Source organism: Rhipicephalus sanguineus, chromosome 8, assembly GCF_013339695.2.
Source record: "Rhipicephalus sanguineus isolate Rsan-2018 chromosome 8, BIME_Rsan_1.4, whole genome shotgun sequence".
Classification (NCBI taxonomy): Eukaryota; Metazoa; Arthropoda; class Arachnida; order Ixodida; family Ixodidae; genus Rhipicephalus; species Rhipicephalus sanguineus.
In genome coordinates this window covers 110,468,671-110,612,849 of record NC_051183.1, presented here as the reverse complement: position 1 = coordinate 110,612,849, position 144,179 = coordinate 110,468,671, and the positions used below count along the sequence as shown (strand labels likewise).

The following is a 144,179-nucleotide window of genomic DNA, read 5'->3' as shown; positions in this document are numbered from 1 at the left end:
TCTCGCGGCGAATAGGGCGCTTAGCCCGCGTCTTGAGTCCCAACGGCAACAGAAACTTTAGACTGCTCGACGCGGGCAAATATAATTGAAGAAGATTGGGCCAACGACGCTAAGCGCTAACGCATCGCCCATCAATATCCTCAATATTGCATAGCCGAAAATGCCCATCGGTGAGCTGATTACAACCCAGAGGAACGTTTCCCGAGAGCCCCGGCAATATTTCAACGGTAGTTGGCCGGGAATCCGTTTGACTACCCGTGCGGCGTGTGTGATCGGCTTTGATTCGCCGGAATCCTTTCCACCATCTCCGGCAGCGTGACTACGCCGTGGCGACGATCCAGCACTGTGTATCAGCGGACCGCCTCGAACAAGTGTTGGTGTGCTGGACGTGTTGTGACATATCGCTTAAGAGAGTTGTGTTGTGCCCCGGTTCGCTATTACCAATGGTTACATGTATCCCCCCGCCCTCCTCGCCGCACCGGAGCTGCTCCCAAAAATAATATCGCCGAAAAAAGGCTGTTGTCGCCGCGCGTTCCGTTCATGTGCACATGTCGCTTGACATGGCAGTGACCATTATGGTATCAAGAGGCAACTGATAGCGTTGCTAGAGAAATGGCTATGTCAAGGGAGTAGGTAGGAAATTTTAAATATATTTGCACAAAACAAAAAGTTTCGCTGACCTTCTATCCTCACATAGTGGAAGGGCTCTGAATTTTAAATATAAATTGTTGCGCAGCATCCTTTCGCGATAAACTGTAAAGTGTGTTCAACGTATAGGAAGCAGATAGATAATGAAGCTAAGAAGCGATAGAGAGAGACAGAAGGAATACAGGAAAGGCAGGGAGTTAACTAGACTACGTCTAGTTTGCTACCGTACACATGGAGAGGGTAATAAGGTCAACACTTCTTGCGCAAAATTTTCTCAGACAACGGACGAAACAGACACGGACGGGCCCAAACTTCTAACTGATTTTATTATCAACAAGTGACATATATATATATATATATATATATATATATATATATATATATATATATATATATATATATATACAAATATGACTATGACAAAAGAAAAACCAATGGCACAGGTGTGCAGTGTGTCAGCGCGCATCAGCTACTCCCTCCCCCAAATGTAGTGTTCCTTCCAAGAAGGCCATTTCCTTCACACCTGTGCCATTGGTTTTTCTTTTGTCATAGTCATATTTGTGTGTATATATATGTCACTTGTTGATAATAAAATCAGTTGGAAGTTTGCGCCCGTCCGTGTCTGTTTCGTCCGTTGTCTGAGATAATTTTGCGCAAGAAGCGTTGATCATGGAGTACCAACTAGCTCGAACCCACACCTTGTTAGGGTAATAAGGTGGTAAAAGAGAGAGAGAGAAAGGAAAGAAAGGAAATGTTATGTGCTCCTCGCTTATTGAAACAGAGAAGTTGGGAAAGCCGTAAGTAACGAATATTGCTACGTAAAACTCTTGCGTGGCATCATGTTCCATATATAGGTGGCTGCTATGTGATCTCCCGCGTATTAGAGCAGCCCTTCTGATAGTACATAGAAGGCATCGCAGCCATGGTTTTGAAGATCTAGTACAGTATCCACTTATGATCAGTATGCTGTTTATGAGAAGTAACCTGCTCTAAAGCACCCACATACCAACCGGCTAAATCAATGAAAACCAAGACAATGGAGTTTGTTGAGTATAATACGCTGCTCGAATATAATATTGCTGCACAACAATATCGATGAAGTGATCGAGGCCCAGACCACGGCCCAAGTGGTCCGCCTCTCCTCCTCCAAGGCAGGCCGTCGACTTCTAAACGTGGTCGGCATGTCCCCACACCCCTACCTTGAACGCGCAGTATACCCCTCCCGAGAGATGTCCGAGATACCTACGTGGTAAGCCCATTCCCACGAAGCGTCCACCCGCAACACAGCAAAGACAGACGCCTGACCCGCGCTCACGCGATCCTCGACTGCACCGCCGCGAATCGCGACTCTACCTTATTGGTCGATGCGGCGCAATACGGTAACTCCTCCACATTTGCATTACCGGTGGGGCTCTGTCGGTGGGCCGACAGAGCCCCACGCTCAGCACCTCGGTTAGGCTAGCAACGAGCGCGATAGCCGAGCAGGCTGCCATAGGTTTAGCTTTGATCGACCCCTCGCACACCATCGTCTTCACAGACTCCTGCAGGCGCCTACATTTGGGCTTACGAATCCGGCAATATCGCGCGTGAAGCAGCCCACATTTTATAAACATGCAAGCACACGGGCTCGCACTACCTCTCTTGGTTCCCTGCCCCCATGGGCAATGACGTCCTCTCACAACAACCCAACCTCAAAGAAACGTCTCATGACCGAGCGCGAGAACTTACCGGCCGCGACGATCAATCAGCCACCGAAGAGCTGGGCCCAGACATACAGTTTAACCACCCCTTACTGACCTTCCACGAAAAAACCACTCACTATCGCAACGACAGAAGCCAGTAGCCCTCACCACACACAAACTCTAACGCGCTCAAACGGTAGCCTTTCGCATGCTACAAACGTGATCGTACCCATCACGGGGCCGACTCAGCCATTACAAGTCAGACATCACAGAACTTTATTGTTCACTCTCGAACGTGCCCTGGCAATGTCCCACATCGCCTCAGGGAGCTCTCACCAGTGCTTCCGACTGGGAAGAGGTACTAGGAGCCCCGAGCTCCACCACCAACTCAAGGCAGCCCAGAGGACCCAAGTACTCGCGGAACGCCGCCACGTTTCCTCCCCGACTCGGGCGTCGCCTACGGTAGCGGCTGCTAGGATGTCCCCCGTGGATCCCCCGGCGGCTTAAACTCCTCAGTACCTTTCAATAAAGTTCTGGACTGACTGACCTCAAAAATACGTTTAAATGTGCTTTATAGTACATGGTTTTCTAAGAAGTGATGTTAGTGCGATATCACTTGTATGGACACTCGAAACACATTCTTGCCCTGGCCTTCATGTTCTGTATCAACTCTAAATCAATAACATCGCCCCTCGCGTCGTATTTTCTATGTGAGCGTGAAAGCTTGCGAAGGTTGGATATGGGCGCGGCTCAAGCAGAAATTAAACGCGCCGGTCGGCTCCGTCGGGTGAAGGAGCATGAAGGGGTGACAGGGAAAAGAAAGCGGACGCACGCTCTTGTGCGCGCACATGTCTACGTGGATTAGCATATGGCTCATAGCTTTGTACATAAGGTGCTAGCTCTCACCGCTTACTTCGCGTTGAAGCCCGAATAGAGGAAGAACGAAATCCGCTTCGCTCACTGATGCGGCCGTATTCCCTAACGCCAGAGTGTTATAGAGCTGCGCCAGATGGGATCCTATGGAACATTGGTGCAAGCCTTACTTTGTGTAACGTTTGAATTGGTTGCTGCCCCGCCATGGTGGTATAGTGGTTATGACGCTTGACTACTGACCCGAAGGTCGCCGCATCGAATCCCGGCTGCGGCGCCTGCATTTTCGGTGGAGTCGAGAATGTTTGAGGCCCGGGTACTTAGATTTAGATCCACGTTAAAGAACCCCGGGTGGTCTAAATTTCCGGAGCCTTCCACTACGGCGTCTCTCATATCTCGGTTTTGGGACGTTAAACCCAAGATATTATTAATAATACTCATTTTGTGGCTGTCGCAATAATTGTTTCGCCCTTGCGGCCACATTGTGACTTTCCTTATGACACAGAAGACGTTCGTGGTTTCACAACGTAGCTTGTCGATTCATTGTAAAAAGGCTCTTACGCTAAAGTAATTCACCGAACGTGTGGCGCTTATACTAATACGCCATATATTTATACAGAAACATATGAATTGATGCAGCAGCACTCACAGCCACGTAACACCCTGTAAGCAGTGGAGTAGCCAAGGGGTGGCATCCCCCCCCCCCTTGAAACTAATTTCCGCCTACCCTACGGCCTGGAGGCGAGTAGTCAAAGAAAGTCTATTAAGCAAAGGAATAACAATACCTCGGGTTTAAGGTCCCAGAACCACGATATGATTATGAGAGACGCCGTAGTCGAGGGCTCCGGAAATTTCGACCATCCGGGGTTCATTAACGTGCAACTAAATCTAAGCACACGGGTCTCAAACATTTTCGCCTCCATCTTAAATGCAGCCGCCGCAGCCGTGATTCGATCCCGCGACCTTCGGGTCAGCAGTCGAGTGCCATAAGCGCCATACCAGCGTGGAGGGGAATTAAGCAAAGGAAGCTCTACAGCTTTCTCTTTCTGGTAAAACGCTCCACATACACTGTACCAGCGACCGCAAACTGCGGTCAATTACATTTAAGCTATGTATAAGCTTACGTGCCCTTGCATTCTTTCCAGAACAATCGTGCAAAGGACTTTCTCATGTATGATTATGGTGCCTTCAAGAACAGACAGCGGTACGGACAGGTAGGAAATACTTTTCGTCATATCACACTGTCTATATCTATCTATCTATCTATCTATCTATCTATCTATCTATCTATCTATCTATCTATCTATCTATCTATCTATCTATCTATCTATCTATCTATCTATCTATCTATCTATCTATATTATAAAGATGTTTATTGGCGGACACTCGGCGAAGATGAACGACAGCGACAGTCAAGGCGGGACCGACTCTGTACGAGCTGCGTTCTGTCCGAAGAGGGCAACCCACTAGAAGGGGCCGGAGAGGACGACCCACTTCAGCGTTCCAATAAGCTTCGCTACAATATGTACATATATATATATATATATATATATATATATATATATATATATATATATATATATACGTATTGTTTCAGACAATGTGCCCGAATATCCTCAACATGAGGGAAATTGAATATTTGCTCGCTGCTGTCCGATTTAGTTTTACTGTAGCGGCAGTCATATTGAGAAGACTATAGAGGTGTCAACTACACGACAGTAATTAAAGAAATTAAATTAATTAGCTTGTTATTTAGGGCCGACAGGCGGTCAGGTCAACCGCTTTCAGATTTCGATAAAGCGGCCTCTGGTAATTATTGCGGAGCAAACAATTCCGCCTTTTTTCACGATGCACTAGTGGAAAAGTCGGAAAACATCTCTTCATTTCGGAGGCTTTTCTTTCGGTAATACAGGTTGCCTCGGCACCTACCAAAACCCTACCGAAACAGCAGAGCAGCACAGCAAAAAGAAAAAGGCGGATTCGAACAAGTTCGGCAGCGAAGCCGAAACGGAAACCTGGATGAAGGAGCCTAATGAAGTCGTTCTTCACGACAACGGTGTCAGTGGTGTTAGCTATCCTGCTCGTTAGGATATGTGCGCCATGCATGCTATAGTCGCAAGCACAGCCCGCATACACACGATGGTTGATTTTTCTGCGATCACTCTTCTGGACGTCTCGGTATTGGGCTATTCCTCGTGTCCGCTTTGGTTTCACAGGCCAAATTGGTCAGATTATCTCACTGAACGAAAATTACCAGCGTCCGCTTTCTGCAAATCGCAGTGCCGCAATGAGTTCCTTGCCAAAAAGGCTCCAATTCTCAAATTTGACCCGAACGCCTGTCTCTATTCGAACAGTTAATTAAATAATTTATTTAATGCGTCTCGTATTTCATATCTCTAGTCATTTCAAGATGTTTGCCGCCACAGAAAAAAAAAAGCAATTATGAAGGCAGCAAGCAGTTATTTCATTTCCCATATTTTTGTGAAATTTCTTGCGACACCCCTGGATGCGTGAGTATATATATATATATATATATATACATATATATATATATATATATATATATATATATATATATATGTGTGTGTGTGTGTGTGTCACTAATCCCGTTAATGGGGACGGCAATCGCCGGGCTGATTCTAAGGGCTGGCGTCACGGCCCTCCGAAAACGCACCACGAAAGCGCGGACAATTTAGAGTTGGTCCTTTGGTGCGCCAGCGAACGCCGGTTGTGGTCCAAAGACCGAGTCAGAGCCGAGAGTCGATAACACAAACGAAAACGAAATATATTCTCAGTTAAGGCAATACAAATAATACAAACACATGCACACTCGGCTGGTACCAGTTACAACTTCACAATATAACTCAGATGGTGTTTACACAACGGGAGCTAAACAAACAGATCACACGCTACGAATGCAATCGCATGCATTACAACTATTCAACGACAGTTAAAGTCCTGAATAGATAATGGCGTATCCAGTCCACAATACTTGGACGGTAATCGAATGCTTCTCTTCAAGGAAACACTCACGCCAGCTCCAGCGTTGATCGTCGTAGCTCAGCCGTCGTCGTGACTTGTCACGGCTCACACGGTGTCGACATCGGATTCTTCCAGATCGACGAGCGACTGACCGCACACCATCATAAACACGTCTTCTTTGGCTGACGGAGCCACACTTAGCGTAACTTCACCATCACCGGGCCGACTGACTCGCTCACTGACTTCTCCACTCCTCGACTGACTCGCTCACTGACTTCTCCACTCCTCGACTGACTCGCTCACTGACTTCTCCACTCCTCGACTGACTCGCTCACTGACTTCTCCACTCCTCGACTGACTCTTCACTGACCTTCGATTGCACGCTTTTATCCCTTCTCCCCCGGGTTCTAGAAGCGTCGGGATGTTTCTTCTGCGTGCAGTACAGCTAAGCCTGGGGAAAGGGCGAGAGCTTTCTCGTAGGTTCGAATCGAGGCGGCATCGCTCGCGGATGCGTCCCCCCTTTCTTCTAGAAACATCCAGGATTTGCCGGGCGTTTGATCGCGTCGTCTGCGCCTGGCTCGATTGGGTGAGGAGGGTGCGGCGCGCCGGCGTCTTTTGATGCTTGTTTTTTCGTCTTTTCGCGCTTCTTGGCGAGCGGTTCGCGCCGTTCTGTCTCGTAGCAGTTTGAAAGCGGCCTCGCGCGCGCTTTATAACCCGCTAATTTGTGACACTGCCCCCCACTTCAAGATTATCACATAATATTCAAACAACACAAATTGGCGCACACATACACATCCAAAAATGTCCCACATACAGAGTCCATAACTCAGTCCACACACAATGCGCGTCACATTCACAATAAAACTCTCAATACAATTCCAGGGCACTTCAATGTCACAACATATGAAAGATAAACACAAGTACATAAGTACAAAACACCAACATAGCTTTCATATAAACAATGCGAACGCACAAAGCTCTGCAATTATAATGCATATACAATTATATCAATAGCATTGTACACATAATGTTAAGTAAACGACACTCGGGCTCACTAGCCATACACACATGACACAGGGAATAATAACACTTCAAACACTTTCAAACTCAAAGCACTTCAAACAAATTCAATTCCAACACCCTGTCCTGCTCAAATAGACTCGCGCTTGCGCCCCTTCTTTCGGTGCTCGCTCGCTCTCTTTTTGTTCCTTTTCCTTTTCTTGCGAGCCGTTCCATTTGACGGTGCCGGAGGGGGCGTCTCTGCTGCCGTCGACACATTCGACATCGGCAAGGCGTGGTCGCGTTCGTTAGAACGTTCGCGGTGCTTCGCCAACTTCTGCGCGTCGTGGTGTTTTGCCTGGACGACCACCTTCGTCATCATTGCACTCACGGGTGGTGGTGGCCGCTGGGTGGCAACATCACCTGCTCGGCGCGTCTTCACGGGCGGTACAGCGACCGTAGGTGCCTCATCACTGATATTCCGTGATACCTCGGCCTCAATTTGAGCCCGGGCGGCATCCTTCATGGGATTCCCTTCCGCGCTTCCTTTTTGTCGTGGTTCCCGAACTGACGAAGGCTCCATCTTCGGGGCTTCTCCCAAACGTTCAGGATCGTATGGCCCTCGAGCTCCGTCGATGTTTCCCACGATTAGGTCAAACAGGGGGTTATCCATGCACAGGGCAGTAACTCCCCCGCTGAAGTAAGGGGTCTCAACCTCAATCTTGGCTTCGGGAAGCATTCGAATGGAACTATCAAGCAGGCAAACCGGTTGGTTATTGCCTGTGAAGTCACTCTCTAGGACCAATTTCTTTCGTACGATAACAGTGGTGCACCCACTATCTCTTAATACCGTGACTTCCTTTCCACCAACTTTCCCCTTAACTGTCGGCATTTCTTTCTTTGTGTCTGTTGTCACCGCAGCACCAATGAAATCCATCTTCTTCCCGCTTTTCAGTTCGGCCAATTCATCATTGATCGCTTCTGTTCCCTCGTTTGGCGGGGCATACGCACAAGCTGCTTGGTGGACTTTACTCGCATCGATTCGACATGCGTCTGCTTTGTGCCCAGTCTGTCCACATTTAAAACACTTCATCACACTGGGGCGCGAGAAGTTGGTCCGACAACTACTAGCACGATGGCCCACCCGGTTACACAGAAAACATCGCGGAACACTCTCCGGTGCACGCTTGTTTTCTTCAGGTGCCGATTTCTTCGACTCCTCGTGAACTTCCTTTTTTACTTTGGCCAGATTAGTGCCACCTTGCGCTTCCAAGAATTGATCGGCCAATTCAAGCATATCCTCGAGCGATTTAGCTCTTCTCTCTTTCAGATACAGCGACAGGCTAGGGTGGCAACTGGTGAGAAATTGCTCTCTAATGAGAAGCTCTCTAAGCTCACCGTACTCCTGTGCCGTCTCAGAAAGTTCGATCCACCTGTCAAAATAATGGCTGAGTCGCGCAGCATACTGCGTTGCCGTCTCGCCATCAGCTGGCCTTCCCGTACGGAACCGATCTCGGAAGCCTTCCACGGTGAATCTAAATCGCTTCAGCAAAGCAGCTTTTACTTTCGTGTAATTAGCTGCATCGGTAGGTGTCAGCCTACCGTACACACTGAGTGCTTCGCCACTCAAGCAAGTGCTCAAAGCCGTTGCCCATTGCTGCTCCGGCCAATTTTGGCTTCTAGCTATCGTCTCAAACCTGTGCAGGTATGCATCAAGGTCATCTTTCCTTTCATCAAACGCCACAAGCAGTTTGCTTGGGTTCAAACGGAAGCTATGATCTTCCCTTTCACTGCTCTCAACTCTAGCCTGGACGGGAGTCTCTGTGCGCTGCTGCAAACAGAGCCGCTCGAGTTCCAATTCGTGCTGCCGTTGCCTTTCTCTCTCAGCCATCTGCGCCTCTCTTCTTTCTCCCTCTCAGCTGCTAGCCTCTCTCTCTCCAGCTCCAGTTTCAATTGTTGTTCTCTTTCTTCTTTGGCCCTTTCAGCTGCCAACCTCTCTCTTTCGAGTTCTGCAGCTTTTTCTTCCTTAGCCCTCTCTCTTTCTTCTTTTTCCTTTTGGCTAACCCACTTTCGTAGTTCGGCCCCAGACAAACCCATCTTCTCACCAAGGGCAACTAACTTCTCAAGATCCGTGATGCCCGTCAACAAAACCTAGCCGCGTGCACAAAATCTCTGCCTAACTTCGAATTCAAAACACTCTCTGCACACAGGTTAGCGAGAACGCGGTGCAACACTCAAAAATCGTTCGCAAGCACTATCAACGTCTCAAGGCTCTTTCTCCCTACTTTGGACACACTGTGCACCAAAAAGGTCCTGTGTCGCGGACGCCAGAGTAATTGTCACTTGTCCCGTTAATCGGGTTGGCAATCGCCGGGCGGATTCTAAGGGCTGGCGTCACGGCCCTCCAAAAACGCACCACGAAAGCGCGGACAATTTAGAGTTGGTCCTTTGGTGCGCCAGCGAACGCCGGTTGTGGTCCAAAGACCGAGTCAGAGCCGAGAGTCGATAACACAAACGAAAACGAAATATATTCTCAGTTAGGGCAACACAAATAACACAAACACGTGCACACTCGGCTGGTACCAGTTACAGCTTCACAATAATACTCAGATGGTGTTTACACAACGGGAGCTAAACAAACAGATCACACGCTACAAATGCAATCGCATGCATTACCACTATTCAACGACAGTTAAAGTCCTGAATAGATAATGGCGTATCCAGTCCACAATACTTGGACGGTAATCGAATGCTTCTCTTCAAGGAAACACGCCAGCTCCAGCGTTGATCGTCGTAGCTCAACCGTCGTCGTGACTTGTCACGGCTCACACGGCGTCGTCATCCAATTCTTCCAAATCGACGATCGACTGACCGCACACCATCATAAACACGTCTTCTTTGGCTATCGAAGCCACACTTAGCGTAACTTCACCATCACCGGGCCGACTGACTCGCTCACTGACTTCTCCACTCCTCGACTGTCTCGCTCACTGACTTCTCCACTCCTCGACTGACTCTTCACTGACCTTCGATTGCGCGCTTTTATCCCTTCTCCCCCGGGTTCTAGAAGCGTCGGGATGTTTCTTCTGCGTGCAGTACAGCTAAGCCTGGGGAAAGGGCGAGAGCTTTCTCGTAGGTTCGAATCGCGGCGGCATCGCTCGCGGATGCGTCCCCCCTTCCTTCTAGAAACATCCAGGATTTGCCGGGCGTTTGATCGCGTCGTCTGCGCCTGGCTCGATTGGGTGAGGAGGATGCGGCGCGCCGGCGTCTTTTGATGCTTGTTTTTTCGTCTTTTCGCGCTTCTTGGCGAGCGGTTCGCGCCGTTCTGTCTCGTAGCAGTTTGAAAGCGGCCTCGCGCGCGCTTTATAACCCGCTAATTTGTGACAATATATATATATATATATATATATATATATATATATATATATATATATATATATATATATATATATATATATATATATATATATATATATATATATAAGCGAGTTTTTAACAGCTTCGCTGTTAACAACTCGCTTATTGTTGTGAAGACAGCTTTCTTGCGTTGACGTAAACCAGTGCCGTGAAGGCAACTCGCGCACCGAAATACATACATGTAAGTTATTTAAATCTTTTAATTAAATTATACAATATATTGAGCTCATTCCCGTTTTTTTTTCTCTGTGAGTTTGATATATGCGACTGTGTAACATAATACCACGTGACCTGCCCGCTTGCGCGCCGTAATTGCAGTGCTCCCTAACGTTCCGCGTTCAAACGATGCGCTTCCCTCGCGGCGATTCATCACAGCGATAAGCAGACGCCGCGGTTATTAACGCGATAGCGTTAGAGAGCTTGTGTCGCAGAAATTCCGCCGTCGGCGTCGGCTTCGTTGGTTGTGAGCGAAAAATCGACCGTGAGCAAAAAATCGTGTAAGAAGCAAATAAAATAAAGAATAAAATCCCATTGAGGATCGAACCCGGGCCGTTCGCGTGGCAAGCAGGTGTCCTACCACAAAGCCACGACGCTCCTTTTTCCAGCGAAAGCTGTTATGAGATCATTTCACCGGCCGTTTTTGGTGCCGTAGTTGTCCGCCGCCGCCGGTGTCCGTAACTAGTATCGCTCGAAATAAGAAAAAAATTCCCGGATGGAACGAGGTTCGAACCTGGGCCCTCTGCGTGGGAGCCCAGTATTCAACCTCTGAGCCATGCCGGTGCTTGAAACTTCTTTGCAAAAAGGTCCTATACAGGCTTCATGTCGGGACGGAACCACATTAGCATATGTAATATAGCGTGATAGAAGAGTAAAATAAGCACCAAGCGTCGCACAACGCGAATTCTGTAACCAGGCGTCACACAATGCGAATTGCGCAACGAGTAGGTTGTTGAATGCTTCCAACCCATTACAAAGGGTTGGAAGCATTCCCATAATTCTTCGTCGTCATCAGGCACAGCATCAACAAAGTGCGCATAATGCCTTACATGCGTTTAGCAGGTATCACGGCTCTCCTAGAATGACGAAAAATGGCACAGTGCCTGCTGCCCTACTTCTCAAAAACTACAATGATTTATAGCGTAGTGGGTTCCTCGCAAGTGCACTTGTATTGGTTGCCAAGGAAGCCCATAAGCGCATGATCCATTTTCTCGGGGTCTCAGTAAAATTACAATGATTTAGAGCGTAGTGGGTTCCTCGCAAGTACACTTGTATTGGTTGACAAGGAAGCCCATAAGCGCATGATCCATTTCCTCGGGGTCTCAGTAAAGTTCTTCGCCCCCCCCCCCCCCCGTCCCTTTCCCACGTCAACATATGTTATACACCATGACGGGAGAGGGAAATAGCGACCAGGCGTCACCCAATGCAAATTACATAACTGGTGGGCTGTTTAAAGCTTCCAACCCATTACAAAGGGCTGAGCCATAATTCTTCATCGTCATCACTCGTCGCGTCAACAAAGTGCGCATAATGCCTTAAAGACGTGTAGCTGGTGCCTCGCTCCTCCGCAGAATGACGAATAATGGCTTAGTAGGTGCTTCCCAACTTCACAAAAATTGTGATTTATGGCGTAGTGGGTACCTTTCTAGTCTACTTGTATTGTAGCCCCAAGAGAGCTTACAACGGGCTCTAGAAACGCCGCTCTTCCAGCTTTCGCTGTGACTGTGCTGCGGTTTCAGCGCAAGCCTGGCGTTTTTTTTTTCTTTATTGAAGCCACGACGTTCCTTGCAGCTGCTTTGGAAAAAAACACTACATAAATGCCATGTAGTGGAAGGAGTCTCCTTAACGCATTTTGTTCGACAGGTGTCACGACGAAAACGAGCCCATTCGGCGATTTTTAGGCGCATTTGGGAGAAGGAATGTAGGAAAGGCAGGGAGGTTAACTAGACAATGCGTCCAGTTTGCTACCCTACACATGGGGAGGGGGAATAGGGGAGTAAAAAAAATCACAGCATATCCACGGAGTGAATGATGATGAGTGGGCGAAGCTGCGGAGGTTCATCGGTAAACCGTGAATCTTCCGTGAATTCTGCCCAGTACATCATCACCGACGTGAGATCGGGCGCGTTTATACTAAAGGTTCGATGAGTTATGACGACTTGCAGCGCACCTTAATTTTACATGTACGCTGTGAATTTTCATTGTTTAGAAAACCATTGCTTAGAAAACATCTGGCGTCTTTCGTTAAGCAGCTGGCGTCTTTTCGTTTTGCTTTAGAAACATCTGGCGTTCTTTCGTTTTGCTTTTACAAAACATCTGGCGTCTTTTGTTGGTTTATTTCATCAATCAACGGCGTTTTGAACAAAATTTTTATTGCTTAATCACGCACAGGAGAAATCTCACCAGGCACTACCTTGGAGGTAAAGAATGGCTGCTAATGGGAATGAGAGACAGAAGAAGTCGGCTTTTAGCTAACGCTGCGAATTTTTTATTGTTCAACAACGCACAGGAAAAATCTCCCACCGGCACCACCTTGCAGGTCAAAGCGTAAGACTGGTTACATACTACGCTACGAGGGACGAACGGGTGCCGCTATAAGGAGCTTCGCCCCTAAAAGAGAGAGAGAAGGATAGACACATGTCACATCACACACACAGTGCCGAGTTTCACAGGCGGTCGCTCAATAGGGTTCTTTTCAAGTACCGCAGTAGGGCTCGTGTGGCTTTCTGGGCTGATATGCTGCGCGACCAGGCTCCTAAGATCTTTGCTTCATTAAGGGGACGGTCATCCAGTCTATCCAAGGCACACTGGAGAGTCCGGCGATCTTCATCAGATTGGGCACAGTGGCACAAGAGATGTTCAGTAGTCTCTATACAATTGCAGCTTTCGCACATGGATGAATCGGCCATGCCAATGCGATGGCTGAATGAGTTAGTAAACGCTACACCGATCCACAACCAGCACAGCATTGTAGCGTCATGTCGAAAAAGGCCGGGATAGTGCAGCCATCGCCGCTAAAAACACACACGAACTTTCAAACAGCTCTAAAAATGGACAACTATGTCCATCTAGCGGAAAACATATCAACAAGCAAACAGCAAACGCTAGATAATGTGCTGCCGTCTGTGAGACATTGTGAGACTCTTCATGGCCTCCGAGATGGCGAGCGCGCGGCGTGTATCTTGGAGGCCATGCGACTCTTGCTTTAGATCAAATACCTGTACCATTCGCGCGCGAATGGTACAGGTTTTTACAATACACATTAATAAGTATACACTTAGTGGTTACAATACACATTAATAAGTATACACTTAGTGGTTGAAGTGCGCACTAGGGGCCCGATTTCGCTATTGCGTTCAACTCTTACAGGCGAAGCTTAAGGGTCCCCCAATTTTTTGCTTGTGCTGCCGCATAGTCGCGCATACCACAGGTTCGTCATCGCACCGCCCCTGATATTGTCTCTGTCCTGTCGCCTTTTCAGCCGCAGCACATTTGACCGAATGTTGTGGTCGTTCGCATGTTTAAATGCGACGTTCTCGAGGTATCAAGCTGAACAATTTTGTCAGGCAGAGCGTGTTTTATGCTGAGCCAAACTAAGAATTTGTGCCGTGTGCATATACCTCGTCGCGAAACCAGCAACCAGGGTCTCGCTGTATAGCGCGAGACCGTAAAAAAACGTACACGTCTTATGAGATGGGCAGCATGACCCAAAGGTGGGTAAAGAAGCTGACACAAGCGCTGGCTGACAACTGCTTTATTATTTTTTTTTCGAACATGTGGTTAACGTACAGAAAATAAATCACGTGTCAAACGCATGTCAAACATGTTTTGAAAAAAGAAATGTTTTCATTCAGCGCTTGTGCCTGCTTTCCAATCCCCTTCATCGGCGGTGTGTACAGTTGTATAAATCAGAGAAAGAGAGAGAAAATAAAACGAGAGAAAGGTGGGGAAGTCAACCAGAATTGTAGCATCCGGTTTGCTACCCTACACATCAAGTACAGAGGCTTGTCACGCACCACGTGTCACTTCAACCGGCTTGAAACGCAATGTACGTCACATTTGTACACGCTTCCTGATTGGTCAACGACTGGTCATTTAACTTAGCTGTGCGGAGTACTATTGCTGCAGAAGGTCACTTTGCTGAAGGCACTACCATGTTCGACGAGCTATTCGACGTGCCGCGTTTCGAGAGGCATGCCAAAGTGATAATTTTTGTTTGCTCGAAATGGATGCAACCAAAAAGAAACGGGTGTGCATTTAGAGCGTAAGAATTAATTCTTTTTATGTGAAAATGGCACATGACTGACTGCAGAATGAAACGATTCAATTAGATGTTAATTGCAATTAATTACTGAAACTTGCGCAAAAAATATATTTCCTTGTTTTTTTTCTAAAAATATAATATTCTTGGAATAATGGTGCGTAAATTGGACCCACTTGCCGACAGCCTATCATAATTCGTGCCTAAAGGGGCTATCATCATAGGTGTGAGCAGGGCCGAAGGTTCGTCGCAGCGCCCCCCCCCCCGCCCCCCCCCCCCCCCCCCCCGCCACCCAATTATGTCAATGTATGGCGCTGCCATTACGACCCCTTCCCGAGTCGCAGCGCCCCCCCCCCTCCCTATTATGTCAATGTGTGGGACTGACTTTGTGCCCCACTCTTAGGTGAATAGGGGGGGGGGGCGGCCGCCCCCTGTGCGCACGCCTATGGCTATCATACTGCGTCCGGGTCACCGTGCCCATTTCACAAAATGTTCAACTACCAACCAGCCCAGCTTACTCTTTTAATACATATCTTCCAGAATCGCGCATGATGTTACGGGGTCGACAGTAGCCGGTTAGCACAATATTCTAGTCACGTCGTTGGTCATTTTCTGATGACCTTCGGTTTCTCATATAAAACAAAAATTGAACAGGTCAGTGATTGGGTGCCTGAATTTTTATGCCATCATTTCGCGTGCACGCTCTTTCAGAAAAAGCCTCCCGCTTACGACGTGGATCGCATCACCGTCAAGATTGCGCTGTTCTCGTCAGAGGGAGACACGGTCGCTGAGCCGAAAGATGTGTCTCTCCTTGCTGAAAGGCTCGGCTCCAACTTGCTCTTCCGCTACGTGGTGCCCCGAAAAGACTTCCGTCATCTGGACTTCTGTTGGGGCTACCAGGCGACCGATATCGTGCACGACTTGATGCTTGACACTATCGAGAAGTACTCCGGCACAAGCACTTAACCAGCACTACAATAAAGGTCTTCAATGCGAATCGATTTTGTTCGAAGAGATTCAACGTTGTTCTCGATATCATATTGCAGACTTTTTTGTATATCATTGCTTTATGTTTCGCTTTCACTGGAAACAGCTGTTGCTGGAGCCACGCCAACGATACTCCCAACCTCTCGTTTCATTAAACATAAATGAAAAAAATAATAGTAATATGATGTGAAAAATATCCAGGAAAGACACAGTCAAAACCGGCTATATGGAACTCGGGTAAGTGAAATTATTCTTTACATCGAACGATTTTCAAACACTACAGAGTCAACGCAGAGGAAAATCTACGGCTACATCGAACAAAACCAGCCGAACACTTGATATATCGAACATCGAGGCAGTGCGAAACACCCCAGGAAGTTGGCTTTCCCTCGCGAGCATTCGACTTTTCCTCACGGAAGGGGGATTTTCCCGCATGCATTTGGGTGAGCGAGCGGTGTGATTAGCAGGGCGCCGCGCGCAGCGAGTAGAAACTACCACTTGCCATCACTTGCTATTTCTACAGTGTTCTAGACTATTTCCCATGATTCCTTGTTGTCGCGCTCGTTGGCCCGTCGTGCGGGGTCGCCGTTCGCTTCCCCGCTCTTTGTTGACACGATTACTGCCGTAAAACGGAAGAACCTGCTGTTTTCTGCAAAGTTGGAGATAATCAATAAAGTCGAACGTAGAGAAAAGAAGTCGTACTGTACGTTGTCGATGCGGAAAGCATCCCATGAAGAACGCTGATTATCATATTGAAAAGTCCAGGCCAACCTGATGGCCAAGATAGAATAGAGGCTACAGCCGCCCGACGAGTGCGCACGGCTTAGCATGAAGATGTTGAGACGCTGTTTACACCGACACCATATTTGTTTGCGTATAAGCCGCCTCTATGAATAACCCAGACCCCCCAAGTACAAACTGCGGAAAAATAACAAAGAAAAAAAAAGCTGCGTATTGCCGTGAAGCCGCCTTCCTTGCATTATCGTGAGGCGGTGCCGTGAAGCCAAGTTGGGTATGGAAATTCGTACAGAAAGTATGATTTAAAACTCTTTAAAAGTTTTATATCAAATTGTACAATATATCGCACTAATTGCTGTTTCTTTTTTGTGAGTTCGATATATCCGGGTTCGACTGTATACAAGCATATTTATCCCGAAATATAACGGAAAATCTTGAAGGCTGAAAAGAAAAGCCTTCCTTGATGTATATATCCTCTCAATAATATCGACGCCGCATCTACATTATTCGGTATTCAGAAGTTTTGCAATATTACAGCGAATACGTATATGAATAGGTTCTGGCAGATCGGGTTTGCGGTCAAAAGACGCGTAGAACAATTTTGGGCCAACCGATTAACTCGCCTAATCCAGCGTTCTTGCGTCGAGAAAATGGACACAGCGTAAAAGTAAACATAAAGCTGTATGCCTCGCCGACATGGCAGAATGACGTGAACAATTTTGCCTCCGAGACAAGACCACTTGCATAAGAAACGAACGTCATGCCATTTTAATTGCGAAGCATTTCTTAGCGAACCTCTCGCACTTTGAGCGTTTCTATCTACGTATCTATCTATCTATCTATCTATCTATCTATCTAGCCGCCTACGTCTGGGTGCTCTCATGATCGCCTCCTTAACTTGGTGAAGACCAAATTTGCATGGGAGGGTAAGAGGATTTGACGAATATGATTGCCGGGTCATGATATGAATAACATTAAAATCCTGTCGCGTACGTCTTCAAACTCTTTCCACTAGACACGTGTGGCACATACCCGTTTACCACGGGCCGCGGTGTACGGGTATGCGCCACAGGTGATTGACAGTTTATATCTACCCAGGAACGGCGAGGACGGACATTGGTAACTTAAATGCTAGAGCGTTAAGGAAAACCAACAATGGGCAGCGTTGACTCAACGAATGGAATGAATGAAAATTAGGATCCCTGCAGGAATAGAACCCAACCATTCTGCGTGGCAATCAGGTATTCTACCACTGAGCCATGCCAGGTCTATAAACTGGTTTGGAAAAACAGCCTACGCAGGCGTAATATCGGTGCAACGTCAATTGGGGTTGTGGTGCTGGCTATCTAATTTTACAAGAAAGCAATAAACAATACATGATACTCTTACGATGTGTACTCCTACGATACAGGCGTCATATCAGATTAACGTCTGTAGTTCAAGAGTTGGCTCCGCTTTTACAGCAGTCTAACAAACATTACGTTTGTATTCCTATGATTCAGCAAGCTATATTGAAGCATTGCTCGACCCCGCAGGAATACATTAATGAAAGTTACATATGATATCCACATCACCGCACCGTAAAGTGCACTTCGTCCGCCAGAACGACGCAGTGTCCTGTTCATTTCTTACGAGGCTGGGCGATGGCCTCATGCTGACCGAGGATGATGGCAGATTGATTGACAGCTGCTTTGTTGAATAGGCTACGTAGGCCACATACGACCAGGTAGCCTACGAACACGACAAACACCATCCACTGACGTTGGTCTACGTAGCACTATCCAGGCCTACCAGCCTCGATGGCCTATACCTCACCAACGCGAAGGGTGGCTTCAGGTTCCGACATGTCGCCGGCTCTGTCGACAGACAATTTGTCGACGAAATGACCGAGGCATCCACGAATTCCAAAAGCTCCACTATACCACACACTTCACTACACATGGACCCCTCGTCACCACGATCAGGACCGGATCCTATAACAAGTCACGACCAGCTGCTGGTGCTCACTGATCACGGTGATGATGCCCTTGTTCAAGAACTGTCAAGAACTTCTTGCACACATGCACACGGGTTCGTGAAACGTGCGTGCGTTCTCGGGACACGTATAAGCACTACATATCAGCTTACCGCTTCTGGTGCAGGTAATACCCACGTTGCCATTGGCAGCGTTACCCAACCGTAAACAACTGGTTATATAACACATATGCCGCTCTTCAACATACATATGTGTGCGTGTAAAATATATACAAATCTTTAGCGTCATTTTGTAACGTGTCGCTCAGTAAAAAAATTACGCCACAGTCACTTACCCGCCGCATGCTTCGCATAACATCGACTCCCGCGGTACGTGGGATCTGCCGATTTTCTTCCGTTCCTTTCTCTCTTTCTTTCTATCTGTTTGTACTCGTTCTCTCGCCCATCGAGTTTTTCATGTACGGCAGGATTTAATTTTGAGACCGGCGTTGGCCGCCGTTGATGAGACCATCGAAGGTTTCTTGTTGTAGCATATTATCTAACGCATTGTTGGGTATATTGCCGCTTATATTACTGTTCCGTTTTTTGCCTTGTTCTCATGCCTGTATATATATCTACCACTTTGTTTTTTTTATTTACGTTTTAACGTTTTATTGCATCACCCCCGTCTTTGAGGAGCCTGTAAGGTAGTTTTAAATTAATTAACTGATTAATTAATTCGTCATTCACAAGACGAACACCGAGATCCTTGAGTGTATGTCTCTGCATTAGCTGAATATAGTCAATACTGATAATATAAAATTTCACTAGAGCCTCTTCAGTCCAATGACCCCATTTGGGGTCATTGCTTCGAGCAAGAGCAGCTAATTCTGAAGTAAATATTTTTTACCTTCAACTTGAATTTCTTGCGTGGAGAGCATACTTTAATTAAAGGGAAGCTGAAGTGGTTTTAGAATTCGGTAAAACTTTTGTTAACAAAGGCCAACATTATTGTCGACGATGGCGTAATTTTTTCTGCTGTTGGTGGTAGCAGGAGCTTTAAAATACGCGAAAGAAAAGTTCGTCTTGCTGCGCCCACGCGAACGCGTCGAAAGTGCGGACGTGGAAAACGAACTAACCGGAACTACGTCATCGTCGGCAGCTTCTGCGCTGCCGCGCAGCACTGTCGTATCTTCAACCGTGGCCTCGATGACTAGTTCCGGCTGCGCGCGTTGGTGTAACGATCGCGAAGGCCATGCTTTAAAAGTGCTGATGTTGCCGATGACGCGTGTCACTGAAGATGACGTCACCGCGTTCCCTCAGCACCTCAAGAAGCCCTGCGGCTGCAGCCACTGTTTTTTCTCAAGAAATGCTATTTCCGTTCACTTCTGTGAACTCTTACATTGGTTTTCGAATTCAGCAGGTATGAAACTACGATTACACACTCCAAAGCCACTTTTGTTAATGTGCTTCAGTTTCCTTTTAAGCTCAACGAGATAGCGCTCCATGTCGGGCAGCTGTGGTCTGTGGCGCACGGTGGGTTTGAAAATGGCGTTTCCCAGCAAACATCAACTTTTTCGTTCTCGCAGAATTTTCTGCGATTTATTTTTACCCAGTATGTGTGACAGCACTACTGAAGGGTCTCCAATGAAGTTGTCAATTCTTATGTATAATCTGTGTTTTAAAATGCGGTTTACAGCTGTTTAACTTAATTAAATAAATTTTAAATAATTAGATTGAATTAGTAAAATTAATTAAGTTTAGCCAGATTTTTTATTGTTCATCCGAAATAATTTTTCCCGTTTTCTTGTACGCTCAAGAGCAAAATAAAGAAGTTTGAAAAAGCTTGACCTGGAATTTTCTTCTTGGGACTGAACCAGACCCATCATATAGTCACAGTTGCACAGGCTTCCTCCTGCGTTTCCTTTATATTTCTCTCTCTCTCTCTCTCTCTCTCTTCATCTTCACAGTGGAAGGGCTCTCAATTTTCATTTTATGGGAAAGCAGGTTTATAATGTCGATGCAGTGACGTGTTTGAAGCAGCAGTTATGTCTCGGCGTACTAATTTACGAAAGTGCTGAAATCTTCCAGGCAACAGAAATTGTGGAACTGAGGACTCCTTCTTAGAAAGAACAAAATAATACAAAATTTTCGAAACCAGAAAGATGTCTGTATAGAAATAAGCATGCTATAACGTCACTTTTGGCTATTTAGATAAACCCACAGTCCACACTAAATTCTATTTTATTACATATGTGGATTGCCTATGGCAGTAAATAACAAGCATAAATTCATATCTCACTGCCGTCCCCGTATTTTCTCTTTCTCTTTCCAAGGCGACACCCCATGAGGGCATTCATATAAACAAAAAGGTATAATAATTAACACGTACAAAATGCACTACGAGATCCATGAAATAGATATTGGTAAACATCTGTAGTTCGGTAATGCAATGCATGAACTAGATTTTAAAAATTTGTATATCTAACAGTCATGGTTGAAGGAAAGAATATGGCTTTCAAGGGCTCGTTTCTTAGTTAGACACAATATCTGTTAGTTCTCATTAATAACATTCATGGTGCAGTTGACGGGTAAGCAAAGCTTCCATGAAATGTTCCCGAACTGTTGCAACGTTCCTTATGCCATTCCAACAATTCAGCATGTCTTCTTACGCTATCCATATATAGTCCATGCACTTTCCATATATTTGTCATGTACTCCCATAAGAAACTTTCGGAAATGCATGGAATAATTGGAGTGGCATATACAGAACATTTCTGTAGGGTTAATAGCTCATCAGGACTCTTCGACGCACTGACAGGCATACGTAGTAGCATGCATTGCGCATTCCGGTAAAGTCTAGCAGTGGCACATTATAAAGCTAGAAAAGATTATAATAAAAAAAGCGTGCTGCATTTCAACACTAATATGAAAACCATTAACCGCGTACACACGTAAAAGGTCACATGATCGGAATAATAAGCATCATCGCGTTATTGCAGCGTGGGGCGCCGGTAATCATTTTTCGCTTATTTAGTAAGGAAGTAAAAATATAAATCCGCGTTTAATGAAAAAGAAAGGTTCGTTTTAGTCAATACAATAGCCAATCTTTGTATTAGTGGAGTTATCTCAATTCGTGCCTGTCGCAGTTGTCTGTCCCTTTAATTTATGATTACTTTAACAATGAAAAAATACAGGTTGTATGTACACGCGACTACCAGTAGTATATAGCAGGTGAAACTTTTGTAGAGCGCATGGTTTTTTATCTTTTTATCTTATGAACTTTGTAACCATAGAACAGCTGATATTTGTGAGTTCTGTAAAGAATAGTTAGCCGTCTACTATTCTTGGAAATCTACGGGACATGACTTTTAGGATTTTAACAATACATTCACACATGTATACGTGCCATCTGCAACTTCAGACGTCAACACTGTCAGGTCAGTGTGTTCCGAAATATATAATTATGGTTTGTGTTTTCTTGTGAATACACCTAATTTGCTTATCCTATACCGTTCCAATTGCCAATTGGCAACTTGTGCTTGCACGACAGACACAGGCAATTAAATGTTTGTTTGAAAAAAAATACGTGTCTCGATTTGTGAGTGACACCTTTTGACAAAGTCACCCTTTATCTCAGAAGAAAGAATGTGCCGCAATTTTTTTTTTACACAAACACTCAACCGTGCCCCAGGTGATAAGAAAGGGAACGTAATGAAAGAAAATAATTTATTTCAAAACGGCCAGCAAGTTGTAATCAAGCTAGGGTACATCTTGCGTTGTATTATCTATTCCATCACATATATTAATTTGACAAAGTTGGTTTGGGTTCCAAGACATAGGCACCTATTTCTGAATGAAATGGCGGATGCACTATGCTTCTCTTCATGGCCCGAATGAATGAAGGGAGGGAATTCTGAGGGCTCGTGTCTTTTGTTTGACACAACCTTAATGAAAACCAGCAGATAATGAAGCCGAAAATGGTACATGTGAAGAAAGTAAATTTAGGAGGACGAAAAGTCAACTTGCCACCGGGTTTGTTCCCGGCGGCAAGTTATTCATGCAGGTTATTCATGAATTACTGGCATCAAAATTCATTATGTTGGATGCATTTTGTGCAGCGTCACTACCGAACACATTAGAATTTCAGCACTTGAAATACATGGAACAGAAAATATGTCGCAATCACTAGACTGCGTTATCAAATTCCATAACTAAATTTTTATTTACACAGAGCTGGTCCGCCAGCTTTCGCTAATTGCTGTTTTTGTGGAGTCCAGGAGACAAGCATGGGCGTCGGCAGGATTTTTTCTGGGGGGGGGGGGGTGAAACTCCATAGCGTCCAAAAGACATCACGCAGAAGAATGGAGAAATCTTTCTGTTCCTAAGGGTTACAAAAGTTTCAGAATATTTATTAACGCTCACGCATCACACTGAGAAAAAGAACAAAAAAAAACTCCGACATCAAGATAGAATTTTCAAAAGTTTTGAGACCACGAAGCACAAAGCTGAATGTTACCGCTGCTTAGGCAGACAGCCTTGAATTTAGATTTTCCGGCTACAACATGTACTATGCGACCGGTTGCAGTCAGAAATTGCTGGGAAATTGAAAGTTTCCTCTTCTATAAACTTTTCGCGTCTACTATACAGTTAAACGATGTTGCGAGGCAGAATTACCGAAATTTCGTACATGCTTGAAACGTCCTTACAGTCACTCGGTGTCTGTAAATGCGAGCGGCATGCGTCTAGGCGCACGAATAGCAAACTGGTCTACAACTTTCTCCGCCAAAGCTCTTTGTCCCTCCTTTTCAATTTTTTCACGATGCACCGAAAGCATGCAGAGTCCATACAGGCGGTCATCCGACATCGTCGAACGAAGTCACGTCTTCACACGCCGCATCGTGCTGAAAGGACGTTCGGGACAACACGTTGTCGAGGGGAAAGTTATGGCCGTTTGAAGAGCACGGCTGATGGCGGGATAGATCCCCTCAGCAAATGCAAGAAGATCGATCAGGTCTCCGTTGAAGTCTGTTTTCATCCATGACCGACGCCACAGTTCCACTTCGCAGTCGAAGTTGTCGAAGTCGAAGTATTTATTAACGGGCTCGCAGAGCTGCTTCCTAAAACCTTCATTGGAAATCTTCCTCAGCGCGTTTGGGTGTAATAAGAGTAGCGCAAATGCGGGAGTATTACGCTCTCCAAATTTTTCATCCAGCGCTGAGAGCAGAGAGTCCAAGTAAGGAATGAAGATGTTACGGCGGTAGTATTCTTCCGGAGTTCCCAGAGCGTTCGGCCTGTGCATTTGGCGCGCAACCATGCGCGGCAGACTGACTTCTGCACCAAGCTGTTCTGCGGTCTCCTCGGTCGCAGAATAAAGGTCCGTAAACACTTCTTCCGCTTTTGCCCTGTGCTCACCAATTGTTTCAGGCAGGAGCCGCATATGCTGCTGCACCTTTAAAATGTCCATCTGGGGGCTTTGCAGCATGTTTGTCACCGGTTCAAGGAGAGCAGAATATCTTGCGATAATGGTCAGGCAAACCAAAAAATGAAAGCGAGCATAGACTGCACGATAGTTGGTGTTCAGTTTCCCGCGTTTGCCTGTTCGCAGACGATGACAGTGTTGTCAGGGCCTCCATAACTTCAACGAAGTGTTGGCGAAAGAGACGAATGCTTTTATATTTGGAGCTCCACCTGGTTTCACAAAGCAAGGGCAGCGAAGGCGCATTCTTCCTCCTGAGGGGGCCTTCTCGAAAGAACTTGATTGTCGCTTTGATGGATACCACCGCATTTCTGACGTCCGCCACCGTGCTTGCCTTGTTCACAACCAAGTTTAGCCGATGCGAAGCACAGTGAAAGTACATGGCTCGAGGGTGTTTTTCTTTGATTCTAGTCTGTACGCCAGATATGTTGCCCGCCATTGAAGAGCAGCCATCATACCCCTGGCCTACGATGTTATCAGGATTGAGGCCAAAGTCGTCAACAGCTTTGAGAATTGTGGCAGAAATGGTTTCTGCGTTCATGCTTTCCAACGGAATCATGCCAACAAATTCTTCTCTTACAGCCTTGAGACCTGTGTCTACCAACCGGATACCAATCGTGAGCTGTTCTGTGCCTGATATGTCCGCAGATTCATCTGCCAGCAGCGAATACTGCCCGGATTTGTTGCACGCACTTACAATGTCTCTCCGAAGGAGGTCCTCACTGATTTTTATCAGCTCGTTTTGAATACTTGCTGATGTGTGCTTTGCGTTTTTGGCGCTATTGTCGAGATGTGCTTGTAGCGGTGTGGTCCCCAGCGTCGACGCGAAAGCTGAGAAGGTCCTGAAAAATCCCGCTTTGTGCTTGTTTCCCTCGCAGAGGCAAATCATGCATGCCGCAGAAGAGCACAGCCGCTGTAATCGAGACAAGTTTCTTCTTATTGCATTCCGCTTCTTCCTTTGCGGCTGTGTCGAGCTGCAGTGCGACATCGGTTGCCTTGTTGAAGAGGCGAAGGAAGTTATCTCTCCTTTCGGTTGCGTCCTTGTGCCATTCGCACTTTTCATGCTCCTTGGCGGACTCGTGAAACTTTTTGTACTTGGTGAAAGCAATGACGATAAAAGCTCCTTGTCGTCCTTTCCTGGTCACTGGCTTGAAAACGACACAATGGCGGCAGAGCGCACCTTTAAGCACACTGGAATACGCCAGCCACGGATACTGCGATAGCCACGCTGGTCGAAACGCCCTGGCTTGCTTCAGCTCTGCAGCATCCGCTTTGAAATTGTACTTATCTGGAGGCGTCCAAGGGCTAGTCAGAAGTTTCCGTTTTAAGTCATTGTCTGCAACAAGGAAAACGGGAACGATAAGTGTTACATTAGCTAGCCTCGGTATGTAATCGCCGTATCATTCTCCCAAGAATATTTACTACGTTTTACTTAAAACTGTTACTGTATACATAAACTGCTTACATCCGTACGTGGCTCCGCCATTAAAGCGTCATTTAAACACATACGGTTGGTACATGTTTACTGCTAGGCTAGTGGCGCTCCACATGATATGTCGCAATTAACCGGGGACCATCCATAAATTTAGCGAACGTCATTCAACCGAAGTTGTGGAAATATTTTATCAGCTTTTTCTATGTGATCGTCACTAGAAAATTCAATGCTAGATATGCCTTGTTGAAACCGATAGTCAAATTTTTATAGCATTACGCCTGTCAATAGATTTGCAAATAAGTTAAAGTTACGAAATTGTACGCCCCTTTTTTGAGAACTGGCACAGCAACTTCCATCCATTAGCCTTCGGACACGATCTTGGGTGATTGACAGAGACCGGGCGGAGATCGTTTGGCCTGATTTGAGGCCCGTTGTTATATTTTGGCCACAAAGATGGCCAATAATATTGTCGGTGATTTTAAGGTTACCGAAAAAAGGTGTCCTTTGTCGACCGGAACAAAAAGCAGAGGAAATTGGAAATTTCTTAGATGACGTCTAATTATGAGAAACTGCCCGCATATTTTCGAAACTAAGTATAGCGGTACTTGTCGCACCCCTTTGAATTCCCGGTTAACTCATCATCCAATGACGGTGCACTATTCTGCAATGTGACGAATAGCCTTCCTACATGAACAAGGACGCCATACTCCTACGGAACTTTTATTTTAAACTAAGACGGTGCATGCTGCAGTTTCCTTGTGATGAGTACAACATCTTCATCAGTGCAACATCTGGCTTCCCGGTATGATGCCCGACAGGCCCATCTGTTAAAATTATTAGGCCAGCTTTTATGAAGCTAGCCTAAATCTTGTTTACCGACTGAAGGGTCAAAACAAGGAGCACGCTAAATAATTAACACAAAAGGCATGCATGCTGCAGGTTAACGGGCCAGCATAGTGGGACATGTTAAAGCCGGGACCACGCAGAACAAGGTGCTTGTCCTCAAAAAGTAATAAAAAAAAAAGAAATCGGCTATGAATCAACTTCGAATGACTTTTTTCCCCGAACTGTCGGTGTGCCCAAAAGTTTCGTATGGCAAAGACTGGAGCCGTACTATTTGCTGTGATGCAGCTTACCTGCGAGAGATGATTTGAGGGCGCAGCCGATGTCGAGATGGTGCCTTGATGCTGGAGGCTCCTCAAGTTCGGAGGATGTGGTAGAAATATCTTCGGATTCGGGATCGTGGTCCAGCTCGGAAAGTTGTATCTTCTTCATCAAGCATGGCGCAACGTCAGTATCAGCTTTCCTTTTAAAGAAGCTTCTGATGTCCATTTTCGCGTTGCGGTGGCACTGTACAACAGCTCCACGATGCTCACGGACGCGCGCTCACTTTGGCGCAGGCAAGCTGCGAGATTCCCTAGCGGAGCGGTACTTTTTCCTGTTCTGTTGGGTACAAGCTATTTTTTTCACCGTGGCGGGTACACATTGTAGCCGTGAGTAGAGAGGTTGCTAGAGAAGGGCTTTCGAGAAATGACACTTCGCAAAAATCCGTACCACTCACGTGCAGGCCAATATCTACTGCAACAACAAAGAAAAAGGGCGGAGTGGCATCCCTTTATCCCACCCTTGACCACGGCGGCCAACCAGAGCGTAAGTACTCGTAGGCCACCGCCCATCGGGCAGGGCCTAAACGGAAAACCAAGATATTAAGAAAAACAACGGTTTTCCTCCTTTCTCATCGACACGTGGTCACGCACGGCTTCAGGAGCCGACGCCACATGTGCGGAATTTATTTCTCCCACATTCCGCGCTTCAGCGGCATCGTCGGCCAGCAAAAGGACCGTCGCCTCGAACTTGGCGCTAACTAGGCTACTGGGGTTTCTTTCGCCTCTGTCGCGTGTTCCCGTCGCCGACCGATGTCATCAAACAGCGCCGCCTGTGCTTCAGATCTACGCAGTGTGGTCTGTTTCCTGGCCGGAAGCGGCGTCTTCCCGGAGTTCAAAAACAAGACCCCGGCGGCCGTGGCCCACCAGAGGGGAGGCCGCGCGCAACTGCCCGCGTAGCGCCATCGCAGCCGGCGCAACTGACCGCACTTCAAACACAGCGGGAGGTGTCCGGCACCAGTCCCCGCTTCGAAATCCAACCCCTCTCGGCATTCTGCGACCTCGCGGTTCGCCCCTTGGTGCGAAACCGCTCTCGCCCTGAGCACTCCACACAAAAAGAAAAGCTGAGCGGCCGCCGTCGGCGAGCGAAAGACACAGCCTTCTCCCCCGAAAACGTAAACACGTCGGCATCCACCACGGCCTTCAATATACTCGAAGCAGCCATGACGAAGGGCCGTCGTTACTCTCCCATTGATTTAGGGGGCTGAACGTTGGTGCTGTGGATTTTACCCGTCACTGGCACCAGAACCAAAAAGAAAGAGAAAGAATGGGGGGGAGGGGGGGGGGGGGGCTTCCTTCTAAAGGAAGCCGCAAGTGCGACTTCAGGCGTCACTGGCAAATGCGGCTAAAGCGTTTGCGACCGTGGCAGCCAGCAAATGTGTTGGTCGGTGGGGGGGGGGGGGGGGGGGGGGGGGGGGGGGGGGGGGGGGGGAGAGACGGTATTTTTGCAGCCATTGTTGGGATCACAACTCAGCGTCTTGAGGGGGAAATAGCGGGAAAGGTGACAAGCAGAGAAAAAAGGGTTGAAGTTGATCTGTTGATCTCCCTGGCCCTTTTGCTGGACACGGCGGGGGCCCGTGGAGATTCCGCTGGTGTTGCGTGGAGTCTCAAGTACAGATTATCGTATTCACCGAAACCTCATCCTTTCAGTCATGCAGGGCTTAGCTGCTTTAGCGAAGTTATGTGGAAAAAGAAAATGTACATCGCGCAACCAAACGGCACCTTCCGTCCAGAATCTTTCGAAGTACTGAAGTGCAGAGAAATGTGCCTTCCGAACACATTTAGCACCGTTCACGGTGCGGTCTGTGCCCGTTTTCGTTGAGTTTGCTCAGCACCTGCCGTTAGGCGAGACTGTGTCGTTAGCAATAACCGAGGCGTAGCTCATGCGGGAGCAAGAAGGTCGTCTGAAGAGAAAATTTCAGTTTCTTCGGAAGAATGCCAGGGGCACAATTTGCAGGGGAAAAGGCTTCCACAGGTGGACTGCTTGAATTTGCCTTTGTTGGTGCTGCCTACCTGCGTTTTCGCAGATCAGTAGAAAGGTTCCCTGACTTTTTTTTTTTTTTGACGTCGGGATTGCAAGGAACATTCTGGAAGGTTTCTGGTCACCGATGTCAGCAAGAAAATAAAGAAGCACATATGGAGGAGGGGGTCTTTGGGGATGTGGGCGAGGGTGAGAGGGGGGAGGGCTGGTGCCGCTTGGAGGGGGGGGGGGGCAAGTGCCCCTTTTGCACCCCCCTGCCGACGCCCATGGAGACAAGAGAACATTATCTAATTTTGTGTGAAAGATAATTTACCTCGACTGCGCAAAATTACTTTATGTCCCGTCATCCGCCAGCGTAAGTTAGGTTTAAGGGCACCATATTTCCTTTCTTGGGGGCTTTGGGAAGATTGCCGATGCCTTGCCAGAGTTTATTAAAGGTTCAACGTGATCAATCTTTACTCTTCATTTTCCTATTTCGCAAATTGCTTCATTTTGTGTTCATGTTCTCCCCTTCATTATTTATATCCGTAAATTCCTATCTATATTTTCTAAATATATTCAATTTTGTTTAATTTCGATTTCGTTAACAGAGAAAATTAAGGATTTTCTTTTAAGTCCTCACAGTTCTTGGTCATTCCCCCAGTATGGCAGTGTAGATATGTGCCACATATACAAGAATCTACTCCATCTACTCTACTCTACTTTATCTATCATTTCTCTATGACGTCCTCCAGCCCTCCGGCGTGCTCGAGTGCACTCATCTCTCCACGCGGCCGGCTGTTGTCCGCCGCGCAACGCCCCCTTCTCGTATCCTATGTGTGTGCGCGCTTGTGTCACGGTCACCGCTTCGGGCGTGTGATCATGAGTGTGTGTTGTCGTCGTCGGTGTTTTTCGTGGCGTGGTCGTGCGGTGTGAGTGTGCGTGAGGCCGTAGATGCTCATGGCTGCAACGAGAGCGGCACCGGGAACAACGAGCGCCGGAGACCGCTGAGATCGCCGAGGTTTTAGGCTTACGCGCACGTAGGGGCTGGACTTGCCGAGCCTTCATTCGCCGCGCAGCATGGGGGACAGCGGCAAGCCGACGGCGCGGCCGCCGAGCGCCCGCCCCGTGCCTATGAAGCTGTTCGCTGCCTGGGAGGTGGACAAGACGACGCCCAACTGCATACCCAGGCATGTTTCTTCTGGGGCAGTGGGAATTCCCCGGGATTCTTACGGGGTGCTTGTTCCGCGACCTCCAAACCACTCGTGGTTGTGTGTTCATTCAGAAGTCACCGGTTGCACAGCTCGCATACCAGACCGTTGCTGCGCCGTGAAGCAGTCCGTATCCGCGCTGGAACGACGCGAACGTCCGCTATGGACAAATGGTGTTTTTTGTGTATTGTTTATGCTCCGCGGGCAGTCAGTCGATCACCTCACGAAACCAGCGCCTGCCGACGCCGAGATCGAAGCGCGACGTGACGTGTTTGCGAGAAATATTTGTAGCAAGATTCAAGATTTCCGAAGGCTAGAAAATGTTAGATTTGGTTAGGTTAGATTAGGCTATATAAGGGTAGGTTAGGTTAGAAGTGGGCAGTTGGATGTTTTACCTGTAAGCTTACTCTCTGTCGAAAATGCACTCGCAGTCTGACCGCTTTCGCGACTACTGCTGACGCGATGACTCGATGGGGCACTGGCGAAATGTGTCACATCCGTTTGTTGCGCGCTTATCGTCGAACGGGAGTGCGGTTATCGCTAAAACTCCTTACAATATATTGAAGAGGTAGCGCTGGCACAGCGGTTACCACCGCTACGTGCCAGTCCCCTGCATTCGTAGTTTGCAACTTCGAACACCCGTTTCCCGTTCTGCAGGCGTTCGTTGTTTTCTTTGGCGACTGACGTTCAGCGGTGAATTGACGTTAATAAGGGAGCGTCGGCCGTCGCGGCTGGGAACGTCCCGGATCTGCGGTGTCCTTCATAACGCCACTTATAGTTTGCGACCGCACTATCAACCCAACCATGTACGGAAGCTATGCGATGACTTTCTTTGTTAAACGCCACGAATCCGTCAATCATAAAGGATGTGCAGGCATCATTGAGATTATCCGGATTTTAAACTGAGACTAGGAAACGCTAGTAAATTCGTGTGATGGAAGAATTGTTGGTCCTGATTATTTCCGTGAATACATCGTCCGAAGTTTAGTTTGGCAGCACGTTTGCAAAAATAGATGTACTTCTTTGGTCTAGCTAGTACATGATTTAGACTACAGAGACATACATACCTGAGAATTTAACAAAATTTTTGGTGAAAACGTGCTTCCCGAAACCATATGGTGCTTTGACGTACTATCATCACTTCCTAAAATTTTTATTAAGTTTACTATGCTCCACTGGCACACTCCGTGCTTTTCTTTACAAGATTGCTATTTATCCTTCTAAGTCTGGTTATCGATGCAAGGCACTTGACTAGAACGTAGAAACATAACTCGCAGTTGTTCTTGTATAGATGTTTTATCCATTTGAGGCGAAACGCCCACATATGTGGATGCAACTTTTTCGTGCAGTTCTTTGGACAAGTGACCAAGAAAGCATGACACATTGTGCATAGAATCAATTGAACGTTCTTCATAGTCAATATGTCTTAATGTCAATGTGCTTCATATGACTATCCGATCACTTTGGTGAAGACACTATGATTGTGGACGGGTCGTTCAACATGCTGCGTTCCAGGACCAATGTAGTTAGATTTCTCTGAGTGAGTTGAATAGAATCAAAAACAAATTGGACATTAATTTTGAGCCTACGAGTTGATTTGTTATGTAAAAATGTAACATGAAAGAATTCAAAGTAATTCAATATTTAATTACATGCTAATTACTAATAATTACTGAAACTTGGCCAAAACAGCATATTACATCAGTTTCCATCTTGGGATATAGTTTCGTGTGCCTTGGAATTATGTTGTGTGAATTTGATACAATTGCAGACAGTACATCATAATTTGTGCCTGAAGGAGGGTTATTAATTTGCTGTCTTTTTCATTTTCCTCGGGATTTTTTGTAGCCAGAAGAATTATCACGATTTCACCCCACTTTTTTGCATGAATTTGCACTGAATTTGAACTATTGCTGTTATTTGTCCATGTGTTTCTTCATTGCAGTATGAACTTGCATAACAGTGAACTTAATGGGCCTTCCCTTCTATAATTTCAGATGAGATTTGCAGTACCTCTAAATACACTAATAACACCGATGTCACATGTAGCGCTTTCAGTGATAATTGATCCCAATCGGGATTGAATTTCTCGACTCTCATTGGCTCCCTTCCCCAGCTTCCGCACGAAAGCCAAGTGGGATGAGGAAATACAATCCCAGTTGTGATTGCAAGTGGATAGTGTGACATTATTATTATTATTTGACCACTGTTGACCAGATGGAGAAGAAAATAGGAATAAAGGTTAACACAGAATATCTCAGCAACTTGCAGTTTTTGCAGGTGACATTGTGCTCTTCAGAAATGATGGCAACGAATTGCAAAAGGTGATTGGAGATTTCCACCGGAAAAGCGTTAAAGTAGGGTTGAAGATGAGTATGCAGAATACAAAAATGATAATCATGACAGGCAACTTACCGCTGTCCCTAAAGCAAGAAGTTCTTTAATGCACACCAAAATCTAAGCACACGGGCCTGTAGCCTTTTGCCACTATTGAAACGCAGCCACCGCAGCTGGGATTTGATCCCGCAACCTTTGGGTCAGTAGTTGAGCGCCATAACCACTAGACCACTGCAGCGGGTGCAATCATTGCATTTTGCCTGTGCTTACATATGGAGAAGAAACTTGGAGGATAATAAGAAAAATTGGGAAAAGTTAAGGACCACACAGCATCCAATGTAATGAAAAATGTTATGCATAACATTAAAGACGTACTGACACAAATTTCAAGGCCAGGTAACTTGTGAAACATATTCGAGCGGACACGCACACATCATGTACAAAATATCAACAGCTCATATAGCCTAGAACATATTTAATATCAATTTTAAAGCGTGTGCCCCAAAACGGAGCACTTACATTGACACCAACTTGAATGTAAACACCCACCTATGTCATGAGTTTGTGTTGGCTGCCATGCTGCTTGCGAACACTGTCCCACATTTGTCAACATGGTGCTCGCGTGCATTGTATGCCCTTGTGCGGGTGGCTAGTGCATTTCTGTTTTGTATGTTCACGTGGCCAGCTGTGTTTACGAACAAACCACACTGGGTCCCGCCTTTCTTGGCACTCTTTGAAACCGAAACTGTGTGGCGCTGTAGAGTTGTCTCCAGGGTTGCCACTGACTTTCGAGTAAATGTCGCCAAACGACGAGCAGAAAGTCGCCAAAAGTCGCCATTTTTTTACGAATTTCGCCAAAAAAGTCGCCATTCTAGATATGTGCGGCATATTTTAGTAATAAGAATTTCCACTGATGTATAGCCCCGTAGAATACAGTGCTATTCAAAGCCCTTAAAGTATATTGACATTTCTCAAAGCCAGGCGCATCGCCCCTTCACCATGGGAGTGCTTGGTGCACCTGGTTCTCCGACTAGCCGCAAGATCTGCGCGGAGGCGCAAGTATGAAAGGATAAAACGCTCATGATATCCTTCCATCCCTGTCCGCTCGTTTCAAAGGTAAAAGTGTGGTAAACCTTGGGCGAAAGCTGCGAAGGCGTTGTTTGTAGACAGCTTTACATACCCTCATATGAAAAAAAAGGATTAACAGGTTTATTGAAAGTAGTAAGACAGAATTCTTACAGTTATCGTTCATAAGTGAGTCTTATGCCTTTCATTGTGAACTAATATGATACCGGACGCCACTATCCCTTTCATATATAATCACTTATATGTACCCGTGTCAATCCAGAGCGTTATAATTGAACAGGTAGATATTGTAAAATGTTATATAGCAATTGTTTTCATTGCACACGTCCACCGAGAACAGTAGAAAATGCCTGAATAAATATTTTTTTTATTGCGCGAACACCCGCGTATCCGCCCATCTTCGCTATACGAGCTCGATTAGGGGATACTGCAGCGGTGAATAGGTCGCCAAGCTATTCAGAATAGTTAGAGCTTTGGCAGAACAAATGGCCGGAACACACGACCAACCCGTCATCTAGCCTCCTCAGAAGCGAAACTTTAGCGAAGCTCTGAAGCATCTAGATGAATCTAGATGAATTGAGTTACAAGCATCTAGATGAATTGAGGAGATACACACGAGTTACAGGACGGACATACAGAACGGCGCGTAAATGTGCACCTCAAAACCCAGAAAAATACAGAGAATAGTGCCGCTCATTAGTTGGGAAGGCACTGAGCTTAGGATGCATAACTCAGTGGAGACCTAAGCTGAAAATCGCCAAAAATTCGCCATGTCGCCATTCATAATTTTAGGTCGCCACGGGCCTCTCAAATTCGCCAATTTGGCGAAAAGTAGCCACCATTGGCAACCCTGGTTGTCTCTGAATTATGAACCATTGCACTTTCAAGCAAACAAAGTTTTCAGCCGTGATAAGTGGGCCATTTGCTTCTTAGAGCAATAGGAAAAAAAACAAGGTGTAAAATTTTTGTGTGAGCACTCCTTTAATAGTGGAGCACAGAACAAATAGGTGGTCGATATCATTGTCGTCATGAAGAAAAAAAAGTTCATCTAGATCATTTACTTAATGTGTAGGAAAGACAACCAGTGGTCAGTTAGTCATGGAATGGTTACCAAGGGATGGGACATGCTGTCGAGGCCTACAAAATGTCAGATGTTTGATGAAGTTGAGAAGCTCGCTGCCATAAAATAGAATCCGTTCATGCAGGTCAAGGTGGATTGGAGATCATTGGAAGAAGCCTTCGTTCTAACATGAATACTCACAACATTTATGATCTCCATCACAGAAGCGAGATTCTGCAAAGTTGTAGATTGGTTGCATGGCAACTAAAGGAGCTAACCACTGCATAGTTGATCTGATGATTGTCCTATCTTCACAGTTTCTTGGAGTTTGCATTACTATCTCATTCATTTGAAACAAGGAAGCATAGATTAAGGTCACTGTTCACCCGTTCTTACCGTCTTTGTTACAGACTGGTGTGATCAGAGCAGTCCATGTTTCAACAGTAGCTTCTTATCTGAATTTCTAATTTAATCTAGATGAACCAAGCAAGGTGTTGATGCCAAGCACTGTTTCAAATGACAAGGATTAAAAAAAAATGCATTCTGTCTGAAGGAATTTGAGAGTTATCAAATCCACAGTGCATGCAAGATATAACCCCATCAGGTGCAAATTTTTATAGACAGCCTGTAAGAGTGTCAAATTTACACAACTTTATTCCAAGACACTAGATAATCTGTTGCAAGAAAGAGCAGGTGGTAATATGTTGATTTGTGCATTTTCAGTAATTAATTGTAATTGGTGTAATTGCCAATCTATTTATTCTGAAGTCAGTGTTCTATTTCTGTATAAAAGTATTCAAACATCATGCTAAAAATACTTGCACAAATTTTTATCAGTTATATGCATTCCTAGCAAACAGAAATGATATGTTTTAATAATTGCTGGGGATTTACATGTTGCAACCACAGTATGATTATGAGGCACGCTGCACTGGAGGGCTCCGGAAATTTTTACCACTTAAGGTTCCTTAACGGTCATATTAATCTCAGTACACAGCCGTTCTGTACATTTTGCCCCCATCAAAATGCGGTCGCCATGGCCGAGGATTGACCCTGCTACTTTTGGGGTAGTAGCTGAGCTCTGTAACCACTGTACCACTGCAACAGCTAGAAATAATGTTTTGGAGTAGCTCCCATAATGTGGCACGTCGAACGACTCGTCCTCTGCTGCAATACGCAGTACAATGAAAAATGAGCTGTAGTTGTCCACTCAAGAAGCATGTGCAAGTGTGCGCATTGCATTTGAATCCACATCAACAAACACGCGGTGTGTGGTGCACCTCTAATGTTGATGTTTACAATTGTACACACCGCCATTGAAGGGGATACGTTCATTTTTGTTTAGCAGTTCCAATAACATCAACAGGGCACTAGATGCATGGAACAGGATATCTGGACATTAAAACAAGTGTTAGTACTTACATAATAAAAAAAAAAAATTTAGGATGCTTAAGCTTTGCCTGTAAGAGTGCAATGCTTTATGATTTTCCTGTGCTTTGCCTCTGTAGAGAAATACCCACTACGTGTCTGTAAGGCATTATGGGCACCTGCTTGCTTTGTTGATGCTGCAGTTGATGATGATGAATTATGGCTTTGTTCATTGTAATGGGTGGCCAGCTTTAAATCACGCACTCATTACGTAATTCACATGGTGTGATGCCTGGTGCAATTGTGTGCTTGTACCATGCGATATTACTCCTTTCAATGCGACTCCTCACCCGACAAAACGGCCGTATTGCCAAAGCTTGGAATGCTTCAGTCTTCTTTTTTTTTTTTTGAAGCAGCTTCAAGCACTTGTGGAGCTGCGTTGTAGAATACTTGACTGCATGCCGTGAAGGATGCCTTGGTTCGATTCCGGCTTGAACCATTATTTTAATTTTTTGAATCCATTGGGTTTGGAATTTTTTGCTCACGGACCATGCCGCCGACGGCAACACTGCATTTACAACACTACATAGGACTAACCATTAATTTGTTTGTTGTTGAAATTATGGGGGAGCTTAAAGGGGTACTGGCACAAAAATTTTGGTGTGGTGTTCTTTCTGCAATATGCTGCTGGAGGCCTAATAATCATAACACGCATATTGCTTGCGGGAGCGTGTGACAGATAATTAATTACAGTTTGTTTATTGCCAGCCAGTCTCAGTTTTGGTTTGGGAAAGCTCTGAGAATGCTTGGCCGCAGTGGTGACATTGCAAAAGTATGAGTGTCCTCGTCAGGTCGCTTTGTATGATGCTAATGTCGCGAGGTGCGGTATTTAGCGCTAGGTCGGGCACGTAAACATCAAATTTAATATAAATTACCTTCCAAGGTGTATTCGCTTTTCATATTTGGTAGATATAAGCATGTTCATGAGAAACGATGCCGCCAGCTATCTCAACCGCGAAATTTTTTTGTCAGTACCACTTCAACAAAGAAAAAACTTGAGTGAAACAATTGCAAAGAAAAAGACCTTTTGCGTGTGCCACCTAGCATACTCACAACGTATTTCAGCATATTTCAGCACCTGGCATATTTCAACATGTAAACTAGAACTTAAACTAATACTTGGGAACCACCTTAAGAGTGGGAATGTTTTATGTATTTATTTATTTATTTGTTTATGTTGCTGAAGGGCTCGAAAGCATTGCAGAGGGGAGTCGGAGCTGCATTACCCGTAATGAAAGGACAGATATTAATGTTTATGGCAGGGAAAGAAAAATAAAAAATGCACCAATGACATAGATGGAAAAGTTGCATAAAACTTGGGAAATAGAACACAAAAGGCAAACGCAAGCAGAGTGACAAAAAAAGAAAGTCGCACAGCCCCTTGTGCATTTGGCTAAGACGACTGGAAAGCAAAAGCCATGTACTCTTTTTTTTCTCTCAGTCGATTGTATTTATCTCGCCCAAAAGCTTTCCGCACCCAATGGGGTTTGGCCCTGCCTCTGGGATCGGAGGAATTGGAAGCTTTCTTCACATAGCCTGGTTTTGCAGCGCCTCTGTGATCTGTCCACCTTTGACCAAACGACAAAGTTATGTGATGACGTCATGATGTGACGCCATCGTGACGTCAGGTTGACGTAACAAATTTTGGCAACTTATGACGTCATCGCAAGATGATGCTTTTTCTCATCACTCGTGTTGATGCTGCTGACTCTGGCAGTCACTTTTTGCATTTGATAAGGCATCTAAGGCTTTTGCCTTAATAAGAAGAAATTACATGCAGCTGTTTTAAAGTTCTAAAATTAGTAATATGAACCACATGTAGGGGATGATGTTCACCCTTTTGTTTTTTTACTCCTGTCTTCATTATGGCTTACTGTCTTTTTTTTTTTTTAGAGTGGAGCGTTAGCTAGTTATCTGGTTTATTAAGGCTTCTTTGTGTGTAATGAGTACAACTGTCTTTGCAGTTGGCCATGGGCAGTTTCCATATTGAATTCAGTAAGAATCAAAGGCTTACACTAAATTAAATAGTTTTTATTTTTTTTCCAGAAATTTAGAACGGAACGTAACATTTTATTAAAAATTCAGGGGTGGTAGACTTCACGCTAATGGCATAAATATATTTGGAGAACAGATTGATCAGTGACTGTGTAATAAAAAAATGAGGGATCAAAGTATCTGTGAAAGTATTAGGCATCTTCTTGCATGAAGGTGCATTTGTAACTTTAGCAGGAGTGCAAAAAAAAGTAAATATTGAAGCTATAGTATTGGCTATAGGAGGTCAACTCTGGCAATAAAAAAGGATTAAAAGAAATATGCCAATTTTTTGTAACGTACTATAGAGCCTGATGTGCATTATGAAGACGCATGAATGTAGTATACACAGTGAGCGTGTTATAAAATAACGTATAATGCAAACTGTGCAGCTTGGATGTCTTATTTCTACAGTTGAACATCGATATAGCAATCCTGGATATAATGAATTTTCAATTATAACAACATAAATGAGGAATTGTGTTTTCATTCATACAGTGTAATGAATATATGTTTATAATGAATTTTAAATGTAACGAGGCAATTTCCACGTCAAATGGGACTTTGTTATAAAGTTCTGCTGTATGTTGAAGAGGCCATATATACGTTAAATAATACACCAGACAAATGACATTATTCATAAATTCAATAGATGGCGTACGGAACAAAGAACATTGCAAGTCCATCACTGAAATGTATACAAGTGTGCCTTAAGCATAAAATTATTTTCACGATCAGTAGTCGAACTTGTGGACAATTTATTCCTCCTGTGCACAGAGTTCTCGTTAAATGTCTTTCTGCTCAGGAAGTACTTACGACTTTCACGAAAGAAGATGTCGGCTCAGCTTTGGGTTAATATTGTGTTAAAACTTATTCTGCGGTCTTGCTGTTAGGAAGAATGAATTTTAGAAAGCATTAACACTGCCATAGTTCATTCATTCATTCATTATTCCTTAAAGGCCCCATAACAGGGGTATTACGTAAGGAGTGGGATTACAAAAAATAGAAACTTTTATGGCGAGAGAAATGCAGGCACTTCTTCCAGGAACGCAGATGAGCATGTGATAGCAGCGATGTCACAGGGAGGGCTGTTCCAATCTGCTTCTACAAGAGGGAAAAAAAAAAGGATGACAAGAATGTGACAGTGCGCACTTTGTGGCGAGCAACATTTAAAGAATGACCGGTGTGATGTGTTACCCATGCTGGTGGTGTATGGTGCGAGGACGAGGGGACTGTAAAAAAATTTCTGAAATAATGATAAGCTGGAAATGCATCATCTATACGAAAGAGATTGCAAATGGGAGGCTGTTTTTAATGATGTCGTATGAATATGCTGAGTGAATTAACTTAGTCACTCGATTTTAAATGGATTCAAGGGCATTGGCGAGGTAAGTTTCATGTGGGCACCACATAGAAGCAGCTCATGTTTAGATTAACGAGCGAGGCTCTGTTAATACAAAGCCAGGTCAGGTAGCAGGAAGTACCATATTTTCTGGTGTACAACTAAATTCCCACACCACGCAACTTTTCAAGAGCTTCATAGAAAAAGAATTTGCATGCAAGAGACACCTGTGTGCAAAGACCAGAGTTGTACGTAACGTGTTGCAAGTAATAGGTTACTTGTAATTAATTACATTTTCTCTTTTTTTCATTTTCAAAAGTGCGCTTAGTGAAGAATACAGACACAAACGAAAAAGTACAGGACATAGGCAATGAGCGAAAATAATGATATTTTTAATGACTTTTTCGTTTGTGTCTGTGTTCTTCACTAAGCGCACTTTTGATAATGAATCAACACCAACTAGCCCACCTTATAGCACTCCTCAATACATTTTCTCGTAATTTTGTAATATAATCTGTTATTCTTCAAAGCTCTAACGTTCTGGGTAATTCAGTTACATTTTCTTGATTGCCAGTAATCAATTACTTTTTTTTGTTTTGAAAATCGAGTTGTAACCGGTCTTCTACGACAGTTCTCATCACGAAAAACATGACCGCTCTGTAGGGACCCCCTGTCTTGTCAAAGGGGGGCTCCCTGCAGAGCCTACTTTTTCACCTTTTTCTTGGCTTTACCGAAGTGGCAGCAACAGCGAAACGCGACACTTCATAGACGAAATGGACACTAGAATCGAAGCACTGTGCCACTACGAGCTGGTGCGCATTGTGTTCCTACGTTATCATACTGCCCTTCTCTCCAGCACATGCATTGAGAGAGTGTTCAGCGTAGCAGCTGATCTCTTAACGAGGAAACATGGAAAAATCAGTGACGACAACTTTGAAAAACAACTCCTTGAACAATGTGTAACACTATCACAGAAGCCACAGTAGTTAGCCTCCGAGCCTTCCCGCAAACCACCAGTCTTCTCTCTACCGTGCAAGTCATAGTAGTTCGTTGTGGCTTGAGTAAACTTGTGTTATTGTGTTATGGCAATAAAACTGTGAAGTAAAGTAATGGAAAAGTAATCGATTACAGCAAGGTCGACAGTTGAGCTAGTTGGTAAGGTTCCATAATATTTTAGAGTAGCGCAAAAGACGGGACAAAGGACAAGAAGTTCACAGACGAGCGCTTACTCGCAACTGGCAGATTTATTAGAAGAACGAAGGAAAAGAAAACTGCCAATAAATCTAATAAATCTGCCAGTTGCGAGTAAGCGCTCGTCTGTGAACTTCTTGTCCTTTGTCCCGTCTTTTGTGCTGCTCTAAAATATTATGTAATCGATTACATTTCTATAATTGCTCAGTTACTTTTCTTGGGCTGTAATTGACCACTATAATAAATTACATTTTAAAGAAAGTAATTGTAATTGGTTACCTATTTTCTTTAAAGTGTACAAGTCTGGCAATGACATACCGGTTTTTAGTGGTCAGCATGATGAGACATGATTATCCTGACTTGTATACTGGTACCACGAGTCCGTACCAATCCACTTCACGGCAATAAATTTACATACCTAACTCTTTGCTACATGGCGCCCTCATTTGGAGACGCAACTTACTCTTGCCATATTTGTGCATTGTTGGCAAGAAAGAGATCCATATACTGAGCTAATGGTAGATGGAGCTTTCTTGCTGCCTAAACTTCCTCTATATCTCTTCTGGTTCAAATGTTTTGTTATGTGCGGTCACTTTAGTGAAGGCATTACCGTGTTTAACAAGACGTGTGGCGTGAGGCGTTTCGGCATGAATTTCAAAATATGTTTTTTTACCTTTTCAGGAATGCTCACTGCCAGCAGATAATGATTGTATGTCATTTGAGTGGTTAGTTGAATTTGGTTTATGAAGAAATATAGCGTGACTTACTGTACAATATTTAGATAATTATCTATGTTGTCGTTACAATTGATCGCTGCAAAATGCACTGATTTATTCTTGCACTTCCACTTGCTTTAACCCTTTGCGGTTATTAAACCTTTACCCACCTTTCATTTCTTCCTGTCCAAAACTAAAGAAAGCAGAGCTCAAGTAAAAGGAATGTACTTTCTCTTTTAGAGATGGCACATGATGCAGTCAGAAAATGCCTATGACTCAACCACGAAAGAGCGTATCGAGCAGTGCCCGACCAGACTGCTGTGGCCGTGTTGCGTTAAATTTTGTCTCCAGAACCTTGGAATCAAATTATGTCATTTGCACTCATTTATAGACAGTAGATCGTTATGCGTGTCGCAAACGGATGACATGACATGACAAGAACTTTATTGAAGTCCTGAGGAACTCGAATCTGGGGAGCCGGAGGCCACCCAGATCAAGTTGGTGGCTCCGCCCACGATGGGATAAACACGTTATTTTACAATGTGCAAGTTCTTGCAAAATCAAAACTACAGCTAGCACTTCTTGTGCATGGTTTATATATATGAAATGCTTTGTGAATGCACAAGTCATGCCGTATGACACATTGGTGAAAATTAAAAAAAAAAATAGATGTAACATCTACACTTGATAACGATTTAAACTATTTTTTTTTTCATTTTTACATCGGAATGATGCTTTTGCAAACCCTGCTCTGCAGACACATTAGGATAGAACATTTTGGTTTCTTGCGCTTATAATTATCTGTTTTCATGTAAGACTGTCAGCTTTGAAAGGCGTGGCAGTAGTTAGTTGTTCTTTCCAATGCAAAATTGCAGAAAACGAGCTAATGAAAACAATTTTTTATATCCTTTAGGTGCTACTTAATTCCATTCATTGAAAACTTTCTTTCACTGCATTTCTTACGTCTTCAGAATTATAAAAAGCAGATAGTTGTAGAGACATTTAGGAATTTGCTATATATTTTAACGAGGTTTGTGAAGTTCTTAGGATGTAGACTTAGAATAATTCTCTACAGGTGCATCTGATATTTGACCAACAATTTCATGTCTAGAATACTAAGAAGGACTTGTCTAACTATTTAAACAATGTGCATGAACTACTCTAAAACATTGCGAAAGAAAATGAGCAAAAAAGAAAACCTGGTACATGCGACATACTGACACTGCAGCAAACGTCCTGCCTTGTATATTGCATATCGTTTTATTGTGAAACAGGCTGCACTTATTATTTGCGCTTACAACATGTGTGCATTAACAAATGTTTTGAGATGCATGCAGCGTTCCCCGATTATTATTTTCATTTGTTTTTGTGCTTTTCAAGCATTTTAGCGTGCACAGTTGTGCATGTAGAGCCTAAAGGAAATACCGTGTTAGAGCATAAGACTTGATTGATATCCACTTCATTGCATTACTTTGCTTGTGTCAACATTTACTACGACGTTGGGCTGCTATTATCAAAACAGACTTTAATGAAAAGCAACAGACAGTGAGGCCAAGCAAGGTATAGGGGAAATTGTTTGTAGTCTTTTTAACTGTATTCTAGTATGTGATAAATTGGGAGAAATTAATGTACACATTTTTTCACATTTGCCATAATTACTACAGTACAGTAAAAAAGACTACAAATAATGTCCCCTGTACCTTCCTTGGTCTCATTGTCTGTTGCTTTTCATTGAGGTTGTGTCTAACAAATCAAAGCGAGCCCTCAAATTACCCTTCTGTCGTTCAGTATCAGTGCAGAGACATATGCGGCTTTCAGTGGGCCCGTATGAATAATGAATTGGGGAGAGGGGGTGCATTGATAACAATATTCATACTCTGGGACAGTTTAAAAGAACACGTATCGCCCAAGCAGTGTGATGGTCATATCATTACTGAATGCAGCTAACAGTTTTTAACAGAAACCTTTCTTAACTTCATCCATTCAATTCTCATACCATGTGTTGCTTTGAGTGTCGTTGACTCAGTGTTTTGTAATTTTGAAAGCTGCCACGCACAAAAAATTTAATAACACTCACCACAGCACGCCTGACAGCGAAGTGCAATCAGTGAACTCTCAGTTTTTTGTTTTTTTTTCAATTCCCCACTAACTGTGTAGTTGCAACAGCAGCAATGCTAAGAGGGAACAAATCCTGCAAAGTAAAACTTTTTTTTCATAGCCGTTGTACAAAACGGTTTGTTCATTTGACTAAAGGAATACTGCTTCACCCTCATTTATTCATTCTCTGTGGTTCCTGCTGCAATGCATTAGTCCCTTTTTATGTATATCAAGATGGATTACAATACTGTACAAAAAAATTCCTGTAGCTGTACACTTTCCATGAATTTCGTTCAGCTTGGGCTTTGTGTAATGAACACAAACACAATTTTCTTCATAAGAAGAAAATTCCGACCATTCTTGGTCCGAATTTGGCATAACAGAATTGTGTGAAAGGAGTTAAAAGATCTGCAAATAGTCAAAATTACTTTACAGTTGTCTACGACAATATTTCTTGCAACTCTGTGCAGTTTTTGCATGTTACATCTTGTGATTCCGCTTAGCAACATTAATCATTGCATAGTGCGGGTGTGTTGTACATTTGCGCAAATCTTTAACTAGTGTGCACGAGCGGCAATTTTTTGTGTATCTTCACCATATAACTGAATTAAGTTCCAAAAAGAGTGAGGGCAAGTACGTGCCCACAAAGCACATGCCCACAGAACAATCTTTTGTAACTTCGTTCCATTATATGGCACTGACACACAAAAAGTCGCCGCTGCACATGCTAGTTAAAGATTTGGCTGGCTGTACCTCAAGTCTCAAAGAAGGGTTTTATCGATGAGTAGCTTGCTGATAATGTTACATACTGTGTGACGCCTTTGGCTAACTGCTTTGTCCAGTGTTATAATATTTTTGCTCTAACGAATAGGGTCTATTTTGTTGTGCACTGATGTGGTTAAAGAAATAATACTGATGATAAAGAGCGTGAAAAAACGTGGGGACAAAAAGCAGGACGTACTGGACAAGTGCTGACTTCCAACTGTTTATTTTATTGACATGAATGCATTATATATGCATGTGTGGGCACATTTACAAAGAAAACCAACTGCATTGAACATGAAATAGTGAAATAACAGCAGGCGTTCCTACACATGCATATATGACGCATTCATGTAAATTATATAATCAGTTGGAAGTCAGCGCCTGTGCAGTGTGTCAACTGTGCGTCCCCATGTTTTTTCCTGCTGTTTATGATCAGTATGAACAACCAGGTAGCCCAGTCAGCTACCTTACTGAGAAACAAAGAAAACAAAATACAAAAGAATTCATGAGACGTTCCCACTCTGTGAAAGCGGACGACGAGTGAAGCTGTATAGCGCACAGCTCAGCGGGAGCACACAATTTTGATAAAAGGTACAGAAAGGCACAGAATTTAAATGAAAGTTACAGAAAGTTTCTCACGCACTTCCACCTCAGTTTTGCGGGGGCCAGAAGGCCAGCATGCTTGTTTTTTGTTTATTTCTATTTATATATTTATGTCTATATTTATTTACTCATTTATTTTCGTTATTTACTTATTTATATATTTTGTTTATTGATTTATTCATTTCTTTACTTATTTTACTGTTAAGCTAACTATATAATAATGAACTTCATTATTTATTTAATTATATTTGTCACCCAAATTCTCTGGCACCTACCTGCTAGGGTTTTCTGTTGAGAGGGTCAATTGCAGAGTCATGAATGGCGAAGTTATATACAGCTTGACCGTAAAAATTAAGCCGCGATCGTTCTTCCATGCAGGCAATGTTCGTTCACGCTGACCCGCCTGCTGTTGCTACGGCCGCTGGGTGGTGAGGTTTCTGCGATCAGCATCGCTGTCAAGATGCAGGTAAGCTGTGTTCCATGTGCACGTCCAACTTTGAAGTAGTATACCTAATTAAAGCGACACACCACAAGTGTGATTTACCGGATTCGTCTAGGTGCGGCCTTCACAAGATGTTATGCACCTGTCATAGGCTGCAGTGGCATCGGTCCGAATTGTGGTCACTGTCATGTGCCAGAAACACTTGAGCGCACATTTTGTACCTACCTAGCATACGCATGTGAATGACAGAAACTGATTTCTCTGTATTGAAGGATTTCATCAGGGGTCATTAACTGATGAGGTTGTGTTGGGCCCTTGGCCTGACGCCAACAGTGCAACTGTGGTCGTAAGAGCGGTCATAGCCTTCCTACAAGCCACTGGACTGGATGCACGGCTACAGCATTGTGCAAACTTGACGGGACTGTATACATACCCACCTCCCTAACTTACCATCGTCATTCATTGCTCTATTGCTTCCCTGTCCCCATTTTCTGGTGTAGAGTCGCAGGCTGGGGCATACCATCGCTCAGGCCGACCTCTCTGCCTTTCTGTAAATAAACCTCTCTGTGTCTCATGCGCTAATTAAAGGGCCCCTAAACCACCCAGCGTCGAAATTTAGTTGAGGTGAGGAAGTTGTGCTCGAGTTTACAACAAACACGTAGCCGTGAGAATTTTTTGAAACGGTGCCGTAATAGCGGAGTTACACGCGTTTGATGATCGAAACGCGACGATCGCTTCTTTCCCTCTTTCCTACGTTACCCTCTTCAAAAACCGCTTTGCCCTCCTCGCTGAATGCCCCTCCTCATCTCGCGTGGCATACGTCACCGCTGACGCGCTGTTCGAGACGGCGTCTACATCCGGTTGCCGCGACTCCGGCGACTCCGACGCTCCAGCTCGCCGTGAACTCTGTGTGGTATCTGGGTGCACTGTTCGTTGACTAACCGCTGTTGCTGCCGTGCCGGCCCGTGCCCCTACGAATCGTGCCGGTATGGACCCTGTGTTGCGCGCACGCCTTCAAAGGATCGCCAACGTGATGGGACCCGTACGGGGACACGCCGTGCCAGACCACCTCGGCTCGAGATGAGTTCACGGAGCTCATCAAACCGCAAGGCGTGGATGTGTAATTACGCTAGCGACTTGGCGGTTGCGTTTTAGTCTGTCCGGCATTAAAGAAAGCGTCGCGTAAAACCAAATAAAATGTCCCCAAGCTGGCGCCAGGTCAAGTGGCGCCAGCTATGGAGGATTAGAAACAACTAACAAACGCGTAATCTATGTCCTCCGAGCATTCGGAAGCGCCCTTCTCGACTCGCTAAGCCTACAACATCGATTATTTGAGTATGGCTCTCCAAAACGGGGCTGAATCGGTACGAATACTTTGCTGTCGAAGCTTAAGGACATGAATCTAAAGCAAATGGAAGCATCAGTTCGGAGCTTACACGCTACAGAGCACACGGCGGCCACTTGATAGACTCGAGGTGGACGACAACCGCTTTTGGCACTGCGGCCATGTTTTTCGGAGGCTTGCCGGCGTAGCTTGCCGTGCAAGTTGAACTGCTGTCGCGCGTGCGGCGACGGCCGACGTTCTGCGGCACCGCGCCGTTGTGGCAGGCTTGCCGCTAGCTCACGCTAGTGGCAAGCCTGCCGCAACGGCGCGGTGCCGCAGAACGTCCGCCGTCGCCGCACGCGCGAGAGCTGTCCTACTTGCACGGCAAGCTTCTCCGGCAAGCCTCCGAAAAACATGGCCGCACTGCCAAAAGCGGTTGTCGTCCACCTCGAATCTATCAAGTGGCCGCCGTGCGCTCTGTAGCGTGTAAGCTCCGAACTGATGCTTCCATTTGCTTTAGATTCATGTCCTTAAGCTTCGACAGCAAAGTATTCGTACCGATTCGGCCCCGTTTTGGAGAGCCGTGCTCAAATATTCAATGCTGTAGGCTTAGCGAGTCGAGATGAGCGCGTCCGAATGCTCGGAGGACATGGATTAGGCGTTTGTTAGTTGTTTCTTATCCTCCATAGCTGGCGCCACTTGACCTGGCGCCAGCTTGGGGACACTTTATTTGGTTTTACGCGACGCTTTTTTTAATGCCGGGCAGACTAAAAGGCTCGATTGACTGCTGGAACCATGCATGGCAATGACACGAACGACATGCGCACTTCTAGCTTGAAAAATGGGGAGCAGAAAGCAAGCAGCTCGAAGCGTCCCGCGGCAGACGCACATGACGCGGAAAGCCGAAAGCAGACGACGCGGCGCACCGTAGTCATGGCAACCGCTCCTCCGTAGCTGATTGGCCACGGTGGTCTCCGGCAGCCGCAGAACGGCAAGAAAATGGGTCTCGGACCTATTCTTACAACGGCAAAGAACGGCTGACGTGCGCGAACGAAATCGCTTGCGCACGGCAGCCTGAGAACGGAAAACGGCAGACGGCGAGCTGCCGTGCCGCTAGCGTGAGCGGGCCCTTACGGGCCGCAGATGTCGATTCACAAGCGGCAACACGACCAAGAACAGCAAGGTGCGCATGAACAGCTGTTTGCAGAGTAACCGGAAGTCGTCGGTTGTCGTTCGGCCAATCGCAAGCATCGAAACTGATAACGTCATAGTTTCACTGGTGATGTCACACATGTCAGTGGCGGGAATGGCGGTGACCGGAAAGGAGAAGCTATTGTTTTTTCGAAATTGTGGCGCGCCCGCGACCTGTAGCGCTGCGGCGTGTGGCATCGTTGATCGCGACGGCATTCTGCACGCGAAGCGCTTGTTTACTTGAAATGTTTGGGAAAATGTCGGAGGGGGTTTAGGGGCCCTTTAAAGGCTGCTCATATTGGTACTTTATTTTGTTGCCATGGTCACCACGTGCTAAGTGAAGTCCATTGTTGGAAAATTCATTTCTAATTCAAGGGGAAACAGCGTGACTTCTGAAAACTCGAACAAAAATCAAAGGAAATGACGAGGACAAGTGCTTACTTTCAACTGTAAAATTCTATTACGAGGAATACATATCAGGAAGAAACGAACAAAGGTTAGCTTAGGGAAAAAGCATCACTGAAATGTAACGAGCTCTTCTCATTACACATGCGCCTTTGAAAATGACAGTTCTCTCTGTGACGAATTGGCAAATGCGTTACATCAATTCGTCACAGATACTACTGTCATATTTAAGAAGCGTGTGTAACGACAGTTGTAAGTCGCACTTCGTCGATGTTTTTTTTTCCATTGTTCTTGTTTCTTTCTGAGACATGTCTACATTTCTCGTGTGTGGTAAAGTTTTCCAGTTGAAAGTTTCATGCAGAAATACATGCTATTTACAAACACGTGCGAGCTACATTATTTGCATACTTATCACCCAATTAGTGATGGATACATTTCTGTGCACAGCATGAATCCGCACAATCCAAATCCACAAGCACACAACAACAACAAATAAAACATGCAAAGTCATGGAAGGGCAATGAACCAATAGTGGAACCAATGCCACGTCCAGGGGAATAGCCAAAATTTTTGGGGGTGGGGTGGTTTAACGACTCTTTGTGTAGGTTTGTGTGTATGTTTGTAGTGTGCACCTGTATATACACATGCAAAATTTTAAAAAATTGGGGGCCTCCCCGCACCCCCCAGCCATGTCTACGTGCAAGGGGGGAGGCTTCCTCAACGGCCACGTTCATGTGACAGAAAAACATATAAAAATATATATGCAGGGTGTCCCAACCATCACGCAGTATGTTTTAAAAAAAGAGGAACGACGTTACGCGAAGCAAACCTTGTGCGTATTGTTCCTAGTACACTGCAATAGCGACTACTAATTTCTTTTTAATGAGGTGTAATTAATTAGTCATAACTATACTTGTAACTCGACAAGTACTCACCTAATTATGAAAATGTCAGAGGCATATTTACGTATGTTCAACTGACATCTGACTGCACTATTTTCAAAACGTACTAATTGCGTGCTCATTTTCTCGGGTGATAAAGAAAGCCCGCAAATGGTGAAAAATGACACCTGACTAGACTGAAGAGGACATTAAGAAGCAGTGCCCTCAAACAGGCTCACTGTGAGGTAGCCAGTATCAAGTAAAAAATGCAGAAAGAAAAAATATGAATCGCCTAGTCTGCCACTCTCCAGCGGAAAAACGATTTGCTTTGGTCTTACAGAGTCGGCCATATTTAGAACGGTGCAGCAGGTGCATTATGAATGAGAACTGTCGCCCATGAGATATGGATAATGGCATGCAATCTAGCAGAAGGAATCCCTGCAAAATTGTGACGCATGTTGTTGACGCTTGTCCTGTACCCTTGCCAAAGTGTGGAACGCTGTCTTTGGCAGTGGACAACAGGCAAAGCAGTTGCTTGCGCTAAGGTTATTTGAAGGCACTGCTTTCTATTGCGGGTGGAAGTATAGTGACGTGTCATTTTTCACATTTCGCGGGCTTTCTTTATCGAGCTGAAAAAATTGGCATGCGATTAGTACGTATTTGAAAATAGCAGTCAGGTGCCATTTGAACATACTTACATATGCCTCATTGACATTTTCATAATTAGGTGAGTACTTGTCAAGTTACAAGTATAATTATAGCTAATTAATTAAACCTAATTAACGAAAAAATTTGCAGTGGCTACGTCAGTGTCCTGGAAACAATATGTACTAGGTATGCTTTGCATAATGCCATTCCTATTTTTTAAATTTATGCTGCGTGTTAGTTGGGACACCCTGTATAAAGAACTATGTAAGTATGAACATCTGAGTCTTCGCCATTAACTTGGAAGACCAAAACACGACTGAAACAGAACTGAAAAACCTGCTTGAAAAGTGACTAATGTTATTTGCAGTTCTGTGCAATTAATCCAAGGTATCTTGTACTTGGGTCCACAGCGCTTGATGAAGATGACAGCAGCTGTCTGAAGACGCCAATAGTTTCGCTCGCTTGCCCGTTCTCTTTAAATGTGCAGAGCTCCAAGCGTACGCTGCGCTCCAATGACATCCAGGTGCCAAACAGTGGACTGCTGGACACGGAGCTTGACCTTTCCTTCTCCCTTCAGGTGAGCACCACTTGCTGATTCACTGCACCATGCACGCAAGGGTACAGGTACGAATGCATTGTATGCTGGGACAGATTGCATGCCACGTTCGCATAAAATCTGTGATGTCCTTAATACTTTGCAGCTGTCACAGGCACAGCATTACTTGATCACACGATTATCCATAAAACAGATGTTCAAGGGAAGGCGGGGGCTTGAAGCCACGCCCGTAGGCAGGAATTTTTTTCTAGGGGGGAGGGGGCACTTGCTCAAAAACCTTGACTATTTGAGAAAAACACCTATTTTCATTATTTATTTTTGGTAAAAACACCTACTTCACCAAAATTTCAAGGGGGTCAAGCAATGAGTAGTATAGTCAAACGAAGAATACTGCTGGAGATAACGTTTCGACACTGGGACTTGTCTTTATCAGAATAGCAACTGCTTTCCTTAGCAGTGTTTTTATGTATCAACAGTGATATGTGTCCATACACATGGCATGCTTTTATGTGCCCAATGCATAGTAGATTTCATTTTGCAGTGTACTGTTGCGTATGGTCACCTTGCTGAAGGCACTACCATATTTAACGAGCTGTTCAACAGGCTGCTTCTCATGAGCGACGTCAAAAGTAAAATTTTTATGTGCTCAAAATGAACATAACCGAAAATTAATTTGCACTATATTTCTAGCCTAAGAGCTCATTTCATTTATGTAAAAATAGAGCATGAATGACTTCAGTATAAATAGCGGTTTAATTACAATTTTAATTAGGATTTATTACTTTAACACGCATAAATTAGCGTATTATGACATTAGTTTTGTTGCTGTGGAATACTGAGTACCTTGAAATAACATATCAATTTGATGCATTTATAGACGGTTATTTAAGGCGGCTTCTGAAAGGGTTAAAAAGCAGAGTCTAACCCCTGTATTCAAAAGTGCACCCGTAACTTGACACCATGTCTTCACTTGTACACCTCACATTGTTGTAACGCCTGACATGAATGTTAACGCTTAGTCATACCTGACCACATCAAGCCATGGCTTCACTGCTGAATGTGGGGATAAATAAGTCTTCAGCTCTCTGTCAGTTGGCACAATCCATCGTTTTCCGATTCAAGTTGAATGTTTGTGCTCTGGGCCGTGCAGTACCCGCACCTGCTCAAGGGGAGCAGTGGTGGCGCCAACCAGTTGCTGGTGACACTACAGCGGCGCAAGCGGTACAAGAACCGTGCCATGCTTGGCTACAAGACCATCGCCACGGGTGCCATCAACATGGCTGAGGTAAGAAGGACAAAGGGCATTGAACCAAGCTTTTCTTTTCATGACTGCCATCCTAAATTGGCCATGACCTGAGCAATTGCATGGTCACACTGATTGCCATTATGAGTTGAATGTGCTGCAATACTGGCAGTGTGTCAGTGTGTTAACTTCAGTTAATTTAAGCCTGCTCTTAGTATAATACTACTTATCAGTCAAATTGTACAAGGCTTCACACTCTTGGTGGAGGCATCAGCGGCTGGTTTTTATGCTGTGTCCGTCTAATAGCGTGATGCCCTGTACAATAAATGAATGTAGTCGTGTATCAACCAGAGAGCGCATGGCACGCAAACATGCGTCTGCTTCATATTTGGTGTGTTTTGCGTGCTTTTGTTTTTTCTCCGAAAAAACAACCGGGTGGATTTTGGCACAATATAAATCCTTAATTCTGAAGTTATTTCAACTTATTTGAGGTGTCCTGCAGCTTGAAGTTAATGTTTTACCAATTCAAACAAGAATGAGAAAGTTGGGTAATTGTAGTTAATTAATACTTGGTAATGAAAAAAAAAAAACATGTAAGCACACATGACTACCACAAACATACAGCAGGCACAACTTTCCTAGAAGGCACAACTTTCGTAGAAAGCATTGTTTTTTAATTTTTTTATTCTTGGTCCGAATTAGCTGGGACGCCCGGTATATCTGTGTACAGAATGGAAAGAGAAACGCTTTGATTACTTCGGCCTTGATGCCACGAAGAAAGCAGTATAATGCCTACAACGAGGTGAGCTCGTCATAAACCACAGAATAGCAGTTGCATGTGATAAACTGAGACAAGCAAAAGCCCTTGAAGCATTACTCAAGCCACGCCTGCCATTTGTGAATTATGAATGGGACATGTTACGTGATGGGGAGCTGGTTGAAGGGGGACCCTGCTTTTAAGGATATTTATTTCGGATCAGATTTTTATGAAATTTTCCCAGCGTATGTATATTTCTTTGCTGATTTCAAATATGGAAGTACTTTTCTAGTGCAGTATGCAGTTTTTAACATATCACATTTCTTGTGTCTTCTTAGGAGCAAAATTTTCTTCTAAGCTGTGACAGTTACAGAGCAGATAAACATATCAAAATAATCTTGAATAACCACTGTATGTAGTAAAACAAGATTGGGTATTCCAAGTCCGTTTGAACAAAAGTTATGGTTTGTTGTACTTTCGTGAGCAAAAGTCTCGGTTTGACATCAACTCACATCAACTCACTCAGAACTGTTCAGTGTACCACAACTTTTGTTGAAGTGGGTTTAGAGCATCCTTTTTTGGTTTTCTGCATACAGTATTTATTCCAGATTATTGTGATATGTTGATTTGCTTTATAACTCTCACAGTTTATAAGAAACTGTTGCTCCTAGCAATAGAAGAAATATTTGATATTTTTAAACCTACACAATGTTTTAGAGAAATAATTGCATATTTGAAATCAGTACCTAGAAATGCGTAAGCTGTGAAAGTTAAAGGAGCACGGACACCAAAATTTTGCATCTTGTTTTTTCTATTGCGATAAGTAGTTAACAACCCACTTATCACTGCTAGAAAGCTCGTTTGCTCGAGCGCGCGACCGTTAATTATTTGGAGACGGTTTGATAGCGCCCAGTCTCGGTTTCAGAGAGCACCGAGGGAGGCGGGACCCGGAGTGGTGGCTATGTAAACATAGCTGGCTACGTGAGCACACAAAACCGCGTGCACATGAGCACCGCGCCGACAACTCTCTTCAACGAAGGCTTCCTGGGTGCTGCTACAATGCCCTTTGAGGCATTGTAAATATGCGTGACCCCCCTAAGATGCACTGCTGAGGCGACGAGGACATCAGCTTTTGTACTCCCATGCAAGTCTCTCCTTCTTTCCATTGAAAAGGTCTGCTAGGAGAGAGTGGGAGAAAGCACCAACAACAATCGTGGCAGCCAACACAAACTCGTGACGCAGGTGGTGGTTGGTTGTTTACAAGAACACCAAAGGCGCCTTTTGCATGGAGTGGCGCGACATGCACTTTAAATGTGATTTTAAATATGTTCTAGGCTATATTATCCGTTGATATTTTGTAGATTATGCGTGTGTATCCACAAAAATCCATCCCACGGGTTATCTTGTCTTCGAAATTTTGTGTCAGTGCGCCTTTAATAAAAAATCTGCTCCAAAATTAAGACGCATTCCTGAAGCAGGGCCTCCCCTTAACCAAGTGAAAAAAAAAGACAACTGGTACAGTGAATGCGAGACAGTAGTGCCTGACACTGTCTCGCGTGGTGTGTGGTGCAGGTGCTGCAGCGCCCGATGGATCGGGAGCTGGAGCTGCTCGCCTCGGAGGACACAGGAGGCGGTGGAGGGGGCGGCGCTGCTCCAACAGCTGTGGGCCGAGTCCAGCTGGACTCTCTGAGCAGCCAGCCGGTGGAACAAGAGCTCAAGGCCACTGGGCAGCACGGTGAGTGCTACACGGTGAAGCGTTATATCGCATACATACTGTAAACATACAGTATACATACATCGTATCGTGTACAGTCCGTCGTCCTAAATAATGTCAAATCTTCGTCAATAGCAGTGACTTCGGGAGTTCCCCAAGGAAGCGTTTTAGGGCCCTTATTGTTCCTAATCTACATAAACAACATAGTTGAAAACATTAGATCTCCCATAAAATTATTTGCTGACGACTGTGTCATATACAGAGAAATTGCGACTGAAAATGATATACACACTTTACAAACTGACCTAGATCACATAGCGGACTGGTGTAAAAAGTGGAACATGCATTTGAATATAAAAAAGTGTTGCAGCGTGAGCTTCTCAAGGAAAACATCCAAATCAGAGCATCAATATAACATCTATGACGTCCCTATCAACATACACAGCGATTATAAGTACCTCGGCGTTTACTTTACCGAATCGTTTACATGGAACAAACATATTGACACGGCCATAGCAAAAGCTAGTAAGATGCTTCACTTTATCCGCAGGAATTTCAAACAGGCGACGCGCGAAATCAAGGAAACTTTATATTTTTTGCAAGCCAGATCCATACTTGACTATGCATGCGTAATATGGGACCCCCACCAAGACTATCTTATAAATAGACTTGAAAAACTTCAAGAACCAAGCGGCAAGGTTTGTTTTAAATAATTACAGCCCCTACGCCAGTGTTTCTCAAATGAAGGCCACCTTGGGATGGGATCTGCTCCGTGTACGTAGACAGAAACTACGGCTTAAGCTGTTGCACCAGATCTATAACTCTAACGCAGGTATTAATCGTCATAGCTACCTTGTTGAACCATCCTACACATCCACTCGCTGTGATAATAGCAAAAAGATTTCTACCTTTAAATGCAGATCCAACACTTTTTTCTACTCGTTCTTTCCTAAAACAATAAGAGATTGGAACAGTTTAACAGACGACTTAGTAAATATAACAGATAATGATTTATTTTTTTCCATGTTGTGAAATTGTTCTTGCAACAACAAATGTATGTACTACGTGTCTCTAAATTGTATTTGGTGATCTATACTCATGTTACTCCTGATAATGTTTTGTTGATATTTCTATATGTGTGTATATATCCCTGCAAGTGTTCCTTTATTCTGGTTATGTTTTTGTTCCCCCCCCTACGTAATGCCTATATGGCGATGTAGGTAATCTGTAAATAAATAAAATAAATAAATAAATATGTGTACAGGCTCTAAAGTGACGCCTCATTAGTATTCAAGACCTCATAGAAGCTGATGTTTAATATATAATTTGTAGGCTTGTGCGAATATTCGAGCAAATAATACAGTATTCGACTTCGCTTCGATTCGAATTTAAAATATTGGAAATTTCGAAGTATTCGAAATGAACGAATAGGTGTATATTAATCCACTGGTAACCCCCCTGTAAAGGTGGTTTCACTGCAGTGGAAGGGTGCTGTACCGTGAATACACCTTTTCAGGAAATATACGCACTGCCGCGAAGCCCCGCTTCAAGATTAAATGAACATATTACTTGATTCATAATTTTTAAAGTCAGAAAACTAGTTATATCGGCTAATATGCTCTAAGTATAGCCAATTTTAAAACGTAACATATTTTACAGGTTATCAATTGCATTCTGCCAAAAGTCAAATCCTGCTACTGTTCAAAGTTGCTTCCACTTCCTTTGAACCAAAAAGAATGAAATTTGCACATGTCTTGTTATAATTTTTAAAAAGTATTGTGCAGGTTGGTTGGGTCATGACAAATATGCTAATTTTTCTTTACATTATGCGATATATATTATTTGAATTCGATTCGAAATTATTCGACCAGAACCACTATTCGCTTCGAATTCGCTTCGAACCTAAAATTTATGATTCGCACAAGCCTAATAATTTGGAATATCATTGTTGCGTGTATCTACACCTTCATTAGACATCAGATAACAAACGTTTCCCTCGTGGAGTAGAATAAAGGTTCTAGTTTTACCGGTTTGAGTATTAATGAGGTGCTCACCTTTTATGTGGTCAACCCTGTATGCACTCAAACCTCTATATAATAAAGTCACATCTGCCACGAAAATAACTTCATTATATCCGAAAATTTGTTATAAATGTTTATTTGTAACACTCTATCTATGACAACACTATTTTTCATTTACTTCGTTATAACCGATAATTCGTTATATCCGTGTTCATTATATCGAGGTCTGAGTTATACGGTGTTTACTATATAAGGGAGTGTACGGTATACATATGGTATAAGTATCAAACATTTGTAACATCCCCTTGGATATCCTATGCCAAAGTTTAGCTTTAATCAAAGACATTCACGATACTTAGAGGAAGGTGGTGCAACACGGGACAAAGACGTAGACGAGGGAAGAAGTACAAGCGCACTTGTTGCGCTTGTACTTTGTGCACTCTTACTTGTTCCCTCGTCTACAGTCAAACCCGGACATATCGAACTCGCAAAAAAATGCCTGTCAGTTCGATATAGGGCATAATTCGATATAAGCCGGCTAAAGAATTGGACGTCATAAATTCACATACCATTCATAAAAGCACTTTATTGACGAAGCTAGCTTAGTTGCACTGGAAATAGTCTTCCATTTTTTTCTGTTTGAGCAACTTCGCTGCCTGCGACAGCACGCATTTCTCAACATGGTCTGAAGAGTCGGAGCAGGCGAGGCTGCAACCTTCCACAATCGCGCAGAAGTGCCGGACTAGTGCGAGAGCACCAATCACCTCTGAGGATGTGGGCAAAGGATCATCGTTGCTTTGGGCATTGGGCCCGCTTTCACTTGTACTCGGTACGATGTTGGCAAAGTAGTATTCGTTTTCGAGCTCACCCGTGGTCGCGACATCATCATCTGCACTTACAAACTCATCATGCGCCACGGGCACCGGGTCTTTCGTCCGCTTTATCCCTAATCTCTGCCTTATTTTTCAAGATTGTGCTGAGAGTGCTCTTCGGAATCTTGCACGCTGCCGCGATGTCCGACTTCTCATCACGTTCGACTCGATTTATAATTTTAAGCTTCACGGCGAAAGGCAAATTCTGCCGCTTCACGCTAGCCATCATGGCACAGGCGCACAGTGCGAAGCACAATGAACGAGAAATGCAGGGAGATAACTCGCACAACCCGCGCGCTCGCACGACGAGAGTACAAGACGCCCTGATTGGCTGTCTCAGCAAGCGTTGCGGGTGGGTTAGGGTAATTTTTTGCAGAAGGGTGACGGCGTCTCGATTGACGCGGCGCAGTCACAGTAGGGAGAGCGGGTCATGCGCCGCCGGGTGAAACCACTTTTGGAGTGAGCGGTGGCGAAAAGCACCAGCTTCACGTCTCGCCAGGTGGGCACTTGGCGAGACGTGAAGATGGACACAGTGGCCAACTGCTTCCGGAAGGCAGGCTTCGTGACAGCGGAACTTGCAGAAACCAGTGAAGACGGCGACGACAAGCGCATAGACGGCGCATTTCAAAAGTTGTCGTCCCTCTTCTCGGCTGCCGTTCCACCCGAAGTGTCTGCGGACAATTTTGAGGAAGCGGACTGCAATGTTCAGGCTGTTGCGAGCCTCGCTGACGAGGACATTGTAGCTGCTGTCGCAGGGACCGGGAATGCCCAGGCCAACAGCTCAAGTGGCGACGAAGATCGTCTAGACGAGGCGGCAGCTACACGCGTGTACTGTGCCGCTGAAGTGGCAGCAGCGTTTGGCTCGATTCGCCGTTTTTGCGGCGACATGGAGTGAACCGAGCTGCCGCACCTGAACAGCCTCGATAAGATCGAGGCTAGCATCTTCAACTTCATTTCAAAGACGAAGAAGCAGGCCAAGATAAGCGATTTTTTTTTCGCGCAAATAAAACATTCTGTTGCATCGTGTGTGTGGAATCAGTTGTCATTCTTGAATGCGCCGTTTGTAGGTGATTGTCCGCCACTGGTAAGGTCTCGGGGCCTGTATCTTTTTATATCGAATTTTGCATATATCGAACTAATTCGCGATCCCCTTCGAGTTCGATATATCCGTGTTCGACTGTACCTGTTATTGCCATTTAGTGCAATATACGCCTAGTAAGGTGCAATGCTTTGAAGCACAAAGATGGCGCGTTGTGGCCCACGGTAATGCGAGAAAGCGGGGGTCGGCAACCTGCAGCCCGCAGGGCAGTATTATGCAACCCCCGGCACAACATCAGAACTCCCCCTGACTATCCGATGAACATCTCCACGACTTTCTGCATCTGCCGGTGAGCAACTTTGATGTCGATATTTGCGAGTTGGGATAGAATGTTAACCACCAAAAGTCGCATTGAAAGAGTTTTCTTTTTTGCTTTTAACCTATGTTGATATATTGCAACCTTGTGACCCACTAGCTGAAAATGAACATGATTTCTATTCCAGTTTTGTGTATCATTACAGTGGAACTTCGATTATACGTCCCCCGGTCCTGCGACGACCCGTGTTTTACGATGAATTGGCTTGTCCCGGCAAAACCCCTATAGAAATAACGTATTAAAAACCTCAATTGTACGACGCAATTTTACGCCGGCCCCGCCTCGTACGACGCTTCACTGGACTGTCCGAGAAAAAAAAAGACCTACGATGACACGGGCTGGCACGGAAACACACTGCGGCCGGGTGAAAAAAGTCGGGAAACCGAGGAACAGAGTTCGTATCCGCGCTGCCACCATAGCCAACGTTGGCCGGAGCCAGCCGGAGCGCATTCGTTTTGTCGCATTGCACTGCGCACTTCCGTTGTCGCCTTTTTTTTCTCTCTCTTCTTTTGGGTGGTTTTGTAGTGACCGTTGTGAGCAGATAGCATGGCAGATAATTTCGAGCTCGCTTTCTAGTATGCGATAACTTTCGCTAGATTTCGTGTCGTTATACTGGACCACGGCCGGGCTAGACCGCACGCGCGCTCCTTTCGCGCGCGCGTGCGGTCTAGCCCGGCCGTGACTGGACGTGTTGAACGGCGATTGTTGAGCCAACGTTTGCGACAGCCGCGGGAACCGGAACTCGCTGCTGTCTATCTACCAGAGGGCTGGGGCATTTTAGCCGCTCGCGATTGGTCGAAGCTTGCAAGTCGAATAGGCCTACTGCCGTGCTGCCATTCAGCCATCCCTTCACGTGTTTGCCTCATCGGTTGGTTGTGCTGCGCCGCAGCTGCTGTGTCCACGTGCAAAATTTTCTGTGTTCGGACATTGGTGTGCGAGGAAGCTTTCGAATTCTTGGTTGCGAGTGCTGCGTCTCGCAATGTCGTGGAACCGAAAACCGCTGACACTCGGAGAAAAGCTTCGCATAATCGACGAGGTGGAGAAGCGGAACGGAGCAACAAAGGCCAGCATTGCCCGCGACCTGAACATTCCCGAGTCGTCGCTGAAAACGATCCTCGCGAAGAAGGACAGCATCCTACTAAATGCGGCAAAGTTCGGCCTGAACAGGAAGGCCGCAAAAGATGGCAAATATGCTGCCATGGAGAAGGCCCTCGTTGAGTGGTTGCGTCAGGCCCGCAGTTCAGGAATTGCCGTGGATGGCGTAATTTTGAAGGAGAAGGCTGAGGCAGTTGCATTGCGCTGCGGCATTGACGACTCTAAAGCCTCCTATGGCTGGTTGGATCGCTTTAAAAAACGCAGTGGAGTTGTGTACAGCCGCTTCTGTGGAGAGAGCGCGTCAGTAAGCTCCGACACTGTAGAAAAGTGGACTGCATTGCTGCCGGAATTGATACGGGAATACAAGCCGTCCGACGTGTTCAACGCGGATGAAACGATTATTTTATAATATGCAGCCAGAACAGACATTGGCATTCAAAGGAGAGAGCTGTCACGAGGGTAAGCGAAGCAAAGAGCGTCTTACCGTATTGCTTTGCGCTAATGAAGACGGCTCTGAAAAGCTTCCTGCCCTCGTGATCGGCAAGTTTGAGAAGCCGCGATGCTTCAAGAATTTGAAAAGAATGCCGTGCCAGTACATGTTCAACCAAAAAGCCTGGATGACGGCTGCTGTGTTTTCTACATATCTGCAGCAGCTGGACTCCAAAATGGGGGCTAAGAACAGAAAGATTCTTCTTCTGCTTGACAATGCGCCATGCCATCCATCAGATATGTCGCATTTGAGAAATGTGAAAGTTGTATTTCTGCCCCCCAATTGCACTAGCCAGCTGCCAGTAGCGCACCCAGGAATTCTCTCAGGGGGGGGTTGAAATTCTGAGAAGCCTACAGGAGTGTGGGATGGGGGGGGGTGCAGGCACATTGCATAATACGCCATTTCGTTGTTTAGGCTGGAGGATTGCAACGACAAAGAAAATATGAGATACCAAATAGTAATAACAATACTACTACTACTGCTAATAATAATAATAATAATAATAATATCAAATGTGATGATGATGATGATCTTTCAGCATTTTACAGCAAGATCTTGAAAAACTTGAGAGGGCCAAGAAACTGTTCAGTGAAGCAGCGCACGGAGAAAATAAATGGCAAATTCAATAAACCAACGCGTAATATAGTTCCAACAAAGATGCCTGGCAAATACTTATTTTTGCTATATAGTTTTTCAGCTCCAGGTAGTGATAAGGGTGCTGACGTGCCGGCCTGCTGGCGGACGCGCATTGCTGTTAAAAAAATTATTACTATGTTAGCGCAAACAAATGGGACGCAAGAAAGGCACACGAGGACACCCGGCGCCGTGTGCCTTTCTTGTGTCCCATTTATTGTGTCTTGTGCCCGATTACCACAGTAATCAAAAAATGTCATACAAACAAGCCCCATTGGCAACTTTAGCAATTAAAGAACTCTGTAACTGAGAATGTTGTGCACAATGTGAGCAGAACATCCTATATTATAATTCCTTCTAGCCTCGCCAAACTACAAATCTGAAAGTGCATCGTAAATATTTACTATAAGCTTTGTGGCATTGATTATAAACAGTATATACGTGCAGCTCAATGCAGCTGCACTGTAGCCAGGCTTACCGTCTTGCCATGTCATTCTGGTGCACAGGTTCGGCGTCGGAAGTATCCTCAGTGATAAGTGACTGATCGATTGACGCATCTGTAGGCGATAAGTGCTGAGTCATCGCTTCCTTTTTGGCCGCAATCGGGCATTCCGGTGCTGTCGCTGCATCTCTTGAATCTGAATACGGACTCTTTTTCGGGAAGTAGGTGAGGATCGTGTTCAACTGGCGCTTCAGCGAAATGCATGTGATGTGGTAGCTCATTCGACGCAGATTCGCGCAGCAGACACAGAAGCAAGTTCTAGCGAGCGAACTGAACGTGTGCATGGGGGCACATCAAACTTCGTAGCTTCCGTCCGATGTACAACATACAAAAAAGAAGTGGTAAAAAGAGAGAGGGCGAGAGTTGTCTGAACAAAAAAGAGAAAGAAAACGTGGCACCCCAATATAACTCTCGCACTTTCCAAAGCCCTTTTTTCTTGTCACGCGTCCTTGAAAACATTTACTCATTCTGCCCCGTCGTCTTACTCCTCCCATCTATCGCAACGTATGGATTTTCGCATAGCATTCGTGCTTGCTTGGGGTCCCTGCGTGCGCGCGGTACTGAGGCATGGCTGTCGACGCACACACTAGTTGCGCCAAGGCTTGCTCATAAATGCAGGAACCACAGTGTATGTGCTTAAACGAATATCGCGATGCGCTCGAGCTGTACGGCCTCCCGGGTTTGCTGTCGCTTTGACGAACGAGCCGCGTACGAGGTCGCCTTTCTTCTCGCCGCTCCAATACAGCTCGTCCGTCCTCTGTCAACAAAGTTAAAAAACAAAGTGCGCGGCCACCCCGCTGGCGACACCATTTGCCTGTAGAAAACGCAAGCCCCGAAGAAAACAAAAAACACTCTTTTCGAAGCGCCGCCGACGCCCTCTTATCTTTGGAACTTTGAGTGAACATTTTTCCCTACTTTTCGGAATACATACGGTTCCTTCTTGAGCGGTCGAGGGAGGGATGAACAGGGCTTCTTTTCTTGTTTGGTGGGTATGAAAGGGTGAGGCAGGCGGCGGCAGTGCTCTTCGGTCAAAGAACAGAGGAGTGCGAGGGATTGATCGGTGGGAATGAGTTGAAGAGTAAAAAGTGGTGGGGAGCACCTTTGGCGTGTGGATGTGTCGAGGTGCACTGTTAGATGAGAGACAGGGAAAGGGGGATACTTGGAGTGCCGGACTGTGAGGCTGTACGCGTACATCTTTTTTTCCTTTTCTTTTTCTTGCGCTTTGCGCGGGGAAAAGCGAAGTCCTGCCAGCATTCATTTCCGGTAATTGGCTTCAGCTGCGATGGATTGGGGATGTCTTTTCCGTCTCTCTCAGTTCCGCTGATGCAGCTCGCGTCGCAGCCAGTACAATCAGTTTTGTTGAAGATGGCTTGGGTACGCTCTTCCGGTGGCCGGTTTTTAGGAGAAGGCATAGAACGCGCTATTGTGTTCGTAATGCTGCAAACATTTTCACGAACCGCCGGTCCCCATCGTCGGCTACGGGCCACACGCTCGGAGGAGTGGGGTGTCAACAAGACCGTTTTTTTTTTCTTCTTTTTTCGGCAGCCTAGTACGCCGGCGGCTTTTCGAACATGTGGTTTCGCTTTGAAGTCGCGCGCGTGCCACCGTTAGCGGTTTCGAACTGGCTTCGGTCAGGTCTTTATCCCTCCCGTTTCGGACTGCACGTGTGTATGGCACAAAGGCGGCAAAGCGCAAGAGCCGACGGGCCATTCGCGTTCTTACTGTCACGTTACTCAGCCGGCCGCGGAAACGGGCGATGGTTTTGCTGGCGCCACGGATAGCGGATATATGTGTTTCTGTCGTGATGTTGATTGGGGGACACCTGTTACTGGATTTCTCAGCTTGCGTCGTTGTGTTTTTGGAAGCGAAATGCTTCCTGAATAAAAGATTTTGAGTAGCCGTTCCTGGCGCGTTTCCTGAATATATCGCGTTTTTCTTGTTTTTCTTTCTAAAGTTGTGTGCTGCAGTGCGTTCCGGCTCTTCACATTAATATCTTTACTACTGATGTATTGCGGATTTTTGTGGGGTTCTAAAGTGAACTGAAAATATCGACTTGTGTAGGTGTGAATGCACAGTTTCATTTGCAAGTTACAAGGGCATCTAAAAACGACAGGGAGTCTTCTGTTTCAAGGGTGAACTGAATACTCGTTGGATAAATTTAGATGAGAGAATAATTGTGACTTATGACCTCTTGACGCTCGAATGACAGTCGTTGAGACGTATCTGTGAAAGATTTTTGACTGCGGCTGCAATGAAATAAGAGCTTGTTCCTCGATGTGTTTCATTGTTATATTTGCCATGGCGACAGACATGGACACAGGGTTCCAAATAGTGAAACGTTTATGAGAAAGTTGGCATATTTAGCAAAATTAATGCATTGTGATAAGGCAGAAAAAGAAGGTTCGCACCATATGTCTCTGGAAGGGCCCAAGTGCTTCAAATGCTTTTCTCCTTTTTTTTTTTTTTCGTTTTGGAGGATCGATAGTTACCTTGGTTCGGTCCTGCCAATTAGAATTACGTTAGAGCTCGTCTTCACGTAAAAAGTGGCGCTAATTGGTAACACCGTGAATATAAAGGGCATTTTAGCGGTGACACGTGGCTATATACTTTAGAGCTTGCCGTTGAATGAGTGCCTTCATTTTCATTTTGTGTTTTGTCACGGCCGTTAGATGAAAAAGCTTCATCCAGAGGGCGTGGTTTTGTAGAGCCCATCTATATGATGAAAAAAGAATGTTTGTCGGCAAGGAGAGCGTACATTATTTAAAGGAAAACAAAGGTGCTCCGTGACGGACACAATTCGTGTTCACTATAATATCAAGGATTTAAGAAAAAGTAACGAGAATGCCACCGGCATCGCAACAGGAAATGTTCATCACGCTTAAGCGAGTTTCGTTTCCATAGCAAGTAAGGCATTGAATGTACATGAAAGCGCTTGTTATTTCTATAAAACGGGTTTTATGACGTAGAATTTGAAAGAAGTTGCACATTCAAGACAAAACCAACATATATTTATTGCGCAATTTCGTCGTCGCGCCATTAGTGCCATTAAATCAAGCCATGTGACACCGACAATTTAATGGTATTTAGGCACTTGATATCTTAATCTCTAATTACATTAGAAGCGTCCCAGTGAACCAGGTATAATTTGCATGTGCGCAGTTAAGTGCATTAGATTTGCCCGTGTGAACCGGATAATAACGTTACAAACGGTAAACAACACTGCGAACTCTTGTTCTGGACAAACATGTATGTAGCACTGCGTGCACAGCTGGATGAGCTGCTATACGTAATATTTTTCATGTCACATGCACTGTGCACCGACGTCTGTGGTCAAGCCACGCGGCGCATTGTCATTGTACACAGCCCCTTTTAGACTTCCCCCGAGAATCAAACAAATAAAAAAAACAATAGATTGTTTCGAAGATTCCGAAATATCTCCTTGCTCTATTGCAATAATCAGAGGGGGCAAGAAAAGAAGAGGGGTCAAACTGACGACCTGTGAAAGCATCTTTTCTTTCGTCCAAAGCCGCTTCACTGGAAGTGAACGCAGAGTCACAGAGCACGCGGTTTGCGCTCTTTCAGTTTAGGAGTAGATGGGTGAATACAACGTATTTCTGGAGTAAATGAGAGAAAATTGACCTCAGACCACCTCTTGAATTGAAATAACAACGTCTGAAAGGCCCGTGAACGTGTACGCTGGATTCTCGGCGACAATGACCGTGAAGCAGTTACGGGGGGGGGGGGGTCAGGTCGGCCTCAGGGGGGGGGGGGTTACAACCCCCAAAACCCCCCCCGTTGGTGCGCCACTGCCAGCTGCAGCCACTTGACGCTGGCGTCATCAAGTGCATGAAACAGAAATATCGGAAGTTTCTGGTGCAGCGTCGGCTGGCGGGCATGGAACGCAAGCAGTTGGATAAGATGCTTTCTGTGCTTGATGCAATGCACTATATTGCTAGTGTATGGGACGCAGTCACGCCAGAAACCATCGCCAACTCCTTCAGGCACTGCGGCTTTAATAGAAGTGGTGCTTGTTCTACCAATGAAGCTGCAGTGCCTGTTGACGATGAACCAGAGTTCGGCAGCCTGGAGCTGCCTGGATCTTTCGCGGACTATGTTGGTGCCGACGACGACGTTGCAGTGTGCAGTGAAGTGTCGCTGGATGACATTATCGAAACTGTGCGTCCCGACACTGCGGGAACTTCCGACGAGGAAGAGATGGACGACGCTGCAGAGGCTAGCGCGTCCGTTCCGACTTACGCGGACGTGTTGTGCTACGTCGACCACATTCGGCGGTTTGCTTGCGCACGCGACGAGATCGGCGACTTGCTGCCAGATATTGCAGCTATCGAAAGAAAGCTGATGTGTCGTGGCTGGGCAAACTCTCAGAAGAAAATCACAGATTTTTTTAAAAGGTGAGAAATAAAGGTTCATTCACACCTCCGATAAAATGCGTGGTTGTCATTTTTTCAATTAATTTAATCTACGTTCCTCGGAGCAGCGTAGGTTTGTGCCGCGGACTTTCTTAGGCATTATGTGCCCGCTGTTGTGGGGCAGCAATGACCGTCACTGCCTATATTCTCGGTTTTTCGATTATACAACGCCCGGATTATACGACGATTTTGCGCGGTCCCCTGAAAGTCGTATACATAACTTGCAAGTGACGTCAGTTCCTGTCTTCCGTCCGCCATCACCGAGCACATACGTCTCAGTGACCGCGCTGTGTTTACGTTCGTGCGCGGATCGTTCGGCGTAGTGCGCGTGTTTTGATCGTTTGCCTTGCGCTTATGACGAACGAGAATCGTTCAGGACATTATGCAGCCTGCAGTGTCGTCAGTGGTGTCGCACGTAATGGTTGAAACAACTTCGCACGAGTCACCTAAAGCGGCGCTCTTTGCCGTCTACATTTTGTGGCGCTCAAACTGCACAGATTTCGTCGCTGATTGCTGCCTAAAACCATGGCCCAATAACATGTTTGGCGCCCAGTCGGGGTTCGTTTCACCGAAGAGCTAAGAGAGCCTCCCGAAAACCAAGGCGCGATTGCTGTGTTCAGTTCGGTGCTTCACGTTTTGACAAAAATTGACCTCGCGCATAACTCCATGGTGATACACTCGGCAAAAAGGTGAGAAGATTCGGAAGCATAACTTGCCTGTTATGAAGTGACACGTACCCGTACACACAAATGTTGTGCAACGTCTGAGGTCCTTCCTGTTTACGCGCGCATAAGCCGTGTGCTCCGCTTCTCGGACAGCTCTTTCGTGCGGTCGCACGGGTTTGTAATCACGTTTGGCAAACCGTACGTCCCCCGATTCTGGTCTTTTTTATTATTATTGATTTACACTTCTCGTGCAGCAGCCAAATATTGCACAAATCGCCGTTGCGATGTGCAGCGTTGACGGGAATTACGAGAACTGCACAGCTTGAGTCGGTGTCGTCTGCTGCCATGTGTTCGATAATAGCGGCGCATGTCGCGAAATTGTATCCCAGAGTTCCACGGTGTGAAGTAGTTGCAAGTTATGTATAATCGAAGTTCCACTGTATTGTCAATTCGCCAAATTTTTCTCTTTGCTTGCGAAGACCCTCCACCCCTACCTCCCTATTTGCCGTGCGGCCCCCGCCGTGTCGGGTTTGATGCAACATGGCCCTCCGCTTCAAAAGGTCGCTGACCCCTGCTGTGAAGCCAAGTTTGTAGTGAACTTTCATTAAAGCAGCGAAACAATCTTTGGTGTTGGCATAGTGCAACTTTCCAGCACCTGGCATGGCAGCCTTAAGGATAGCAACCTGCTTTTCCAGGGCAGGGATCTTGTGCTTCTGGTTTTGCACTTGGCTCATTCACATTCCTGTGAAATCGGCAAATCGATGACGCGGTCGAAGGGAGATGAGCAAAACAAAAGTGTTCGCTGTTAATTAGCAGCATGTCGCACACAATCCAGTGTGCCGGCTTCACCTGATCCATTGTATAGACTATGCGCATGAGGCATACACTTATTAATTTAACGCGGTAGCGTTAAAGAGCCCGTTTTACAGAAATTCCGGTGTCGGCATCGTTGATTGTGTGTGAAAAATCATCTTGTCTGTGTCCGAAAAATCGAGAAAGATGCAAATAAAATAAATACTAAAAGTCTACGGGTTCGAGTGAAAATCGAACCCAGGCTGTGTGCATGGCAAGCAGGCGTTCTAACACAAAGCCACACTATTTTTTGAAACTGCTTCGGAAAAAAAACACTATGAATAATCGAAAAAGATGCAAATAAAGTAAACAATAAAAATATTTGGGTTCGAGTGAGAATCGAACCCAGGCTGTCTGGGTGGCAAGCAGGTGTTCTACCACAGGGCCACGCTATTTCTTGCAACTGCTTCGAAAAAACACTTCTGAATGTCATGTAGTAAGGAGTCTCCTTAACACATGTAATATTGTGTGGCAGAAGCATAGAGTTGCACGAGGCGTCAAAACATGTGAATTGTGCAATGTGGGGGTGTTTTAAAGGCCCATCCATTACGAAGTGCTCACATTTAATCATCATCATCAGCAAAAGCATCAACAAAAGTTTGCAGCTGCGTAGGTTTACGTGTTGCTTTACGGACACATAGTGGGCCCTTCGCTGATTAGCAAAAGGAATAATTATGGTGTAGCGGGCACTTAACAACTGTACTTGTAGTAGGCATTCTAGGATAGTACTTTGAAACGGCCAATGTTACGTGCACAGTCATTCGTTTCCTTATGGCAGGGTTGAGGCATGCACCAAGACCGAAATCAGGCTAGCAATTGAGAAGAGGATGCGCACGGGGCCCGATTATGCTATCGCGTTCTACTCTTGAAGGCAAAGCTCAAGCGTCCTCCAAGTTTTTTCCGAATTGGAAGGAGTTTACTGAAGAAGTGTAATGTGTATTCTTTTGCTGATCTTGTTCAATTTATTGTTTATCTTTTCCATTTCCTCTAACTGTCAAATGGCTCTTTCCATTACAATTATGGTTGTATTACATTGAATAGATACGGTAAAAATGCATGTGGCCGAGTGCTGGTTAGTGCTAATGCAAATGACTCCGAGCTCTAGTGAGTGTTTACAGTTACAGTCGAACCTGGACATACCGAACCTGAAGGGGATCGCAAAAAAGGTTCTATTATATATAGAGGCAATTTGATACATCAATTAATTTAATATAGAAAATGTATTCAAGGGGATTTTACAGTTGTTTTATATATACAATAATTTGTTATATGTGGGTTTAACCCTTTCGCTACCATTGACAAGTGTAGTCATAAGATTTTGTAACAAAATGACCAATGACGGCTATACTCGTCGTCAATAAAAATTGGTCCCACATGGGGCCAATGATGACTATACTTGTCACACTTGTGTCTCTTGACATTAGATGACCACACTCATCCGTGTTGGGCCATTTGTGTCTTGGCTTTCATTTTTTTTGCCATGTGTTCAAGCCACCTTCGAGTGATATTTTTTACGCGAATAGTGAAATAAAGGAACCCCATTGAATTGACAGAATAGTACTGTTTTATTCAAAAAAGAAAGCTCTACAAGTAGAGCGAAAATTTTTTTTCAGTAATTTTGGCAGGTTTTTTTCTTTTCTTACGGGAGTGAAACGGTTAATATATGCGGGTTTGACTGTATATATGAGTGTGCAACGGTTGGAATATGTTCAAGCACCAATGAGTGAGTGCTAGCGCAGAGCCTGTGCAAATGTTTGTGAGTGAGTTCCAGCCATCATTTGGTGAGTGAACATCCAGCCATCTTACCAACTCGTTATCTGTGACTGCGCAGATGCGGAGCGGTCAGCCACAGACGAGGAGTCATCATCGTCGTCCAATGATGAGGCGAGTGACAGTGAGGCAGCGGGTGATGAGCCGCACAACGAAGAGGCCCTGCTGCGCTGTCGCCGGCGGTCGTCGCAGATGCGCAAGGTGCAGATAGGCTTCGGCATGGCCTCGTTGTCGGATTAATATTTTGCTTAGGTAACATTCACACAGCGGTGATATGCGCCGCCGCAGTGCAAGTTTTTCGTCAGGAGAGAGAGTTTTCGAGTCGTCTTCCCCTCAACGTTCTCAGCTCAATGTTGTTGGCAAGGACGACGATGTTGAGTGGTCTTGTACGTCTGCATTGTTGACACAGTGATAGAGCCGCACCCCTACAACACTGACCGATGAGAAGTTGAAAAGCTGCTTTTAGGAAATTTGTAGCCCTTTCCCTAATGGAAAAATGGGGAAGCGAAGCTTGGTGTGTGCATGCCTGACCGACTATCTTTCCTTCCTTCTATTGCACTGTGCAGTCAATGCTCCCTCGTAATTTTTATTGTGATAGCAATTATATGGACACTCTCGGTTGGTTTTTGCTGTCCCCATCATGTTCCGCATATATATATGGACGTATATATTTATAAAATCCACAGAGAAAAATAAATCAGATGAAACATTTTCCGAAGCACGCGACCGGGGATTCGGACCTGCGATCTCTTGCTCTGCAGCATGTCGCATTAAACAAGTGTGCCACGCACCATTCATCCTTCGTAATACCAACGGCGAGCTATTTATATACACCATTTACCGCTGGCGGTACACAGGGCTCGTAGGTTCTTCAGCATGTTCACTGTCACCAGCGAGATGGCCCAAAGGGCGTGCTTTGAAGGCCGTCACCTCTGGGTTGTGCATAGTCGGCACTTGCAGCGCGCTGCTCAAACACAAAGAAGTAACAACTGTGACAGCTGTTAATTCGCACTCATCCCATCAACACCTCCTCTATTTTTTTCAACGCCAGTCGGATGTGCCTGATCCAGCCATTCACCACCCTCTCCTCTGGTCCTTTCCTAATCTCCCCCGTCAGCTAGCTTTCACGTCTGCTTTGTGTTCATTGGGAAGAACGCCCTCTAAGTGGTGCTTCACTACGGAAGTCAGTGGAGGTAATATTTTTGTTCAGTTGTGTTCATATCCGTGGGGCGGCGTCTTGCATCCCTCTTAATCACTATGTTATCTGTCATGCTGGCTCTCTAAGATACCCAGTGTTGTGAGATGGCGCGTGTTCGTTCGTGGCGCTCTGCAGACTACCAATGGGAATGTGTCACTGCAACGCTGCTGCATGTGCTGGCTTTGTGATGCACCACACGAGCGTTGTGACGTGGCACTGGAATTGCTTCAAGCCACATAGGAAGTAGTACAAAAGAACAAATCTGACAGACGCGCGGTATGGGAGAGGGACGGCGCGTCTACCGCATCTCCATGGGAACGTGCTCAGACGAACGTGTGACGCTAGCAGTCATACCCTTTAGGTGGCGTCACGCACGACAATAACTCCCTGAACTAAGGTGGACCAAAGGTTTTCATTGAGGAGCGAGCATTTGCACTGGCCTTCAAAAAAAAATAGAGGAGGCATTGGTCTTGTGTATACCTTGTGCGTTCTTTTCGAGTGTCTTTCTCTGTGATTGAGCAGCGCGCTGCAAGTGTCAAGCTGTGACAGTTCTTAGTTCGCACTCGTCCTGTGTGTGTTCTTTTTGTGCATCCTTTGAACTTGAGCGGCCCGCTGCAAGTTTTGAGCTGCTTGCCCTTCGTGGGACATTCCAATTTCTTGCTATTGCATTCATTGTCTTGCCCTTGCGGCGAAACTGTGACTCTTTTTTTTTCCTCCATGCCGGGAATCGGACCTTCACCCACATGCTTAGCAGCACAAGACTTCTGTTGCTAGGGGCAACAACGACTGTCATGTGTGAAACAGTTAAATGCAACAATGAAATGTGGCAACGTGAAATGACAAGTGTCCTCAATGAAAGATCAAATTGGCATATGAGAAATGGCTGATCGCCAACAAGCCCACGATCGAGAGAGCATCAGTTATTGGCAGACAGCACATACAAATACAATGGAACCTCAATTGTATGTCCCCCAGTCTTAGGACGACCCACATTTGGTGGTGAATCAGTTTCTCTTCGGGGAAAACCCCAAAGAAATAATGTACTAAAAACCTCGATTAAACGAAACAATTTTGTGCTCACCTCGCATTGTACGACTCTTTCATACCGGCCGAGAAAAATTCACCTTTTTTTACTCTAATCTAATGTCCACCAAATATTCGCGGGTCCAAAAGAGAAACTTAGTGTCCCTAGGCTGATGATTTAAAAAAAAAAGAAGAGAGGGTGAGACAGGTGCAGTATTCCTTTTATAACGGAAAATTTATTCTCCTGGCAATTCATTTTTTCTGTGATCCAGTTTTTCTCTCTTTTAGGTCACTTCTGGGTGCACCTTAATTGCAGGCGGGTTCCAGGGCCGTTACCTAGACAAGCTCAATCTACATAATAATATAATAATTGTTGGGGTTTAATATCTCAAACGCACAATATGATTATGGGGGACGCCATAGTGGGGGGCTCCAAAAGTTTCGACCAGCTGGGGTTCTTTAATGTGCACCTAAATCTGGTTCGCTGGTCTCGAGCATTTTTGCCTCCACTGAAAACTGATCTGCATGAAGTAGCTTCAGCTAGTTGACAGGCTGATACTCAAATCCGTATATTTTCACGTTTTGAGGCTGTGAAAACTTTTCCTGGTCAACATGCATCCAAAAATCTCCTGTCTTTGTTTACTGTGCTCGCAGTCACAGGCCTCAAGCGCGCGAAAGGGACGCGACGCAGCTGTCTTCAGCGTGCAGAATGACTTTTGCTTGCCGTGAGCGTTTATGGTCACGAATTTCTCTTCCAAAGGGAACAAATACGACTTGCACAGCTTTGTCATGCACAAAATCATACAATGCGAACACTCAACAAAATGTGCTCAGTCATTATGGGATGGCGATGACGCTGTTTCTGACTGTTCTGACGGGAGGCTGTTGCCAACGTGGATTTGGTTTTCTTTTTACACATGGTCAATTTTCAGACTTATTTTATCACACAGAAGATGCATGTTAGATTCGATCTTTTTTTTTGTTTAGGTTAAAAATAAAGATTTGGTCACACCTCCTCCAATTAAATGTTTAGAGTGAATTTTAAAATATAAGTTAATCTACCTTGGAGAAGCGCAGGGCTGGGCCACGAGCTTATTTAGGCGGTCTCTACCTGTTTTTTGGGCAAGACTGAGCATCACAGCCTATATTCTTAGTTTTTCAATTATACGATGTTCAGAATATACGATGGTTTTGTGTGGTCCCCTCAAACTCGTATAATCGGAGTTCCACTGTACGCATGTCACTAGGGCACCTTCTAGGGCCATATTTCTGCATATTACATATTACATATTACATCCATATTACATCTCCATATTACATCTAAATCTGTAACTCGTAAAAGCTTCACTTCAAATAGCCATTTTGAAAAGGGGGAGCTGGCAACTAACGTCGCTAGTGGAGATGCTATGCAGATGTCAGTTGTGTGAATCTGCTGTTTTGTTTACGTATGTGTTTGATGTTACCATGTCAAATACGGATTTCTGCGTTTTGGTGCAACTGGTTAAACTGGTCTGCCAACGCTCTGAGAATGCGCTGCTGTCGATGTCCCCACTGCTGCCCTGTCACGGTGGTTTAGTGGTTATGGCGCTCAACTGCTGACCCGAAGGTCGCGGAATCGAATCCTGGCCGCCGCGGCTTCATTTTCAATGGAGGCAAAAGTGTTTGAGGCTCGTGTACTTAGATTTAGATGCAGGTTAAAGAACTCCAGGTGATCGAAATTTCCGGAGCCCTCCACTACGGCATCCCTCATAACCATATCATGGTTTTGGGTTGTTAAACCCCACATATTATATTATTAGATCCCCACTGCTGTGACATGTTCTTACGTGGCTCCATCGCATCTGTGGTGCGTTCTTTTGGCACCGTGGTGGCGCGATGAGGAGTTTGATGGCAGTATGAATGAGGCCTTACCAATAAAAGACGTAGGCGTATTAACACAAACACTAGAGGTCAGAACACAAACGTTGCATTTGTGTTGTCCTGAAACTTCTCTCTTGTATATGTGTGCCTACACCTGCAGTCTTTTATCATGAATTCGTAACAACTTGCTCAGTTTTCTATCATTCGAGGGCTTACTGCTGCTATTTTTAGAGAATTGGAGTTTGCTGACGTGCCTCTGATATCAGCCCCCTTTGTCTTTGCAGAGAAACATCAAGCAGAAGTTCATAGCCCTGCTGAAGAAGTTCCGGGTGCCGGACGCTGAGGTGGGCTACACTGCTCTCATTGGCCTTCGAATCGCTCTTGTGGTGCGCTGTCGGCTGGTGCAAGTATTTATAAACGACACCCCATCACAACTGCACCATAGAGCATTCACCTCGTAGCAGTAGTAGTAGCAGCAGCAGCCTCTTAGCTGTTTTCTAGTGCACCTTCACTGTGCACCGAACTGTAAACTGCAGTCGGAATCATTTCATTGGAAAGTGTAGTGTTATATGATTTGTTTCAAAGGACGTATTTGAAATACTTGCAAAATACAGTAGTCTAGACATTTGTGCAATCCTGACAAAATTGCTTTGGTCACAGTGGCATGCATGTTAAAATGAGTCGGTGGAAATCTGAACAGTTGTTAATAATGCACTAATTAACTTTTAAACCAGGACAGAGAGGCAATCCAACCTATTGTAATAGTAGAAGTTCTTCTAGAAGGAGCCAATATCCACGAGGTTGAGCAGGCATCATCGTTAAACGAATATGCCAACAAGTGCATTGTGCTCAGCAACAAAACGAGAGATCACTAGCAACACCAGGCCTGGTTTGTGATTTGAATTGTTGATTTGCTATATTCATTCTCTGTGTGCTCTGATTTAATGTGCCTTTGCACTGCAATCTATTATATTAGCCTCTGTTGCTACATATTACGGCCGTGGAGTTCACAGATGCCCGCTGATTCACAGAAATCGGCAGCCAAGGTGGTGGTGTCAAATCCATCATTCTGTGCAGGCGGTTCAATTTGAGCATCAGCACAAGGGACTTTCGGTGGATGTTTCCGATGCAAAAAATTTGTTCATTGGCATGCAGAAAATGGTGATAGACTCCTATGCAAGTAAAAAAATCAATCTAACCAAACTTAATGTTATTCTTTAATGTCTTTTTAAAACTCGTTCACTTACTGCTGTTGCAGGCTTACTTTGTACTCCTTCTTACACAAAAATTACAGCAGGAACCATCTAAAAATGATTGTCACAGCCAGTGCATATAGCACTGTCATTGAAGTGCTTCTCAAAGTACTAATCTGCATCCACGTTCGATTGAATGGCAATTTGACACTTAGTTAGCATTGTGAAAAAATGCGCAAACTGTCTGAGTGTGCATGCTTGTAGAGGAAACATTCAATTAAGTGTTCTATTCTGCCTAATGAGGCATGCACCTGCAATGTAGCAGAGCATTGGGCTTGGTAGAAGCCCTGGGCTCAAATCCTGGCATCGAAACATCTTTATTAGCATTTTTGTGTATGTTTATCACATGTACAGTGGCGGTCAAAATATTACAGACCACGGGAGCGCATGGCAGACAGCACCGAGGCGCCTTCTCATGGGTGCTTGCAGTGCTCTAGAGCGCGCACTGCGCACGCGCAGCTTTGTTTACCTGCCGGCCTGCTCGTTTGCTCGCTCAAGTGCGCGCGCGCCGGAAAGCCAGAGAAATCGCAAGGTGCCGCTTCTGCAGTTGCTGCGGAACCACCGAGCAATGATATCGTTACAAAAATAGCAGTGATGTGATAGCTGCGCCAATTGCGCCAAACTGTGCCAAGACGTGAAACCTGCTACATCTCCGCTGTTCTGCGCCAAAACTGCGCCAAACTATAAGCACACTAGCGGCAAAACTAAAACGTGCGCAGCGCACCGGCGGCGGAAAACGCGACACTCCAAAACTGCCACGTGGCAAAATTTTCGTGCCGCGAAAGGAATGGGTTCCTGCATCATTTTTCTCGGCACACTGCCCGGCGCTTTCTGGGGGACCTGACAGGACGCAGATTGATGGGCAGGCTCTTAAGCGCTGGTTTGGCTTGCTCAGGCTTTTGGCGCCGACATAACCCTCTCCAGACTGCTGTAAATTGGCGTGACCCCCTAAAAATGCACCTTGAAAGGAGCGGCTCGCCGCGAGCTGGTGTGACCGCACCGCCGCAGCAACATAGAAGTAAAATTTCAGTTAGTACAGCGACGTCCATGCCTGTCTTATTTTTGCCCCCTTTTTTAAGTTCTGCTACTCGAACCAGTGTTATACCTCTGTCACACGGACAACCTTAACCGTGGTTAAGCTGACTACGGTTACGGCTAACCACGGTTAGGGGTAGCTAGTAGACATAACAGCAGTTATCGCGGTTATTGCAAACAGAGAAGCTGGCAAGATGACGGACAAGCTTCGCACCAGCCGTGAACTGGCGCAGTTAATTGGCACCTTAGTGTTGTTTGAGGATTTTCACGGAACGCGACTCCAGTCGGTGAGCAAAACTCGTGGAAAACTAGGTTCGCCGTGGAACGGCTATCAACAAAGAATATTCCGTCCTCGGCGGGATTAGCAAAAAGCGTATATCGCCACACGTTTCTTGAGGAGAATTTCTTTTCACATTGTTCGTGTCTCGCCGTGTCAGAGCCTCAGGTCGTTCCACCAAGGTCAGTGTTGACATCGTGAACAAGAATGACGAAAATGGAGACACTGTATCATCTTGGTGTCGTCAAGGAAGCGATGGCAGTGTATTTTGCATTGTCTGTAGTCAGACTATTAACCGCGAACAGCATGGTTTTGCAGCGATAAAGCGACATGCTACAAGCAAGAGGCACATTGAGGCCACGAATCAGCACTGGAATTCAGCAGGTGTACTGAAAAACTCCAAAGACCTGCATATCAGACGTATTTGGACATGACAAAAATTGCAACCCAATCCGATCCAGGCTCTTTGCGAACCCACAGTAAACCAATTTAGGAGGCATTGATGTAAACGTAACCGGCTGATACGAATTCGTGAAATTCCCCAGCCGAATTCCACTGTGTCGAATGGGCCGAAATTTGGATGTTCCGGACACTTTTCCGCGTCGCGGCGGGGGATACGAACTTTGGTACTGAATCCGTCAAGAAACGGCCGAGAGCAGAATGCTGTTAGCTTCGGAAGAACGCGCGCGGCCAGTGCGCACGCTGTCAGAACTGTGGTTATCGTTTGCCACAACCGCTGTGGGCGAAACCGCGGTCGCTCTTGACACTATCATGTATGGCGATGACGAAACTGACGGGACTCCGACGCGCGTCCAACGCCCACTTAGTCCAAGCGACGCTGCTTCCCGCAAACGGACAAAACTGCGACAGATGCGATTATAGGTAGCAATACAGGCGACGCAGAGCGTAGTTTTCAAGGCACGGGCACGGCCAGCGCAGGCAGATTGAAAACAGAACTACCGTTTGCCACAACCGCCGCGCACGAAACCACGGTCGCTGTCAACGGGATCATCGATAGCGACTACGAGCTCCGAAGGTACGCAGCTAACGGAGCGGTAGATTAAAGGCTATATAGTCGTAAAAAAAAAGGATCGAAGCAGTGGCGTAGTCGCGGGGGGGGCACACTGCACTCCTCCTCCCCCGAATTTTTTCTTGCTATGGCATACAGAGCCGAAAATGACACTTGACCACACCTGCCTGCCCGGCCCCCACTTCAAATCAAGGAGGTGCCCCCCGAAAAAAATTTCTGCCTATGCCCCTGGCGCGAAGCCTTTCGGCGTTCGCGTCGATCTTCGCTTGTCACTATGGTGGAGCGGACTTCACTTAGTTTTCAGCTGGACTCATGCGAAGCTATGATTGCTATGATGCGCGCTTTCGCGGCAGCCAGCTGCGCCGTCCCTTATTGGTCCGTTCATGTGTGTCCCAGAAAGGCGTACGCGAGTTCTTTTGACAGAAATAAATGTTTTGTGCGTATATCGTGGTTTGAAAACAGGTTTTGCTAGTGTTTTGATATGAAATTTTGGGCGATACGAATAGTGTCGCTCCTCCTTCAGATTCGCATCACCGAGATTCTACTGTAGTTGGGAAACCCTACCTGCGTTGTTAGTTTGGCCACTCTAAGCCATTATAAGACCGCAACGCCAATGTTATAAGACAGTTATCAGACCACAACGTCAATGGCAGCCTGCATTGACACCCGTGTCCAATGTTTATGCTTACGGTGCTGTTAGGTGATCTAATGGCGTTATGCAAACATCCATTATTGGACAGAACTATTTATTTCAAAAGAGTTCGTCCTTACTTGACTGTTTTGCTTCACACGGTTCATTTTCCACTTGGCAGTGAGCTTTTAGCTGCTCCAAAAGCTGTTTTCCCTGCTCCCAAACACGTTTTTGGCTGCTCCAAAAGTCATTTTACCTGCTCCAAAACACACTTTTTGCTGCTCCAAAAACCTGCTCCAAAACAGCTTCAGTCAATCACATCACTGAAATAGGTAACTTGTACTGGCAGTGCTTGGTGTGCGCCGCACTCTACGCTTTCTGCCCAGATGCTCCGCAGCGTGGAAAACATGCTTTGTGTCAGTTTGTCTCAAATCTGCATGCGTGATAAGATTACCCAGCAGCTTCCATTCGCGGAACTTATGCATGCTGTAAATTTTTGTGTGATGCTCAGTGCAACTATTCTGCGCCTGCTCATATGTGCTATGAAAGAAAAAACTTGGCATCGACCGGTTTGTAGCACAAACCTACAAGAAAAACCCACCTGGGTTAAGAAATGAAGTAGAAAAATCTTGAAAGCTGACGAAAAATTTATCCAGACCAGGATGAAGTTCTCGCCAAGTAGAAAAGTTTTCTTTTAGGCAAATCGCTCGGGGCTTCCGCGGTGACTGTAGAAGCGGCACCTTGCGCTTTCTCTGGCGTTCTGGTGCGTGCGCACTTGAAGCGAGCGAACGAGCAGGCTGGCAGGTAAACAAGGATGCACGTGCGCAGTGTGTGCTCTAGAGCTTCGCAAGCAGCCGTAAGAAGGCGCCTCGGTGCTGTCTGCCACACGCTCCCGTAGTCCGTAAAATTTTGACCGCCACTGTACATATGTGCTGTGCTGACGTCACTTGCATAAATGTGTGTGTTTGCGTGCATGTGCATGACATTGCAGTTGGATACCCAGACAGTGTATTAGTCAGTCGTCTCGTTGGTCAGTTGAAATGGCTGTGAGGTAGCTAAAGAAATGCTATGCTCAATTATGGGGAGAATCTGCTTCAGAAACATAATTTTTGTGTTAGAGCAGATTTTTTTTTAGACTTTCATAGCTGATATGTTTTTATATGCTCATTTCAAATATGCCATTATATTTCTAACACAGTACATAGTAGATATCTCATGTTTCTTACATTGTTAGCAGCAAGATTTCCTTCTAAACTGTGAGTTACAGAGCAACTGAACATATCACAATCTTGAATGAGAATTGTATGCAGTGAAGCAAGAATGGCTCTTCGGAACTCTTTTGAAGAAAGTCATGGTATGTTCAACATGCGCGAGTGATTCGATCTCAAGCAGGGATTTCAGTGGCAAAAGTTTCAACATACCATAACTTTTGTTCAAATTGGCTTAGAATATCCGTTCTTGTTGCTTTATTGCCTACAGTATTCATTCCAGATTATTGTCATATGCTGATCTGCTTTTCAACTCTCACAGTTTAGAAGAAAATCTTGATCCTCATGAGGCACATCAAATGTTTGATATTTTAAAAGCAGCATACAGTACTGGAAAAATAATTGCATATATTTGAAATCGGCGCATAAAAATACGTAAGCTGTGAAAGTTTAACAAGAATCTGCTCAGAATTAAAGAAATATGCTTCTAAAGCAGGGTCTCCCCCTTAATACTCCAAATAGAAGCCGTGAGGGACACTTACATAAAAACAATATTTTTTGGATCAATGTTTATTCTCGTGGTGAAGTCAGTGGCCCTGTGTAAATTCACTTGCACTCTGTGCACTGTGTGCAAATTCATTGGAGCAGAACGACAACCTGGTCTGTTTGCCACCGTTCGTGTTTCTCTTTTCCAGGCATTTGGCACGGATCCGGGATTGGAGCAGGAACTGCTGGAGAAGCCCGGCCTGCAAGAGCTCCTGCTGGACGAACTGGGGCTGTCGGAGGAAGACAGCGGGGGCGGCGAGGACGACCTGAGCCTGTGCTCGTCGACGCCCAAGCCTAGTCTCAGGCCTTTCTTCTCCTCGGCCACGTTGGTGCCACTCGCCGACGACTCACGGGTGAGTGAGATGTCTCAGGAGTGACGTTTCTTGGGTTAGTTAAAATAGCATACTGTATTTTGGGGGGAACGCAGACCACTGTACAGGGATGGGAACTCATCGATTCAGTGCAATGACTGTGGTTGCGCACCCGTGTTTTCAAATTGCGACATAATCAGCCAACATAAAGATAGATTAGAAGTACTTCTTGAAGGGCTAGTTGGTGAAGCATCTTGAAAAGAAAGGTGCAAATTTTAGACACTTCAAAAATAAAACAGGACACACACACAGGCGCTCACCTTGTTGTCTTACCTTCGTAGTGTCTAAAATTTGTGCCTTTTCTTTCAAGACATAAAGATAGAAGCATGCAAGAAGCATGCACAAACTATAATCAAAGGAGAGGCCAAATGTGTCAACTCCCTGTCGGCTGCTTTGTCGCACAAGGAATTGTTCCCTAACTCGATGTTGTGATGACATACGTCACATGGTTCAAGTTGGCATATAGAGTCGAGCCCGTTTATAATGAACCTGATCGGTTCGTTGTACTATCCTGAAGTTCGTAGTAAATGAAACACAGCTTTAAAAAAGTTGCAAGTGAAGACGCAAAATTTATTTTTTCGCAAAAAAGTCTGAATGCACGTCTGTTTCGACAATGCAGTTGCGATAAGGGCGGTCTGCAGTTTATTTAAAGTGGCAGCGTGCTCTTCGCCGAGGCCTTTGGCATAGACAAGCTGCCTGATTCCATCTATGTAGCTGATTGTTACAGGCACGCTTGTGGGCACTGGCTCACCGACAGTCGATTTGAAAACAATGACATGGCTCACCTTGAAATTGTAGCCAGGCATTTTCTGGGCAGAAGTCTGGGAACTCCAACAGGAATGCTAAATTTTTCGCTTTGGCCAGCATCATAGGACCACTACTGGAATGTTCCGAGCCTGCGCTTCGACGAACCATTTCAGTAGCGCGTCCTCCACGCGCGCATAGGTGGCCCTCCACACACGCATTCTGTCCATCGAGTTGGCGTCGGCACTCATTCTTTGTCCTCGTTTTTTTTAGGATCGCCGATATGGTTGACTTGCACACGCCGTACTTCTTAACCAACTCGCACTTTTTAGCTCCTTGAGATAGCTTGGTTAGAATGGCTGTATATTGCCACGCGCGCTGTTATTACTATTTTTATGCAACCGGTCCCTTACACGTGGAACCACTGCCTTGCGCAAACAGCGTCTGAATGTCTGGAAAAGATTCCTTTAGAATATTCTGATAAGCTTGAGCGCGCAATGCAAACAGTAAAGTTTATTCTGGAACTAACGCGGCCACCAGCGATAAGGCTGGAATCTTCAATGGCACATGTATAAATGCCGTCGTGTCTTCCCGCAAATCAGATTACCGACGGCCGACGCTCTGTTCACCGCTATCAGTGCACAGCGTGTATTGCTTGTACTTTGACTTCTTGTTTCCTGGGCACAAGTTCGCTCAATAAAGAGTTTCGTCTTCAATAGTACGAGTGCCATCGGCTTCCCCGTCACGACTACGTGACAATGTATGTAGGCAGGGTGCTGCAATAAACTTTAGGTGCTAGAGCGCTTCTGTTTTTCTTTTGTTCATTGTGCCTCAATGTGTCCTTAAAAGTGGGAATTTTCTTCGAGGGGCTCATTTATATTTTAGACACAACCAAATGAATAGAACAGACAGGCCAGGGAAAGCGTAGAGCACATTAATTGTTGCATTTAACTGTAGGTGTATTAATTGTGACGTAAATCAAAATGAATTGAAGTTGACGAAAAATCGACCGTTCCATTGGTGAGATGTCGTTTTTGGGACCTCGTTTTTCAAGCGCTTCCAAAACTACTGAAATGTCTCACTTTGCCTGCCATGAAGACTTTCGTAGTGCAATGTGCACTTCTTCAACCAGCTCTTTTGCATGTCTGCTAGACTAATGAAGTTTATTGCGTGATACTCTGAGTGTCTTGATCCTCTCATCAACTGGTCCTTTCTTGTGCAGGGTCAGGACTCGGACAGCATACAGGTGAGTTGTGTTGTTCAGGCAGTTGTACTCTTTCTCATAGTTGGGGGCCCTGTTTTCACCGAGTCTGTCTCGCTCAATAGGACACGGACGAGGAGAGCCCGCCTGCACAGGAGGCAGCACCGCCACCACCCACGCCCCGGGAAGATGTGAGAATTCGTTTTTCTTTCCAGGCACACATTGCGTGCCCCGATACGCTTAAACTTCATTATAACGAAGTTGCATCTTACATGAAAATGAATTCGTTATTTTCGGGAATGCGTTATAAGCGTATATTTGTAACACTGTGTCTGTGACAAGACTATTCTTCATTTACTTCGTTATAACCAATAATTCGATATATCTCTGTTCGTTATATTCAGGTTTGGGTGTAATAATTATGACAGCTGTGGGATCAAGGCTGGTGTGGTTGGGACATTCTCACAGTGGTGTAGCGTTAACTTAGCATTGTCTGCCAACCCGAAAGTGGCGCGTTCAATGGCGGCAGTCTTATTTCGATGGAGGCGAAATGCTAAGGGCCCGTTGTGCTGTTTGATGTCAGTGCAGGTTAAAGAACAGATAGTCAAAATTTCCACAGCCTGCCACTACGTTGTGCCTCATAATCAGATCGTGGTTCTGGCACGTAAGAACTCTAGATCATTATCTAGGGTTCTTAAAGATTACCTTTGGATTCTTAATTATCATAAGCCATAAAACAAGCACCTTAACTGGTACGAATGTGTAATGAGGATGTGAGTACAGACCACTGAATTAAGCCATGGCAGATTTTATTTGTTGTCATTGATAAGCAGAAAAACCACAAAAGTAAGGGAAAAGTTGGAAGAGAGGCTCTTGTCAATGTGGCAGATTAGAAGTCGCCTGCTTTATCCCAATTGAGCACTTAGGATTTTGCACCAAATGGGAACGTGGTTGTGTGAACACATAGTACATTCCTGGCCACGGCAAGCACATTTTGACAAGGGCAAAAGGCAGAAATTGCTCGCCTAGATTCAGGAGCACTTTAATGAACTCTAGATTGTGAAAATCGATCCGCAGCTTCCCATTAGAGTGTGCCTCATAATGAAATCTTGGTTTTGACACGTTACATAAAACCCAGATATAGTTACTGTACAATTCAATACAAACATCAAAAGACTTTTGCTGTAAAAAGCTCTTAGGGAAATCGCAGCCACGATGGTGAGTGTTCCACACTCGCTGTCAAGGCTGTGAGCAACACTGGCTAACACACTCAGGATTACACTAACAAAAATGCCCAATAAAGTTGATGGGAAAATGACTGTCCTTGTAGCTCAATTGGTAGAGCATTGGACGTGGTACCCGAAGGTTGTAGGTTCAGTCTTTACCTACCCCAAGTTGATTTTTCATCCACTTCCAGTTCCTTTCTATTTATGCAATAATTACTATACTACAGTTAATTAATATAGTAATTGTTGGGGTTTAACGTCCCAAAGCCAAGATATGATTATCAGAGGCACCGTAGTGGAGGGCTCCGGAAATTTCGACCATCTGGTGTTCTTTAACGTGCACCTTAAATTAAGTACACGGGTCTCAAGCATTTTCGTGTCCATCGAAAATGCGGCCCCCGCGGCCAGGATTTGATCCCGCAACCTGCGGGTCAGCAGTTGAGCACCATAACCACTAGACCACTGTGGCGGGTTATACTACAGTTAAAACATACCAATAATATCCCCATAGTTTCCTTACTTTCACAGTCTGTTGGTCCAATTAGGTTGTGTCTAACGAAAAGAATCGAGCCCTCGATCAATGCCCCCTCATTCATTCTAAAAAGACAGGGCGTGCAAACACGGACACAAGAAAGAAGTCAGGACACCACAAATTCATTCTCACACTATTGTATTTTTGGAAATTGTTGTATATGTCAATAAAATCAAATTCATTCTGAGGGAGACGTGTGTTCTGTACTGATCATGTCTTGAACTTCTCTTGTGTGTCAATCAGGCGGCTGGGGTTCAGCGTGTCCTGGAACAGTTGTCGCGCCTCCTGCCGCCCGAAGAGTCGGCGCTGCCCGAAAAGCTCATCCTGGCCGAAGCGCCACTGCCGCGTCCACTGCCCACGCTGCCCGTGCTGATCCTGGGCAGTGCCGACCTGCGTGCCGCTTTCGGTGCCCTCGTTGGGCGGCTGCAGAAGTTCTGCCACTGCAATGCGCGGCCCCCCGGTACGATTCGCGTCGGGGTTCTCGGATCGGAGACCTTCCTCTCCGCGCTGGTGCGCCTCTACGTCGAGCAACTGTCGGCGAAGCCGCCCGAGTGGCAGGCCTACCTGCGGTTCTTCCCCATGCCTGCAACCTCCAGTGGTTAGTGGTGTCGCTTTCCTCTGGTTGCGTGGTCTTCCGTTACGTTTGAATTGTCACACCATTACTGAGCCACGTGTTTGTATCTAGTGATCAGTGCTGTGTCATCTTCCACATGTCGGGTTGCATTATTCTGATTTTTTTACTGTAATGTTGTCTTAATCTACCCTGTGGCATCGTTGTCGTCCCTGTAGTGGTTCCCGTAAAGCCTGTTATATTTTTTTTAGGGGTGTGCGAATATTCGAAATTTCGAATATTTTTCGAATAGTGTTTGCTATTCGATTCGATTCGCACTGAAATTTTACTATTCGAACTATTCGAACTTCCCAAAGACAAATGCAGTCAACGTCTGGTTGAAAGTGACCCCTTCAGATTTTCAATATGCTTCACCTCATTACACTCTCGTATTGCGGCAAAGCTGCCTTTCAAGCTCCGTTACGGTCAAACTTAGCCAAGACACAGTCAACGTCCATTTGTAAGTGGTCCCTAGATTTTCAATATGCTTCACCTCATCACACCCTCGTATTGCGGCAAAGCTGCCTTTCAAGCTCCGTTACGGTCGCAAATGTATTAACTCAAGAAAACGCTGGTTCCAATATGGAGATGAAAGATGTGGCAGAGTTGGGGGCTCAAATTATGCTGTTTTGGACCTGAAATTTGGGCAGGAAGTCCGAAAAATCGGACGCCGAAGCTTTTTAGTATCCAAAGTTTCAGATGTTTGTGGTGTAGGGCAGGAGCGCGGCGTAACCCGCAGCGGGCCGACGGAGAGGCCGAACGACGGGAGGGCGCGTAAAGTGACGACGCAGAGACCAAGCTTCGGCGAGACTGACGGGAGACTGCTCTCCCGCGTTTATTGCAGGAGGTTTTAAGGAGAGGAAAGAAGGGCTATTGGTCAGCGAGGCACAGGTCACATGACCGGCATGGCCCCGCCGGATTGGTGATAGCAAAGAGGCATGGGGGAGACCCAGCTCCACCCAGTGGCATGTACAGGGACCTTTACTGCACTGGTGTGTCCGAGGGCCACGAGCGGTCGTACGACACAACAATGTTCTTATATATCGACGTCTACGAGGGAGATTTGGAAGGGAGCACACCCTTGTCCGCCACATCAGTTGGGCTTCCACAGAAGTTGAAAGAGGAGGAGAGGCTGAGGAAATGGCATCTCTGCCTATCACGTGTAAAGTGTTGTCGGCAACACTTTGGTTGCACCAAATCATGTACATAAATACCATTCGGCCTCTACATTACCTCATTCTTGATAAGAAAGACAACTATGAAATATGACCCCACCAGCTCTTCATCAACCTAGCGAAAAGAAACACTTTCATGTTGCTATCTCACAAGAACATACTTAGGGATTCTCTGCAACTTTTTCTGTAATTTCGCTTCGAATTATTCGAAAAATGTTTGAGAAATATTCGAAAATTATTCGAAATTATTCGATTCGATTCGCACTCAATCTTTATTATTCGAATTCGCTTCGCACCCAAAATTTTGCTATTCGCACAGCTCTAATTTTTTCTGAATCAAAAAGTGTTTGAATTGGTTGCGATTGGATAAAAAGAATGGGATCTGCATTTGCCACCCTGGTGTTATATCAGAGAGCAGGGAATCATCTTTACGTTCAGGAATGCACTGTTCTCTGCTGTCCATATAATTTGTCTCAGACTGGCTTTAGAGCAATGTGAAACCAGAGCGAATGTTTCCAATCTGGTGTGCTGGTGCTGCATCTAAGGCCAGTGGCATTGTCTTAAAGTATTCACTTTTTAGAATATAGTAACATGATCTTTTCAGATTGTTGAAGTCTCCGTCAGTGAACTCAACTTTAACATACGTGTTGCTTGGAAACTTTGAGCACATAAGTAAGCAACGACTAGGAGAAGACAAGGACAAGCGCATTCAGTTGCGCGTTCAAATTTCATTTAAGTGCACATGTTTAGTTATGCCCTCAAATTTACAATTAACATGGCTCACTAAATCACCCATGCAGACTATCTAACACATGTTATAAAAAAATAATTTGTGGGCTCTATTTTTTGATGTTCTTGCCTTGACACAACCCGTGGTCTTTTGCAGGTGCAGCGAGTGGGCCCCTGCTGCGGCACCTGTGTGCCGTGGACAACTGCTACTCCTCCCAGTTCGCGGAAGGCTGGCTGGACGAGGCCGAGCAGCGGGCGGCCGACTACCTTTCCTCGGCACATGCCACGCTGCAGCTGCCCATAGCCGAAGCCATGATCAACCATCGGCCACCCAACAGGTGTGCCAACATCCCTTCTTCCTGTCCCCCCTTGCCTCTAAATTAGGGATGGGCAAATAAGTAAGTTTGAGGTTCGAAGCGAGCGCTTTTAAACTTTACAAATAACTAATTGAGGTGAAGGTTGTTACGAAATGACTGGTTCCCCAGACGTGAAAGAGAGACGTCCGTTTAATGGCAATACTAAAGGCGAACTGCTGCACCGGCCACGTGCATGCGCCCTCGACCCGCCTCAGTTTTCTCGTCTTCGATAGAGTCTGGCACGCTCCAAGTTGCTCCGTTCCGCACTATTTTGCAACAAAGGTAATATCTACATTTAACCTTGAAATGTGGCTTCGCGGCAGTGCGTGTTTCCCCTTGATGCGGGGTTTCACGGCATGACATGCCACACTGCAGTGAAACCACCTTTAGAGGGGGCTTACATGCCCCCAAATATACGGGTCATTCCATGCCAAGTGTCCCAGCGATGGCGCTTGCACATCGCAAATATTCCTGATAAAATTTATACCTTTTTCCTATGTCACATGGAGCATTGTGGCAAAATAGTTTCGCTCAAAAAAAATTTTCGCGACCGTGGCACTCCCTTGAAGTTCGCTTGCTTTTGCTAAACTGTGCCTAATAGAAAAATATATATAACATCTGTTTCTGTGTGCTGAGCTTCGAAACTATGCTTGCACTGCTACAGAGGTTCTGTTTAGTTGCCGTATTTAATAATTCCGAAACTTTTTCGTTTAGCTGCCTGCTACGTATTTTCAAAAACGAAAATCTTCAAAGTTCGCGATTTTTTCTTAGGCTAATTCGAACTCTCTCTAAGCAATCTTTATATTAGCGGGGTTTTCAAGAAAGTGTATTTTTTGTACAAAAATATTTAGGTGTGAAATAGACTTCAAATCTTCTCAAAAAAAAAATTGTGAAATCAGAGACAATATGCGATTTGTCGCGTATTTGACCGTATTTTTTGTACTGATGCGGTCCAAGTAAAAATCCTCGTGACAAAACTTTAGAGCGCTCATGAGACAAAAATGTTCCAAAAGCCGGGAGAGTTCATGATTAAAACAGATACTTTGACTTAACACAACAAAACATGAGACACTGACATATATCTCTCATCTTGCCACCACCCGTGACGAGTGTCATCTGCAAGGGCGACCACGCGCGTTGTCGCGAAGTGGCAACAGAAAAAAAGGCAGGGTGCGTTCGGAGGGCCAAATTCAAAAATTTTCTTTCTTAAAATAAAAGATAATTTGATTAGACTTACTTCATTACTTAGCAATGAAGTCTTCTATCAAGCACCGCGTCACGAGGATTTTTACTTGGACCGAAACAGTACAACAAATACGGTCAAATACGCGTCAAATCTCATATTGTCTCTGATCTCACAATTTTTTTTTTCACGAATATTTGAAGTCTCTTTCGCATGGAAATATCTTTCAACAAAAATACACTTTCCTGAAAACCACGCTAATATAAAGATTGCTTAGGGAGTCTTCGAGTTAGCTTAAGAAAAAATCGCTAACTTTGAAGCTTTTCGTTGTTTTTGAAAGCACGTCGCCGGCGGCTAAATACAAAATTTTCAGAATTATTAAATAAGACAACTAAACAGAACCTCTGTAGTAGGGCAAGCGCAGTTTGAAAACTGAGCACACAAAAACGGATTTTATATACATTTTTCTATAGGCGCAGTTTAGCAAAAGCAAGCAAACTTTGAAGGGACGCCACAGTTGCGAAAATTTTTTTCGAGCAAAAATGTTTTGCCACAATACTCCATGTGGCATAGAAAAAAGGCAAAAATTTTGCCAGGAAAATCTGCAGTGTGCGAGCAGCGCCACGGCTCGGACACTTGGCATGGAATGACCTATACATATATTAGTTCATTTCGAATACTTTGAAATTTTGAATAATGTTAATTCGTGTCGAAGCGAATTCGAATAATGTAATATTCATTTGAATATTGGAAGCTCGCGAATATTTGCCCATCCCTACTCTAAATGAATGCTACAATTAAACACTATGTATCATTGTTTGTCCTTGTTTCTTAAATTTTGCGCTGCTGTTCTCTAGATCACATACAACGAACAAGCCTGCCAGTACCTCCTACGCATATGAAGCACTAAATCATTCTCAAACTCCGTTGTTTATTTCTTGACCGTAGGTTCATTGTTACAATTACAGTAGAATATCAATGTTACGATCAGGGTTGGTACGATTACAGCTAAGGCTAGTGTGTCACCACCGCAGGCAACACAGGATACACAAGGTTTCGCAGGCCAGTAAAAAGCCAAAAGACTGGGTACTTGCTGCAGGGCTTGGGCATCGAAGTTAAGAACAGGGCTGACTTGACGACAACATTATGAGTACGAGTAGCTGGTCCAACAATTGAGTTAATAAATTTTCTGTTGTGGAACGCACTCGCATGTACACTCAAACCTCGATATATTGAACACGGATTTGACGAATTATTGGTTATAACGAAGTAAATGAAGAATAGGCTTGTCATATATATAGTGTTACAAATATACGTTTATAACGAATTTTCGGATATAACAAACTTACTTTCGGAGGCCTTGTTATAATGAGGTTTGAGTGTATATGCGTTCTTGTTTGTTTTTTGCCATAAATGACATGGAACTTCCATTAAGGTAGGCATGTGTTAGTGGGAGCTTTGCATTCCTAACCAAGTCAGAATATTGACCACCTTCTCGATATTCGTCGTACTGAACTATTCGAAAGGACAAATAGAATGAATTCAAAAGTTGAACATAATAAATTGATCAGGTATTATTCTACATGCATTTGAAACTGGAATGTTCACCTGCCCCTGCTAACAGATTCTCTTTTCCTTTCCAGCTCAGAAGATGAATCCAGCCAAGTGTTCGTGCCCTTCATCAGCGTAAGTGTGCAGCTATGTTCCTGCTTCATTGAGTGGCTGTTGTTGTCAACCAAGCACTGGGATTTGTAAAAGCCAGCATTTTGGAATCAAGTGTGGTTTAATTGCTTCCGTATGAACAGTATACAGTCGAACCCACTTACAGTCGATCCCGGATATATCGAACTCGAAGGGGATCGCGAAATAGTTCGATATATCGATAATTCGAAATATAAAATATGTCCATTTAAGTGTTACCTTGTAACGCGGCGAGTCTCGGAGCGGTTTCCAGAGTCTGTGCCAAGCAGGAGCTTGCCGACTTGCGCAGAATATCAAAAGAATACACGAAAACAGCCGCACTTTATTTGGCATGAAAAAAGTCCGTGACCTTGGATTGCTTCTTTTTGTCAGCCATGAATTTCATGAGGCCATCCTCAATATTGCTGAGGCCCTCCAGATAACCAAGTCCTGTGCCTTGCATTGCGCTACAACAGCGGCAAATGAGGCTGAATGCCGACGCAAGTTCTGCAGCGGCGCAGGGTTTCTTCGAGGCGTCGTCAGCATCATCATCGCTGCTGAGGTCCGCCTCATCGGCACCAGCGACGTCGGCCACGATTTCAGCATCGGTGAGGTTCGAAACTGCTTGCACGTCGTCATCAGCGCCGACGAAATCGCTTGCAGTGTCCCCATCGGCGATGGCACCCGGAAACGCCGAGAGTTGGCGAAAGTCATTCTCGAGGCACCCCATGTCGTTGTCTGCTGTGATGTCGCTTTCGAAGTCGTCATGTGACGCTAGAAATCCAGCTTTACGAAAGCAGTTTACGACTGTGGTTTTTTTCACGTCATTCCATGCCCCAGTCATCATCTGGATCGCTCCAAGGAGGTCGGTTTTCGGTTCGACCCCCAACCGAAGGTTTATCAGGAGCCGTTGCACCAGACGTCGCCTGTATCCGACCTTGAATGCTTTAATGATGCCTTGGTCGAGAGGCTGCAACCTTGCCGTGGTGTTGGGCGGCAAAAACTTGACCGTTATCCTTTTCAACTGGCTCACGACATGGTGCGCGGAACAATTGTCCACCAGAAGGCAAAGGTTTCGATCTGATTTCTCCAATTCGGCATCCCATGCGCGAATCCATTCGGAAAACAGGTCCCGCGTCATCCACGCTTTCTTATTGAACGCATATCGGACTGGGAGGCTCTTCGCGTTCTTGAAGCAGCGCGGCGACTTGCTCTTGCCGATAACGAACTGCCGCAGCTTGCAGGAGCCATCCATGTTCGCCGCGAGCAAAATCGAGACGCGCACTTTGCTCATCTTTCCCCCATGGCACGAAGTCCCTTTCAAGTCCAACGTCTTGTTAGGCAACATCTGCCAGAACAGCGCCGTTTCGTCGGCGTTGTAAATATCCGACGGCGCAAAGTTGTCGCGAATGTTCGGCCACTCTTCGGAGAGCCACTTCTCCGTGTCCTGGCTGTTTGTCACGCCGCTTTCGCCGGACAGGGTCTTTCCAACGATGCCGTAGCGAGTCTTGAAGCGCTGCTGCCAGCCGGTGCCACCAGTGAAGCCGTCAACCCCCAAGGCCGCAGCAAACCACTTTGCTTTTTCCATCAGCATCGGGCCGTCAATCGGAATGTTTTTCGCCCGAGTCTCCAAAAACCAGGCGTACAGCGCTTTCTCAACATTGTCGTACGCAGGAACACGCACACGAAAAGCCTGAGAACGGCACGACTGGGCAGCCTTCGCCTTTACATCGGCTTTGTTCCGCAGAATCGTGCTCAGCGTGCTCCGAGGAATGCCGAATGCTTCTGCGACCGACAACTTTTTTTCTCCAGCCTCCACGCGCCGAATGATGTCGGTTTTGGTCGCCAAATCCAAGTTCTTCTGCTTCTTCGCGTCCATGGCGATCAGGGCGATCATTGCGGCGATGCCTTCGCGGATAAGCATCAGAAAAGAGCGAAGGCGAGGTGGCGGCCGTCGATGAGCGTGCCATTATGACTTATAGCCGACAACCTTATATCACAGTCATCCGTAGATATCTGCTCGGCTGCGCGTGTGGCGTACTACGCCGTACACTGCGGGTTGACGGCGGTACGAGCGCGCCATGCTTAGCCATGCTGCCGTTCGCAAGTTCGGCGCCGCCGCGTCGTGCGAGACCGCTTTAAACTGCGCGTCGCTTTGTAGAAAGGAAATTAGCTGTTGTTGAGCGGCGCGGGCACGGAGAAACGTCGATGCACTGACAGCGAGCGTATACTGCGTGTTTGACTAGGTGACAACTGAAGTGCGCCGCGCATCGTCGTGCAGGGCCGCGAGAGCATCGCGGAGACGTAGAGTGCACATTGCTTGGAAAATGCTTGTTTTCGCCGCGTTGAACGAAGAGGCTAGTCGCCGCACCCGTGCACGGTCCGGAGTGAAGCAAGCACGAAGAACGTACAAACGCGTGCATACGGCATACAGCAAGCGGCCCGGCAGTGACTCCGCGACCCGAATAGGCGACGCGCTGCACGCAACTAGCCAGGGATGATCGGCTCCACGTCGCGGTACCACACTTCGGTGAAGTGTCAGCTCATTGCAGAGGCGGTTAATTCACTCGTGAGCACGCAGCGGGCGTCGCTTCACGACGCGAAAAGGCTTAGCTTGTCACCGAAGGGGTTGATAGCACTTTAATAAAAATGCACGAAGAAAAAAAGAACGACTTGGCCGTTAAGCGCACGTTTTTAAGGGCGAGTCGATATACAACGAACTACTGATATAACGACCACTTTTCGCGACACTTTCGAGTTCGTTATAAACGGGCTCGACTGTACATCATTCAAGTATTTTTGGCTCAGGTTCAGGGCTGGGCAGCTAGTTTTATTTATTTATTTTTATTTAAGAAAAACCCCAAAGGCCCTCATGACTAGGGTATTAATGGGAGGGGGGGGCAAGGACACAGGAATCGGTTACAGATTGTGCACCTCAAAAGTTGAAACAAATGTACAAAGTAAATGGAGTCAAACATAATGTACCAAATACATTTTCAGACAGACAAAAAATGCAAAACAGCAGCCAAAATCACCAGACAAACACTGCAAGGAACAAGAAAAAGAAAATCAAAATAATAAGGTTAGGTGGCAAGTTGTGCGTGAATAAGATCTTGAAATTTGCTAAGGTTGTGTTCTGTGGCAGTGTCTGAGGGTAATGCATTCCATTCAGTTATTGTACACGGCTAGAATGAATGTACATAATCGGAAGACTGGCAGTTTATGCGTTTGACTTTATGTGTGTGATCACGACGTGGGAAGATGACTAGTGATGACTGAAATAATTCATCGTGAAGTAAAACATGACGATAAAGTTTACGGGACAGTGATAACCAGGAAATTTAAGGGCAAAGTGCTAGGTTGTTTAACTCGGCTTTTTTCTTTAACGAGGTGACGATAGTGTAAAATGAATAACCAGAAAAGATGAATCGCACAGCATGGTTCTGCAAGGCTTCTATGTTATTAGTACAGTCGCCGACCGATAAATCGGACACCGATAATTCGGACATGCTTGGTAATTCGGACAGTCGCGCGGCACCGCCGTTGATCCCATAGAAGTAATGTGTAAAGACGACCGATATTTCGGACAGCTGCGAGATCTACATTCGATAATCCGGACCCTGTCCGAGACTCGCGCACGCCGAATTGCCAGCCATTATCTCCTCCGGCACCCGTACCATACAAAGTATGGCCTCAAAGATCAAAACGAAAGCTAATTGGTGGTCTATGAGGCTCTATTTCGATTGCTACTTTATGCCTCAGATTTGTGATTTGAAATGCCGATCTTGGAGGCACTGGTGAACTGTGGGAAATCCTGTCGACATCGCGAACATCCTACATTCCGGTTCCTGTATCCCCGCGCTGCGCTGCTATCGCCGCCATTCTGTCGAATGCATCTGCTGTAAAACGTTCTGCGCGCGCGTTCATTTTTATCTTGAGACTTGCTTTATTTTACGCTCTGCTATCTCAAAAGATCTGAGTTGAATGGCGTCAACGGTGCCCTCACAGCCAGCGCCGACGACAACGAAACGCGGCAGATACAGTCAACTGCCGATTTTCCAGACATGCTCGAAAAATCGGACGCTTTCGCGGCACCGTCACCAGCCTCATAGACGTCAATGGTCAAGAACGTCGGAAATTTCGGACGCTAAAACTCTTCGGCGTCCGATTTTTAGGACTTTCTGCCCAAATTGCAGGTCCGAAAGGCAATAATTGAAGCCCCCACCTCTGCCGCGTCTATCATCTCGTAGGTTCGAATTAGCGCTTTCGCGAGTCGACCTGTTTGCGACAGTGGCAGAGTCTGAAAGTCAGCTTTGTCGCGATGCCGACGTGTTATGGGGTGAAGCGGACCGGAAATTAAAAGGGGCCGCTATCACGGCGCTGTGCGGCTATGTCTTAGGGATAGGCAGTGGAAATGCACGGAGGCGTGATGGCGGCAGGTGGCAAACGCGCCAGTACGGCTCAATCGCTGACAAGCCTTACGATAAGCATCTTCAGTCAACTGCTCGATGGTGCATGTGGCCTGGTGCAGTTGCATGCGTAGTGCACGCATTTAATAGGCGAGAAGCCAAACGTGCCGCGACGCCATTCATGCTGCCTCTTTGTGCGACCGGTAAGTGCGCCGCACAGACTCGTTGCCTTCACGAACGAAACCAGCTTGCCATCGTACAGCGATCACATCACACTGGCGGAGATACAGGCGGACTTGGTTGCACGTAAGCGGAAGTGCGGACAGCAACGCATTGACAACTTTTTTCGGCCACCGGGATCCTGAAGTGTCAATAAAAGTATTTTACAGCGAAAGCTGTTATGAGATCATTTCACCGGCCGTTTTTGGCGCCGTAGTTGTCCGCCGCCGCCGCCGGTGTCCGTAACCAGTATCGCTCGAAATAAGAAAAAAAACGAAATAAGAAAAAAATTCCAGGATGGAACGAGGTTCGAACCTGGGCCCTCTGCGTGGGAGCCCAGTATTCAACCTCTGAGCCATGCCGGTGCATGAAACTGCTTTGCAAAAAGGTCCTATACAGGCTTCATGTTGGGAAGGAACCACATTAGCATATGCAATATAGCGTGGTAGAAGAGTAAAATAAGCACCAAGCGTCACACAATGCGAATTCTGTAACCAGGCGTCACGCAATGCGAATTGCGCAACGAGTAGGTTGTTGAATGCTTCCAACCCATTACAAAAGGCTCTGCCATAATTCGTCATCGTCAACAGGCACAGCATCAACAAAGTGCGCATAATGCCTTACATGCGTTTAGCAGGTACCAACGCTCTCCGTAGAATGACGAAAAATGGCACAGTGCCTGCTGCCCTACTTCTCGAAAATTACAGTGATTTATAGCGTAGTGGGTTCCTCGCAAGTGCACTTGTATTGGTTGCCAAGGAAGCCCATAAGCGCATGATCCACTTCCTCGGGGTCTCAGTAAAATTACAATGATTTATAGCGTAGTGGGTTCCTCGCAGGTGCACTTGTATTGGTGGCCAAGGAAGCCCATAAGCGCGTGATCCATTGCCTAGGGCTCTGAGTAAAGTTCTTCGCCCCCCCCCCCCGAGTCTCTCTCCCACGTCAACGTATGTTATACAGCATGACGGGAGAGGGAAATAGCGACGGGGCGTCACCCAATGCAAATTACATAACTGGTGGGCCGTTTAAAGATTCCAACCCATTACAAAGGGCTGAACCAAAATTCTTCATCGACATCAGTCGTCGCGTCAACAAAGTGCACATAATGCCTTACAGACGTGTAGCTGGTGCCTCGCTTCTCCGCAGAATGACTAATAATGGCTTAGTAGGTGCTTCTCAACTTCACAAAAATTGTGATTTATGGCGTAGTGGGTACCTTTCTAGTGTACTTGTATTGAAGCCCCAAGAGAGCTTAACGGGATCTAGAAACGCCGCTCTTCAGCTTTCGCTGTGACTGTGCTGCGGTTTCAGCGCAGGCCTGGTGTTTTTTTTTTCTGACTCATTCGGTTTTTCGGACATTCGATAATTTGGACTTATTTACATTCCCCGTGGAGTCCGAATTATCGGTCGTCGACTGTAATATGTTTGTTTGGTGATATTGTTTGATGGTATATACAGTCGAACCCACTTATAACGATCCCACATATAACGATCTATCGGTTAGAACGACCATATTTGGGTGCACTTACGATTTTCCTATGCTAACCATTGAAGCTGCGTCCAGATATAGCGAACATTTTTCAAAGCCTCCTACTTTTACAACGAACACTACGGACACGGTCGCGGCAAAAATATGGCGCATACGAAGCGAAAAAAAGTTAAAACATGTTTTCTATAGCGTGACAGGGGCGCGCGCTCGCGCATGCCCCGCTCCAGTTTACTCGTTACTAAGATACCCAGATCGGCGAATGCCGCACGCAGATTTTGGACGCTGCGAGCGAGGTCGCTCACTTTCCATGCGTTTCTTCAGTGGTAGAATGGCAGTGAGGGGGAAAAACAAAAGTAGGCAGCATGAAGCCTTACGATCAGCTTTCGCCCCGCCACGGTGGTCTAGTGGTTATGGCGCTCGACTGCTGACCCGAAGGTCGCGGGATCGAATCCCGGCCGCGGCGGCTGCATTTTCGATGGAGGCGAAAATGTTTGAGGCCCGTGTACCTAGATTTAGGTGCACGTTAAAGAACCCCAGGTGGTCGAAATTTCCGGAGCCCTCCACTACGGCGTCTCTCATAATCATATCTTGGTTTTGGGACGTTAAACCCCAGATATTATTATTATTATTATACGGTCAGCTTTCGCACGGTTACCTTTCCTGACGCTGTTCTCTGCAGCTACGACCGCCTGCGATGAACGAAACAATGCCTTGGAACGCAAGAAGGCATAAATGCAATTGAAGTGATAACCGCGATAACTTTCCATCGCAAAAAGGTTCACTGCGTCCCTAAACTCGTCGACGCCACAATGTGCCCCGAAAAGTCGTCCGTCTTTCCGGTAACAGCAGAGACCGGTCGATCGGTGATAACGATTTCCGCGCGATTGCGGCGATGCCTTCGCGGATAAGCATCAGAAAAGAGCGAAGGCGAGGTGGCGGCCGTCGATGAACGTGCCATTGTGCCTTTTAGCCGACAACCTTATCACAGTCATCTGTAGATATCTGCTTGGCTGCGCGTGTGGCGTACTACGCCGTACACTGCGGATTGACGGCGGTACGAGCGCGCCATGCTTAGCCATGCTGCCGTTCGCAAGTTCGCCGCCGCTGCGTCGTGCGAGACCGCTTTAAAAGTGCGCGTCGCTTTGTAGAAACGTAAGTAGCTCGCTGTTGTTGAGCGGCGCGGGCACCGAGAAACGTCGATGCACTGACAGCGAGCGTGTACTGCGTGTTTGACTAGGTGACAACTGAAGTGCGCCGCGCATCGTCGTGCAGGGCCGCGAGAGCATCGCTGAGACGTAGAGTGCGCGTTGCTTGGAAAATGCTTGTTTTCGCCGCGTTGAACGAAGAGGCTAGTCGCCGCACCCGTGCACGGTCCGGAGTGAAGCATGCACGAAGAACGTACAAACGCGCGCACAGCAAGCGGCCCAGCAGTGACTCCGTGACCTGAGTAGGCGACGTGCTGCACGCAACTAGCCAGGGATGATCGGCTCCACGTCACGGTACCGCGCTTCGGTGAAACAGTGTCAGCTCATCGCAAAGGCGGTTAATTCACTCGTGAGCACGCAGCGGGCGTCGCTTCACGACGCGAAAAGGCTTAGCTTGTCACCGAAGAAGTTGTTAGCACTTTAATAAAAGTGCACAAAGAAAAACAAACGGCTTGGCCGCTAAGCGCACGTTTTTAAGGGCGAGTCCATATACAACGAACTACTGATATAATGACCACTTTTCACGACACTTTCGAGTTCGTTATAAACAGGTTCGACTGTATTGATATACAGTTGATCCCGGATATATTGAACTCGAAGGGGACCGCGAAATAATTCGATATATTGATAATTCAAAATACGAAATATGCGTATTTAGGGCTTTAAATAAAGCACTACAGGCCTCGACACAGTTCTCCTAAATCGTAAAAAGCGCGAACATAACGATTCGCTCACATATGCTAAAGAACAAGGCGAGAACTTCCTCTTTTGCAAGTTAGCGCGCTTTATTTCGCATGCAAATAGTCCATAAACTTGTCTTGCTTGTTGTGCGCCGTGAATTTGTCAAGTCATCGTCAATATCATTGAAGCTTTCCAGATAAGTAAATTCAACACTTTCGGCCACAACAGCGGGGATCGACGCTGAACGCTGATGCGAGCTCTGTAGCGCGGTAAAGGGTTTAGCTGTGGCAGCGGCGGCTGGCATCCTCAAACTGCATGGGTCCATTTCCGCAGCACCGGCAACGTCAGCTGTGATCTCGGCATCGATGCAATCAGAAACAGCTACATTGTTATCTGCACCGACAAAGTCATTCGCTGAGCTCCCATCTGATAACGGCGCCCGGAAACGCTAATAAGTCGCAAAATTCACTGACGCACCGTACGCCGTAGTCGGCGGTCATGACGCGCCCAAAGTCGTCACCAGGCACCAAGGCCCGTAAGGACACAATGCACGACGGTGCTTTACTTGACGTTGTTCCAAGCACCGGTCATCATTTTTATCGCTACGAGCGGAACAATGTTTAGTTCGACTCCCAAATGACGATTTATCAAGAACGGAGCAAGAAGTACACATGCCACAAGAGACAACGCTAACAACGCTGCACGAAGAAACATTTATCCACCGTCGACATGTTGGCGATACCGATGGCACTTGTGGCTTTGTAGAAGGCAGCCGCTACTTTGGCAAGAAATGCGAAAAAAAAGCGTAGCCTCTGAGATCTGCATTTTAAAACCGAAAACACTAGAAATACGTCACGAGGTTACGAATCTCGAAGGCCATGCCTTATGGGCTCGCATGCCATCGTGCGCGAACAGACTGGGAAGGGAATGCAAACATTACAACAAGGCTGCCAAGTCACTTCGAATTCTCATTTTGGTGCCCTCGGCAGTCAACCTCTTTGAAAAACACTAGCCCATGCATTAAAACCTGCGTATCGTGCGTCAAATATACCGGTGAACTGACAAGCGCTGCACAACGAACTAGAGCAACGCAATTTCGTCACCTGCGCGCGACGAGGGACTAGAACTTGTAAGAATGCGGCCGAAAAATGATTAATATATTTGTTAGGAAAAATGCACTTTCTGGGCTTCGGCGCGGGGCAGCGTTCAATATAGCGGATGTTTCGCTGTGCGGGAGTTCGACATACGTGCACACCAGCCCCATACTTTTGCATGGGAAATTCAAGGGGATTTCTCAACTGTTCGATATAGCCAATAATTCGATATATCCGAGTTCAGTATATCCGGGATCGACTGTGTAATCTTTTTTATTGATTTCCATTCCAGGCAAATTGCACAAAAAGTTCGTGTAGTAAAAAAAAAATCCTAGTTTAAGAAAGCGTATATATAGAGAATCCTCAAGCAAAATTTGACATTTGGAACAGGTGTGAAAAGTTTCTGGAAAACTCGCAAAAGCAGCTTATTTTTTGTTTTGCATAACACTGCCATAAAAACCGGAATATGGATTTAATTTTTTTTAAAGGGGTACTGGGGAACACGAATATTTTCAGTTATCGTTTTTTGCGTCAAATGAAAGGTCAAGCCCTCAGGAGCCTAGAAAAGGCAGTGCTAAGCACGAGTGCGCCCTGAAAAAGTAATTACAGTATGTTTTTAAAAGCTAGTTTCGGTTCCTACTGTACCCTGACGTCACAACACGGTATGAGCTTCTCGTCACGTGCTCGCACAATATATAGTGACGTTTCCACGGCCGCCCCGGACCGTGGCTCCGTTGGTGACGCACAAGCGGCCATTTTGGAAGTTTTGATGACGCACAAGCGGCCATCTTGGAAGTTTTGGTACTAACGTCATCACAACTAGCCAGACTGCTGCGTGAAGTCACCAGAATTTGTACTGTAGCCTGACGTCAAGCTAGTGTCGATATCAGTAGGTGCACCAAGGAAAAAATGACTTTAATATCAAATTAAAATGTCTTGTCAGCATTTGCTGAGCTTCGCACTTGCTCAGAGCCCTCTCTGCATACTGAAGATTTGTATGGCAGAGTAAACTCGCCTTCGAAAAAAGGTGTCAGCACCCCTTTAAGGAACCGCAATAAAACATCGACCCCCATCTTATATACCAGTCATTCGTTGCCATCACAATCATTGGTGTCGCTTTGTTGACTACCAGCCTTGTACCGTGGGCGACCTCATTTTGAGTTTTAACACAAAGCTGTTTACGCTAACCATAATTTGTGTGGCCTATCAGAAAACTATCATATCATGAGTATGTGTGACAGAAATTGGGCAAATCCCACTGCTCACCACTGGTTCACTGAGAGAGAGAAAGCTATAGAAAGAAAGAGATAAATAGAGAGAAATAAGGGGAATAAAGACATAAAAAGATAGAGAAAGAAAGAGACACACGGAAAGAGAGAGCAAGAATCAGGGAGAGGAAGATATAGAAAAATGTAGAAAGCTCAAGAGGGAAAAAAAGCTAGCAGTTGTTCCGTGTGCGAATACAACCAATGAGCGAAGCTCCTTAGAAATGGGACGCAAACGACTACAGTTGAACACGGATATATCGAACTCGAAGGCGATCGCGAATTAGTTCGATATATGAAAAATTCGATATAATAAAATACAGGCCCCGAGACCTTACCAGTGGCGGACAATCACTTACAGTCGGCTCATTCAAGAATGACAACTAATTCCACACACACGATGCAACAGAATGTTTTATTTGCGCGAAAAAAAAAATAGCTCATCTTGGCCTGCTTCTTTGTCTTCAAAATGAAGTTGAAGACGCTAGCCTCGATCTTATCGAGGCTGTCCAGGTGCGACAGCCCGGTCCACTCCATGTTGCCGCAAAAACGGTGAATCGAGCCGAACGCCGCCGCCACTTCAGCGGCGGAGTATGCGCGTGTAGCCGCCGCCTCGCCCAGACGATCTTCGTTGCCACTTGAGCTGTCGGCCTGAGCATCCTGAGTCCCTGCGACCGCAGCTACAATGTCCTCGTCAGCGAGGCTCGCAACAGCCTGAACATTGCAGTCCACTTCCTCAAAATCGTCCGCAGACACTTCGGGTGGAACGGCAGCCGGGAAGAGGGACGACAACTCGTGAAAGGCGTCATTTGTGCGCTTGTCGTCGCCATCTTCACTGGTTTCCACAAGTTCCGCCGACACGAAGCCTGCCTTCCGGAAGCAGTTGGCCACTAATTCCGTCTTCACGTCTCGCCAGGCGCCCGTCACCATTTGAATGGCACTAAGCAGGTCAACCTTCAGCCCACCTTGAAGGACTTGATGATGCCCTGGTCAAGCAGTTGCAGCTTCGCTGTCGTGTTGGCCAGCAGAAACTTCAGCTCGATGTTTTTGAGCTCGCAGGGGAGCACGCACGCAAAAGAGGAATACAGTAGTATGCAACAACTCACGGAAGTGAACTCCACCAACAAAGTGCTCGCGATCAGTCGCGATGGCGGTGATGGCTACCCGGGCGCCCGGGCTACCTGCGAGGGCAGCAGCGATGTGCGAAAGGCGCGAGCTGTGGTTGGCTGAGCAAATACGAAAGGGCGGGCTGTGGTTGGGTGATCAAAATTCACAAAACAGCAACAAAAAAAGAAAGAAAAGGAGAAAGGAGGAGGCCGGCGGCTCCTTTGTTCCTGCTCTCTGAGCTGACGGTAACGCGGAGAGTGTAGGAGAAAGAGAGAGAAAAAAGAAAGCCGTTCCATAAGTTGGAGAACGCGCCCAGCAGGAGTACAGTCTAAGCCCTCTCGCCCTCACGTTTTTCGAGCGTTTCGGGTGTAGGCTGAGGCGCAGTGCCCCGAAGGTCGCGGGGCTGAGCAAGTGCCGAAATGCGCCTTCCAGCTCGCGCGGCGTTCGATATATCCGATGGCAGGTAAAAATACCGTTCGATATAGACGTGCGAATTTCTATACTTTTACAAAGGATCTTCAAGGGGATGATTTACGAGTTCGATATAGCCGAAAATTCGATATATGTGGGTTCGATATATCTGTGTTGGAGTGTATGCGCCTGATCTTGCTGCTGGCTTTCATGAAGGCGGTAGGGTGGGGAGAGCATCTGCTGCGCTCAGTGGCGGGAACGGCTGAGCGAGAGGCGCGCGCAGCGCAGGGAGAGGGAGACAGGTGGGAGAGGGGTGCGAGCGGTGATGCTGCGGGGAGCTTCGTCGACGGAGACGGAACGCTGCGCACAGCGTTTCATTGCCTTCTTGCGCCAGCGCCGGGTGGGGAGAGCGTCTGCTACTACCTTCGACAACGCGCCCGTAGTGCACTAGAACGATGGTTGTCATTTCATAATCCACGATAAAGGTGGTGAAAGTGAAGATGACCATTATAAGCAGTTGTGCACAGAGCTTATTTCTTTTAACCTCGAATTTCTGGTGCGCTAGAACCAAACCGCTCAAGGCCTAAACATTTCTTCTTAATTTACCGGCCACTGCAACCCAAAGCGATGTTTAAGAGAACGGAGCTTCAACGGTGACGGCTGTAGAGGTCGCTACTATTGTGCTAATAGGTGGCGCCCCCCTCCTTGATGTACGTGATGTACGGAGTAGAATAAAGTTAGTTGTTGTTTGGGTTCAGTGGCGACCGGTTGTCTTACTGCGGGCTTGACAGGCGCTCATGCCATGACTGCGTCGTATTCTCGAGTGAACCGATAACACTACATGGTGTCAGAAGTGGTCGAGCACCGACGTCGCGCTTACCCATCGTCCGTATCATGCCTACCGAGCAGTCCAGCCCGAAGTGGGTGGGCGTCAACCTTCAGACGCCGGAGCCGTTCGACTTCGGCAACGCGGGGACCTGGCCGACGTGGAAAAGTCGCTTCGAGGACTATGCAGCCATCTCGGGTCTCAAAAATGCACTGGAGGAAACACAGGTGCGCTCGCTCTTATATTGCATGGGCCCCGAAGCGCGTCCGCTCCTCGACACATTTTCGCTCGATGCGGCGTCCCTCACTTCGTACGAGACCGTGGTAGACCGTTTCACTGAGCATTTCGTGCATCCAAGCAACGAACTATACGAGTCGTCCCGTTTTCACAGACGCGTACAGCAGCCAGGCGAGAGCATTGACGGATACTATGCCGAGTTATGCAGGATGGTGAAACGCTGAGCCTATCCTTCAGTGCAAGTTGAAGAAAGGCTAGTACGTGACAGATTCGTCGTCGGCTTGCGCGACTCGCGTCTTTCAGACCAGCTCTGCCGAAACGCTAAACTCACTCTCAAAGAGGCTCGGACGCAAGCACGCCAGGCGGAAGACGCGGAAAAAGAAAAGCGGCAGTCGCAAGCTGGAGCAAGTTATAGTTCCAACGCTTTGCAACTGGACGCTACAAAGATGCAGAAGGCCGCTCGACATCACCGGAACGCGAAGCCTTCTTTCGACCATCAGAACGCAGACACGCCCACCTGCGGATTCTGTGGCCGCGCGGCTCATCCTCGAACGCAATGCCCGGCACGCAGCTCGCTCTGCAACTTTTGCAAAAAGAAGGGGCACTTCGCGGAAGTTTGTCGCTCGCGGAAATCGAAACAAAAAGTCGGCTCTATTCACCTGAGCACCGTCGAGGCGGAGGCCAAGTCTTTATTAGTGGACGTCACCGTGGACGAGTACACGATGCAATTTAAAGTTGACTCTGGCGCCGAAGTCTCTGCTATACCCGAAGACTTCCCCAAGCTTCCAGCCAAGCTGGACAAGGTTGACACGGTACTTACCGGTCCTGGAGGTCAACCATTGCGGGTACTCGGTTCATATACAGCCCAACTTCGTTGGCGCGGGAAGACGTCCTTGCAGCGACTCTTTGTCATTGAATCGCTCTCTGTCCCTCTTCTGGGACTTCCGGCTATACAAGCCCTCGACGTTGTGAAATTCCTTGGCGGCGTGCAGGCCCCTGAGGCATCACTTCAAGCTGACTTGTTCCGCGGACTTGGCACTCTCAAGGAGGAATATCGAATCCGCTTGAAGCTTGGTGCTACACCATTTTCCCTCAGCGTGCCTCGTCGCATTCCCATTCCGCTACACGAAACCGTGAGGCGCGAGCTCAACAAGCTCGAAAGTGACGGAGTGATTCGCTGCGTCGACAATCCAACGCCGTGGTGTTCTGGACTGGTAGTGGTTCCTAAAGCGTCAGGAGATTACCGCCTTTGTGTTGACTTAACCCGGCTGAATGAAGTCGTACTTCGAGAACGCCACATCCTCCCAACGGTCGAACAAGTCCTCGGGCTTATCGGAGATGCAACGGTGTTCTCCAAGCTGGACGCCACAGCGAGTTTCCACCAAGTGAAACTGACGACGGACTCTCAAGAGCTCACGACCTTTATAACCCCTTTTGGCCGGTACTGCTTCTGCCGCCTTCCATTTGGTATAACCTCAGCGCCCGAGTATTTTCAGAAGCAGATGGCCAGAATTCTTGAAGGACAGGAAGGGGTAGCCAATATGATCGATGATATTCTCGTTTTCGGACGCACTAGAGAGGAACATGAGGTCCGACTGAACCAGGTTCTGTCCCGTCTTGCTGAGGCTGGGGTCACGCTGAACAAGAACAAATGCTTATTCGGTGTTTCGGAAGTGCCGTTCCTTGGAGTAATCGTGTCCGCTCAAGGCATCAAGCCGGACCCAGCCAAGGTAGCAGCCATCAAGACCATGGAAGCTCCAAAAGACGTTGCAGGCGTCAGGCGTCTTCTCGGGATGATCAATCATCTTGCTAGGTTCTTGCCACACATCTCGGAAATAACCGCTCCAATCAGAGCCCTCCTCAACAAGTCTTCAAGTTGGACTTGGGAGCACGAACAAGAGGCCGCATTTGTCAGGGTGAAGGAGATGCTGTCATCCGATAGGTGTATGGCCAAGTACAATCCGTCGTATGCCACCACTGTCTCAGCTGATGCTAGTTCGTTTGGACTTGGGGCAGTCCTGCTGCAGATGCAGCCATCAGGCGAGCGCCATCCTGTCGCTTTTGCTTCCAGAGCAATGACGAAGACGGAGCAGAGATATAGCCAAACTGAAAAGGAAGCATTGGCTATAACCTGGGCTCTCTGGAGGTTCAACGAATTTGTGCGTAGCATCCCACTGGATGTTGAGACAGATCACCTACCCCTCGTCTCTCTCTTTGGTAAGATGGAGCTCGACATGTTGCCTCCTAGAATACAAAGGCTGCGGATTAAAGCAATGCCTTATCAATTTAAGGTACTTCATGTGCCTGGTAAGCTTTTGGCTACAGCGGATACTCTCTCTCGCATCAACAACCCGAATGAATCTTCTGCGGATGCTGTGCAAATCCTTAACACAGAAACTGTGGCTCGCACAACCCTTGATGTGATGGAGCTCTATGTTGCAGAAACAGTGGCTGCCACGTTTGAAGTTTTGCCCCTAAATGTGCAGGAAGTTCGTCGAGCACAAACTTCGGATGGTGAATGCACTACATTAATCTCCTTCTGTCAGCGGGGTGGCCTCGGAAAAACAAGCTGCCATTACACATCTCCAAGTATTCATCGGTGGTTGATCAACTTTCTGTGTGCGACGGCGTACTGCTCAAAGGTACCCGTTTGGTGATCCCATCGTCACTTCGGTCTACAGTCTTGGCACTACTACATGAGGGACACCAAGGCTGTAACAGAAGCAAAGCCTTGGCGCGAGATTCGGTATGGTGGCCTGGCATCTCCAATGACATTACCTCTCTGGTCGCCAACTGTGAGACATGCGCTTTCACACGAGTTAACTTCGCTGAGCCACTTGTACCGACACCTCTCCCAGATCGTCCGTGGCAACTTCTCGGCATGGACCTATTTCACTTCTGTGGGCAAACTTTCCTCCTGGTAGTTGATTACTACTCCAGGTACCCAGAGGTGATAACCTTGAGGAGCACAACTGCGCAAGTTGTCGTGGATGTGCTAAAGAGCATGTTCGCCCGCCATGGGATACCGGAGGAAATTCGGTCTGACAATGGCCCGCCATTCTCGTCACGAGACTTCACAACCTTCGCTTCCTCGTATGGCTTTGTCCATACGACAAGCAGTCCCCACTACGCCCAATCAAATGGGGAAGTGGAGAGAATGGTCAGGACGGTCAAAAAACTCTTCACCAAGGCAAAAGACCCTCACATGGCTCTCCTGTGTTACAGGGATACCCCAGGCGTCAACGGTTTTAGCCCAGCTCAGCTCTTGATGGGTCGTCGGCTAAGGACCAAAGTCCCTAAGAAGGAAGAATTGCTACATCCAAGCGTGCCACCAAAAGACGCAGTAGCGTCGAGGAACGCATCCTACCAAAGAAAGCAGGAAAGGAACTACAATCGGCGTCATCGGGCCAGGCATCAAAGGCAGCTTCCCGTAGGACAACAAGTCTGGGTGCGGCCAGAAAATGTAAAGGGCACTGTGTTAAGCCCAGCACAGAGACCTAGGAGCTACATAATAGAAACAGGACAAGGCGGTATCTTGCAGCGTAACAGGGGTCACCTCGTCCCCTTTGTTCCAGCATCATCGTTGCCACCACAAGCTTCATCAGAAACAACCGAGCCACAGCCGCAAGTAGCTCAGCCATCTCAAGGTCCTCCAAGTACCACGGTAACGACGAGCGACTCGGGACGAACTGGTGATCGTGTTGGTGGTGATGGTGGTGATAGTGATGGTGGTGGTGGTGGTCGCGATGGTGTGGTGTGCACGCGTAGTGGCCGACGCGTGGTCCCACCGGACCGTCTGAACTTATGACTGCCGAACGTGCGGAAAGGGGGGAGATGTAGAGGTCGCTACTATTGTGCTAATAGGTGGCGCCCCCCTCCTTGATGTACGTGATGTACGGAGTAGAATAAAGTTAGTTGTTGTTTGGGTTCAGTGGCGACCGGTTGTCTTACTGCGGGCTTGACAGGCGCTCATGCCATGACTGCGTCGTATTCTCGAGTGAACCGATAACACTACAACGGCGGGGTGTAGGCCTAAGGAGCTTCGCTCCTAATAAAGAGAAGGAAAGAGAGAGCCCCATCACGAGGGTCTAGTGGTTATGGCGCTCAACTGCTGACCCGAAGTTTGCGGGATGGAATCCCGGCTGCGGCGGCTGCATTTTCGATGGAGGCGAAAATGGTTGAGGCCCATGTACTTAGATTTATGTGCAACCCCAGGTGGTCAAAATTTCCGTAGCCCTCCACTACGGCATTTCTCATAATCATATCGTGGTTTTGGGATGTTAAACCCGATGTATCATTATTAGGAAAGAGAGAGAAAAAAGAAGGGATGAGGAAAGGGTCATTCTATGAGAGCTGCGAACGCTCGGTTCTTGAGTTTGGACATCCATGTCAGGACTAACCTAGCTAAAGCCTAGCAACAACCTAGAAGCAACCAGATAAGACTTATAATCATCCAGTTTCGCTGTTTCAAGCCTTCCACGACTTAGCGCAAGCTTCGCCAATTTTTTTTATTGTTGTCTTGTGAATCTATTTGGGCTCTGAGCTGCTTTTTTCCTTTTCCCGGAAAAGTAACCCGTGGCTAACGACAGTTCACCTTAGCATTCAAGAAAATGGCAATCAAGTTTGCAAAGGCGCGTAGAACTCGGGTTGCACACTGCAGCTTTAAAGTGTGTGAAAGTAGTGTTCGGACGCTAGCGCAGGCAAATGCGAGCGAGAGCTGTGAGTGATAAACAATAACTGAAATTTTATTTTTGCACGGCTGTCCTCACTGCTCCATCTCCCCGAATACTCTTTTTTTGTTGCTTCCTGCGATGCCGGCAGCTTTGGTTACAGCGGCACATACGGCTATGATAGGCGGGCAGATCGAGTGCACCTCAGAAGCATTCGCTACTGGTGGATGCGGAAGGATCACATCATGACACACAGCAATCGGAAAAAAATTGTTTGGGTGCCAGACTGCAGCGTATTATCTAGAGCTGGAGACGAAGGTTGCAGAGTTTGTCTGGGAGCTGTGCTCGTGTCATGATTGCCACCAGTGACCTCAGAGTGCATCCAAATAAAACTGTGAAGATGGTTGCGACGTTTCACGAAGATAATGCTTGAGAACATTTTTTGGCCTTCTGGCATCTGGAACTTGCATGTAAACACGTGTAAATAAATGGCATTTTCGCTGTGCACCATTTGAAATTGCATTTGCTTCACGGTAAAGGTGCCTTTTGATACTTACATCGTTCCACATACAGTTATCTTCTTTTTCGATTTTCAGTAGTTCAAGATGAGGGGGTCGACCATTATTCCGCTTTTTATGGTAAATAAATGTCATTAACACTGTCCGGGGGCCGCTCATGATATCGGATGGTAAGACGGAAGGTGCAAGCGCAGTACTTAGGTCTTAGATCCAGGCACCCTGCCAACATTTCAGAGATTCACTTTTGCCACTGGATTTCTCGCTGAATATAGCATGGTCCAGTAAACCTATCATGTTTCTCATCAATGCTAGGAACTAACGATTAATAAAGTAGAACCTCACTGATATACTCCCATTTCGTATGATCACACCTATTGACATCATGTTGACGTCGATAGCTGACAATGCGATGTACATAACGGCTAGTCCAGTGATTCACTGGGGTCGGAAGAGAGCGCACCGGCGTTTTTATGGGATGTGGGCGCGTTAGTACTGTGAGAAAGCTGCCACGATGGTTGGCGACTTCTCTTGATTATGCACTCTTTGTGACTTCTGTGTCCCATATGAGGTTCAGTGGCTGGAAAGTGTATTATACGATCGTAGTCTGGCAATAAACTGAACGCTAGTGCCACATAATCATGTTTTCTGGGAACGTATTAGCGGGGAAAGAGAAGCGTTACTAAATGAGTCATTTTTTTGTTGTGTTCCCAGTCGTAAACATCGGTACTGGGAAATCATATGAAAGGGGAACATATCATTGAGGTTCTACTCTATGTATTTTATTTTTCCATCTCTGAGGACATGACACGCAAACAGCAGCAGTTGAAATCTTCCTGTGTGCTTCATTGTGTATTGTGAGCGGTTGACAGAATTTTCCACTGCCAAGTTGTGGATTGACTTGCCTTACGAAATGAAGCTTTCAAGAACTTGTGACATAACATGTAAACGCTACTTTCTCTCTAATCAAGTATTCTGTTAAATTTTTGTGGTGTACCTTTCAATTTACTACTGGTGTTTGTACTTTTGTATAACTCTTGTGTATATATATACTGCTTAGACTTTATGCATAACCCGCTGTGGTGATCTAGTGGTTATGATGCTCAGCTACTGACCTGTGCTTAGATTTAGGTGCACAGTAAAGAACCCCAGGTGGTTGAAATTCTGTAGCCTTTCACTACAGCATCTCTCATAATCATATGGTGGTTTTAGGGTGTAAAACCCAAAATATTATTACATTTTATGCATAGCAATTACTAGCTGTATTACATATGAGTAACAGGTTGTACAAAACTACTGCTAACAAAATTTTCGGTATTGAAATGGGCACTAGCCATTTAGGGTATTTGTCTAACTATTTATGCACAAATCTGTTGAAACATGCAATAAAGTTTCCTTGTTTGATTGATTGATTGATGTTTTTTAATGCGTCATGCCCGTGTTTTGACAGCACAGTGCTTTCTTGCCTTTCATTGCAGGACGTCAAGATCGGTGCTGAAGGAGGAGGGGGAAGCTCGGGTAAGTGTGGATAGCCATGGGCCAACCAGAGTGTTCTTAAGTAACAAGCATGCACTGGAAGCATTGCTGAACCGTTGGTTGGTCAACTCAGTCATGTATTGTGCAACTCGGACGTGTATCAACTAGGCTTGTGCGAATATTCGTGCAGTTAGAATATTCGAATTAATATTACAGCATTCGAATTCGCTTGGAAACGAATTTAAATTATTCTAAATTTCGAAGTATTCGAAATTAACGCATAGACATAAACCGCATGTAACCCCCTGTAAAGGTGGTTTCACTGCAGTGCAGAGGTGCTATGCCGTGAATACAACTTTCTGAGGAAAATCCGCAATGCCGCGAAGCCCTACTTCAAGGTTAAATGATCAAAGTACCCTCACATATTTTGACATAAAAGTCAATTTTCGCATGGCGCACCTACTGACAATGACATCAACATGACGTCAGGCTACATGCCCATTCTGGTGACTTCACGCACCATTATGGCTGGTTGTGATGACATCGGGCCTCAAATCATGCAAAATGGCCTCTTGTCCATCACTAACGGAGTAACGGAGCAGAGCAGCTGTGGAAACATCACAATATCTTGCGTAGGCACGTGACGAGAAGCTCATATTGTGTCGGGATGTCAGGGTACTCTAGGAACCAAAACTAGCTTTTAAAAAACACGTTTTAATTTTTCATGGCGCACTCACGCTCACCAGCACATTTTCTGGGCTCTTGAGAGCTTGGCCTTTCATCTGAAAATAACAGCACTACTTTAGACATGGACAAAAAAACACACAAGGGTGGGCGCTGTCCTTGTGTGTTCCCTTTGCCCATTTTGGTAATGTGCTTTTTGTTTTCAGTGGATGTGGAGGAATGCCTGGGCAGCTCTCCACCAGCTGCCGAGAGCACAACACCACCGTCATCGCCCAGTATAGGAGGGGCTGCCGTGGCGACAGCAACCCAAATGGCCAGCTCTGCGACAGGGTCAGTCAAGATTCCATTATCAGTTCTCTCACGTTGTCCTCTTATGGGCTTTACAAATGTATTCAGCAGTGCTTCAGTAAAAGCAAGCTTGAACTATGAGAGCATACCCTGGCATGCTAGGCATAATTCAAGTGTCCTAGGCTGCATGTCTGGTGGTCATATAAAAGAGTACAGACATGTGGTAGGGACACACATAGTATGGACACGTGCAGTATGGACACATACAGTATGAGCATGTTATAGTTCAGACACACTTTATAGGCACATGTAGTGCAGACACATAAATACTGGACACATGCAGCATGGACACATATACCGTATTTACTCGCATAATAGGCGCACCCCTAGTTTGGTAGCGAAAAATCAGATTTTTTTTATTTTCGCACATAATAGGCGCGTCTCTAACATGGCCTTTGGCATCAGCCCACAAAAATATCAGCGGATGGAGTTAGTTGCATATGTAAATTTACATGCCGCACAAAACATTCAAGGGCAAACGCCTTCAAGTCTTGTTTCCTCGGCGGGAGAATCATGACGATGACGGAATAGCCGACGGCACACGGCCATCGACAAAGAAAGTCGCGATGATGCGCAAAAAAGTCATTCCGTCAACTGCCCAAACCCCCCGAACCATCGCATAGCATGACGACCAGTACAGCCAGCGGTACAGCTGAGACGCGGCCACCGTGCACTGAAGAAGAAAGACAAATCAACGAGCGAAAGAACAATTTGAAGCATGACTGTCGAACCAACGCTGTCGTCGAAATAGAATAAAATAGAAAAACGCATCAACGAACGCAAAAAAGCTCTTCCATCAACTACCGAAACCCCACAAATCGCCGCGCTGTGAGGCTCTTGGAGCTCACGTATACAATGTTGGGGGCTCGATCACCATCACCATCATCAGAGAATGAGGAAATGCCATTTTGCAAGCGGTGTGCATATGGTGTGGTCGTGTAGCTGGTGGAGAGCTGCCCAGGTTCTCCTGTGGGAAAATACACAAGCTACACGGCTGGGTATAAACTGAAGGCAGTGCAGTACGCACTGGATCACGGCAACGGTGCTGCAAGCAGGCATTTCAGTGTCGGAGAAACTACCGTAAAAACCGGAATATACTAGGTCGAATTTTTTTCCACAAGAAAAGCCCTAAAAAGTCGACCCCCGTCTTATACACCGGTCATTGGCAGAAAAACTTCGCAAGTCTGGCCTCTATGGGCAACTGAAGTCAGCCGCCTCCATCGCCATCGCAACGCGTTGCCTTGTGCCGAGGGCGATCTAGTCTTGCGCATTTGTTGTTGTCTTGTGAATCTATTTGGGCTCAGAGGTGCTTTTTTTCTTGTTCTCGACCAGTGGCCGATCACAGTTCACCATAGCGTTCAAGAAAGCAGCGATCGAGTTTGCGAAGGCACGAAGAAATCTGGTCTGAAGTGTTGGGATGCTAGCACACGTGAACGCGAGCGGGAGCCGTGAGTCACAAACAATAACTGAAAGTTTATATTTGCACTGGTGTTCTCGCTGCTCCAGTCTCACCGGATACTGTTTCTTTGTTGCTTCCTGCGATGCCGGCAGCTCTGGTTACAGCGGCACATATGACTGTGATTAGCGGGCAGATTGAGTACACCACAGAAGCATTCGCTACTAGCGGACGCTGAAGGATCACATCATGACACGCAGCGATCAGAAAACTGTTTCGGTGCCAGACCGCAGCGTATCTAGAGGTGGAAACGAAGGTTGCACAGTTTAACCGGGAGCCGCGCTCGCGTCGTGATTGCTACCGGTGACCTGAAAGTGCGTCCAAAATTAATGCTGTCAAGACGGTTGTGACGTTTTACGAAGATAATGCTTGAGCCCATCTTTTGGCCTTCTGCCATGTGGAATTTACGTGTAAATAAATGGCATTTTCACTGTGTACCATTTGAAATTGCATTTGTTACACGGTAAAGGCCACGCTGTCTGATACTTTGGCTATTCCATGTGCTTTTTTTTTTTCGATTTTCAGTAGTTAGAAGTGGGGGGTTCGACCTATATTCCGGTTTTTACGGTAGCATTCATTACTGGAGAGAACAAGAAGACATACTTAAGGCCACCAACAAGACACGACAGGCCATCAGCCGTGCAAAAACTGCCAAGTATCCTCACATGGAAGAACAACTGGTCCAGCATATACGGGAGCTCCGACAAGACGGTTGTGCTGTGTCACTGGGCATTGTGCAGACTGAGGCACACAGAATTGGCCGAGCACAGGGCATCAAGGTGAAGGAGTTCAAAGCAAGCTCCGGATGGACAGCGTGTTTCGCTCCTCAGTACGCCATGGCTTCGTACTGAGGAGGCGGACAACATTCTGCCAGCGCTTGTCCTTGGCATACGAGGACAAGATAGCGGACTTCCACCATTTCCTCATAGCTCTGGCAGCAAAAAAATTTCGTTTTGTCCCAGATTGGGAATGCTGATCAGACCCCCCTCTGCTTTGATATGCCATGAAGCACGACTGTAGAGGAGAAAGGTGCACGAAGCATGATAATCAGAACATCTGGCACTGAAAAGCAAAGATGCTCTGTAATGCTGGCGGTGACAGCGGATGGGCGCAAACTGCCACCTTACGTTAGTTGTAAGACCAACCCAATGGGAAATTTTACTCGAGACATCACATCAGGGTGCAGAAGAAAGGCTGGATCACTGCGGACTTGATGTTGGATTGGATCAAGACAGTCTGGGGTCGGCGGCCGGGTGGTCTGTTGTACTCGTCCATGCTTGTTCTGGACAGTTTTCACGGGCACCTCATTGAATTTGTATGAGAAAAGTTGAAGGAGCTACGCACAGACATTGCAGTGATTACGGGCGGCCTCACGGTGGTACTGCAGCCTTTGGACGCGTCCTCAAATAAGCCTTTCAAGGACAATGTTTGAAGGCTGTACACGAACTGGATGGCTGGCGGACATCATAAGCTGACTCCAGGTGGTAAGATTAGGAGGGCGCCTGTGGAAATGCTGTGTGCATAGATTTTGGAAGGTTGGCAGGAGATTTGTGACGAAGTCGTCGGGAGAAGTTTTAAGAAGACTGGGATCTCGAACGCACTGGATGGGAGCGAGGCAACTTGGTGTGGAGCTCGGATGACAGTGATTAGGGCAGAGAAAATGAGTCCCCCGTCTCAGTGATGATGAATGCGTGCTCTCCGACTCGGACTGTGAATAGGGTCGGGGGAGGAGCACCTATGACTTCTGTGTAAATAAATTTACGTGTGTGCGCGTTCGACGTCTCTTGCCTGTTCATTAAAAGGTACATAGGTAGATTTTAGTTTGGCTTCTATGGTTATTTATTGGCAAATGTGAAGGTAGCCGTATAATCAACATATGTTCAAATTTAAAGTGTGAGAATTCAAGTAGAAAAATTTTCACTAATTTTACCCCGCGTAATAGACGCACCCCCAACTTGGAGCCGGATTTTCTGAAAAAAAAAGTGTGCCTATTATGCGAGTAAATACAGTATTAACAACACTCAAATTACAAATACATGATTTGACAACTCAGTCATTAAGGGGAGATGCGGGACGAAAAACGCGAGTTTTCTAAAAAATTCTCGATTTTTTGTTTTCACCTGTTTTGTTAAGATTAGTACCTCTACTGTTCTGAAAAAAAAATAATCAATGGCGAGACTCAACTGGAAATGCTTTAAAATTGCGTCTAAAGAGCACAAGGTGGCTGTCAAAAGGCCGAAAGTGTGTCATCTCCGAGCACCTTGCCGCTGATAATGCGCCGCCGCTCGCCATTGTCGACCGCATGAGGTGAAGAGCCGAGCCGAACTCTTCAAATAACGATGGTTTCCCGCACTGCTGCAGCGCAAGAAATATTAGAGAAGCACGCTTGTGCCGCCTTTTGCGAGCGCCGCGACTGGCTGGCTTTAAATCACGTGGTATGGATCGGGAGCCGCCATTGGCTGCTGCGCGCCTGTGTGTGCTGTGAAGCCTACTTGCAGGATCCGTGTCTCGTCGAGCAGCGCAGCTGAACAACGCTTTTCTCGAGTGCTTATCTGTTATGGATGACAAAAGCCGTAGGAAGCGCGGTCACCGGTCTGTGAAGTTTCACGCGGCGCACAAATTTCGAGAACGCTGGCGCAAATCAAAACCGAACACTCAAACCACGAAAAGATCGTCTACTGCCGCAAGGCGTAGTGGCAGTGACGCCGATGCGTCCGACGAGTTTGCCGCGGCATTTGAATATGTGAGTGCCTCCCAGAAAAAGATCGGACTCTTCGAAGACGAAGAAAAATCACAGGACGACGAGTCTTCGTTGATTGCTGATATGACAGCACTGAACATGTTGGTTTAATTAATTGAGGACACTCCAGTTTTGAACGTGTTCTGGAAGAGCTTGGCGTGCTCCCGCCTTATGATCTGGTTGCTCTTGGCACATCACGGGACAGCACACGCCAGAAAAAAATGTCTCAAAAACTAACAGGAGAAGCAAGGGCTCGTCGGCGTGCACTGAAGAAAAAATCTCTTGTCGAGGAGTCAGCTCGAAAGAGCTGTGAGGGCCAAACCTATGGTGCTGGCGCATTTTAATGGCAGTGGCCACTACAAGGAGGATTGTTCTTTCTTATGTACAAATTTCGTCGCATTCAATGACATCTTTGATAAATAAACATGCAATTTTGACTTTAAAACTCGTTTTTCTCAAAACACAAATTTTGCCATTTTTGTCAATGTGCCCCTCCTTTTTCGGGTACTTCTGGTGCTCAGATCTGCATAAAATTTTTCCCATATTTTTTCCAAAGTACGAGAAATGCAATTATCTTGTTTAAGTTTCAATATTCTTATTATATAATAAAAAAAAGTTATGTAAACTTTTACTAGGGTAGGAGAAATATGAACTTCCCACGTTAAAATTTTTCACGTCTAGTACATATTTTGTATGGACTTCCTAATTAGTTATTTGCATTTCACACTTTATTTGAAACATTATGAACTATCACTTGTAAAAAATTATTGAAGTTTAGGTCTGAAAAGAGGGGGGGCAAAAGGCTTAAGTTTTTCATTTTGTCATGTTGCAGAACTAACAGTATGCAACTTGCAAGAAAACTAATTATATATTTGAAATCAGCATAAAAAGTTCTATAAGCAGCTCGAGTTTCATTGCTCTAGGGTGAATATTAAAAAAAAGTGTCTTCGAGTAGCATCTCCCCTTAAATTGAGATTGACCGAAGACAAGTCACTGGCACAACAGTTGGTAGCTAACATTAACCGACATTAGACAACAGTTAGCCAACATCAGCAATCATTTAGCCAATGTTATCCAGTGCTAGCCAATGTTAGGCATTGCTTGCAGTATCCGAGTAAATACGTTACTTGTTCAACCAGTCTAGGAATTGAACATACCCCATTGCAGAATGTAGATGGATGACATCCAGGAAAGCATTGTCTTCAAATATTTTGGTATTCCAGGGAGGTCAGCTGCTTTGGAGCTAAGGGGAGTGAACATTGTCATATGCTACGATTTTCTTTTTCTTTATATATAGAATTCATCAGTTATCTCATTGATTAATGGATAATCTTGTCAGTGAGTGATTATGGCCCTTCTTTCATTAGATTTGAACGACCATATGACATGATGAAGATTTGTTGATCACCTGTGAGTGCGGCTACCGATTTTCCATAATTGCTATGCACTGTGTGTGCAGGGGTAGCACGTGGAGTCCATGCGAAGCCATGGAACTCCAGCTGGACTATTGGACTCTGCAGCGTAAAGGGGGGGCCGAACCCTGTCGTTTCTCCCTCAAGGGGGCCTTCAGGTCACTGCAGGTAAGAAGTGAACAAAAAATTTGCGTGTAGCCAAGGGTTCATAAAAGTACGGTATGTTAAGGCTCCATTCACACCTGCGACTAGCAGCAGTCGCGCGACCAAGTAAATCGCAAATGGTCGCAAATGGCTGCTTTGGCTGCAAAGCGACTGCTTTGGCTCAGTCTCTTGCTGCTCGATTTTTCAGTCGCTCGACTGCAGCCACAAACCTCTGAACCAATCACATGCGTGGGAACAGGACATCAGCTTATTTTACGAGGCAGTGGCAATGCAAGCTATATGTGAGCAGGCGGGAATTCTGTGTGGCAATGAGTATAAGTTGCACGCAGGTGTGAACATCAGTTGCTTTGAGTCGCTTTTTGCTTGCCAGTCACAAATGGCAGCGCGACCGGTGCAAGTCGCAGCTGTGAACGAGCCTTTAGAGCCTGCTTAATGTGTCATCAGTGGCTAGTGAGAGCATACGTGCTAGTTTTGTGCAGCTGTCAAACCGATCTGCACAGGTGTTGCATCTGCAGTGAAGGAGAGCCAAAGTTGCCAGTTTTGTTTGTAATAAGCACATTTGGCCTTCTTTTCTTTCATTGAGTCGCCTGTAGCGTTTTCCCATTGCTTGCCGCGGTTTTTGGGGCTTATTCAAGTTTCTCCTGCAAATATAGTTATTTCAGTGCTCACCACGTTCACCAATAGCGCGTTTGTCGATGACTTTGTGTTAGGGGTGTGCGAATACCGAATAGTAGCTTTCGAATCGAATACCGAATCGAATCAAGAAAAAAATGCTGAATGTCGAATCGAATAATAAATATAAAAAATTTTATTTTCACAGGCCTTGACTTTTATGAGTTTTCATACACTGTAATTTTATTTGTGGGATGCGGTGGCGTGCATCGGTTTTGATTTGTTTGCTTTATTTGCAAAATGTGGGAAGGAAGAGGCACAGTTGGGTAAATTTCTCTACTAGTATATATGTTCTATTTTAAGTTGCCGAACTATCACATGATTGTAAAAATGGAGTAGAAATATCAGCTTTCCTTGAATATCCTCGAGCCGTGGTGCCACAAAGCTGTTGGAGGGATCCAATTGAGCGGCGACTATATGGCACCACGTTAACACCCACCCGCTTTAAACGTACTAGCAGTTAAAAAACATAGTTGCGACGGATGTCCGATCGAGTCTCATCGAGCCTAATGTATTCCCTGACCGGCTCATCCTATGACTACCGGCTAGTGAGAAGTTGTGGGTACTGGACCCAGTAATAGTTTAGAAATGCTCCTTGGCATCGCAACTGCGTGCTATCGGATGTTCGTGCGAGAGAGGACGTTTCTCACGCGAAATTTTCGGGGGCACTGCATTTGTTTCCTTGTTGGTAGTATCAGCAGCGCACGTCAGATGCAAATTTATACTCGATGGTTAAAGGGGCCCTGCGACACTTTTGCGACTGCCTTATTTAGCACCGCAAATGCGTGTAGTTATCAATGCCGAGACGAACGCAAAAAGAATTATGTAAATTGGTGCACAAAAAGTGAAGTTATTAGTCGTCAAAGTTCAAAACTCAAGCAGACGACAACGAGAAACATTTTTTTCGGATTTCACTCTCCCGCTGACGTCAAAGACCGGCTCCAATCACCGCGCGCGTCTTATAAAGACATACCGGAAATGTCCCCTCATGGTGGCCTTCACACAGTACATTGCTACACCTCTTTTTGACGGCGTTGTTACCATGCTTACGACAAACCACGTCCGTCAGCTAGCAGACGCTCCCATGATTTGTCGTGTAGTGCACAAAATGAGTCTGGAAGACCTAACAGACCTCGAGCGCGAGCTCTTGCGACGCAGTGATTGATTGCATGTCGTGCACGCCATTGCAAATTGAAAGTGCGTCGCTGAGCCCCGCGCAACGCGAGGATGGCTCCATGGGCCCAGACGAAACGCTAACGCCCGATGACGCGGAAGGCGTCGGCCGGTAAGCGTTTAGAATTTTTTTTTTTCGTTGGCAGCATCGCGCCGAATTGAGCGTTGCGTGTTTCGCAGGTGCCGGTGTGGCCGGTGTCGCTCGATGCCGCAAAAGACAAAACGCGGAAAAGTATCGTTTGATTGCCATTCCACAACGCACCTAGTGTCGTGTTCGTTGTTTTGAAAATATATCAGTTAGAAACAGGAATCATTTGTTTCTGAGAAAGCATAAAAAGGGGTCTTGCTCCTCTTAGACCTCCGTAGTATGGCATAGCTACCACCATATGAATATTGCACGTCACGTGTCGCGTCAAGCCAATCAAAAACGAACGGTCTTTGTCGTCACTGTCACATGACATCACGCCACTTCCTGTAACAGAAATAGCCGATGTGTGTCGCCATAGTGCGAAATTAAGGTAGTTTATCCCGTGAATTAAAATTATAACTGCTTTGATTTCGGCGTTGCCACTTCTGCAACAATATCGGTGCATTCCACAGTGCCAGAAGAACCGATGAAAAAGACATGCTCAAATTGTGTCGCAGGGCCCCTTTAATGCGGGCTACAGTTCAGCGCGTAGTTATGAGACCTTCCCGTCAGGTAGGTATGTGGAACCTCGAGTACACGACTTGGAGGGGACCACGCAAAACCATCGCATAATCGAAAAACTAAGAATATGGGCAGTGATGCTAAGTCTTGCCCCCCGGAAAACGGGTACAGACTGACTGAATAAGCTCGCAAAACGACCCTGCACTTCACCAGGAAAGGTAAATTACATTTTTGAAAATGACGCCTAACCGTTTAATTGTAGGAGGTGTGAGTGAATCGTTATTCCGAACTTTAAAAAAAAATCGAATCTAACGCACATCTTTAAAAAACGAGCCTGATAATTGCCTGTGCTTAAAAAACGAAACCGAAACTGCGTTGGCAACAGCCTCCCATCAGAAGAGTCAGTCTCGTCGCCATTATATGATGGCGATGGAGCACGTTTCGTTGCAAGTTTGCGTAGGATGATTCCGTGCGCAACTGAGCTGTGCGCGTCGTATTTGTTGCCTTGTGTTCCCTTGTAAAGTGCAGTTGGTGACTATAAACGCTCACGTCAAGGGGAAATTTTTTTTCACGCTGACGATAGTTGCGTCGCGCCATTTTTGCGTGCTCGAGGTCTGTGACTGCGAGTGCCACAGACAAAGGGAGGAGACCTTCAGTTGCATGTCGACCAGAAGTTTCCACAGGCTGAAAGCGTGAAAATACCTGGATCTCTTAGATGAGCTTTTCGACTATCTGAAGCTTCTCTATATAGATCGAGCTCGCCTACTAGGTAACGGCGGTGGGATACTCCCGCGATCAAGGCATATCTAGAAGCGATCTTGGAACTATGTTCGTCTGTGATCCAGTTTGCCTGGATCACAGAGGAACATGAACTGCTAGGAGAATGAATTCTCCATTCTACGAAGCCGTTCTCTACCTGTCTCACTCTCTCTTTCAAGCTAGGGGCACGGGTGCAAATGATGATTTTTTTTTTCGGGTGGTGTTGAAGAGTTGTCATATGATGTGGGGTCGGCATAAAATTTCGTCGTATAACCGAGGCTTTTAATACATTATTTTTCTGGGGTTTCACCGGGACCAAGTCAATTCGTCGTAAAATGCAGGTCGTCCCACTGTTTTACCAAGTTTCGGTATTCGAAAATCGAATACACTCAAACCTCGATATAACGAACACAGGTATAACGAATTATCGGTTATAACGAAGTAAATGAATAATAATGTTGTCATATATACAGTATTACAAATAATCGTTTATAACGAATTTTCGGATATAACGAAGTTATTTTCGTGGCAGATGTGACTTTGTTATAATGAGGTTTGAGTGTAGTGGATATTCGATTCGTGAATAGAACTATTCGCAGGGCTCCTATTCGATTCGTATTCGAATATTCGAGTATTTGCACACCCCTACTTTGTGTAGTTAAGCGGCAAAATCAGATATAAGTAGGGATAGTCAACAAGCGACGTTATTTATGCACTGCCAAACTTGCATTCAACTGAAGGCCTGAAGACTACGTTCAAAAATGAATAGGTGCTTTAGTTCACAGTTATGCATATTTTCGCTCTACAAAGTAATTGTGTTTTTTTTACCTTCTCTTCGTATTTGAGCTGCTTTTTTTTTATAGTTAAAATATCTTTTAAAGAACGAAAAAAGTGAATAAACTTCCGCTTCTTTTGGTCTTCTTTTCAAATGATTATTTGCTTGTTAATTCCTCAGCAGCTGCCAACTCAGATGATGCTGTTGTTGCATCCCAGCCATTCCTGGCTGTACAAGTGATGCTTAATGCACAAGTGTCACTTTAGTGTGGCCTGTAGCTCGTTGATTCAGTATGAAACTGTGAGCTGCTTTCACTTCTGGAATTGGGCATACTTTGACCAATCCTGCTTGACTAAGCTGCAGAGAATGACCATGTGTTTTTGTTATCACTGATTATGTCAAACCTCATTATAATTAACTTGCATTTGACACAAAAAAAGGCTTTGTGATATGAAAAAATTTGTTCTAAACGTATGTTAACATCAATGCATCAGTGGCTAGACTATTCCTAACTTACCTCAATAAAACTGATAATGCATTATATCCGTATTCATTATATTGAGGTTTAACTGTATATAGATGCATGCTGTAAGCTTTCCAAGGCAAAATATTACTATTGTTAGTTGCTATTAGTTCTTGCTGTATATGTTTCCATTGTTGCAATAATTGTGATCAGCTGTACTGTTTTAGGCCGGGCTACCTCTGTCTGTACCGCCAAAAATAAGAGTATGTTCAAACTGCTTTGTAACATCTTTCATTAGATTTCATTAGCATTGGCTTGATTGACTGTTCGTTCTCATTAAGGTTGTGTCTAACAAAGGAACACGTGCCCTTAAATTCCTCTTCTTTCATTTTTTCATTGGAAAGGAAGATGTTTTCAGGGTACCAACATTGACTCGAGAGTAATTTAGGAAGAATCCTCCTGTTCATCATATACACACTTACTTTTGATACGATCTCTGTTAGTTTTGGGTGCCGTCCAGTTGTGTGTGCATATCGGAGGCCATTTTACGAATGCACACCGAATGCAGGTCTGGCGACTGGCAGTCTCCGAGGTGCTTGGACCTTGCCTAAGCCTGAGCTATGTCACAAGAGAGAAGAAGCAGAAAAGTGAGTGCTCGTTGTTTCATTTCTTTGAGGCCGACTAGAATGTTTTTATCAACCTTAAGAGGTTGATGCGGTCATGTCACTATAGTTGCTGCTGTTGTTTTGCACACTTGAATTGGATTTTTCGGTTAATTTGATATCGACTGAAGGTCTCAGTCAGCCCCCTTTGCATTTCTATAGAACCAAGCTTTTGTTATTTTGATCATGAAATCTGCTTTCGCCAGATAATTAAATCAGTTCATAATCTTACAGGCACCCAACCTTTATGGTGATCACAGTGAGGCTTCCAATAGCAGCAGCAGCAGCCGGCTTTGCAGTGCATTGTGTATAGTCAAACAGACATCATCTCCTGTCAAAATATCCCATTTCCAACCTGCTCCAAGCATATTTTGATTCGAAAACTTTAGCTTGCAGTGAAGCATTGCAGCTCTTATTTCATTTAATTTCATTTATTGTCCTCTTTAGGTGCAAATTATGATGGACTGTTTGAAAATGTGTAAAATTCATGCAACACAATTCCAAGGCATTGGTATTACATCCCAGGAAAGAAAGTGAAGTAATGTGTTGTTTTGTGCAAGTTTCACTAAGTAATGCTAATTAGCATGTAATTAAATATCTAATTCCGCATTCAGTCAGGTTCAATTCTTGCGTAAAAAGAATCAAATATTAGGCTCAGAACACATGCCCTGTTTGTTTTTTTATTGTGTTCGTTTTCAGCAAAGAAAAATAATACTCCTGACATTGGTCCTGGAACGCGGCACCTCGAACGATCGTCGAACATGGTAGTGTCTCCAGCAAAGTGATCCTCTGCAGCAATGCGCAGAACCATGAAGTTAAATCAGCGATAGTTGTCAACTCGGGAAGTGTGTGCAGATATGCCCACTGGGTTTCAAGCCATTTCAAGAAACACCTTGTGCGTGATGCACTTCAGTAGTTGTTGTGTACAATTGTACAGACACCACTGAAGGTGTTATACTCCTCAGGGCCAAACGCATTATAGAAGGGTAGTGGTAAAAGCACAAAGAAAAAAAGTCACAGTTTCGCCACAACGGGGAAGCAATGAAGGCGATAGCAACAAACTGGAATGTAACACGAAGAACGGAAACCAGCTTGAAATTTCCAGCGCGTCGCTCAAGTGGGACGCACGAAAAGAACACACACAGGACGAGTGCGAACTGTCAAGTGTCACATCTCGACACTTAAAGCACACTGCCCAAACATAAAGAAGGACGTACGAAATGGAACACACAGGTATACACAGGAAGAGCGCAAACTACTAACAACTGTCACAGTTGTTACTTCTTTCTGTTTGAACAGCACGCTCCTGTTGCAAGCGCGGCTGCTGCAGCGAGCGAAGTGACTTTCGTGCGCTCTGTAACTTTATTGCGGACGTCTTGATGAAAGCATAAGGCATACAAACCACCACCCCCATGAGATAAGCGTGTGCGCGGGCGACCATGCCATGTAGGGCAAAGTGCACCTCGCACGGCAGGAAGCGTGCACGCATCGCAACGAGCGGGGCGACGACCTATAAAGCACACGCCCTTCGCGCCATCTCACTGGTGACCAAGAAAACACGCTGAAGTAAATGGTGTATATAAAAGCTCGCTGTTAGCATGCTGAAAGAGTTGCTCTTCGTGGCCTATATATATATACACACACACACACACACACATACACACATATACATATATATATACACACACATACATACATATACGGGACATGACGGGGACGGCAACGTCGAATAAACAAGCCAAGAGTGTCCATATATAATTGCTATTGCAATAAAAAAAGCAGAAAAAGGGAGAAAATGCAGAGGAGACATTAAGTTAAAGAGGACCTCAGTATGCAGTTTTAGCTATTGCATTGCAGAGCTGCTTATAATAGTTAATGTCTACAATGTCTGTGGGAATGTTGTATGTGGCAAAAATGATTGATGGAAGCACATTGTAGTATTGCATGAAACAAATCCGACTTTTGTGATGATGGGACACATAAAATGACTGAGGGATGAGGCATTCGTGTAGTGCAGGAAGATGGTACATTTTATAATAGAACAAAGCAATATACAAGACACTTTTCTGCGCAATGACAATGATGGAAGGGTTTGATTTCATGGTAGTTTCACGGTTGTTGAGTGTTTGTAATTCGAACTATTTTAAAGCAGTAATTAAGTTTTCGTGAGTAGGGTCCCACATTGGTGTAGCATATTGTAATTTAGATAGGATTTGTGTTTTATACAGTAAGAGTTTCAAGGGAGAAGGAATATTATAAAAATTTCAATGTAAATAGCCTAGCATGCCATTAGCTTTGCTAATTTGACTGTAATGCATGCTCTTATTTTGTTTTTAATTCTTCTAAAACTTCTTCTGGTGATGTTATCTGATACAAATCAATACTATGTTTGCTACAACATCGTCATAGCTAGGCTGGCCAGCGTCATCGCCTTTGCCATCACAAGGTGGCAACCACCATGTCCGACTATAGATGTGTTACTGTGCAATCTTTTTCTTCTTTTTTTTCCAATACTGTATGACTCTTTGTCCTCTTTTAACTTAGAGGCTTGGAGCAAGTGCGCCTATTCTGGATGCAGTTGCTAGCCTATGTCCATTGGTCTTCGGTTTCTTGCTTACTGGAATTACACAAGATGTGTAACCTCTTCAGGAAGAAGATGAGACAGAGATATAACTTTTTTCAATCTTTACTAGATTAGGATTAGCAAAGTTTTGTGATTACCCTTATCTAGTATAATTTTATGAGTGTGTGAGGCAGCGTGTTTGGCGTGTTTGCTCCGACTATGTACAGGTTTTCCTATGTAACTTCAGCCGAGACTGAAAATGAAAGGCACATCGGAAGTGAATTGAACCAAATGCATACTACTTGCACTTGTCTATAGTTACTCAGGCTATTTTTACAGCGGAGATGTCAAGCTTTTCGTTAGGCCGGTTCGCATCACCAGAAAACTCAAGCAGCTCCTAGCATAGCATAAAAAATTGGCGAAGCTTGCACTAAGCCATGCAAGGCTTCAAACAGCGAAACTGGACGATTCTGAAGACTAATGTGGTTGCTTCTAGGTTGTTGCTAGGTCTTAGGTAGGTGATGCAGATTGTTTCTAGGTTGCTTGCAGGTCATTGCTGGGCTTTAGCTAGGTGATGCTAGGTTGTTTCTACATTGATTCTCAGTGCAGAGAAGTTCGAGTTAAACCACAGACACTCACAGACACGACACGGATGTCCAAACTCCAGAGCCAGAAACTCGTGCTGAAACAAAGCGTTTGCAGCTTTCATAGATCTTTGGGCACGTCATCGTTGGCGTAGGCCTTCCATTGCTTTGGGGTCTTCTCACAGCCGCTGTTGCCTTTCCCGTTACCTAGTATTTTATTGTTGTACACACTCGGTGTCTTCGGCTCGCCACCGTCGCTTCGCAGCCATTGGTTGTTGGGCCTTCTTCAGCTTTAGTGGAAGTTGTGTGTAGTGGGATTTACCCAATTTCTGTGGCATGTACCCGTTTGTGATAGTTTCTTGGTTCGTCAGACGAGAAACAATTTTGTTAAAAAAATCTTGGTTTGGAGCAGCAATCAAACCCAGGCCATCTGCATGGCAGGCAGATGTTCCATCAGAGAGCCAGCACGCCAGTGCTTGACATTACTTTGAAAAAAAAAAAAAAACGTATACATGCATCATGCATTGCGAGGTGGCAAAGGGAAGTGAGGGTGAGGGTGAAGAGAAATAAAGAAGGGGGCTACAGAAAGCGGGTATGCGCCACAGAAAGAAAGATAGACAGATGAAAGACAAAGATGAAGAAAGAAGTCAATCGGCATTCGGCAGGCGATTGCACTTGCTCTCCGATCCAAGTTAAGCCTACATTTTCTAAGGAAGGGCGCTTAGCTTTGCTGTTCCTTCAGGTTTGGCACCGCTAGTGCGAAGCTACCCCAATTTTCTTATTTTGCCCTTAACTAACTCATTAATTAGGTTTAATTACCTAACTTCTTCATTATTCGCTGAAGACCCAAGGTATGAACGCAGAGTTGTAGAGCACCTTCAGAAACCATCAACTATTGTTTCCTGTGCAACGCATCTCACATAGTCCTTTATGCTTGTCTGCAAAGAGGGGCTGCAAAATATGAAAAATTCTTCCCTTCTGTCGTGGGTATGCGTTTTGTGTATACCAGTAAGGATGTACCAGCTAGCCCAGCAACAAGTATGACAGAGTGTCTTGCTTGTGAACTATGTTTGCGATGACCGTGCGCAGTCATGCGTCTGGGCAAGAAGAAAGAGGGCGAGCGGGAAGCAAGACGCTGCCAGCAAGTGGAAGGGGTGCAGCGACTCATCTGTTCCTGCCGCAACCTCCAACCACCACTCAGAGGTAAGCAACTCTGTAGAGTTGGTGCAGGCTGTAATTTGCATCGGCTGTTCGTTCACATTTCGTTCGCACTGCAACATGATGCCCAATGCGCCAAAGGTCCCAAGACTTTGCAATACGCATGTCCGCAATCGTTGGTTTTTTGTGGCGTTTTTTGTGTGACTAGGCGTTTTTGGTGGCATAGCTATAAGTGGTGATTCTTCAATAAACATTCAGTTGGCAGTTCAGCGCTAGTCCTGTTGTGTGTGTTCCTATTTTTGTCGTCGTTTTTTTCGCGCTGCTTCTACTTTTCGCATCCCAAGACTGCACTGTAGTGTTGACATAAAGAGTGAGGGAAGCATATATGTGGCAACCATTGGCATAGCCGGTTGGCCTGCATTGGGACTATAAGTCAGTTCATGGTATCCACTACTTGCCGTTACAGTAGAGATAAAAATCAGCAATTTGGCTTGCTCAAAAAACGCCAATCTGGCTTGCACAGCAATGCATTATTTAAGGCTTCAAAGCCACAATAAACAATATACAGTAAACTCTCACTTGTACGAACGTCGGTTTAACGAATATTTCAGAATAACGAACTTTTAGAAAATCCCCAGCGATTTTCTTATGCATTCTATGCAAAAATCTTTCAGTTAAACGAATTTCAGAATAGTGAATTTTTCAGTTGAACGAACTTGATCCGCGGACCCAGGCTCATTTTTAAAATCAATTCAACGAAGTTTTGTGCACTGCAGCACTGGCATAGCCGATGCGAGCCGTCTCTAAATCACCCATCCATCGGCGAAAACGAGCCACGTGCGCATCAGTTCGCCCCTTCTTTTTTTGTCTGTCTCATCGGCATCATCGGTATTGTGCGGCCATCTTCATGTGCCAGAGGCAGCTGTGCACAGAAACGTACTCTCTGGAAAGCTTTGTCTCTTCTTGCACTTTAAGGGCACCAGTTCAAATTAAAATTACAGATTCCTTTTCAAAATAAATTGCATTTCACACTTTTGACTCTAATGACTGCAGTGCCCAATGCTGTTCCATATTCTAGTGAATATTCAGTTTAGTGAACTTTCATTTGAGTGAACTATTTCCTTGGGTCCCTTGAAGTTCACTCAATTGAGAGTTCACTGTAATCCTTATCTGTCTCCTTGTGGCATTTCAAACTAAATAGACTGGAACATCAGAAGGTGAAATTACAAAAGATCAAAGTTTGTTCAACAAAACAAGCGTGTGCTTGTGGTTGTGATAAGGCGGCAATAGGGGCTAGTTGGTACGTCTTCATGCTTGTGATATGCTGCAGGTGGACCCTGTGTTGTTTCCTCATTTTTTCTGGTCTGTGTCCACCTGCAACGCATCACAAGCATGAAGATGTGGTTGTGAATTGTCTTTCAATATTTAGTTTGCTTTTTATGCTACCTTTGTAGTTTTGTGGCTCACGAAACTAATTACTTCTTCGTTACGTTGATATCAGTGAGCAAGCAGCCATGTAGATTTACCCTACCATATTCAATAATTTGTTATATTCCCACTCATTATAGAGGTTCGTTACAAGTACACCAACAGTGTCAAAAGCACGCAAGTTAATCTACGCCCTCTGTCTTTTCCCGCATTTGCCGCAGTGTCCATCGACGGGGTAGAGTGGACGGGCGTCAAGTTCTTCCAGCTGAGCGCCCAGTGGCAGACGCACATCAAATACTTTCCCATCGGCCTCTACGTCGCCCCCGAGGCGGCTCACTGACCACCCTCCTCCTCTCCCCCCACACTCCCACCAGATAGATCCCGGCCCCTATTTATTGACTAGCCTATTTATTGCCCTCAGCACCCGTTAGTGTTAATCGTTTTCCAGCCCCCCCCCCCCCACGTGATCCTCCTATTATCCCAGTCTGCTGTTGTGTGTTTTGTACAGTGCTCTGGAAGCGTACGATGCGTCATCTCTTTGAGACCCCCCCACCCCGTGAGCAGCCGTCCAGTGTGCGATGCTGCGAGCGGCGTAGTTCACAGTGTACACAGCGCCGTCAATGCGGAATCGAAGCCTGCGTCATAGCGCAAGGCTCGATCAGTGCTGGGGCGCTGGCGATGTGAAGCTACGCGCAATAGCGATTGAATAAAACGATTGTGTACATTATGGTAAGTCTTGCTGTGTTTCTTGGGGGGCATTGAAGTGAGCTAGGACTGGAACGCTTGTCGATCTATATTCGCTGTAGAATAACATGTACCGAGAGGCTCAATTTTTAAGGCCAGAATCGGACGATATGGTACAATAAAGCCATATAAAGTACAGAGGTGTAGAATTGAACCACATGCACAGAGCGTTGGAACGTTTGAATCGTAATATTCTAGGCTTACAGGGGCCCTGCTAGACTTTTCTAAGTAATCGTCAAATAGTTTCATTAAAAGAACTTATTGCCTCACGAATCGATTGCCGCAAAAATGGACTGACGCATGCATCACGCCCTTTCTCTCTCCTTTCGTACTAGCGAGCGCGCTGAAAGCTACGCAGGGAAGGGAATAACTGGGGGGAAGAAGATGCGTCCCTTCGTCAGCGCGTGTCAAGACCTTGAGCACTCCTTTCTTTTTGTTTCGTTGAAGGTGCGGCTTACTTTCAGTGTGATCACGCACACGGGCACGTGGCGGCATCCTGCGGCAGTCAGGGTAACTATGCAGTTCACGATGCTTAAATCACCCAACGGCCGTGTACTTATGGGTTTATGGCATCATTTGTAGAGAGAAAAAATTGGGTGACCCTTAAGCTTCGCCTTTAAGAGTTGAACGCGATAGCAAAATCCAGCCCCTAGTGCGCACTTCAACCACTAAGTGCGTACTTATTAATGTGTGTTGTTACACGCACACGGACACGCGCGCGCGCGATGTATCTATAGTAATCGTACAGGTTTTCGATCAAAAGCACTTCCCTGTACTAGAGTCGAGACATGTTCCTCACAATGCCTCACGGATGGCAGCACATTATCTAATGTTTGCTGTTTGCTTGATATGTTTTCCGCAAGAGGGACATAGTTGTCCATTTCTGGAGCTGTTTGCAAGTTTGTGTGTGTTTTTAGCGGTGATGGGTGCACTATCCCGGCTTTTTTCGAAGTGTGCTGTCGCGCAAGAAACGTAGTTTGATGGCCTCGCCAATGCGCCTTTAAATCGCCGAAAGGTCTCATTTTCGTCATAACACCTGCCCAACAAAATGCGTTAATGAGACTCCTTCCACTACATACCATTTATGTAGTCCAAGATCAAGAAGGGAGCCGACGGATGGATACACGTTATAGATTTCAAAACAGGAGAAAGTGCCTCAGATCAGGCTGGCCGACGTTTCGGTAGGGGCCCTATCTTTGTCAAAGGCGCCTTGCCATCCCTGGCGTGTTAGTTTTATGGGGCTAGTGATGACGTTATGTCCAGCGGCGGCGCGTCTGTTGCTGTTGGTAATTTCTGCCTGGAACGAGAGAAACTCGAAAGCAGAGGAGTGTAGCCCTTGCCACATTTCAAGAGAGTTTGCAAACACGTTCGGGTCTGCCATGTCAGAGTTAAAGGTAGCTGCAAAGAAAGAAAAAAAAAAAGAAAAAAAAGGGGGGGGTACAACCAAGCGAGAGGGCGAGTGCAGCCATCACAAAGAGCTGCAGAAGGTGGTGAGGAAGGAAACTACAGGCGGGGAGAAAAACCGGGCGGCTTACGTTTAAATGTCCGCCAAGGAGCTGCAGAAGGTGGTGGGGAAGGCAGCTACAAACGACAAAAAAAAAAAGTACTCGGGCGGCGTACGTTTAAAATGCCGCCTGCCTACTTTAAGTGATATTGAAAGGGTTGCCTGAAAAGCAAGCTCCTGCTTAATGGGTGAAGTAATTGGCTGGCATATGCATCCAGTGTCGTCCGTGGCTTCCAAAAATTGGGCGCCCGTCAACTAAGAGGGAAAAAAAAAAAAAAAAGTTGAAAGGAACGAGGGGCGGCCGGGGGGGAACAATCGGAATAAGACTCGTAGAACTTCCTGAGAAAGCGAGGGCTGTGACAATGCTGGCCAGAAGCGGCCTTTGGAGCGCGGAAAGGGGGAAGGAAACCGTGGTTCGGATTCACTAGAAAATGAAAACATCTTAAGAGAATAATATCTACACGTATGTGCACATTTATACATGCAAGGTTAACAGATATTAAAAAACAATATTGATAGTGTATTATGGGAGCTGGTCGGGATTTTATTTTGCGAATAGGTTAAGGTTTTTGAAAGCTGAGCGTACTTCATGTCTCTTAATATTATAGGAATCATGCTATGGCTTTCAACGATTCCAAATTACCACGAGCTAGATTTATTCCTGATGGGTGTAGGGATTGAAATTTCTGTATCAAATACGATTCCATGTATTTCCTCTCACGTGGTGACCGGAAGTTTGTTTGTAGAATGTAAAGTTTGGCTTGATCGAAATTGTGGTCTTGTTGATTGAAGTGGCTGGCTACTGCTTTTGGTAAGTTGTGCTTTGTGTCTGCGCGGTGGCCGTTCAGTCTTACATGAATTGGTTGTCCAGTTTCGCCTATGTACTGTTTTTTACAGGTGGCACACTCAATGCAGTAGATCAGGTTGTTTGAGGTGCACGTGAAGTTCGATGTTGCATTGTGAAGGTGATCGGATGCTGTGCTTCTTGCGTTGGCGGCTGGCTGTATATGTTTGCACGTAGAACATCTTGGACGCCCACAGGGTCCAGACGTTGGTGTAGTTTTTGTTGCGAGTTTTGCATGTACGAGCAACAGACGCGCCGCCGCTGGACATGACGTCATCACTAACCCCATAAAACTAACACGCCAGGGATGACAAGGCGCCTTTGACAAAGATAGGTCCCCTATCGAAACGTCGGTCAGCCTGATCTGAGGCACTTTCTCCTGTTTTGAAATCTATACCATTTATGTAGTGTTTTTTCCCGAAGCAGTTGCAAGTAACATCGTGGCTTTGTGGTAGGACACCTGCTTGCACGCAAACGGCCCGGGTTTGATACTCAATGAGACCGAAGATTTTTATTGTTCATTTTATTTGCATCTTTCTCGATTTTTCGGTCACAGACGATTTTTCGCTCACAAACGACGCCGTCACCGATGCCGACGGCGGAATTTCTGCGAAACGAGCTCTCTAACGCTATCGCGTTAAAAGATTTCATGCTTTGCGAGTTCTAAAATCCAGGCCGCGTGCCGTGCTACAATATTTGGCTCGGGTCTTCTCAGGAGCCTCAACTACCGATCGGCAGCGTTTTCTGGCCATGCCGAAAAGGTGTTGCGGGGCCCCTTTAAAGTGAAGGGACAGTGCAAAAACTACCGTGCAGTTCTTAAAAGCTGTGTTAAGTGTGCATTGAATAACCCCAGGTGATGCAATCGAGTCTTCCTCTATGGCGTGCCTCATAATCATATTGGAGTTTTGGCACGTGAAATCCCAGCCGTTATATGGACACTCCAGACGCTTTTGCCGTCGCCATGAGGGTGCGCATTAACTTCAAGTCGACGAAATCTTAGAACGACGGAAGGTTGAGCTAGTTGGTGGGTATTCATCACAAATGAGGGCGAACGTGCTAACACGGACACAGACAGGAACAAGACGACACAAACGCCGAACTTCATCAGAAAGGGCGCACAGTGGTGTGAAAGAAGGTAGACAAAACTCATCTGCGCATGCTCAGGTGTGGAGCGCCACCTGTCAATCGGGCACACGTGCGGAATTACGCGACAGATAAGTGCCTAAAGGGGCCCTGCGACATTTGTCCGAGTAATTATCGAATGGCTTCATTAAAAGATCTTATCGCCTCACGAATAGACTGCCGCAAGAATTTGTAGAATCGGTCAAGTGCAAGTGGAGTTGCACGGATTTGTTGCACACTTCAAGCGCTTTCTCCCTCCTTTCGTACTAGCGAGCGCGCTGAAAGCTACGCAGGGAGGGTGATGGCAAGGGGGCACATTTCCGCACATTTAATATCATTAAATTCATTAATATCATTAAATGTGCGGAAAAAAAGCAATGATGTACGGCTATTCATTAGACACATTTCGGTGATATCAAGGCTTCGCCTACAGGTAACGTATCATCGCTCCGCTTGCACGAAAGCACAGCAGCAGCGAGGAAGGAGCAAAAGAGAAAAGTTAACTGGGTTTTGCCATAGTAAATAGCGCTACTCTTCACTAACAAATATTTCCGCGGACGTTGCTGCTACGTCACTCCTGGACATAGGTTGGCAAACTGACTTGCGAGTCGACTCACTCAGACTCGTGGCTCGATCTGAGCCTGGGTGAATAATATTTTGGTGAGTCTGTGTCCGAGTGTGCGCTAAGCGCAAAATATGTTTTAGATGCGAAGCATCTCTTGCTCGGGTCTATGTCCCGCGGCGTCGGCGTCCGCACTCACACTACGCATGCGCAACTCTCCTCCTTCCCTCTCTCCGACAGCTGCGCGTTACTCCCTCCACTTCCCTCCTATCACCTGCTTGCGCTTATCCTGCGTTCTCGCTTCTGCTCTCGCGGCGCATGTGCTACTCTCCTCCTCTAGTCTCCTCTCCTTCAAGTGTGAATATAAAGCGGGTAGAGCGCTGCGCGCGTTCAGTTCCGCGCTTGCTTCGGTTCACTCCGCTTGACTCCGTTGTAGTGATGCAGAACTATCGGTAAATTGACTATCGACAAACTATCGATAGTGCAATAGGTAGCACCCTTGTTAATATTACTAGTTATGTTACTGCCACGCGTGTTTATTCCTTTGTTTTGATGTATTCGGGTTTCACCCATAAAGACTGCAACGTTTGACGAAGACCGCGCCGTAATGTTTGAGAAGCTTCACGATTGTTTGAGATGATTAAGATTACGCGCCGGACGCGAATAGTAAAGTTTATTCGAGAGCTTACGCGAGCACCAGCGATAACGCTGGAAGGTTCGATGACTGATGTATAAAATACGAAGCGTTCCACCGATGATCAGATTACTCGACGGCCGACGACAGTTCTCGCCGCTATCAATGCGCAGCATGTTTCGCTTGAATTCTGAGCTTGGATTTTTGGGCACAATTTCGGGCAAATTAAGAGCTCCGTATTTCCCAGTCTTGCTGCAGCATTTTGCACCGTCACAACCACGTGACACTACTATCGACAGTGGTGTGAATAATGACGCTGTTGCTGGCCGGCCAATTTGCCAAAATGTTTGTGATAGCCTACTATCAGCTTCGTTTAATTTATGAGCAGTTTTTGACGAAAGAAATAAATTATTTCCGCAGTGAAAATGGCGGGATAGGTCCATCAATAAAGCCACATACAAAAGCAACCAGTTACGCCTTACAGTTAACCAACCTAGTTCACGATATTTTTTTTTATTTTGAAATCATGAAATGCAACATAAATTTGAAGCGGCGCAGTTCCACCACATGCAACACCTTCCTATCCGCTACAACAGAAGTTTGACTTTATGATCATGTGTCAGCAAAGCACTCTGGTGAAGAACACAAGCATGTCAACTTTCTTGCCCTTCAGCCTGCTCCTCCGGCTGCACTATGCATGTACCACGCGCGGGGAACCAAGTTTATTCTGCAATGAGTTCGTGCTGTTGATTTTATACTATCGATAGTACCATCGAATTTTTACTATCGATAGCGCTATCGATAGTATTTTTTACCATCGATCGATAGTTCGATAGTGACTCCGCTATCGATAGTATTGCGACGCCCACTTCTTGTCTTGTTTTGATGTATTCGGGTTTGACCGGCAGGGACGGTTATCAACGCTCGACGCTGTCCGCGAAGCATTGTTCGAGAAGCTTCACGTCTATAGTAGATCGTTCTGTTAAGATTGCGCCCCGCACGCGAACGTTCCAGCTTTGTCTAGAGATAACGCCGCCACCAGCGATATTGCTGGAAAGTTCGATACCGCCTGTATAAAAGCCGACGCGATTGACCGCTTGTCAGTTGATCGACGGACGACGCCCTGTTCGCCGCTATATTTGTACAGCGTGTATTGCTGTAGTTCTAGTTCTCATTTTCCGGCCACAAGTTCGGCCAAATAAACAGTTTCATCCTGCAAACGCCGACTGCTGTCTTCATCGACGTCACGACCACGTGACATCTGGTGGAGGTGCTGCTTCGCTCATGTTCCGGTCGCCCCCGTCAGGCCGTGAACCCAGTCCGGGCCGCAACGAAGACATCGACGCCTACCCCGAACAGCGAGCAAGCCGCAGGACACAAGGACTACCTCCAGAATACCAGCCTTTACCCGACAAGACCAGGAAGACCCCGACCATGACCAACACAACAGCGACAATGACAGCAACGATGCCGCTTGCACCCGTGCTGCTACAGCGCCCAAAGGAACCACCGACCTTTCACGGATCATCTGCTGAAGACCCGGAAAGTTGGCTGGAGAAGTACGACCGCGTCGCCATTTTTAACGAATGGACCGATGAAGACAAGTTAAGACACGTCTACTTCGCCTTGGAGGACTCTGCCCGAACTTGGTTCGAGAACCAAGAGCGAAGCCTCACGACGTGGGACATTTTTCGCACAAGATTCCTTGCCACATTCACGAGTGTCGTCCGCAAGGAGAGGGCCGAAGCTCTGCTGGAAACCCGTGTGCAGCTTCCAAACGAGAACGTGGTGCTGTACGCGGAAGAGATGAGCAGACTGTTCCGACACGCCGACCCAGCCATGCCCGAGGACAAGAAAGTCCGCTTGCTCATGCGAGGGGTAAAGCAAGAGCTCTTCGCTGGGCTAATGCGGAACCCACCGTCGACAGTCCAAGAGTTCGTCTCAGAGGCGACGACGATTGAGAAGACGTTGGAAATGCGCAACCGGCAGTATAATCGCCGATCGATTCAAGACAACCCAGTTGTTCATGCTGTCGGCTCCGACGACCTGCGCGAAACGATCCGAGCGATCGTGCGGGAAGAACTACGCAAGCTCTTACCCTCACCACAGCCTGAAGTTGCGTCGATCGCTGACATCGTCCGAGAGGAAATCCAGCAGTCTCTGGGCACCCCCGAGTCAGCGCAACCGCAGCTGCAAGCAGTGACCTATGCTGCTGCAGCCCGACGCAACGCCCCCCCTCCTCGCCCAAGTCAAGACGCCGCGCCGCCTCAACAGTTCCGCCGCCAGGCACCACCGCCGCCGCCACCGACGTCACACCGCCCGCCAGCCGGCCAACGATACACGCCGAGGAAGACCGACGTTTGGCGCGCCCCCGACCACCGCCCACTCTGTTACCATTGCGGAGAAGCTGGCCACACTTACCGCCGCTGCCAGTACCGACAGATGGGACTGCGTGGATTCGCCATCGACGCGCCGCGTCCACAGCGAGGGGAAAGACCACGTGACATCGCCGACTACCTCGCGGGAACGCAATGGACGCCCCGACAACCTTCCCGTTCGCCGTCGCCAGGCCGCTACGTCTCTCCCCAACGCCGACCATACACTGGTCCAACTCGGGGCCGGTCACCTAGCCCGTATCCGGAAAACTAAGGGCAGCAACCGATGGAGGTGCGGTTGCTGTACGACGAAATACCGAAGATCCTCCGCCGCCGACGACAACGCCGCAACGACATCTAAAGAACACGCCGCAAGCCGAACGAAGCCCTGACGTCGAAACTTCACGGCCCGAAGAAGACCTGACGACACAACGACGAAGCAGCGGGACAAACCGACGTAGCCGTGATCCGACGCCGCGACCAAATCGAAACGGTAGGCGACGAACGAGTGACCTCGACGTTCTCATCGACGGCCACAACGTCACCGCTCTCGTCGATACTGGAGCCGACTATTCCGTCATCAGTGGACCGTTCGCGACGAAGCTGAAGAAAGTCAAGACCGCCTGGGAAGGCCCCGAAATCCGCACAGCGGGAGGTCACCTAGTAACGCCGGCAGGAATCTGCACAGCGAGGGTCTCCATCAACAACCGGATTTATCCCGCAAGCTTTGTAGTCCTTCAGCATTGCTCCCGAGATGTCATCCTTGGTATGGACTTCTTAGGCCTTCATGGTGCAGTCATCGACCTCAGATTGAAGTCGATAACACTATCTACAGAAAAAGCATTACCGCGGTACACGCCGCCAGGGAAGCATGCCTTGAATGTGCTGGAAGACCAAGTCACCATTCCCCCTCGCTCCAGCGTCATCATTTCCGTCGGCTCTCAGAAAGTAGCAGACCTGGAAGGCGTCATTGAAGGCGACCAGCACCAGTTGATTAACCGCGAGATTTGCGTCGCAAGAGGAATAGCAGAGTTGCGGGGAGGCAAAGCAACAGTGATGCTCACAAATTTTAGCAACGAGTATAAGCACGTAAACAAAGGCACGACAGTCGCCTACATCGAAGAAATCACGGCTACGTCGATGGCTTTCGCCATCGCCGATTCTTCCGAGCCAACACCGACGAACCAAGCTTCTCAACCAGTTTTCGACGTTAATCCTAGCCTTCCGAAGCATAAACAAGAACAGCTCAAAACACTGCTCTTGAAATACAGGGACTGCTTTTCGTCATCGTCAAGAATCCGCCAGACCCCAGTCGCAAAACATCGCATCATAACAGAGGAAAATGCCAGGCCACTCCGGCAGAGCCCGTACAGAGTTTCAACGCGAGAACGCGAATCCATAAAGAAACAAGTCGACGAAATGCTACGCGACGACATCATCCAGCCGTCGAAGAGTCCATGGGCGTCACCCGTGGTGTTAGTGAAGAAGAAAGACGGAACCCTACGCTTCTGCGTCGATTATCGCCGCCTGAACAAAATCACGAAGAAGGACGTCTACCCTCTCCCACGGATAGACGACACCCTGGATCGACTCTACAACGCGAGGTACTTTTCGTCGATGGACCTCAAGGACCGGCTATTGGCAAATCGAAGTCGACGAGAGAGACCGAGAGAAGACTGCCTTTATAACACCAGACGGCCTCTTCGAGTTCAAGGTTATGCCCTTTGGTCTTTGCTCGGCACCTGCGACGTTCCAGCGCGTTATGGACACCGTGCTGGCTGGACTTAAGTGGCAGACCTGCCTTGTGTACTTGGACGACGTCATTGTGTTTGCCTCAAGCTTCGACGAACACCTCCGGCGCCTTGACACTGTACTACAAGCAATCAAGACTTCTGGCCTCACCTTGAAGCCTGAAAAGTGCCGCTTTGCATACGAGGAGCTGCTGTTTTTGGGTCACGTGATCAGCAAGGGTGGTGTTCGCCCAGACCCGCGGAAAACAGCTGCCATCGCTGCCTTCCCGCCCCCCACCGACACGAAAGCCGTGCGCCGTTTTCTCGGCTTGTGCGCCTACTACAGGCGCTTTGTCAAGGAATTTTCACGAATCGCCGAACCGCTAACTCACCTCACGAAGACCGACGTGCCATTCAAGTGGGAAACGGCGCAAATCGAAGCATTTGAAGAACTGAAACGACGCCTTCAGATGCCTCCTATACTAGCACATTTCGACGAATACGCCGATACGGAAATCCACACCGACGCAAGCAGCGTAGGACTCGGCGCCGTCCTTGTGCAGAAGACTGACGGGCAGGAAAGGGTCATCAGTTATGCTAGCCGGTCGCTATCAAAGGCAGAAACGAACTATTCCACAACAGAAAAGGAGTGCCTAGCGATCATCTGGGCTGCATCCAAGTTTCGCCCCTACCTCTACGGCAGGCCCTTCAAAGTTGTGAGCGACCACCACGCATTGTGTTGGCTAGCTAACTTGAAGGACCCTTCAGGTCGCCTCGCACGGTGGAGCCTACGACTTCAAGAATTCGACATTACCGTCGTTTACAAGTCCGGAAGGAAACACTCCGACGCTGACTGCCTGTCTCGCGCCCCCGTCGACCCACCGCCGCAGGACGACAAGGAGGACGACTCCTTCTTGGGAATCATAAGTGCCGACGACTTCGCCGAACGACAGCGAACGGATTCAGAACTCAGGGGCCTTGTGGAATACCTCGAGGGCAGAACCACCGTTGTTCCGAAGGTATTCACGCGGGGACTGGCGTCATTTTTCTTGCGCAACGGTGTTCTCCTAAAGAAGAACTTCTCACCGCTTCGAGCCGATAGCCTTCTCGTGGTACCCTCGACATTGCGGCCAGAGGTCCTCCAGGCTCTGCACGACGACCCGACGGCTGGACACCTGGGTGTTTCTCGCACGCTAGCAAGAATACAGGAGAAGTACTACTGGCCGCGCCTTTCCGCCGACGTCACTCGTTACGTGAAGACCTGCCGGGACTGTCAGCGACGCAAGACACCGCCCACTAGGCCAGCCGGACTTCTGCAGCCTATCGAGCCACCTCGACGGCCGTTCCAGCAAATCGGGATGGACTTACTGGGTCCGTTCCCGACGTCCAATACCGGAAACAAATGGATCGTCGTAGCTACAGACTACCTCACCCGCTACGCCGAGACGAGGGCTCTCCCTAGAGGCAGTGCCGCCGAGGTAGCGAAGTTCTTCGTTGAGAACATCGTCCTGCGTCATGGCGCCCCAGAAGTTCTCATCACCGACAGAGGTACGGCGTTTACTGCTGACCTAACTCAGGCAATACTGAGATACAGCCAAACAAGCCACCGCCGGACCACAGCGTACCACCCACAGACAAATGGCCTGACCGAGCGGCTAAACAAGACCATCGCCGACATGTTGGCCATGTATGTCGACGTCGAACACAAGACGTGGGATGCCATCCTTCCGTATGTGACCTTCGCATACAACACGGCCGTCCAAGAAACGACGCAGATGACTCCGTACAAGTTGGTCTACGGAAGGAGCCCGGCGACGACGCTCGACGCCATGCTACCCAACGTCACCGACGAAGAAAACCTCGATGCCGCCGCTTACTTACAACGTGCCGAAGAAGCTCGACAGCTCGCCCGCCTGCGCATCAAGACCCAGCAGCACACCGACAGCCGTCGCTACAATCTTCGACGACGCTTCGCGGAATACCAGCCCGGCGACCGTGTTTGGGTCTGGACGCCGATACGCCGACGTGGGCTTAGCGAAAAACTCCTTCGGCGATACTTCGGGCCATACAAGGTTCTTCGACGCCTCGGCGCTCTTGACTACGAGGTGATCCCGGACGGCATTACGAACTCCCAGCGACGCCGCGCACGACCTGAAGTCGTCCATGTCGTGCGCCTTAAGCCGTTTTTTGCGCGTTAGCGAACCTGGGGACTCTATTTTTCTTCCTTTGTTATTGTAATTTATTTTTGTATGCACTTGTTTTTTTTCTCTCTTCTATGTTCTTTCACAAGCATCGGGACGATGCTTTTTCAGAGGGGGGCAATGCCACGCCCACTTCTTGTCTTGTTTTGATGTATTCGGGTTTGACCGGCAGGGACGGTTATCAACGCTCGACGCTGTCCGCGAAGCATTGTTCGAGAAGCTTCACGTCTATAGTAGATCGTTCTGTTAAGATTGCGCCCCGCACGCGAACGTTCCAGCTTTGTCTAGAGATAACGCCGCCACCAGCGATATTGCTGGAAAGTTCGATACCGCCTGTATAAAAGCCGACGCGATTGACCGCTTGTCAGTTGATCGACGGACGACGCCCTGTTCGCCGCTATATTTGTACAGCGTGTATTGCTGTAGTTCTAGTTCTCATTTTCCGGCCACAAGTTCGGCCAAATAAACAGTTTCATCCTGCAAACGCCGACTGCTGTCTTCATCGACGTCACGACCACGTGACAGTATCGATAGTTCTGCATCACTACTCCGTTGATGCTTCCGATGAAGTGTGATGGTCCGATGAAGTGTGATGCTGGCTCGACAAGCCGAAATTCTCTCCTGCGCAACGCCGCGATGAGCGCCAGCGCATGCGCGTCCCCTCCCCCTCTCTCTCCTCTCCTACGCTGCCCCCCTCGCGCGTCTGTCGACGGCGTTCCCCGCTCGTCCTGTGAGCATTAACGGCCAGGCTAGAGGGAAGACACGACGCGCGTAGCGTTCCTCTTCGCGTTCCACGACGCGAGGTCGGTAGGATGCCGCACAAACGCCAACGGAACGCGATCGTGTAAGTGCTCCGGCTTCGCATCGCCTCATGGTCCCCTTTAGCGGGAGATGGTGTAATTTTTTTGAGTGAGTCTAAGCATATCTTCGACAAATAGCACTGGTGCGCACCGGGGCGCCCTGGTGCGCCGTTTCGTCCAATCGTCGTAGCGCCTGTGTGCCCCGGTGCGCACCGGTGCGATTTGTCGAAGATGACATAAGTGAGGTCCGCATTTTTTGCCGACCTGTGCCCCTGGACAAATGGCACACAGCAGGGCCAGCGTGCAGTGGAGTTGGCGGGGGAAAGGGGAGGGGGTTTTACTGATAAAAGTCGTCGTTGTTGTGGAGGTTGCTGCAAGGTTCATTCCAGCAGTATACTACATGTCTAGACCAAACTGAAGTCGAAATTAGAGCTGCCAAATATGCGGCTCGGGACAAAGAGCTACCCCCCCCCCTCTCTACCCTCGTCACCCCCCCCCCCCCCGAGTGACTGGCGCCGCTGCTACAGATGGCTTCTTAGGACTTGTCCCTTTCAGTTCTTTTTGCGCAAGAGATGAATTCAACCGGTCCCCAAAATAGCTGCCCTTCCACAGCCATGTTATCACGTTGATTTCAAGCATGCATTTAATCCGCTACCAGGTGCTTCCACGTTTCAGTAAAACCAAATTGCGCAACTCATACATGTGCCTTAACAAGGTGTGGGTTCGAGCTAGTTGGTACTCCATGATCAACACTTCTTGCGCAAAATTTTCTCACACAACGGACGAAACAGACACGGACGGGCGCAAACTTCTGATTTTATTATCAACAAGTGACATGTATATATACACAAATATGACTATGACAAAACAAAAACACCAATGGCACAGGTGTCCAGTGTGTCAGCGCGCATCAGCTACTCCCTCCCCCCAAAGTTTCGTTGACAGAGAAGGAAATGGCCTTCTTGGAAGGAACACTACATTTGGGGGACGGAGTAGCTGATGCGCGCTGACACACTGCACACCTGTGCCATTGGTGTTTTTGTTTTGTCATAGTCATATTTGTGTATATATACATGTCACTTGTTGATAATAAAATCAGTTGGAAGTTTGCGCCCGTCCGTGTCTGTTTCGTCCGTTGTCTGAGAAAATTTTGCGCAAGAAGTGTTGATCATACATGTGTGTGCAAAAACTGCCGCACTTTTATTTGCACCACGAAGCATCTTTGAAGCTCGCGTCGTTAAACAGGCTCGAAGCGTCACAGTCTTCAGGAAAATGCAAGCTGCGCGGAGGTTTGTTTGCATCACTAGTTTCGCGGAATTTTCTTATCGATGGCGCCGAGCATATTTTCGTGAAGGAAATCCGACGCCTGGTGTCCCAGCACAAAGTCCATGTGGCGGAAGTTGGTTGGTGGCACCACGTTGTGGAAGAATAGCGTTGGATAGAGAGCTTGAGCCAGGGCGGCGACGTCATCTGAGTCGGCTACCGTGTCGCCCACTGACGAGAACAGCGCCACGGGAACTCGGATTCGTTCCACGGGATAGTCAGGAGGCACAAACTGTGGTAAGGCACAAGATGAAGCATTGTCATTGGTATAATGCAACATACAAAGTTACAGACTGGAGACAAACCGATATAAAAAGTTGGGAACTCTCCCTATCGGGAAAATGGGGGCAAGCGAAGCTTGCCGTTTAGTGCCTCATCTACTATTTCTCTTTCTTTCTTTCTTGGGTCATTCCACGCCAAACGTCCCAGACATTGCGCTCGACCCTCTCCAATTGTATTGTAAAAAATTGTGGACGTTCATATCAGTGCACTAATTGCCCTCGGAAAGTATTTTTTGGAAAAAAAATTTTTCTTGTCTGTTACAGTGATTTGAATTTTGCCGTAGTGGGTGAAACATAGGTTGCGAAAAAATACTCTAAAAAATACAATACTTTACGAAACGCTTTAACTATCTGCTGTTTACTTGAAAAGGAATGGCACTATCTTATTATCGCCCATTGACGACCACTACTTTGTCTCACGATGTGCTTTGTGGTGAAGCAATGCTGCAATTCTTCGCCCATTTTGATTATTTTTTAAAAATTCTACGAATATTACAGACAAAGTAGGACTATATCACATGGCTGGATAGTTGGCAGTAAGCGTGTCAAAAAAGTATTGAAGTCGATGACCAAGTAGTTTCGAAGTGGAAGGGGCGCAAACATTGAAAAATGTGTGAAATGCTCCACGTTCAGGCACATGTAGAGTGGTGATGCAGTCCAAGTAAAAATGCACACTTGGTCTCGTTGGGAAGAGTAAACAAAGGAGATTTATTTGTGAAAGTTTCATCGGAGTGTTTTTTGTTTTTGGCGAGAAACAAAATTTTATGTTGAGCATTCGCGGCGTGCCTGGGCGCGGGCCCGTAAGTCCGCTTCACTGCGCCGCCACTGTTCCTTGGGGCAACGGAAGTACGCAGCACCCACGCGGGTGGCACGATCGTGTGCTGCTGTGAGTTTTCACGTTGCTCAAAACTTGCAAACAGTATATATGGCTGGCAGAATGTTTTGGAAGGGCACTAAAGGCTGCCGGTTAGTAGTCTGAGCAGAGCACGATTTCATTGCCACGTCACTGCATGCAGACGTACGACAGGCGCAGAGCTTGGGTTGTGTTTTCGATCTCCGCGGAGGTTGCAGTTCTTACTGCCGTTGCCGACGTATGGTCTTCGCCACTTGAAATGCCTGTGTTGCTGGGTAGGTGGTGAGCCCGGCATTAAGAGTGGTCAGTGATGACGGCACGAAAAGGCGAAACGTGCGCGTACCTTTGAGGGAGATTGTAGACTCAAACCTTGCTGAGAGCTCAACTTTCTGCCTCGCTGCATGCGATGCTTTCATCTTAGTAATCGCCTTGCGATTACTAAGCGAAGGCGATAGACATTTAAAAGGACGAAGCCTTTTGTATATTTATCGCTTTCGGTTTCCATTGTACAGGCTCTCCGTCTAAAATATGACACGATAGCAGTGTACTCACCATTCGCAATGTTTATCTTACGCGCTGCCAAGGGATGCGGCCGAAAGACGAACCTTCGAGTGCCGCGTGCTCGCTCGGCGACGCGATCACCGGAGCAAAGTTCACCTCTGCCGAAGATCCGAGCGTAAGAATACGTAGCACCATTCGGCTCCGAAGCACGAATTGCGCGAATCACGTTCAAGCGAGCTGCCCATAAAAAAGAAATATAAGTGTATTCCCGGTGCCTGTTAGCCACTTTTATTATAAATAATATATTTTACACGAACCATCACTCGTTTTCCCTGACACTTCGTCGGCGGCACTGCGGAAGGCCGAAGAATCCGTGTCGAAACGTGAAAACTCACAGTAGCACACGATCGTGCCACCCGCGTGGGTGCTGCATACTTCCGTTGCCCCAAGGAACAGTGGCAGCGCAGTGAAGCGGACTTACGGGCCCGCGCCCAGGCACGCCGCGAGTGCTCAACATAAAATTTTGTTTCTCGCCAAAAACAAAAAACACTCCGATGAAACTTTCACAAATAAATCTCCTTTGTTTACTCTTCCCAACGAGACCAAGCGTGCATTTTTACGTGGACTGCATCACCATTCTACATGTGCCTGAACGTGGAGCATTTCACACATTTTTCAATGTTTGCGCCCCTTCCACTTCGAAACTACTTGGTCATCGACTTCAATACTTTTTTGACACGCTTACTGCCAACTATCCAGCCATGTGATATAGTCCTACTTTGTCTGTAATATTCGTAGAATTTTTAAAAAATAATCAAAATGGGCGAAGAATTGCAGCATTGCTTCACCACAAAGCACTTCGTGAGACAAAGTAGTGGTCGTCAATGGGCGATAATAAGATAGTGCCATTCCTTTTCAAGTAAACAGCATATAGTTAAAGCGTTCCGTAAAGTATTGTATTTTTTAGAGTATTTTTTCGCAACGTATGTTTCACCCACTACGGCAAAATTCAAATCACTGTAACAGACAAGAAAAATTTTTTTTCCAAAAAATACTTTCCGAGGGCAATTAGTGCACTGATATGAACGTCCACAATTTTTTACAATACAATTGGAGAGGGTCGAGCGCAATGTCTGGGACGTTTGGCGTGGAATGACCTTCTTTCTTTCTTTCTTTCTTTCTTCTGCCGCATTGCGCGACGCTCACAATTTTCCTTTCCTGCATGTCGGGAATTGGAACTTCACCCGTTAGCAGCGCAACACTTTTGTTGCTACAGGCAGCAACTATGGTCATGCGTGAAACAATCAAATGCAACAATGTAAGGCGTAGACTGCTGACCCAAAGGTCGCGGGATCGAATCCCGGCCGTGGTGGCCGCATTTAGATGGAGGCGAAATGTTAGAGGCCCATGTACTTAAATTTAGGTGCAGTAACCCCAGATGGGCAAGATTTCCGGAGCCCTCTGCTACGGGGTCCCTTATAATCATGTGATTTTGGGACGTTAATCCCCACGAAGTATTGTATTATTAGAGACAACTATATTTATATACATCATTATCCCATTATACTGGCGGCGAAATACTAGACAATACAAAAACATTGAAAAAGAAAAGAGCTCCAAAGTTAACGAGAGTTGTGAGCGTAACCGTCAGTTTCATAGCTTAATGAACGTGTGTTCATATATAAACATTGAAAAGTCAGCGAGAAGCGAAAGAAAAGGATGATATGAAGTGAAGTACTTGCTCACGTACCTGCCCGTACTCCTCCATATTCTTCAGGAGTCCATAGTCATACATGGCGAATCGTCCGCTTCTGCTGACCTGAAACACGATGTGCAGAAACACCGATAGGTTACCAAGATAACAAATATTGAAGAAATTTTAATGGCTACGAATAGTTCGTTTGGGTGATTTGTCCGTAAGGCGTGTTCTAAAATTATGGGGGCTTTTTCGCACGCGCCCTCATATACTCCAGCGTTATTGCGATAGCAATTACACTAAAGCAATTATTTTACGCAAGTTCTCCATGCGCATTCTTGCCGTCCCCGTGATGTTCCGTATAAAGTCCAAATCGATAACATCGTCCCGTGAGTGCTACGTTCTATGTGCGATGCCGACGATCGCTGCTCAAGCAGAGGAAAAGGAAAGGCTCCGGCCGTATAACGTCGCGCAAACGGCGCATGCAGATAGGAGCCGGAGGGAGGTACGCGTGACTCCTGCAGGAAATACATACTTTGAAAGACCAGCCATGGCCGCGCGTGCCGTATTTTTTGGGGAGATCAGCAGACGGCTCACACACCTTTGCACGTGTTGTGCTGTCATCGAAAATTTTGCGTTGAAAGGCATAGACAGCAGGAAGGTCACCTCGCTCGCTGCAGCGGCGCGTTTTCTGATGTTAGCTGCTAGGAGAACATTTCAAGTTGTTGCTATCGCTTTCATTCCACAGCCACCGTGGCAAAACTGCCACGTTTTTGCTACCTCAACAACATAGACCGTCTTAGTCTCAAGCCTTTCCTTTGTCCATTGGAAATGTTTTGAACAGGTAACTTATGGTAAGCAAGAAGCCCCTCCTGCGGCCTCCGTGGACATTGGGACATGGGTCGCGACACACAGGCCATACTGAGAAAATCGAGAAAGGCCAATGGAACGCTGATGTGAAAAGAGTAGAAGAGGAATGGGACCGAGCACCGCCAGAGGCTTGACCAAGTTTAGGAGATTAATCAAGCAAATGTGGAACAGTTGACTACAATACATGTAAAAACGCTGGTGGAATATTAGAAAGACATTAAAAACAAACGCGGTTTTTCATGAGTTAGTAAAGTACCCTTTCATAATACCAAGCAACGCTCTTTCCGCGAGAAAACGGTTGTCAAGCGAGAAAACGCGCAAAAAGAAAATCCAGTTGGTGATGTCGTCGTTAAGTTCCGACATCAACTGGCTTTGACGTCACAGCTTTTAACAGCGTCTGTTAGGCCGTCCATATAGTTCTTAATCTTTACCGGTTAATGACAATGAAGTACATTGTCCTCTAAGCGGGCCAGCAACATTTCAGCAAATTTCACCAAGTTTCAGCAAATTTTGTTGAGCTAATGTGGTCAAAATAAAAAAAAGGACCATGAAATCCGTGAGGCCATGATGACAATCACGTGGAAAAATTCCTGCGCGAAATTAAAAAAAATAAAACACTGACCTTCATTTTC

The 144,179-nt window shown here is 46.3% G+C and overlaps 2 protein-coding genes across 2 annotated transcripts in view; both read left to right on the top strand.

The window, feature by feature from the left end:
* The window catches only part of LOC119402303 (lipase 1-like), a 73,223-nt gene extending 57,392 nt beyond the window's left edge, over window positions 1-15,831 (top strand). Inside the window, exon 6 of the mRNA XM_049418328.1 lies at window positions 15,568-15,831. Within this exon, the coding sequence (XP_049274285.1) occupies window positions 15,568-15,822 (255 nt within the window). The 3' untranslated portion in view covers window positions 15,823-15,831. The remainder of the gene's footprint in view (window positions 1-15,567) is intronic.
* A 13,557-nt stretch (window positions 15,832-29,388) lies between these two features.
* On the top strand, window positions 29,389-126,234 carry LOC119402300 (phosphofurin acidic cluster sorting protein 2). The gene is made up of 19 exons (XM_037669451.2): window positions 29,389-29,761; window positions 44,817-44,904; window positions 49,817-49,906; window positions 51,036-51,170; window positions 53,458-53,620; window positions 68,406-68,545; window positions 72,710-72,769; window positions 78,555-78,758; window positions 80,743-80,766; window positions 80,847-80,912; window positions 82,723-83,077; window positions 85,151-85,331; window positions 88,176-88,218; window positions 107,819-107,858; window positions 108,707-108,830; window positions 114,504-114,624; window positions 119,681-119,759; window positions 124,011-124,124; window positions 125,729-126,234. The coding sequence occupies exons 1-19, from the start codon at window positions 29,652-29,654 to the stop codon at window positions 125,845-125,847; spliced, it is 2,256 nt and encodes a 751-aa protein (XP_037525379.1). The 5' UTR covers window positions 29,389-29,651; the 3' UTR covers window positions 125,848-126,234.
* The last annotated feature ends 17,945 nt before the right edge of the window (window positions 126,235-144,179 follow it).

What these genes read in the sequence shown, in the direction of transcription:
- LOC119402300 (XM_037669451.2), top strand. Translation starts at nt 29,652, where the DNA reads ATGGGGGACAGCGGCAAGCCGACGGCGCGGCCGCCGAGCGCCCGCCCC. An exon ending in ACCTTTCCTTCTCCCTTCAG is followed by an intron (nt 49,907 to 51,035) that starts GTGAGCACCACT and finishes TGGGCCGTGCAG; the next exon opens with TACCCGCACCTGCTCAAGGG. An exon ending in AGGACTCGGACAGCATACAG is followed by an intron (nt 80,767 to 80,846) that starts GTGAGTTGTGTT and finishes CTCGCTCAATAG; the next exon opens with GACACGGACGAGGAGAGCCC.